The sequence below is a fragment of the Glossina fuscipes genome, unplaced genomic scaffold, assembly GCF_014805625.2.
Source record: "Glossina fuscipes isolate IAEA_lab_2018 unplaced genomic scaffold, Yale_Gfus_2 174, whole genome shotgun sequence".
NCBI classification, from domain to species: Eukaryota; Metazoa; Arthropoda; class Insecta; order Diptera; family Glossinidae; genus Glossina; species Glossina fuscipes.
The window spans coordinates 840433-984611 of NW_023998517.1; the positions used below are offsets into that span (position 1 = coordinate 840433).

Here is a 144179-nt window from a genome sequence, read left to right on the forward strand (position 1 = left end):
AACGCTGTTTCGTCTCTATTTTTTTTATTTAAAAAAAAATAAAGCAATTACAATATAAAAAAAAAAAAAAATTATGTAGGACATGAACATGTGGAGATACGTAAAATTACGCGCGTATGTAAGTACAAATATAGTCATGCATACATACACATACATAATGTGCAACTTTACACAATAATCCCTCAGCAAATGCTTGGTATTACAACTTAAACAGATATAAAAAGAGTTTCAACTTCAAATATGGATTTTTTTTCTTTTTAAAATGGCGGTTGCGATGCCTCTTCTTCAACTTAAGCTATCATTAAATTTTAGTTTACGCTTACTGTTCGAAGAGTGGTTCTTGTTATTTATTAAGACATTAAAAGCTAAAAGGCATCATATGTGCACAGAAATACTGTTACTTAAAAACAAGTAAGGAAATTATGTGTCAATCTTTGATGTGATCCCCGGGTGTCTACAAACCCAAACAGTTTTCCTTTGGTATCGCATTTTTTACTTTGGTCTTCAAATCACTTGGATAAGTATTCGACACCGCACTCCACGTTTATATCTATTTCAGATGCAATAGTATTGATAACAACGCTACATACTATAGATAATCTAAGTGTACTTGAAGTGACCGCCATGTAGGTCAAACACAAGGAAACAAGACGGACAGACGGACAGACAAGCTTAAATCGATTCAGAAAGTGAATACGAATCGATCAGTATAATAAAAGATGGATCCTTTAAGGTGTTGCACACATCCGCATAAACTTAATGTATCCTTGTGGTATACGGTGTGAATATTCGAACTCTTACAATTTCGCGAAAAAAATCGCTTAATAATAGTATTTCGACATTTTAAATTTATCTGGAAACTTTGGAACGGATGATGAATTTTTTGATCGTCCCGCTGCTCTTCCGGAAACTAAAGCTTTATATGATAAAACGGCAAAATTTTCAATGTTTCTTGATGAAAATTCGTTCATAATAATAATTTGACATAAAGATTTGGATTTTTTTGATCCCAACTCTTATAATGAAAATAATTATAGTTTCAATATTTTATAATGAAAATTGGTCCTTATTAAATTAATGGCAGGGAATTTGTATCAGACAGTTCTATTATTTAGACCCCAGCATATATAGGAGCTCTCATGAAACCCAACTGTGTTCTGAGGCAAACGAGAAAGCCTTAAATGTCGTTTGTGGAAGCATTCTGGTATATTATTATTTAAGCAAAATGGTAAAGGTATAGGGTATAGATCAGTTTAGGCCGACAATAGCATTCGCACCTGTTATTCACTCATTATTCTTAAGTTACAGTAGAAAGGACTTGGAGATTTTATATATTTTTAATATAAAAATCAAAGAAGATGACTGCGCTAATCATATAGGATAGAGCCTTAAAAATTGTGATGAGTATGCAAGAGCCAGTTCCAGTTGAATATAATATTTTTGCTTGCTTTTTTTTCTCAAACTAAAAAATACCCGCAAATTGAAATGAAAGCTTTTTGAGAAGACTCTCTAGCCCTAAAAAGGACTTTGATCCCTCGTGGCTAGCATTGTTCAAAGCAAGCGATAGCTATAGTTTACGGCAGCGAAGCAGTCGTTGTCCCAAGTCGCTTTCGTAAACTTATTGTTCGGCGCCCAGTTTACTAGTACTTGATAGCTGCGCACTATGTTGAAATGTTAAATTTTTATAGCTTTAATAACTTCATGCTGAATAACGTTAAAATCAGCTGACATTCGTGAAATAATCTAGTGCCACGCGCTACGGCTCCTCACTATGACTACTACTCGCTACAAAGGTCCTCGGTCTCTAGTAAATAAGCACTAAGGAAAGTTTAACAAGTTGTTGTGACTGCGACGTTCAGTGAGTAAGGTCTTCGGGAGGTTTTTCCCGTTTTTGGTTTTTTCAATCGATACTTTTCACAGCGAATCGAGTTTCCATTTATTAATAAATATTCACGATCTAAGATGAATACAGAGTCGGACGTCTCGTTAGATGACTGATGTTATAACCATCTCTCGGGTCATCGAGATTACAAATAGATCTAAATTCATCATAGATTCCTGCATTCTGGAATGCTCGACATGTCTTAGTAATGATGTCCATTGCGAATAATAATTAGAGAATAAGTGAGCAGAGCCATAGCTTTATTTCGCCTTTCCCGAGTGCTATACCTTTTCTAACAACCCAATATATGTATGCATTTTTATATCTATCGAAGAACAGATCTTTTATATAATTTATTAGGAGATTCGAATACATGAAGAACTCTTCTTCTTTTGTTTTAATTTTGTGCGCAGGTGAGAAGAAAACTTTGATAAGAATTCGATAAATCGAAAAACGATATAATGTAATGTAATGAGAGTCCAAATATGTAATTAATGATGCGAAGATGCCCTGGACTGCCGCAGTGATGTAGGTCTGCTGTCATATATTTAATTGATTCTATTCATACAACAACTTCCTCATAATGAAATACATTAAGAAAATTGTTTTTGCACAGTTACGTTTATAGTACATCGCGTAATCATGTATTTCGTATAATTTGGGAGATTTTTGTTGTTTTCATTGTTGTTTTCAAGATGAAAGAACATGCCCACGTAAAAAGCAAGGTTTTAAAAAGTACTTAAAAGAAATTAATTTCGTTTACAATTGATTGAGATGCTTACACCATTGTATCCCTAAGAAGATTTTTTATCCACACATACCTGAAGCGAGTGTAAAGAGTGAAGTTTGCTGGTCCGTTGTAAAGTTTTACCCCATTTTTGTTTTTGTATTTTCTCTCGCTTCTTAGTTAGCTAATGAAATAGAAAACGTTTCATCTATTCATTCATTCAATTGAATGAACGGCTGTCATCTAATCAGCGTTGGTAGGCTGCTCGATTTTTCCATCAACATTGACGCCATTTTTTTTTTTTTTTTTCGTTTCGGTGATGTTCATATTTCTTATTATACATAAGTGAGTAACTTTATATTATACACATATTAATGTTCATATGCTTTACTTATTTTTTTTTTTGTTTTCTTAAAGATCTCATAAAATGCAAAGGAATCGTATGAGCAGAAGATGAAAGAATGTCTGTCTATCTTGTCTGTTATTTTTGTTTTTAAAAATTCTTTTTCTTTCTGTTTCTTTCTGCAATATTCGTTTGTAACATAAAAGGACACGCACCGCGTCACATCATGAAAGGATTGATTAATGATTTGTTGATTTTTCGCCCTTATTCTCTTTACTTACACTTAAGTCGTACACAAAATCATCCTCCTTCTTCTCGGTACATTTTCTTTTTTGTCATCACACACTTCGACATTGGAAACAGTTTACGCAAAATAAGTTCTCAAAAATAATTCGAAAAAACAAAGAAAACAAAAAAAGGGAAAAGTAATTTCCTTTCCTTTTAAGTCAAAAAAAAAAAAGAAAAAGAAAACCGTTTCGATATTTTCAACACTAAAAGCAAATTATAGGGCTTGGAAAGTGTATATGGATTCCAAGAGAGTTTACAAAAGCAAGGCATAAAATGTTAATAGGTCCCGTCGTACTTCTAGTTCTCTTGCATATATTAAATGATTAAAAGAAGATAAAATTTCAACCAAGTATTTCCGTTTCTTACCAAGCCCAAGGTTTTTGCATTGGTACATGTGGTGCCAACTATCGGTTGTCAACACAGAATTGGCTTAGCCATCAAATCATTCACAATAAGCAAATGCAGCTGAATGTACATCGATTCAAGACAAAAACCACAATTGGAAATTCGCCTAAGTATTAAAACAAGAAGAGAAGAGAACGAATAGTTAGTTTGTTTCTCTTTTGACTGCTTTAAAAGCATTCTCCATTCAATGATTTCTTAATGTCTTTACAACACTGCATTTGCTGGAACCTATTTACCTTTTGAATTCTGCCATCAAAACTGAGGGGCAATGCTTAAACTGATTATCTACATACTTCAGATTTGTATATGAAGATATGTACATACTTAACCTAAGATTTAAGATGTGCTTAAGTCAAGTTCGCTTAAATAAAAATTTTCGACTCCTTCGTTATATAAATTTCTCCAATATGAGTACATCTGTGTACATCTTGAAATTAACTGGAGAACTTAGTATCAGTAAGAGATGTACCTTTATTAAAATATGTAACTTAACCACCGAGTCTGCCTTTGAAAAAAAAATTAATAAAACTGTCTCGTATTACCTTTTAGTCCTACATTTTATTTCTTTGCTATAAATAAATTATAATAACAACAATAAGAAAAGCAAAAGCACTATAATGGACCGTGCCCCCTAGAAAATGCCCTACAATATCCTACTATTAATCATGTAAGGCGTTAAATGGGAACCGGTCGAAAAAGTTGTCCGATCCCAGACATTTTCCATAACTTGCGTTCTTGGGGCCCGAGTGGGTACACGTCAGTGTATCAGATTTCATCAAAAGATTTCAAAAATTGAATACAAAAAAGCAAGACATACTGGCGGACGGACCCAAACCTATAAAATTCTTTCGATAAATAGCACAACTCTATACGCGGTTTTTTAAATGTAAACATGTGAGAACATTATAGTCGTATAGGGTTAGGTCGACTATTCAATACCCTACACCATATTGTCTCAGACAATTTTTCTTTTTCTCATAGAATAGAAAAATTATACTCTGTTTTTATAGGGACATAGTATTATGGGACTGTATATTAAAAATTAGACACCTTTGCAAACGAAGTCTTGCGTGCCCCTAAAATGTTTGTGTCCAAGAGCTTCAAAAATAGAGTTACTTTTCATATCATTTTTATGTCAAATTGGTATGAAAACTTTGGACTGGCTGGGGCAATTTTTGAACCCCCTCTCAAACGACGAAAAGGTATAATTTTCAATGCCTCGTCATGGAAATTATATCATAGTAGAAATTTAACATAAAAAAATTTACTCTACCAGATTTGTACCATATCGGCCTATTTTTTGGAACTTACCCTATGAAGGATTTCACGAAAATTGATTCTTTATAGGGCAGAAAAGTCCAAGTTTTAATATGTGGCGATGAAAATTGACTCATAATATTATAGCAATTCATACAAAAATGAATTCTACAAATTTGGGGTACCTCCGCCTATTTTTGGATCCTGCCCTATGTAAGGATTAAATTTAAGTTGCGTTTTGGGCCGTCTTCTCCATAGATACGCACTTGAAAAATATGCCTTAATATAGAAATAAGATATAATTTTTGTATTCTACAACAGGTTTAAGAATTTTGTTAGACAATGTGGTGTAGGGCATTTATGGTCGATTTTGCCAGACTATAATGTTCTTATTGGTTTGTTAGATATTTTAAGTGCATGATTACATGAAGAGACAGACACGTGTGCATACCATTTTAATAGGAAGAGAAAGTAGTGTCATCAGCAATAGATTTAATAGATGATGAGTTTACAGATTAGATATTTTTATCACTTTGTTAACAGAATGGTCGAGGATATTTCCATTTAACAGAATGGTTGAGGACATTTATTGAAAGCAACTCTGTGCTCTCTCCATTCTCAACGTACGGTGCTTTTTTTATAAATGATGTAAAGGAAAAAACCACCTAACGGCTTTTAACGAAAAATCAAAGCCATTTTGCAAGTGCACAAAGAAGTGACGCATGCTGTTGGAGTGACGTATGTAATTTCCGGTAAAATATTAAAACGATTTTTAACAGAAAAAAAGAGCCAGAGAGAGAGAGAGATGGAGAGAGATTGGGAGAGAGAGGAAGAGGTCTTTGAAAATGCGAGGAAAAAAAAAGAATATATTGAGATATAAGTAAAGGATTCCCGTATAAAATAATTCTAAAATTTCATTAAGTTCTTGCAGACGACAGAAGTAAACATTTCGTCAGGGGTGGTGAGTTGCTGAGAAACGATGTTTGCTTAAATGTGCCTTTTTCATATCTCTCTCTATCGGTTTCCATAATATTAACAACAAAAAATATTTCCAGAAACCAAGTTAGAAAAAACGCTTTATTTTACTTTTATTCTTTTATTACTTATGGTCTCGTAAACGCGTAGAATACAATTTCAAATTAACTTTTCTACGCTCAAATAATTTTTTAATACTTGTTTTTAATTTGACTCTTTTATTAGATTAATGAACACATTATTTAATATGTTCTTGCGTGACAACGTATATCAGTTTAGTTTTTTTTTTTTAATTTTTCCTTTTTTTTGCTCTTTTCATTTTTTGTTTTCATTTCATCATTAGAAGCTTAGGTTTGTTGCTTAATACTAAAAATATTTTTTACTTTAATAGAACTTAATTCAATTATGTGGGGCTTCGCGATTTAGTTATTCGGTGTGAGCACTGACCATGCCAGACTTTTGCGTAAAAACTTGAGTTCACCTGCGGATCGTAGAACGTAGATTGCTGCAGGTATTTGATAGCTTCATTTGCCAAACAGAAAGCATACCCTGGGTGATTGGGTGATCGTTACAAGGAAAAGAAAATCGATCAATCCGTCCGTTGCTAGGGTGTTCTGTGGAAAACATCCATCATAGCCGTACTTTGTTTTTGCATGATTACAAGGTATCAATTGGAATAGGTTTGAGAGAAATGAAGTAAATTTTCCAAAAGCGCTTGTAACCCATAAGTGATGTCGGGCTGTGGTAAACACGGCCATGTCCCGCAGTGAACGAGTTAAAGTTGCCTTCCGATTTTTTTTAATTAAAACCGTTTTTGTAATTTAAAACAGTCTAATATATCCATGGCGAACTTTTCTCTAATAATAAGAGAACTACAAATTTTCTTAGCTATGAAATTATGAATAATTTATTTTAAAAGTCAATTTATACTCTAATGTAAATCGTAATAAATATTTACTTAAAACATTTTTTAACAAAGCAATTAAAAGCTAAATATACCTTTTCTCGCTATTATGCACGCGGTATACGAATATGCAAACAATCATTTTTGTATGTTTTCACTATTATGCAGTTAATCGATTCGACAATTACGGCATTCATTTGTGTAGGTTGTTGCGCTATATCATTTACTTTAACAGATAGAAGCTTGCGTGTAGATGTGTGTCTTGTAAAGGTATTGCCTTGGATCGCGAGAGTTCCTTTTTAGCTGCGGGTGTTCAGAAAAAAGTTTTCATCCCATCTTATCGATATCATTGCTGCAAAATACACGAAACTCAAGTATTTACACTGATTTCTATGGCATATCTATCACTTACCTCAACGAACATTCTTAGGGAGTAAGATTTAGAAGAATCGCCTTTGACTCTGTAGGGCATCGGTCTTAAAATCATCTTGGAAGATTCGAATAAGAGAACAGAAGTAGGTCCTTACTATTCTCAAAAATCCTCACAAATTACCGCAGCTGAATTTTACGTTGGTCACTAGTTAAGATTCTAGGCCGAGTTAAGGTTCCTTGCTTGATGAAAGAAAAGGGCGTACAAAAAGTACAGATACACTAGAAGCTATTAAAACCAGACTTCGCTTTTATGTGAAATTTACATATAATTTTTAATCCCCAATGATTAACAAAATTTTCCATATGTTGAATAGTGAACTACACAAACCTCTCTAGAACCGAATTTGTCGTTTATAGCTCAAAACAAATTCGGATCTACAGGGTAGATGTAGGGCAAATCAAAAAAATTGAAAAAATATCAAAATTTTCCAAAAATACTACAACGGCCATCGACACGACATCACCTATTGCTTCCGAAGAGGCCTTGCATGCCAAGAATCCACATTACCTGACCACAGAAGGAACTATTATCCAAACTTCTCGAGCGGAAAACTGCCTAGTCGTTTAGTGCTTTTACTTGTAAAGTCTCGAGCCATAAAGTGTAAGATTGTTGCCTTACCTGGTCTTCACAATACCTCACTGTGAAGACAGACGTCGAGGCGAAGTTCAAGTTTGACCGTAAAACATCTCCAAGAACACAGGGATGGTGTGCTTAAAATTTTTACAAATAGTCTCTGAAAAGAAATAAATGAGAAAAACTTATAACCATTGCGAGGGTCGACTGAAATTTGCCTGTAAATGAAAAATATTATTAAGCCTGATGCGTTAGTTATAGGCAAATATTTAGCAGAATTATGGGCAGACCAGTCTGGTTTTGGTATCATGCAACACAACATTGCCTCATCTTGCATTGATATCTGCAGACTCTCACTGCGAATTCAATTCACTTCGTTGTATGATCATTTCCATCGTCTGACTTCTGGTTATCGTCAGAACTCCAAAGTCGCTCGGCGGACATTGTAGTGACACGGCGCTGAAGGGATAAAGTTGACAGTTCTTCTTCTTCTTCTGCGAATCTGGAAATGAACAACAAATGATTTACTGAGTTGGCTAAGAAAGGTTCAATACTAACACGAAATTCTTTGCTTGAACTTTAATAAAAATGGCGGTTGACTTGATTGTAGATGTACATATATGTGCGTGCAAGTCTTTGTTAGGATTCTGAAAACAAAAGAAAACCATAACCGTTTGGCTAAGCCCTGACCTGTTTAAATGAAAAGTTTGAACTGCCTTTTGATTGTAGAAAAAAAGGTAGACTTTGAGAGGAAAGAGATTTTAATTATATATCGGGTAAGAATTGATTGGCGTTGTAGTGAGCTTTTCTGTCGTTCTCTTTTTGTTTGCCTTTTTCTTTTTTTAGTGAAATAATTTAAATTTATTTACAAGTTACTATTGATGTTCTATTTAGATGGCGTGCAACACGTAAATATTAATTCATGTGTGCGCGCGAGACTGCCCAAGTGAAAACAAGAAAACATCCATCCATCCAGTCTTTTCATGTAGTGTATGAGAATAATGAAACAATCTAATCTATAAGAGCAACCTATGACAGAACCTCACCGAACTATGTTTATGCAAAACTTGTAATGTGAAAACTTTCTTTTATGATTTGCCGTTCGTACGCCTCGTATCCAGTCTTTGTTTGTTTGTGTTTTCATAGTACCAGGCATGTTGTTTGCAATCTGACAATACTCGCGTGTCCTTACTCTGGCGACGATATGTTGCTGTTTTCCGTAATAAGCCCTTGCTATGGCATCATTAGATATTCAAAGTTGTTGTTGTTCTTGTTGTTGTTGTTGTTGCAATGTTTTTATGTTTCTTATCGTATTGAAATACACGCACACACACTTGCATACAGACATATGTTTAAGAAGTGCTTGCATATGTGCAGGTGATGTTTTATTTTACGAAATCAATTTACTGGGAATTTAGGTTAAAGAAATTGTAACGCAAATAACACATGTTATGCGCTGAATATGAATATATATATATATATATATATATATATATATATATATTTATATTTTTTTTCCTTAAGGTAACAAGTAGAACTAAATTTATAGTTTATAGTTTGATTGTACGATAAAATTTAATCAAAATTCATATAACATTATACAATAAGTGACTATTATTGTTGAGATATATGAACGCTTGAAATAGAAACGATATCTTTCTATATGTTTATATAGAAAATGTGTTAGGTTCTCTTTCTCTCTCTCTCTCTATATATTAGTAATTTCTTCTCCTGGCATTGATTAGATAATGTGTAGCTCTTCTAATAATCGAAGCAGATAAAAAATCTATATAGAATTAAAAAAAAAACTTACTGAGACCCTTATGTTAGTACAACATACAAAATATTCCAAATTATCTCAATTTTTTTTTCAAGTTTATCTTTAAATGATTAGAATAAGTGATATCAAAAATGCAGATGTAACTATTTGTTATGCTTCCAATAGGGTGTAAAAAATCCAAAGTCTTTATGCGCACCAGAAATTTAGTGTTCGCTGGTATGCAAGTTTTCTCACACGGTTTGCATTGCTAGCAAACGCTCATGAGAGAACACATGAAGTATTAGGTATGTATCTGATAAGCGTATGATAGAGAGCTCTTGCGCTTGCAAAAGGTTTCGGATAGAACACTGAAACTTATCCCGCACATACCATGTGATAATCCGAATCAAAAAAGTGGTCGTTACGAGCATACGTCCGGTCGAATTTGCTAAACCAGTAAGAAAAGTTATGGAAGGTTAAAATTTTCACAGCCCTTTTACCGCCCATAAGTGATGTTAATCTGAAATGATACATAAAGATTTATCGAGTTATTCAAGAGTTCAATTCAAATATGGTTTCATTGCAGTCACTAACGTCCTCATAATTGCTAACAGATACGAAGAGATCTAGATACGCGCTTGAAACGGCGGATATTGCAAATGTCCTCTCCCATTATACTCTACGCCGATTGTACAAGGGTATAATAAGTTAGTGAGATAGACCCACATTTTGTTAAAGGAAAAAGTTTATTTATATAAATTTGTACGTATGTCTGTCAGTCTGTCTTGTTTATTCGTGTGCAACCTACAGGGTGCAATTTTCGAAATCTTCCGATGAAGTTTCTTTTCGACCACTCCGCCAATAAAGCCTTATTTTGAAAAATCATATTAAAGGACGTGCAAGAGGATATTTAATGGCGGGCCGCGGGCCACTACTTGTTTTATCTCTCATACTAAATTTCTGATAAGCGAAAAATATATTAATTTCGTCATTGCTTTTGAAAAGAAATATATGTGAGTCAGCCGTAAATTCGCGCACCCACCAGCCTACTTTTGAATTTTTTTTGAACTCACAAAAACTGACCTATGAAAGTGAAAGTTAACGAGTATATACTTAATGCTAATCCTTACTGTACTCCCTCTGCTCACAAGTAGGATGCGTGTCAAAAATATAGAATATTGGAAAAAAAGAGAGAACTTTGAAGTATTGCAGCCGAACACTTGCAAACTGTAGGACATATGTCCTATAATATAAATTATAGTCCAAATAATTAACAAAGCCAGATATCTGAGAGTCGAATATATATATTATATACATATATATATTTGTATTAAATATAACTATTACATATAAAATAAATTTGTCTCGATTAAAGGGCACGCCCCCAATTGATAAACAACTTCACAATTATTCCTCGAATTACATAAGCAAGATTTTGCCTTATGTTCATTTACTAGTTCGCTGACTATTGAAAGTAAGGCAAACTCGCGCTAGATCGCTTCGCAGTGTATAATAGAAACTTTTCGAAATATGCTCGGAATTTTTAATAACGCTCAGCTTGACATTACGTATAAATCACCACCTCTCCAGATGCACACATGTACGTACATATATACATTTACACACTCATGTATACATTCATAAAATTACTTGTTTTTATCAGTGAGCTGCGCAATAGCACACTGCTCCCAAAGAGCATATATACAAGCACAATATTTTTGAACTCTGATTTCCCTTGTTTCGTAGTTTTCGTTTTATTTTCACATTTTATTTGTTTTTTTCTTTTCCCAGTAACGCTACAGGGTTGAAATGTGTATCGTCACCAAGAGCCACCCCTGGGTATACGTATATATTTAGATATATACATATGTGTGTAGTTACTTACATCTGTGTATGGCTGCGTTACAGAGTCAAATAATAAAGTCACTGTATAATGGTAAGCATACGCACACACACACACACAACAGCAACAATAGCGACAAAGAATACAAAACACACTAAAATGGCACATGACTTTGGCAAAATTCACAGATAATAGAATGAAATGTGGAACAAATCATTATTAAAACTAGAACCAACCAAGCAAGCAAGCAAGCAAGCAAACAAGCCATCATGTTTCTCTCCTTCCGTTCTTTTCTCTCCTTTTTGCTCTCCTTTTCTTCTTTGCTTTATTTTCCATTTTATTTTAAAATTTCTTTTTTTTTTTTCTATGAATTTACTGCCCGCAGCAGGATGCTTCTATTCGTTCTTGAGGAAAATTTACTGACAGTTTAATCTGAAAATACTTATAGGGTCCGTTTAATTTTTCAATTTTTACTCTATTTTTAATCGCAAAACTGTAATAGAGGTTCTTTTCTCCTCCTAGGCTTAGTTGCCATTGATAAAAATTCAATAGCATTAAATGGCTTAGTGGGGTAACTTGAAATGACGGTCGCCTAGCTTTCACGTCTCCGCAAATACATTACTTTATATGTTGAGCATTCTCACAGCTCACCACACTGGCAGCATAGATTTTATAATGAATTGTTTCTACTTTGAAAATGGATTCAACTCATTATCCAGTTTTTAGATGCGGAAAAACAACAAAACATAGACCGGTACGGCCTATGGAGATCTGAATACTTTAGGCTGATTATGTGTTACGCGCCTATGAACACTTAGATGCATACTTGTATCTCTTGTGCCACTCTACCACTCTAGAGAGCTTATTAGCACTTGCGAAATGCTTTACTGCCAGTCACTGTGTAACGTTCATGAAAATACCATCAAGGCCGACTTCCGGAAAGATCGTACGCGTCAAGGAAGCGTTATGAGTTAATTTAAATCATTTCTTAGTGATTACATGTATAAGAGAAGAGAAAAAAAAAAAAGCAATCGGCTATCAAAGCAAAACGAACAAGTTTTCTTTCCGGCGGTAAAATGCATTTAGCTCACGTAAAATTGATTGAAGTGAAATCGTGAGTACATTGCATATTATAGATGGTAGTAGATTAGAATCATCTCTTTGGAGACTTTGCAGCATTCAGTGTGTCAAACAAGTTTATGAAAACGGAAAGATTTTTTTTCTGCTAGCAGAGAGTGGGCCAGTAAGCAATGAACAGAAGGAGTTATTACATTCTATCCACACAATACACATATACATTTATCTGCCATACTGATAAACTTCGTTTAGCTCTTGTCATCCTTTAGCAATGGATATTAGAACTAAAGAATGATAAAAATGAATTGATAATACATGGGTCCATAAGTCGTGGGATAAATTAAGAAAAAAAATAAATCTCTTTTGTTTTGCATCATGCAAGTCAACTTTCTTCACCGGCTTACTCTCCTTCAAGGGCCACTTTCCTTAGTATCCCTGGGTTTTTCTTTACAGAACGACTTGTCAAAACCTTGAAAATACAGTTCAGTTTCCGTCATAGCCCACTATGTGACTCAAATCTGACTGTTGGAGGAACAATTTCAACTTAAAGTCAAACAATTGTGCCATTGCAGCCATCGATTTGTAACATGGAACATCGCTTGGTGAACAATCACTTCTTTCTTCGTCAGTTGAGCCGATTTTTTTTTAACGGTTTCATCCGTTAATCAAACGAATCATCCTCCATTTTTCAAGGTAGTCGATGATAAACAGAATACAAAGCGTACTCTTCGCTTATCGAGAAAAACTTTCACAATTTTTTTTTTTAATACATTCTGCGGTATCCACCCCTTTTGGGCGTGCACTGCATTCAACGGCATCTATGCCTCATCATACGGCTTCATATGAAATCAGTGAAGCAACGACAGATTGTGGTTTTTTACAAGGGATGGACGGTTTCATATCCACGAAAAAACACACGAAGTGTGGATTTTTTCATTGGTTTAAAAGGAACAAAAACCTTTGTAATCCGTCAAGAAATGATCGACACTAGATGAAATTTTTAGGGTTTGATGCTTGACACCTTCCAAAATTATATGGAGTGATCTCCAAAGCTATTTTTTATGCATCCGTGCTGGGACTTACTGATCAATATCTTATATTGTAATGATGCGGAAGCAGGGATCATCGCTAAACTTTGTAATAAATATTTCGCGTAGTGAATATCGCGTAGTGATATATCTTAGCAGGCGCTTACCTCTAATTAAACCTTTGCTTAGTTTTAGTTTATTTGTTGCAGACGACTGCTCAGATTAAATATTAACTTCGGAGTTCTCGCTATCTAGTCTGTAAAAGTGCTTTAGATTATTTCTATCGAAAGTACAAGATCCTCTAAGCGGATTTACCCCCTCCGAAGGTTAAGAAACGTATTGCAGCGCTCCATTCTCTCTTTTGAACACCTATTGCAATTACAAAAGAGGGATCAAGTATACTTGAACGTGTTGGAATTGCTAAAAAGTTTGATGATATCAAGCTAAAGGGTCGTAGAACCCTACCTTTTCGCAACGGAAAGATATTAGGGGGCTCCCGCTTAAAGGTCTGTGAAAAGATAGGAAATTTATCAAATATTGAAAATAGTGCCCAGTGCAAGTTCAGTATATTATAATAAATATTGTACCCTTCTTCAGTGGTCGTACAAGAGGATATGAAGTGTTTGCGTATGTACGTAACGTTCAGAAAGACTTGAGATGCATCCCATTTTTATTATATCGACCGATTCACAATCAGTTTCTGAATTAAGCTTGTCTCTCCGTCTGCACCTCTTGTTTTTCTGCCACCTACAGGCCGCGAGTTTTGAGATATTTTGATAAAATTTTGCACACTGATGGGTTATGGCCCAAGAACGAACGCTGCTGAAAATTTTTCAGATCGGATTACTTTTTCAACCATTTCTCATAAAACGCCTTACTTTGAATAGTCATCATATATGAGTAGCTGTTGGGAGGTGTAGGGTATTTAATGGTGTGCCACTCAAGCGTGAAAGGAATTTATTTGTTTGTCAGTGTACCACTGAATTGCCGAGCTTCGATGCATCTATTTTATTGTATTGAATTGTTATCTGAAAGATGCATTGTATTAGACCACTGCCTTAGCTCGCCAGGCTTAGGATTCTTATGAATCCAAAGGTCTTTGTTTCGGAGCACAATAGTCCGTCTGGCGTTATGAAGTGTTCGCCAAATACCTCGTGTCTGATTTTGCAGATGGTCTCGCATCAATACAGGATACGATGGGATGTTTTCACTCGTCCATTGGCAAAATCTGTAAGAATCGGCAATAGAGATACCTATGTATTTCGCAAGATACCTGAGGGAATTATAACCTGAACGTTGTAAGTTTTTTGTACTTATGTCATTTATCATATCTTCTGTAAATAAATTTAGAAAGTGTGGTGTAAAAGGTTGCCGTACAGTTTAGATCACATGCTGCCCCGTATAAAAAGATCTATCGTTCTTATATATATATAAATATGTGTTTGCCGGTCTTGCAAAATCTCTCATAATTATATTTGTCTCTGTACTATAATCCAACTAATATCTACCTATTTAATACTTGTAATAATAATTGTGCGTTTATTTCTAATTATCATCTATTCTATGCATTTGCAATTATCACACGCCGTTAACTGCTGAGTTTATATGTATATATATACATATATATATAAAAAAGGCATTCTCTTAACTCATTCATTTAGTAGTTGGATTAACGTCTTAAAGGTATATTTATACCTTTAAGCAGATCAACAAACTTGTATCAAAGTTAATAAAACGCATCAAACAAAGGAAATTATTTCTAAAAAACGGCGGAAAAGTCATTAAATGCATACATTTATTATATAAAATTACTAACTTACTCTCGTCGCATAATGTTTGAGATTTAATGTGCTTGTGTGTGTTCGCTTATAGCGGCTTACTGAGGAGTGCACAGGTAGTAAAACTTTTCTACTTGCCTAACTGCAGGCAGCTGTAGAGTGTGTAGTGAAAGCGAATTATATTTCGTACTCTTTTACTCTTCAAGATAGAAATGAAGTCAAGTAACACATAGTCGTCACTCATCTATGTTGGTGGTTGTTTATTTGTCGTCCCCTTAAACGTGAAGGTAAAGTGTCCATGATTTCATGATAGACGGCATACATTTTCTGTGAAAAGAGAGAAAGCATACATTCTTCTTAGTATTCTTCTGTTCATTTAATAAAACAAGTCATAAAAATATTAGAGCGAATTTTGAATACCCATCACTTTGAAATATTTTTCTCTTAATTGCCGATGATTGCTCGTAATTAGATTCAGTTTCACTTTAACAATTAATTAATTCGTATAGAGTGGGCGTGTAATCTACACATTTTTCTATTCTTCTTTAAAAAGTTCAAAAAGCGAATAAGGTGAGACGGACGGATAGACACTAGACTAAATCATCGTTAAACATACTTCATGCAAGCTGCGAAATATTTTGTTTAAGTGCTACCAAGCGAATGGTGTAAATATACATTTACTCTGTTAGTGTATATAAAAATTGATTACAGTATTTAACGCTGGTTAAGCATTTGATGAGAAACCTAACGGTGCACTTAATTAGAATACAATGCAGCTTTAAAAGCAAAGTTCATGTTGTGTTACTTGCATTGATAATAATGTAAGAAAACAAGTTAACAACTTAAATCGTTAGACGTAGTGGACTTGCTTAGCCCCTCCACTCTTGGGCGCATAATACTGGTGAGGGTAGAACATTAATAGAAATTTTTAAGTATGGAAATCTCGGACGAATGTAGTGCAAAGCGAAAAGTTGAAAAAAAAGAAGGGAAGAGAGAGAAATGTGATTAACAAATGACATACAATGGAGAAAAAAATCTTTCCGGCAACAGTAGTGTTCCAGTGGAACACTACTCCCACGCCCTCAGTTCATATCTATATATTTTATTTAGCACAAGTATGCTTTAAAAGTTTATACTTATTCACTTCTTCAGAACAAGTTTTGATTAAGTGAAAGGCATTCGGTATGCAGCGAGTCTTAATGATTCACTTAAGCGCTTAAGAATTTTTCCTTCACCTCTGATCTTCACACAATGCTGAGTTTGAGAATGAATTGGAGGCATTCGAACTCCTACTTGATTACCATTTCCCATTTCGTGTAGGTAAAGTATTTTAGGTGTCGACAAACGACCATTTTTGCGATGTAGTCTACTTTGGCCTCAAACGCGATTCTTTGAAAACTGAACTATTCTTTTGTATGCTAACATAGCTGTGCTTAGGCGTGCAATTTATCTTTAAGAAGCAATAAGTCTGTGAATGAGTTCGTGCTGTGTACCCGTAAGTGGGCAAAGAAATGTAAAATCACTAAATTACCAAAATATAAGAATTATTTATATCTTTTTCATTCCGAAGGTTAATTTAAATAATTTTTCTTTTACAAACAAATAGGCGGGAAAAGGCAATAAAATTAATGTACATCTAGCAAAACATTCACCTTTTATGAACGATCCAAGACAACAAAAAAAGAGCGCATCTCTCATTCTTCCCTAATGCGGTGTCTCAGTGTAAACAACGACAATGGTAAAAATTGCACAAATTTTACTCGAAATTATTCGAATTGTAGCGAGTCGTCTGATAACGTGTTGCATGCGTAGCAATTTTCATAAGAACATGAGTTCGAAATTTTACGGAATCGAATTTAACGGAAAGTTAGTCGCGAAAACTAACATTAAATGAATTGAAAAATCCGAGCCATCGTGAATGGCAGATATTTTAACGGCGAAAAAAAAAACTTGAATTAACAAATCGTCAATTAATTAGTGTTGCATGATAACGTGGGCGAATTTACTTACGACAATTACGGTCCTTGGTTGCCGGATAAAGTGGAAATCGTATATAATTGAGAAAAAAGGCTTTAAAATAGTTCTTTGTCCAATGCTGTTTGGGTTTGCAAAATAAAATATATAAATTTTTCCCCTGCAACCTAGACATGTCACACTTCTCTAGCAGTTACGGGAACTTAAAAGTAGCTGAGCATGATTTGGCCGCCTGTTAAATAAGCGGAAAGTCTTCATGCCATTCAATTGGTCTGCAAGAGTTTAGCTTTGAAGCATTTAAGCTTAAACTGAACTCTAAGCAAAATTTTTGCTCCTAATTTAAAAGAAAGCGTCAAAAGTTTTAGATTTTTCCATACACATAAATGTAGGTCGATCTACGACCCATTTAGTTGGGAGCACTGGGACGGAAAGATTTTATAAGCGATTTAGAGCAACTAAGCATAAACTAACTAAAGCCTCTTAAACATGGACCTAAATAGCATTAGGTGACGTTTGTCTTACAGGATTGTTTTGTGGACAAATTACTTTCGCTACTCTGTGGTACAGTTAATTAAAAGTGTTTTGTCAGTCCCAGTGTTTGTATAAGTGCCATTTTTATACCGTACGCCATATGTGGTACTGGGTATATTAAGTTTGTGCGGACGTATGAAGGAGGGCGCGAGATAGATCTAGTTTTTATTATACAGAAAGTGATTCTAAGCTTGTCTGTCCATCGGTACGTCTAATGTTCATCCATGTATTTTTTTTTTTTTTTGTTCGACGTAAAGATCACAGTTTTTGAGATGTGTTGATGAAGCTATGTACACTGAACTGTTTTGGACCAAGGAGAAATGCTATTGAAAATGGTTTGGAACAGACCATTTTTTCAACCACTTCCCTTACTAAATAACTAACAGAATTAGGCGAAAAATATCTCTCAGTAATGGTATTCAGGCGTTCTAAATTAGTGTGAAAAATTAGGTTGGAAGGGCGTAATTTTCTGTACCCTACAAGTCTGCCTACGACAACTGAATCTTTATATGGTAAAAACACCTTATTTTCAATATTTTTTGATGAAAATTTGTGCATAATAATAGTTTGACATTAATAATAATCCTACCGAATTTGGACAACATAGATCTATTTTCTGGATTTCTCCTCATAAAAAAATCTTAATAAAAAGTAAGCCCACACGATGAAAATTGGTTCGTAGAAGGAATTTTATATAAAATTTGGATCAAATAGGTTTTTTACTTAGACCCAACCATATAAAAGCGCTCTCACAAAAAGCAATGGCGAAAACGTCTGTCTTGTAATTTGGAAGCAAAATGGAAGCAAGTGGATATTATTTAAATCTTTGACAAGTAAATTGCGTTTGTTAAATTTGGATCCCGTTAGTTGATGCTTTCGGTGTCCTCCAGTGCGGGTACGCCGATGGAAATTATGCCTTTACATAAAAACAATGTATTATCACGAAAATGAATTAATGGGAAATGTCTGTATTAAGCGAAGCGATATGGGGCATTTCATCGCCCCTTGACGGCCTTGCCTTGCTTGTTACAAACAAGAGAATAATTGGCACACATTCAGTCCGATTCAATGAATTCTTGAATTATTGAGCTGAGCTGAGCTGGAAGAAATTCCAAAAATATTCAATTGTTAAGAGTTGCTTTAATGTATTTTGTCGCATTTTTATAGCAAAAATATTCACAGTTCGCTCCACTGTCCGATCATAATCAAATCTACCGAAAAATATATACAATTGTATGCTTGTAGTGTATCTTAATATACAGGTAAGGCCACTTTCAAGGTTTCTTTCAAGTCTGCTTTTTTACGCGAACCAATAGCCAAAGAAACAATTCCAAATACATGGAATACTCGTATACGTAGTATACGTAGTGTGTAAAGTAGAGAGTAAGCGGAGTTTCATCATTATTATTATATGCCTTGTTTTTTTTTTTTTTTTTTTTCTTTTTATTTTATTTAAATTAATTAAGTTGTTTTTTTTTTTTTTTTGTGGTAACGGTCGAAATTCTTGCCCTTATATATATATATATGTATATATGTGGGTCTTTCAAGTCATTTGTTCTTGTCATTTCATTTTCGGTAAATTGTTTGTTTATTGTTTATTTAAAATGAAGACAAACATTACAATACAATACGCAACAAGCGAACGCATAAGGAAAAGTCTTGGCGGGAATTTAGAAAAAATGCGTTTCGCGCAGCGGCCAGTGACTTTGCGTGCGCAACATTCTTGTTTTCTGCTTGCTTGTTTCAGTTTCTTTCTTTTCTTGTCGCGCATGCTTACGTTGTTGCAGGCTTTGATACTGTTATGATATCATTCCACACTAGATGATTGCTACACAACTTTCACATGCATAAATAATTGCAAAGAGCATTCAATGGCCTAACGAGGAGAGCTTTGCTCTATCCTCACTTCACTGAACTTAGCTTAAGTTTTTTTTTTTTTCTTTTTTTCAAATCTATTTTACGGTTTTTTGTTTATTTACTCATCCGCAGGCAGGTGAAGTTGACTTGAATTAGGTGTTCTTTTTTTGCCCTCACACATACGCATATTTTAAAACGCGCCACGTGTTAAAGTTAATGTGAGCAAAACTACACTTTTACCAAAAACTTAATGCACGAATTCCATTGTTTTTTGTAACGTGATGACGTCTCACGATCAAAAATTTCAATTAGGTGAGTTGAAGAATACATTTCTTAAGTAACCACCTAAGGGCTAAAAAATGATGGTTATCTTTCAGAGCAGATGCCTTAAATTTATGTTAAGCTTACTAAGTCTTGCTTAAGCTTACTGTATATGCATATATGTGCCTGCATATTTTGGGTCTTCATTTGGTAGTGTAAAAGCGATAGCCATGCGTTTTGGAAGTTTCTTCCATTTATTTGAAACCTCAGCAAGAAGCAGTGCACATCAAATGACAAAAGAAAATTTCATAATATTAAGCGCTTGGAAGGCAATCATTTATATTAAATTATTTGCCGGCTTACACTCATTACCTTATCTTGTGGGCCTTTTGATTTTATGAGTTCTTCATTATCATATCCCTCACCAGCTTTTGAAATTCTTTCGCTCTCGAAAATTAATGTGAAAAGTTAAGGGTTGTCATAACAAGCTTCTTCTTCGGTAACCAGTGACCACGTTAAAGAGTAAGGAAAGTAGACATAAAAATGGCCGTCAATGGTTAAAAAGCTCTGCAAACGAGATATTCCTGCATTTGGTTAAAAAATTGAGCGGATTTGTCTACAACTTCAACACTAGGATCCTACTGCTTGATCTTGAACTACAAATAAGAAGCTACACTGCTAAATTTCACATTTTAAAGCAGTGGACATCCAAGATGAGTGCGACATTATCTTATTTGTTACATTCAAAACTTTAAAAAGAAGTGTGCCTACTTGCCCTAGTATATGCATTTTACCTATGATTTCCCTAAGTGATCGATCCGCTTCTATTCACTTCTTGATTTTTCCTCACGAGAAGCCGAGCAGGTAAGATTCGCGAATTCGCGTCTGTTACGTTGGCGAGTTCAAACTTTAGTACTCAGCCGGTAATTGATCAGGCTAAGACCCACTAGACTATGGCTATCTACCGCCACTTCTTTCCGATCAGTTATCGTATTACACGAATTGGGAACATCCCCTAGAGTGATTAGTCGCATTAAAAAAATCAATTTATAGGGTGAACTGTAATTAGTTTGGTTTTTCGACTTGTAAGCTAGAGTTTGGTTAATAACTTCCCCACATAATATTGGTCAAGGCGCAGTTTTACAGTTTCGCTCTTTAGAAGACCGTTTTATGAAATCTACATAAGATAATTATTGTGGATTTTCGTAACTTTTGATACAACTTATCTAGATCACTAAGATTATAATAACAACAAGAAAAAGGTGGATATCGTTTTCATAGTCACAAACCGATTTACATCTGTTTCAGGCGGGAAGCAAAGAGAATCATATAAATATTCTACAGCGTCGTTACAAAAGATAACGAGCTTAGTTTCCATTAGGAGAAAAAAATATTTTATGATATGTTTAATATATGTATATGTGGGTCGTTGTGTATGAAAACTTCTTATCACACCACTTACGAAATATTTACCCCAACTCTTGAGGAATTTTTATACAAAACGAGTTTTATTTTATGTATGTAGGAGCATTTTTTAATAGGCTACACGTTATGTGTAATAAATTTTTCACTATTCAGGATCTACACACACATCAAAAGTATTTCTTTCCGATATCCTTCATGCATTACTTCGCTATCAATTGCTTATTCCTTTGTCTACACCTGTATGCAATTTTGCGTGTTAATGTTTGTGCTCTTGCTTCTTATTTGTTTCTTCTTTTTTGTTTTTTTTTTTGTAGATTCTTATCATTTTTATACAATCAATGAACCAACATATGCGCGTTTGTTGCTACGAAAAGTAATGATAATCATGCGAGATAGTGAAGCGAAGTTTTCGATTCGTCTTATAGTCTTTCGAATGGGTGAAAGGTTTCCGTTGTTTGTACTCGTACTACAAAACGGAGATATGTTACTTTTGTTATTCATTTTGTAGATGTGAGATATAATATGTCAACCAAATTTTATTTATGCCATTGACCTTTACATATACTGAAGCATGTAATTCTTCTTTTTCTTGACTTCTTAAATTTTTTTTTTTTATCGTACAGCACATTGTTCCTAAGTTCGAAAACCCTAAAAATTGAAGCTTAACAAATTTCTTTCTGGATTCACTCCAAGGAACCAAGTACTTAAATCGATGTAATAACATTCCACCGAGGGGCCGCCAAAAGCTATTACATTATTGATTTCAAGCTTGCAGTGACTGTTTGATAGATCTTTGAGCTTTTCAAAGAATAGGCTTCCAAGTCGTAATAATGTTAGTAAGCAAGTGAAGACAGTGTAGAATGCCACGTTGCTCCATTAAATACCTCACACTAAGCTATTGCTGTTCGTATAATGACGTTCGGCGTTATACAAGAAGCTGGCCTGATTCGTATCAGTTTCAACAGGGCCCATCAGCGTACCAAATTTCATCAAAAAAATCCCAAAAATTGTGACAGGACAGAAGGACAGACAAGCTTAAATTGATTCAGAAAGTGACTGTGAATCGTGGATATAATGAAAGTTTGATCTACCTCAGGTCCTTCTGAGTGTTGCATTTGTTCACCTAAATTTAACATATCCCACAAGTAGTACAGGGTATGAAAAACGCAAACATTTCGATCTCACTCGAGAGAAAGTATGGCATTTGAATTATACAAAAGATCAATGACACGTTCTACTTAAAAATATCCATAAATTAAGAAAATTACTCTGCATGCGCATTACTGTAAGCGCTTGAAATTGATTATGTAAATTAAAAGTAATTTAAATTAGTGTCATATGCATTTATAATAACTATGATTATCATTTCGTTGATTTCGTTTGTTTCAAAATGTTAAGATTAACCTCATTATGACTGAAGCAAAGTACGCTTTGTTATTTTGGTTGTAACGCTAATGAATCTCAATACATTACAGGTACGTATGAATATTTCTCATTAATCAACATCATATAATCTAAACGACGTACAAATTGACGTATAAAACTTCATAGAACTATAACTTCATACCTTTTGCTAACCAAACTGAGATAACAGTAAGTTTATTACATTTTTATGACCACATTTTTCCATTAGAAATAGACGAAGGTATACTAATTTTATCATTCTCTTTGCAACATTCTAAAATGCTCTTAAGAGTATCTAAGCGTTCGATACGCGTAAGATTTTGTAGCGACGACCGTGGGGACCGTAGAAAAGCGAAAAAGTCAAAAAAGTCGCTTTTAACAAAATAAAGTGCGACGGCAAGAAAACAGGTACTTACCTATCGTTGTGAAATTTTCTACGCTATTCGATTGTCGGTAGACTGAAAATTTGTTAATTCGTTCGTGTATATCGTATATCGTAATATCCATGACATTTTGTAATAAGTAAACCTTGGTAGCTCTCTACGATACGAGTTCATAAACTATTGTGTGTGTATAAGCGATTTTTGTGGGCATTCGATTTAATTACGGACAGAATTTACATCAGTCCATGCGGATTTTCCCATGTAGCGGAGTAGGGATTAAGGAACGATTTAGGATTGATCTTGAAACCTCAAAACAAAAGAACTTTTGGTCTGCAAAGGGGGCAATTGTGAATGGTTTACTAATGACTAACAAACTCTTGAGTCGATTTCGTCTAATTTTGTTTTCAAATCTCAAACTAGTTTTACAAGCATGATAAGGAGCAATTAGAATTCAAATTTTTGCTTTTTCATATAAAATTCGAAGAGAGCTTAAGTCATTTCAGTAGACAGGCATAGGCATCTAAGCAAGCAAGACCGCAATTCATGGTGGTTAAGATTGCATCCATATTTCGGAGACTGCGAAGGGCTTGTCTAACCCCTGTAGAGTAAATAAAAGCTTACCTTTTTTATATACATTTCAAATGCTGGGTGTGCGGGATTCGTTTCATAATAAATAAAACTTTTTTACTCGTTTAGATGTATTATCTTTATACCCAGCACTGTAGGATGGGGTCACACTCACACCCTCACAGACCCTATAAAGTATATATATTCTTTGATCAGCGAGAAATTCTAAATTGATTTAGCCATGTCTGTCCGTCTGTCCGTCTGTTTATTGTTGTCACTCTCCTGGTCGTAAAAATGAAGATATCGACTTCAAATTTGGTAGAAGCATTGCAAGTTTTTGCTCGCAGGTTGGTGTTGAAAATGGGCTAAATTGCCCGGAGCAGAAGACCGCAATGGAGCATAAACTGAAAGCAACTCCGTTTTTCTTAACAAAAATTTCTGGATTTTTTCTCGTTACTCGGAAATTATTAATGTTAGAAGGCTGGAATTTTCCACATTCACTTTGCGAAACACTCTACTTTTTACGTTGAAAAATGGAAGCAATCGCCCATGCCCACACCAAGTTGCAACTAATTAAATTTTCCTTTTTTTCACTTTTTTGAAATTTTATGCTTATTTATCCATAAGGCAAACAATAGAGAATGTTTAAAATTATTTTGTGTGCTCCTCAAATGAAGATATATTTTACCTGCCGAGAAATGGGTTATTTCTAAAACGAATGTCGTAGACGCCGCGATTAATTTTTTCTTAATCATCCCAGCGATATGGGTATCAAATAAAAGGACTGGGAGAGTGGAATGCGAAAAACATAGTCGTGGGTATGTGAGATTCGGCCTCCGCCGAATATAAATTTTTTATTTGTTTTGCTCATACTTCCATGACAATTAGTTGTAAAGCGAGAAATTTGCATCCTTTGCTTAACAATAATAAATGAGAAAATATTCGCATAATATATAAGAATAAACTATAAGTTTTAAGTTCTTGTGAAGGTTCTCTTATTCATAAAAAAATTATTTCGCTGGACGTCCGCTCTTTTAAACTAATAATAAATTGACTAACGTTTCTTTACAAACTGGCGTCAAAAAGAGCGCACAAAGTTTGTTAGAAACATAGTTAAAATATAGTCGCACGCAATGAATTGAATGAATTACGTCTTCTCTTAATATAATTTCTACGATATATATTAATCATAATAACTTAACAGTAAATCAAGATTAATTACTTTTGATTCCGTCTAAAAAGTAGTTTTTTTTTTATTTTAATTTCATGCAATGCACTGAAATATTCTTGCGACAAAGACCTTCATTGTGGCCCCTTTGTCTCCTCTAACTCATTTTTAATCAATTTATATGTTTTTCATTCACGAATTCTTTCTTTCCATTCCTTAGCCGACCTATTTACCAATGTTGCAAAGCGAGCTATGTTTTTGAATGAACAAAATTTTGTTATTTATGATCGAACGTTGAACTCTTCATAAAGTTAATAAACTTTTGAAGAAAGACTTTTGGTGTGGGAAAGCTCTTTGTTATGCCCGGAAGGAAGCTCCGGATGCTCCCGTAAAGTATATTTACCCTGGATCATCATCGATCGATTTAAGCATGTCCATCTGTCCGTCTATTGCAAACATTCTTCTGGCCGCAAAAATGAACCGATCGCCAAACTGAGCAGATATGGAAATTCTTGCTCGACGGTTAGTATTGACTATGAGTCACTTTGTATGTTCTTTGCTTGTTACTTATAAAGTGCACAACATGCACGATATGAACTTCCACTTTTATTCTAAAAATAAAAAAAATCAGCCATGCCCACCCAATGTTATAGGGGATGAAAATTTAGTTGTTTTTTTTTTTTTTAGGCTAACGGTGATGGATATAAGAGATTCGGTCAAGAGCGATATAATGTTTTTGCTCGTTTTCTTTTAAATCCGTCTGAGTAGGTGACTAAGTACGAACGGGGACTAAAGCGTCGGTATTCGAGGTAATCAAATCTGAGGTTCAGTAGAATTGTCTTTAGTCGTAGTTATAGTGAGTGGTCAGTGGGCGAAGGCGTAACACCGATTGGGCAGGCAACCACTAAGCGGCCTCCACCACGCCCAACTTCTTTCCTCTCTTCTAACTGACCGTCACCGTATTAAAAATAGCGGCATCCCCTAAATGATAGGTTAAGTAAAAAAAAAAAGAAAATGCAGAGGTAAATTGGAGTTCCACCTAATAATAAGCGAAACCAACCGACAATAGTAAAAATATTAACAACAAGTCCCTCGATTCGGGGAGTATGATTTTTAAGTTGCCAGAAAGAGCTGAATGGCCAGCCTTCATAACAAATAATAAAGATATTTTAAGGCAGCTTATCTAGTTCTTCAACCTATACCTATAAAGAACCCTCTTTTCTTTACTGGAATAATGATTCTACGTCGAATATATATATATATAAGGTTTCTTCACCAAGCCATCATTTTTTTTATGACATATATAGCGCATTGGCTCTATATGTAAGGGCTCGGCGATGCTGAGAAAAGATCGTAGGTAGGGAAGTAGGAAGAAGTTGAGTTTATTTAAAATCAAGTAGAGTGAGAAATGTCTCTAAGGTTTAAAATTTTAGAGCTTCTTCACCTATTCTTATTCAATAAACAGTGAGGTCCCTTGAAACACAATTCAACCTTAAGTGTGTGTCTTAATACAATTTAAAAGCGTAAAAAAGTAAAAAATTCTTAATTGCGTATTTTCTCTTTTCATATTAAGGTTTTAATGCCGTGCCTTTGGCAGTATCGTGACAATACGAAAAATCGCCTGCATATTTGCATATCGCACACATACACATAATCCACTCTATAAATTTACATTTTTTAGGCAATAAATTTGGAAAAAAACTTTAATATTTAAAATGTACGTAACTGTAGGCGTTGTGTGTGCAGGTGTATGTGTGTATATGTGTTTATGTGTATATATTTGGAAAATTTCAGCTATGCAAGCAGCAGACCCCTTTAACTGGGTGCGGTTCTAAAAGGAAATGAAAGTTATGAAAATTTGTTCTTGCTATATGTACATACATATACATATATATATATATATATATATATATACAGTAAAGAGGTGGTTGTTGTAAGAGCGTATAGCTAAAGGCCGCTTTTTCGAATGCACATTACACTAGATTTGGTTAATAAGAAATAATTTTAAATTATATTCATTTCATTAAAAGCAAATACTGCAGCTATGTCGGTTGCCTACGTATTAACAAACACATAAACGCATTGATCGGTGCATTGACGACTTGCATCGAATTAAAGGAGAACAAAGAATTGTGTTACACTTGCATGCATATATATAAAATCTGTACAGATTTGGTATCATTTTCATTTTATTGAAAGAACGACCTTAAACACAAACACACGCATGCAGTTGCAAATGGAACAATAAAGGAAAAAAGCAAATAAAAAAAAAAAAATAAATTTCATTTGATGAGACGCCATATTTTTATGTTACTTGTGAATACAAAAGCTATGCACACATGCACATTTACGGCCAGTAAATGCGTGAACATTACTAGAGAGGGTTGTATTTTTTTATTTTTTTTTATTTTCTTTATTTGAAAAGCCTAAATATAATTTCCTTCAGCTTTATAGCGTAGTGCTGATATACATATAGGCTAGTGCATTGCTCATATATATATATATATATGTATGTGTATATATATATATATGTATATAAATATTCAATTCAAATATGAAAAGGTATATACTGGCTGGCGTTGGAAATTAAATTTTCATTTCTTTTAAGAAAATAATCAAATTTTCTTTAGTTTGCTTCCATTTTATGACAATGTTATGAGACATCTCAGTAATCAGTATTTGCGTTTATTGAAAAAATTGTTACAAACTTTTAATGGGATATCCTTTTCCGCACTTATAAAAAAAGACAAACATACACACAACTACATGTACGCAAATTTGATTGTCTATGTATTAGTGTATTTTAGACCCCTTGGCAAGGTTACCAATTTTTATATATATTTGTGTAAAAAGAGAAGCAGAAAAGTTCAAAATTCAATTGATTATAATCGAATAATTAAAGTCTAGTCTAGTCTTCATATCTGCACATTTTCTAAACTCAGTATTTTGTGGAGTTTCAGTTGAAATTTTAAAGAATAATTTTATTATACACAGTTGAAAAAGTCAGATTAAGAAGAGGGATGATTGTAGCGGTATACGACATCTGCGATATAATATGTGTGACAGCTTCAGGAGGACAGCTTTACTCCCATTTCGCTCGCTTTTCATTCCTTTTAAAGTAAAGAATGTACAAAATAAATCTTTCCAGCATTGGTTATGTTCCGATATCAGTGCATGTGGTTGCGAATTGATTCAAAAGTATTTCTGATATTCTCATGGTTTCTAATGGACGGCTTTTTAACTTAACGTATTAACGATATTCGATTTGCTTTACCTTCACTCATAAGAATACGATCCATTAGATATCTGGTAACCCTAGTCGTCAAGTCTGTTTTTTTTTTTTTTTTTTTTTGTTATTGATGTGCATTATATGAAACGAGTGCAGACGATAGCTAAAAACGAAATAGCTATAAAATTTAGTCGTTGCCGTTCAAGCAGCACTCGCTAGGCCACGTTACCAGAGCATTACAGCAAATTTTAGGTCCTTTTATGAAATCATGTTAAAAAACAGGGATCGCACATGCGCAGTTAAGAACGCACGTTAAAAACACCAAAAAGTATTTTAGTCACTTTCATATGACTATACACATACACAAAAACACACAAGTTTAATCAAATTATCAAAAATTTTCTTACCACTTAAGCCTATAGAAGTCAACCCGTCATTCTCTATGCTATTGCTTTAAGCGGCTTTCCCTGGAACTTTTCATTGATTTTTTTTTAATTTTTTTTTTTATATTTTACTGCGGCATTTGAAACAGCGACACTACAATATTAAGCCTAAAGTAAGTTTGCTATTGTTAATCTAAATTAATTTCTTAAATTTAAAAAATGATTTTCACAAATTGATATACAAACGTGATATTCAATTTTAATTATTATAAATTTTTCTTTCCTGTTTTTTTTTTTTTTTTTTTTTTTTTTTTTTTTAAAAATACAATTTTTCTTATTTGTTTGTTTTGTAGCGTCGGTGAATGCGATATTTTCCGGTTGTGAATCGTGTCCTATACATTGATGATTCTAATACAACTGCATTTAATACTTAAGCTGTTATTTTCAGTTACTTGCTTGCTCAACGACAAATACGAAACTGACATATTTTAATACGCTTGATGCGCTCAGCACTCATGCGGCCTTTACTACATAATAAAACCAACAATAATAATAGCAACAACAGCAACAACAACAACACGTGCAAGCGAGGGTAACCCGTAACCCTCAAATAAGCCAAACAACAAATAGACGACAAACAACCAACTGATGAGGAGAACCAGTTATAAAACTAGGTTTTAGGTTAAATATTTCAATTGCTCTCATCGTTGCGTTAATCTAACTCTCTCAGCATTCACGTAACCTTTTCTATAAGATATTATTATTTGAAAACTTGCTTGCTGCTTCTCTCCTCTCAGGGCGAAAATTATTAAATATAAAATCTTCATGGTCGTCCATTCAGTAAGGCATATATATATATGCATTTATATATGTGTACATGGAGTTGAAATTATTTTATTTCCGACTACTAATCATTTTTTAATGATTTGAATTCGAGTCGCGAAATAAACGAAATATTGACTATATTTATATTTACTGGGGCCTTCCTCCTCCCCCCCTCCCAAAGAAACAAATTCCTTGATTTCTGGCTTTGTAAAATTTCTCTCTTTAACAAATTTTCTCTCTCTCTCTCTCTCTCTCTGTCTGTTTCTCTCTCGCTCTGGCTCTCTTTCTCAACCATTTTCTCGTTTAGCATCCTTAGCGTTTTGCAGTTGAAATACAATAATACGGTTTGGTAGTTGATTTTACATATTTTGATCCTTTTTATACTTATATTTCCATAAGCGCTCAACACCCCATTTATCAGTTCGTACGTTCGCTTGCGTTGATATGTCTATCTTGCGTGGTGACACTTATGCTTTTTCTCATTAAGTCGCTGGGTTTTTATCATTACTGTTATCGTTGATTGTTGACAAATGTAAACATATATATAGTCTTTGCGTATATATATAAATATATATATACGGTATCTATATATATCATAAGTAAATAAAATGGAAATCTCAGGCCTCATTAATCAGATAACTTAAGAGTTGTTGACTGCTCTTATTGTGTAATATTTCCTATTACTACACTATGTGCATCGTTAACTTACTATTTTTGCTTTACTTTGCGCATTTTAGGTAAAAAAAAAACAAACAATTAAGAAAATTATGTTCGGCCGCGAACGAATCCTTTACACCCATCACAATTATTCTAAAACAGACTAAAGTAAGAGCAAAAAGCTAAATTTCCGAACTCTATAACGTTGCGTGGGCGTGGTAAATTGTTTTCTATTTTTATAGAATAAAAATAGTGCCAACGTATAAAATGTGTCTGAAGCAGACATGTCCATTTTTGCGACCATGACCATGTGCATGTTTATCACAACAACAATTAAAAGACAAATGAATAGACACACTCACACTCATGCCAAATATTTGTTACTGATCAATAATATGTGGACTCTGTAGGGTCTCTGATGCTTCTTTCTAAACGTCGCAAACGTTTTGGCAAGAGAATGACAATAAGCACCTGCTGCAGGACACTTCATGGAATATCAATGCAAATTTTTATCTTTTGCGTATTTTTATACTGTGGGCGTATCCCTTGACCAATTTGGCTGATTTTCAAGAACAACCTGTGCGCAAGAACTTTTAGTCTATCAGCTAAATTTGAAGCAGATAGGTCCTTTCTTGCGATTAGGATTACGTTTACCACAGGGAAACACAACAGACAGACGAACATTCCTAAATCATTTTAAGATTTGATCAAGACTACATATGCTGTATGGGGCTCATGAATGAAAAAATAGATAAAAAAGAGAAACAAAATGCTTCAGCCTTTTTTATGTACATTTACATAGATGAATATATATTGAATATATATGAATATATGTATATATAGACAGATAATGTAAGTACTTTCCTTCTTGTAGTTTTCCATCAATTTTGGGTTATTGGCCATATGTGGACTTATTGCGTGATTATCGGCCAAACTTTTATACGCTTATTCTCACATTTTTCGCTTAATCTCGTATGTGGCCAAATTTTTTTACAAATATTTGAACAATTATTCAACAAATGTAAACAAATTGGACGCTTAGTCGCACATTTTGTCGGCTCTGCACATAGTGTAATAGTATAGAAAGACAAAGAAAAAAAACGTATTTACTTTTATGGTAGGAGACCCTCTTTAATGGCGTTCTATGACATCTATTCGAAGCTACAAAAAAACTACACTGTGCACGCTTCAGTGTAGTCATCTTTGCGATGGCGCATAACTTAAAGAGGCAGCCACAGTTTTATCCAGCGCCCTGTAGCGCCACTCACGCCACTCTCTTAGAAAGCAGGTGTGTCAAATTCATGTACCCAAGGGAATTTTTTTTTCGTTTTATTCCATTATGATATCCATGAAGGATTGTGAGCAAGTTTTTTTGGGATAGATGATAAAAAAGTTACAGGCAAACGACATTTGTACAAACCATTGAGGAATATTTCAAATAACGCAATATTTATGCTTAAATCGAGATAGCATTGCTGATTGGGTGTTAGCTTCGGTATAAATGCTTTTATTGCCTTGCTAAAGGACATTGCTGGATATATGCTAACACACGCAGGACTAGCGGCGTCAACGCACTTACCATCACCTATCATGGATAGAATCCGTGGCGTGCCTCCACGTCTTAGTAAAACGTCAGTACGTGGCACGTAGTCAACTTTCTTAAGATGGGTAGTTAAAGGTTGGCAGTCTCGATGGTGATACGTCCCGATATTAGGAGAGCGTAATGCACAGATATAACCAGGCATAGCAAATAATAATAAAAGTCGCAATTTCTGAAGTACAACCTGAAGTTTTCTTATTAAATATGTAAATGAATATCGTTTAGTCGATTCAATAATAGAAATGTAAAATCTCTCATATTTTTAACTCATTTCTTATTGCCCTCACTGCTATAGAAACATTGGTCTATTGTTTATGTCTGGAAAAATTTGTCGGAATTGTACCAACTGCGCTTTTGTCAGACTAAGTTTAACGAGGAGGGACGGAGGTGTAATTAAGTAAATTAATAATTTTCCTTCTTTTTTTTTTTTTGTAGGCCAAATAACTACTAAGTTTCAAGTACTTCGAATATGCCTTACTAGGTGTCGCGAATGGTATGAAAATTTAATATAACTGCATAATTTGATGATGTAATAAATGCACTTAACGTATGTTTTTATAAATACATTTATTATATGCGCGTAAAACTTAACGATCCTTTCGTATAACATTTTCAAAGCAATAGGATAAAACAGTAAAGATATATATTAATAGGAGGCAATAATATAAATAATGCAACGGCAAGGGTTAGCAAATGGAGTTTTGTAGATATAATGTGTAGCCCGTAACACTATTAAAACAAGTTCTTCTCCACAAAGTCGGAGGGAATTCTTAAAGACCACATAAAGTGTATATAGTGTTGATCAGCCGATTTGAGCATGTCCATCCGTCTGTCTGTCTGTCTGTCTGCCCGTAACGTCATTCGCACAGTGCAGTGTAGTCTGAGATCAACTCCTTTTCAAATATACAAAAAAATGTTTTTTTTTAATTTTATTTTTATTTTCACGTTTATATTCTATGGCTGATTCTAGAGCACATGTGCAAAAGTGGGAAAAAATCAACCCCGTCTCCTTAGTATTATTGAATAACAACATTTTATGCACTTGTCAAAACGTTTGCAGCATTCGGAAAAATGCTGCAGAGATCCTATAAAGTCTACAGTATTATTGATCAGTGCTCAACAGCGATGGGTATAAAAGATTCGATCGCGACCAAATATAATTTTTTTATTTGGTATTTGTTAGTGCTTTTTTCATATATATATACACATATATATATAGATATATACATACATATACATATATACAAAATTATGAAATCTTCTATAAAACTGAGAAATATTAAAATTCAAAAATTACTTTTAGTTACTTTAGTTATTTGATACATTTCCTAATGAGCGCTAATTGATTATGCGATGATTTTGCTGCTACGTTTGCTATTTATTTTCTATATGTGAACTTGGAAATACATTGAAATCTAAATATTGATTAGAGCCTTTATTTTCTTCCGTTTTTGTATTCCGCTTATTATTCCAAAAGTTGTTTAAACAACGCAGTCGTGATATTTGCTTTTAAGTGTGTCAAAAGTGTAAGTGTGTGTTAAAAAATGAAAAAGCTGAGGTGAGAATTCCATGAGAATTCAATTAGAGAGTTTATATATTTTTTAATGGTAGCTACAGTGACACAAATAAAAATTTCATAATAGGAGAAAACACGAAAGAAAGTCATATTGGCCGGAAAACAAGCCGTTGCGACCTCAAGCCTCAGCTTGAACAGGTTTATAAAAATTGCACGAACATATATTTTACTTGGATACATGTCGACAGTGAAGGCATATTTGTCAAGGCCATTTATTAGTTTATTGCAAAAAAAGTGTCCTCCAACTGACGCTGGCATGCCATCGGTTAACAAGTTATCTGGCCGGAGAAAACCGCAATTCCGATATCAGTGTATCGATACTCTTAGCTATAGATTAAAATTTTCTAAATAGCGCGACCTGCGAACTACTATTTAAATCTTGACAAAAAGTCGTATATATGCATATATTTGCATATCTGACAGTCATAGCTAATATTGTTTTAAAATTGATTTTAAATCACTTAAAAATTCCTACTCCCGTATGCTCGCAATGGGCACTTTATCTGGTCCGCAGTTAAGGAAGAGCTACGTGAAGTCTTTTCGCTTTAAGCAGAATATAGATTTTTTATCTCTTTGACTGTACTCTTGGTATAATTAGCCATCACTGGCATGTGTTATACAAGTCATAAGTTGTTCTTTTGCTCTTCACATTGAGTTCCTCCTCATAAACAAAATTGCTTCGCTTATCAATCACACTAGGTTTATAAAATAGTGCCTGAGATGAAAAAATTCGGAGTTTGTCCAAATGTTTGCTTCATAATGCTTCATAAAGTATACGTATTCTTGAGTAGCAGCAAATTCTGATGCTAATCCTACTTTTCTGATTAGCATTAAGTTCGGAATTGAATTAATCATGCGCGTCTGTCGGTCAGTGTAATGACTACGTTAACCATTCTTCATATTGGCAAAAATTTTGCACAGGCATTGGGAATAGCTGTACGCAGGTTGGTATCAAAAGTATGTCAAATCGATCGAGGTACACCGTAAAAGGAGAATACCCGATTTTCAAATGCATAACGAAGTGGGATTTTTTGGTCTCTACTTACAGACTAATACGGATGAAAAACTACAAATTTTATTAAATATTCTTTAGCTAATTGTCCAGTACCTACATAAAAATGAAAAAAATTAGTTCCCACAATGTTGCAGAGCATCGAATTTTCATTCTTTTATCAAACGGTTACATCACAAAGGAAGCTTTAGAGATCTCCAAGCCTAGAAACTATTGCTCGCAGCTTGGTATAGGAAATGGTTGGCCTAAGGACATGCCTGCAAAAGAAAAATAAAATATGATGTTTGCTCGTTACTTATAGGCTGCAATAATAAAAATTTGTATATTTTACATTAAGATGAAGGTAGTGGTGGTGGGTTTAGAAGGTTCGGTCGTAGGCGGATATATTTTTCTCGTTCGCTCGTTTTGGTAACGGGTCGTATTGGAAAGTCTCCCCGGTTTTTTCCGCCATTTCGAGGTTCTTTTTGTAGCCTGCTCTCTTCAAATGACTCCAAACTGTCAAGTGCAATGTACGCTGAAATGCCAACTTTTAAGCATATGCACGTTCGAGACAATCAGGCGAGTATTGTCCAAGATAAGGCATGAACACAATTCCTCAGAGAAACCCGCGAAGAATTTTCAATACGACCTAATATATTCAATATTGTTTGGCAAATCAAAACGCCTTGCTATTCCCTTGCACGCCGTAGAAAATTGTTGAAATATGCTGACGAATAATTGGTCTATTCGATCCACCTTTCACTTATTGGCTGATAAACGCACAAAGAGGACCGGGGCCTCTTATTCGCATTTTCCTTGAGAAAATATCAGTCACCCGATAGCGTTTGTGTGTTAAAAATCGAATTCTAAGAAAAGTTTCGCAGAAGGTGTCGATGCTACGAACGAGATTGAGCAAAAGTTCAGCACAACTTGTTCATTCTCAATAAGTTCACATTCAAATTGTAATCTGCCAAATATTTCATAAATTATTTAAATATTGTATTGGCTAAATTTTTTTTTGCTGTCTCACAGCTTTTGCCAGAGAAGTAGCGCTCGAACCAGAGCATCGATTGTCGATTAATTCATATTGTATGCTACAATACAAACAACGCCGTGATCAATGTTCTCTTTTAGATAATTTTCATTGAAAGAAGGGAGGAATGCAATGATACACATGTTTGTGTTTGTAAAAAAAAACAAAAAAGTTATACTGAATAGTGACGCCCGAGCAGGGACTTGAACCCTGGACCCTTGGATTAAAATCCAATGCTCTACCGACTGAGCTACCCGGGCACTTGTGAGTAGTTAAGCAAATCTTGTATTTAAAAGCTGCTTATCATAATTGAGCATCGAAATGTCATCTATAGGCCGTAAGTTGCGATAAGAAAATACAAATTGTAGTCTATATCATAATTATAGATGACAGAATGACTCAAATATTTTTCGAATAATTGTAAAATTCCTGACAAAACGAGAAGAGAAAGGGGGTTAGTTTGTTATACATATAATCCAATATTTTTGAGCACAAACAGGTTTTATATTGTATTCATAATAGCAAAAGTGTGCCACCTATTGGTCAATAGTTGCAATTACAAGAATAAAAATTTTAGTCTGAATCGCAACCATGAATAACAGGGCGAGTCATATATGTATTATTGGAATAAATTAGTGAAGTCTGATTTTACGTCACGTTACGTGTTGGAGATAAAATTGAAATTCAAGGACATTGGAGATAAAAATTGAATTTTTGTTTGTACCAAACTCCAAGCAACTGTATTTCAGACAAAAGATGAAATCAAAATGAATCTTTACGAATTTGCGGAAAGGCGGTTTGAGGTGAACAGCACTTACCCGTGACCTTAAAATCCACAAAATTATAAGGAGAAGGTTAAGTTTTATGATTTTAAAGTGAACTTTTGCGAGTTGTGTCGAAAAATTCTAGCCAAAGTGAAAGATAGAAAACGAAATTGTAAACGTTCTCGTGAGGTATCGGGTAAGCAGCTGTTCAGATGAGGAAATAAATGCGATACTATAGTGAAGAGAAGTGTATCTTGGCCTCTGCTGATGGAAGCTGAAAATGAATCCTAAGAAAATCTTTAACACGAGCATAAACTAATTTAAGCTTCTTTGTCTTTGCATGCTAAAGCTGCATCTCTTGCCCCGCTTGATACCATCAAAGCGCTACTTCATCGCCATAGTGCTGTGGTAATTATCAGTCCTTTTCTTTAGCGTTTAATAAGCGCTCTAGCTTGTACTGAAATCTTTACCAACCTTACAGTTTCTCGCTTTTCTTAAAGAAGTATTGGGCCTTTCAAATTTCTTTGTACGTTCTCTCTATGGGTTTAAGTATTTATGCGATTTCGCTATTAATTTGGCTTAGATACGTTTATTCAGTTTGTCTGTTATAAAGGCGAGCATAAAACCATTGGAAAACCTGGAGGTCTCATATTTCACTCTTAAGCTCGCACGCGTAACTTTCGTTTATGTTTCCGATAATACGTTGAGTTGAAAATGAAAATCGCATATATATGTTTAGATTTTTGAAATAATCACTTTCAATGAAAATTCTTTTATTCTTTTCTTTATTTTCTGTTCAATTTTTCAATTCAATATAGAGAGATTTTATTCATAAGAGTATTACGTTACTATACATTATCTTTTTTTTTTTTTCGCTTTCATTATTGATAACAAATTGTATCTGTGAACTTAAAGTGTATTTCATTATTTATTATTATATCGAAAAACGTTAGACTTTGTAGTACTATCTTAAGTTATGATCCATTACATTACAATTTAGTTATTCAATTATCTCATATATGTATATATACTGTTTATTTTTTTTTCAATTATTATTAAATTTACATGGAATGCAACACAGTTTTGCTCTAAAAAGAATTAAAATTTATTTTAACTCTTATTTTTCTTATTTTTTTACAATTTTCTTCTTTTTTTGCTTTTCTTTTTGAATCCATAACATTATTTCAACGGCTATATATGTTATATATACAAAATTTGTTGTTCTGCTTATAATATGTTTTGTAATGAAGAAGTGTTCGTTCATAATGGCTATTCGAGATTCGGCTTAAGCCGAAAATTATATATTTTGCATCCAAAATTTATCATTTTAACACAAGAGGACTCTTGATTGGTTGGACTCCACTTGGTTATCATCTACAGTTTTATATGATATACATTTATTTATGATTTGTTTGTTTTTTATGTTTGGTGTTTTCTTTCTTTTTTTTTTTTTGTATGAAATGGTGAAAAAAAAAAATTACAAATCATTATTATGAGAAAAACAATACTTAAATAAACAAATATTTTATGCAAATTTCTTCTAAACCATTTACTAGACAAACAATTTTATAATAAACATATATCCTAATGATCTTAATATCTAAAAAACACATCGTTCAGACGATACACTAACCTTAGCATTAATTTGTTAAATATTTATATTTATATTCGAAAGTTTATATTTACATTACTAAGGACAGGCATTGATATTACTTTCTCTTATAGCGATCTAATACAAATCATATAACCATCATATCGTAGGAATTTCTCTTAACATTAGCAAGATTGCTCTTATGATACTTAAATCTGACTCCCGAGTGTCGAAAGTGCTGCTTTTGCCATTGAAACCTCCCTTGAAAACTCTGCTGAGCTACTCTACAGAGGACTCGACGCAGATATCCCGAATCTCAAAAATACTTAAGAAGAATACTCGAACTTGCGTTTCGATTGAAGGCAGGAAAAAGTCTTTATGAAATCTATTGGGGTATAGTCATAAACATACCGGTCAATAAAAGTGTGGGCATATGTATGAGTTTTACTCGGAATTGTAAGGATTTTAGACAGAGACCATTAACTTGCATTTCAATTAACAAAAAGCTAGGGTGTGTTCTCCCTTTATGTGGCCAGTCTTGAAAATGTTTAAAAAGAAATCTTGTCTCACCTTCATTACAAGTCAGTCATATTTGAACATGGAATTCATTCCAAAATGATCCAACGCTCGCTTTAAAATGAAAGAAGGAAAGAAAGTTAAATAAGCGAACAGTAGGGCTATTCTCATTCAGAGGTCTTATAATACTAGTTGATCGGACCGCTGATGCTTTCTTAATTAAAAAAAAACACGAAAAATTTTCTAACGAGCCACAGAATACCATGAAACATCCTACACCAACGACTTCTCAAGATAGGACGTTATATGAGAAGTGGTCTGATCTGAAACATTTTCAAAATCGCTCATCCTTCTCATCAGCGTACCAAATTTCATCAATATATTTCAAGAAGTGACGGTCTGCACATTGAATGCAAAAAAGAAAAAAAAAAACGGAGAGACGGACAGACAAGTTCAGATCGATTCAAAAAGCAATCCTGAATTGATCGGTATAATAAAAGTTGAGTCTATTTCAAGTCCTCCTGGGTGTTGGATACATCCACAAAAACAAAACATACCTATGTACCGCTCGTGGTATCTATATTTCGAACATATATAGAATGCAATTATAAGTCATCCACACTCAAAAAAAGTAATTATTCTTTTCAAAGTAGTGGAAGTGTGAAAAAAAATTGGTGACGGGACTGGAGATAACAAAGTCTAGTAGATCGGGATAGGTAAAAAAGGATCGAGCCGTATATATTAAATAATATATCGGCACAGAATTTTTTCTTAGAGTTGTTCAGTTCACTTGCGCGTCCCAATCGACTTAAAATTTTGCTGTGCCTTTTTTCCACTAAAGAGGCTACATTTCCTATGTGCGAAGCCATCGAATACGAGCTTCCACGTGAACGAAACGCAAACGAAACGTCGATTTATTGTTCCCGTAAGAAGTTTTAGGAATTACTGCGCCCTATACAACTATGTATGTATTGATTCAGATCTCAATTGGAATTTACTCTCGTAACTACAATATGCTTGACCCTCTATGATATGATCGCACTTCTTGACTTCTACGAGTTCAGGAAAAAGTTTGCTTTATAAAGCATAAATTTTCAAAAAAAGTTTTATTCGAAAGATAACTTTTTGCTTACCAAATAAAAAAAATTTCAGCTAAAGTCACTAATTTTCTCAATCAAATTCAAGCACGCGGTAGATACCCTACGAGCACTTACATCTGATTCCGATGTGATTGTGGTGTCTACTGCACGTCTGCGAGCATTCTTAAGTATACGCGGACTGTATGTTTCTAACTAACAAGACATGAAGTTGGCGATAATAGCGAAGAAAAAGAGAACTAAAAAGGAAGAAAAAGTGAACATTTTCACGTAGTGTTGCGATTAACTTTCCTCTTCTCGTAGATATTCTTTAGAAATTTGAGAAAGTCAAGATAACTCCTCTGGTTGCCTTAACGCTAGGTTATACGCAACATTCCTCTTCAGGTTGATAAAACTTTTTTACTAGCTTTCGTTTAGGCAAAAAAAATGTTAATAAAATTTTTTTTTCTATTTTAAGGTAAGTTTTTACGACACACTTCAGAAAAAGAGTAATTATTTTTCAATTACGGAATGAGTGCAAATTCTTTGCATTAGTGTTAAAAGTTAGAAAGATTACCTGCTTCAATCACGGCTCTATCAATCTGGCACGAAGTGTCGAGCAAAGTTGAAGAATATCGAGGATCAGAGGTGATAGGCAAGTGTAACTATCATTATTAATTTTTCCTTCTCTTTTTGCTTAATTACTCTTTATATATTTGTCATATGTGCATACAAACACACACACACACACACACATACACACACACACATACACACACATACAATCATAGATACAAAACAAAATAATCACATAAGCGTAACTTATGAACTATTCGCCAATTGTTTATAAATATGAATTTTCTATTTTTTTTTTATTGCAAACACATTATAAAAAAAAAAAAAACTAAATAAATAAAAAAACTGATAAACTAATAATAAGACTTTGTACAATGCACTGAACAGATGAACGAAAATTAAAGCAAAAAGTTTAATGGGAAAAGCTATGCATATCTCGCATATATAGTCGTGTTAAGATCGAATGTTAACGGCACACAACGGCATATATGTGGATCTTAATTTTATATTATACGTATGTTACATACATAGACAATGAGGAGAAGAACAAAAACTGGAGGATATATGCAATGACACTGGCAAATGTATTACGAACGAAAATGAGATGATGTTAGTTTTAATTTATGGGGTAAAAGAAAGCCCTGTGCACCCGAATTTGTTTTTATTTTAAAATTATTTTTTCATTCCTCTTTTTTTTTTTTTAAATAATTCTTAGTTAGTTTAGCGAAATTTTTAATTTTCTCAAATTATTATAAAGCATAACAGAGCCAAAGGAAGCAAAACAATATTAATTATAATTTACATTAAAATTAAAAAAAAAAATTTAAATTAATTTCAAAAGTTTCTTTAAAAGAATTTTTTTTTTTTCTCTAATAATTAATTTTAAAACACAACAAAATTGTTTCTTTTTTTTTTTTTTTTATATTAATAATTAAAATCAAATTGCTTGTTAATGAAATTAAGTACGCGAAGACGATAAAAATCAAAAAAAAAAAAAAAACGAAAATAATAATAAATAATAATAATAATAATAATAAGTAACAGTTGTTTAAACAGAAGTTGAAACAAATGAATGAGAAAAAACACGCCTACCTAAGCAGGAAGGGAGCGTTGATAGAAAAAAAACACAATACAATAAATTAAAAATTATGCTAATAGTGTTAACTTAATAACTAAAGGCTTTTCGAATACTGCTTAGAGAGAAAAATGTTGGCTTACAATACCGGCTTCTATTGATGAGAAATGGCAAACAAAAAATTGAAAAAAAATTTGAACATATGTTGTTTGCGAACAGTTTTCCAAATTTTTGATTTCAAAAACTCTTGCAACTAACTGTCAATGCCAGTATTATAGGCCAACAAAAACGAGCTGATACTATAAGTGATCACTAAAAACCTTTGGCTTACTTTCGAAGCTTTGTTGATGTTTCTAATGACAGGTTGTTGTTGTTGTTGGGTTGTAAAAAGTAAGGCTCGTTTTTTTTTTTTTTCTTTTCTTAACCTCATATCAGTTGTACTCGGAACATCTTATGTTTCATGTTAGAAAACGTTTTCTAATAAGATTAGCTATCAACAGCGGCTAAGCAAAAATTGTTGTTATCTTAGCTTAGAAGACAGAAAATTTTTGCAAATTTTTTTTGTTGTTGTTGTTGTTGTTTTTTGTTTTTGTTGTTGTTTTTCTTTTTGCACCTTTAGCAGCAGTACAAGTTGCAGCCGATCTCATTATCGTCACGTAACTCTAAGCCTTGTGGATCGGCCGTCGTCAGACATGTTAGATCTCCACCGTGTAAATCGTGCTCCTGCTTGCAGCGATAACGATATTCATTCTCACTGTCCGCAGAGTATGACAGCCTTTGTTGAGGACCAATGATAACTTGAGATCAGAACTCTTGCGGATATTTAACGCAATCGGCATTCGATGTGGTCGCTGCTGCTGCCCCAGTAGCGAATAGAGGATTAACACCACCACCACCACCACCACCACCGCCACCAGCACCACCACCAGCACCACTACCGCCGCTGCCGCTAGTTAAATCTTGCGAATTTTGTGTCTGATAACCGCCGGCTACACTTGCTGCTGCCGCCGCTTGATATGGTTCCTGATACAACTGATTGAGTCTCTAACCAGTACCCGAAAAGTGCCACGCGTCCTATGCGCTCAAATGAGCAAATTGCGACGGATGAATATCAAATTGATGATAGGGATGACCGTAGGGACCCATATGATAGGGCACGATATTCATAGATGCCATTTTATGCTCCTTCTTCCATTTCATGCGCCGATTTTGGAACCAAATTTTTATTTGACGTTCTGTCAGGCATAACGCATGAGCGATTTCGATACGTCTTCGGCGGGTCAGGTAACGATTGAAATGGAATTCCTTTTCCAACTCCAAGGTTTGATAGCGGGTATATGAGGTTCGTTGTCGTTTGGTTTCACCGTTCGCATTTACAGTACCTGCGAATAAAGTAAAGCAAGAAAAGAATGCGAAAAGTCATTAGAGAAGAAAGCATTATCTGAAAGCGTTAAGAGAATTTGTATAAATAAACGTCAATGGAGGTGTGATGGCTACAAAAAAAAAAAAATATAAAAAAATAGATTCACTCAAAATCTAATACCCAAAGTAGATAAACGATGTGGTGGAAATTTTCCGCTAAATGCTCACATACTTGACAAAAGCAAAGCTGATCATCTTTTTTTTTTCATTTTCTTTTTTTTTTTTTCTTTCGATTACTCTTTTCGATAACATCGTCCTCTTCCTTTTAAGTGATGGTTTGAATATTTATTAATAGCAATCTGTTTGTTGCCTACGAAATCAAGAATTCTTAGTTCCCTTTGTTTTACTTTTCATTTTCCTCATTCTAGAAACCGAAAAGAAAAAAAAGCACTGAAAACTTGTAAAAATTTTAGCATAAGTTCTTTGGAAGCAGACTACAGCATATGTTAAAATTCACATTCGTCTGAGGAAATGATGAGCTCGCCTCGCAGTAGTAGCAGCAATATCGTCTACTGACGACTACAGGTAACAGCCATGCAATAAAGAAATTCCTGTAATATTGATATTCACCTAAGCAGTAATCCAAGCAATTTTATGCGTGGAAACAGCAACCGTTGTGTGATGTTTACGTCAATTGAAAAAATTTCAATTTTATTTTATTGTACTGCACGCCTTCGAGGCGCTTTAAGATTTCCGATATTGACGTATGGAAGACGAACCTGTTATGTAGGTACACGGACGTTGTATGTATGTAATAAGAGAATCGGATCGCGCCGTTACTCGTGACTGACGGGTGAGTTATAAATGATCAGATTACAAAACATTTCTGAGTTTTTTCGCGGGCGAGTGTGCGATAGGGGGAGTTAGGTAAAAAATAAAGAACAGGGAAGTAATGGTTTTTAAATTGGGGTAAATTGTTTGATACCTTAACAATACTGTACAGTAAATAATTATATTAACTAAAACCACTATAAGTGTGATCCATAGACCACCACAAGTGTGATGCATCTTAGGAACACTCTTTTTAATAGAAAGGAAAAAATATTTTATTTGAACCATGTCTCCTTCGTTGAACAGCACTACGTTTGCAAACTTCCTGAGAGAAATATCAACTCTGTGCCGAAAAAGCAACAGATCTTTAGGGATTTTCCTCGAGAGAATATTTATTTTGGGAAATAGCAGAACAGATGCTCGAACAAACAATAAGATATCGGTTGACGTTGAGTGCTTATCGGTAGACCTAACATTTGACGAATTCTGCGGAAAGTATAACTCATTCCCACCCAATGCTGCTAAAGTTCGTGAGACGGATTTTTTTTTTTTTGTGTCCGATCACCTTTTAGGGTTGGCGGTAGTAATCCGTATTCGTTTGACGATTTCAATGGCTTTTCGGGATTAGACTATGGTTTTTTGCCTTTCAGATATTAAGTCCTGTTCACTTTTCATCATCCATCACGGGTCTTCTCTTTAACTTGAATAAGAGAAGTAATGTTTTGTGTCTTTAGGTCTTTCTTAGTATAAGACTAAACATAACAAAAGTTTAGCGGGATAACTTATACCCTTGCCCAAGTCTTGAAGATAATACTTTCACGCGAAGAAACCACGCCTGCACCAATATGCGCAATAAAATGTTCGCTTCGCTTAAAAAAATAGTCGGTATGAAATTAATTCTAGATCTAGTTAAGCTAAGTGCGATTCGAAAGGCTGCAGTCACCGATGCCATATCATATTGAATAAGAGTACGATCTCTCCATGCCAAACCTCGATTTGTAAATACAGAAACTTCTCTGAGCTTTAAGTAGATCGAAGTCGTGTTTTGAAAAGATACTAGAGGCTACTAAGACCTGAACTTGATCATCACCCCGTTTGAGTCATTGCGTTATCGATAGCCTTAGTTTCTGTTGACACAGAACTTTGAATAGGGTTCTAATTGGCGATGGTGACAGTTTTGCGATTAAATGAAAATGTCAAAGGCTTTAAATTTGATTTTTACAGTACGGAAGGACAGACAACATAGTGAAACCAATTTTTCATATCCTCTGTAGCCTAATTCGATAATTATTTTTCTAAAAGCGTTGCAAGCATTGAAAAACACTAGTACAGGTGACTGCAAAAATATGCATTCACGTGCTCATCTCTGATATGGATAGACATGTACGCGTAGTTGTTGTATCTTCTTCGGCTGTTGGTTTAGTTTTTCGCTTAAATAAACTTTAATTAAATGAGCGATAATTAATTTTAAGTTTAATCGGAAATTCCATTTAGATATATTATACAGTGATTGATATGCTTTGACAACTATTTGCTTAAAAAAGGAAACGAAAAAAAAAAAAAAAAAAAACTAATGAGTTCAACAAGAACGGGCCAAAAAAAAGTAAATAGAATTCGTGGAGCGCTTATATATAGAGTTGTTCATGATTAAGTTGTGGGTGCATTATCTAATATTAAAACAAAAAGTAAACGAAAATCTATATCGGAAACTAGGTCACCACACTTGTCTCTTCCATTTACTTTTTTTGTTTATTATTTATTTTATGTTACGACGACATAACAAAAAATTTAATAATTCAACACGTTAAAGGCTTAAAACTCTTAAGCAAACACCAGGCGTTTACCAAACATTCAAAATACATTCAAAACATATTTGTAAACGGGCATCCTCTCCCTATAGTCTCATGTCCCAGAAATTGCTCAATCAAAATCAACTCACTACTACTCGAGAATATTTGTTTTTTATTATTTCGGTTAAAAAGTAAACAAAAAAATAAAAAAATATATATATATTCGAAAAGCAAGTTAATTTTCATTCAACCATGATGTTGTTCATTTTTGGAAACGTTTATGACGTGTCAAAGTATAATTTCGCGTTTAAAAGGCAAAATATTTAATCGTTGTTTTGCATACTATTTCAACGTTTCCGAACCATCATCGTCCACTAACACCATCATGCTTATAAATCTTTTTGCAATTACTATAACTATTGTTCTTTGTTGTTGTTATTATTATTATTATTATTATTGTTGTTGTTGTTGCTTAGTAGCTATTCATTGTCTATTATTCGTCTGCTTTAGTCCCAGCAACTTTACTTTTATATAAATAGCTGTTGTTGTTGTTGCTGCTGTTGTTATTATTATTGTATTATTGTTTTTACACAGTGTTCAAACCTCTTGGAGTTTTGTTGATACACTCCGCGAAGAAAATTGCCATGAAAATGTAAGAAAAAAAAGTTAAAAAAAGAAGCAAAAGCAGAAGAAGAAGAAGAAAAAGAATACCAATGCCACGAGTCCGCAGTTTGTGTTAGCTTTAGACGTCATAAAGTTTATATACTTAATAAAATGTTGGAAAATTTTCGCTTTACCGTTCGTTTGATATGCATTCGGTTTTATTCAACTAAAAATATAAATTTTCAAATGCTGTTTATTGTGTGCATTTACCGGTATTTACGTACGTTTGCGCTAATTTAGGGGGCGGCTAAGGCGCGTTGACTATAATGAGAAGGCGTTTTACAGGGAGACTATCTTTATATTAAAAGCTATTTAAACAAAGCATAACATTGTTATTATTTTTATTATCAAACATAGCAATACATATATACACTTGACGTACATATGAATTTATCCACGATATTATATATACTTAGATATACTTAAGTTAGTCAATGAGTTATTGTTGAATAACTTGAGTGCTCTTGTTTTTTTCTTTTCGAACAATTTTTTTGGTTTATTTGTTTGATATTTATTTTGTCATAATTAAAATTATTTTCGAAAATTTCATAAAATAAGAGGACCATGGTCCACCATTAAATGCCCTACACTATCTCACGGTTACGGTTCACGAGAAGGCATATTCAAAAGAAGGCATCATATGGGAAGTGATCAAAAAATTGGTCTAATCCGAACCATTTTCAACAGTGTTCGTCGGCGGGCAAATATTTGTCGATGTGTCACATTTGATAAAAATATCTCAAAAATTGCGCACAGGCCGCGAAAAAAAGGAAACAAAAGGGACAGATGAGCAGAAAAGTTTACATCGTTTCAGAAAATGATTCCGCATATGGGAAAGTGGCTCTATTTCAAGTACTCCTGAGTGCTCCAGACATCCCCACAAGCTTAATTAATATAATTTTGTATCACGACTCGCGTAGGGTATAACAAATCAAAGAGATGGCTAAGAAGCAAATTTTCGAAAAATTTCTTTCTTTCTTCAAAAGAAACTGAGAACAATTAATTATTCGCTTAATTTTAATTTACTTTACCTTTAATAACTGATGCAATGTATTGCACTGCTGGCAACATTAACTTATGAAGTCATTTTGGTGGCAATCAATTCATTGTATGCGGCATATATTTTTCGGTTCGACATATAAGAAAATGTTTTGACCATAGGACAAACCCATTGAACGGATATTAGAAGAGTGGTGCTCAAAAAGGATAAACTATTTTCAAACAAGGCTTAGCAATAGTATTTGCATTTGGTGTAATTCATAGATCATAACATATTTTGTGCTAGAATTAAGACGACTAATAAGAAAAACTTAATATTTTTATACTCTGCTTAGAAGGGTAGCAGAAGAAGGGGCAGTGTTACTCGATTTGGGATTTTATTTTACTCGAAACAAAAAAAAAGAAAATATAAAGTGTTTCTACTTTTCTGTGCCGATCGTGTTTATTCGCCCGCTTGAGTGACTGTCTGCCACTCTGCTTTAGTTAACAGTGTCAGTGATCAGAAAAGTAGATATAGAATTTGCTACTTGACGCCAACATGTTCAGTAATAGCAGCAGATGAGGTGCAAAAGTGTGTGTGACAAGCCAGCAAGCAACAAAATTGTAACACACAATCCCTAGAAGCTCATGCAGTGAAACTTTGGACGAAAAATTTCACACTCACCTGAAATCCTAATAATTGCTATTATATGTCAAAGTGCTTATCCTACTTTTAGTTTTAGAATATATTTCTTTGGTTCAAATAATGACGGGATTAATTATTAGATCGTAGGAGAAACAAGAATTTGTAACTTGCAATCCATACTCACACTAAACTTGGTTTAGTTACTTTTTAGAAATCAGTTTTCTACAAAATAGTTTCTAATTGATCAGTGACGCAAGCCTGCAAGAAAATGTTTTGGATTTTTTATATAAGTTTGTTCAGGTGGATATGTGAAATTTTTGACTTAATGGATTCAATGGATCTAGAACGATCAAAAATTCGCTTCAGCAGAATACAACTCTTGTCGATTATCTGACTGTTCCATCCAGGACAAGGACGTCCTTCATACACTCTCGACAAAAAGAATTACTTTGGATTACTAGCGTTTTATTCTTTAACTAGAAAGCTTCAAAAGAAGAAAAAGGCAAAAAAAAAAAAACTAAACTTCTTTCGTTGCATTGCTCTTGCGATAAGTACTTTTCTATTATTTATATTCAAAGTGTCTATGCTACAAGCAACAAACACGACAAAAGTATTATACAAAAGTGTCAGTCAGGTTATCAAATATGATTGAAAAACTAATATTTCTTTTCGACCATTATAACAAAGCAAACAAAAAAAAAACAGTGCACAACAAAAAAGCTTTAGTGTTGTTTTAAAACGAATCATAGATATCCACTATCAAGATGAAAGGTACATTGGGTTAAAGTAATTTTCTTAGGCAGGATTAGATTACCTCTAGCGCTGTAGTATCTATGGGAGGTAAAAGCACACGGACAGAATTTCATCTTGAGTGAATTAAGTATTATTCATGCAATAAACAGAGCAATGCTTGAAGTATACCTTGCATAATCCCGGACTACTAACAAGAGCCAAACTGCCGAACTAGTACAACTTAATCTATTCACTAAGAACAGTTTGTTGAGATTTGTTTAGCGGGGGCTTTTTACACGATTTTCTATGTTTTACAAGCGAAACCACAAAATACTCTAATTATTGACTGGATTAGAAAACAAATTAAAAGATTTTAGTCCGGAGAAGATCGACTGTTACATACTCTACGCCAGTCAAATTAAAATTACTCGTCCACAGTCTTTTGTATGTTTGCGGACAGAAGTTTCTTTTTCGCGTAAAAACATTATGTGGGAAATAGTGCGGCAAGTAGATCCTTATAATCCAAACTTACCACAGTAAAGCTACATATGCATTTTGTACCAATTTTCATCATGAAACCATTAGTACACCTTGGTGTCATATAAAGGCTTATTTTTAGCAAAAAAATTTAAATTTTGTCTTTTTATTTATTACAAGTTTAATTCACAGTTCTTCCAACAACATTATAAGTCAATGTTAGAGCAAGAGATTTGTGAAAAAATTTTCGAAATTTTTCCTTTAGAAAATCCTTTAGAAAATGTACTTTGCACTGACATTCTTTAAAAAATTGAAATTTTGTTTTGCATAGCGAACTCTTTTAATAAAAAAAGGTCTTGTATGAGGACAGGTCTTAAAAGTTGTTGAACTTAAACGATTTTTAACAGCCACCATCCCTGGGCTAAATCATATACTGACTTGCTGTACTAAATTTAATCAAAATAGGTTGAATACAAAACGGACAGATGGACAGACAACCAGTGCATACTTGTGCGTAAGAAGATTGATAAAATGTGTCCAAGTCGATTCCTGTAACAACAAATGCAACTCAAGACTCTCTCAAGTCGTTCTGGGTCTTGCGTACACGCCATCCATTTCATGCTAATCAATTGTCAGTAGCCATCGTCCCTGAACTGAAACATGTACTCACTCAATGTACCAAATGCAATTAGAATATTACGAAAATTTTGATATTTAGGTTGAATACAAAAATGTATGGCCGGATGGACCCACAGGCAAGCGTATAGTCTCATACGTAAAAGGATTGACAAAATGCTTGCAAGTTGAAGGACTTTGTGGGCCCTGCTTATACCTCACCACACATGGTGTAGAGTGCGAAAACCAAAGGAAAATGTTAAAACAATTTGAAGTAGAAAATATAAGACATACATATATACAATTGCATATTTGGAAAACTCCTACGCAACAGACATAGAGTAATATTCGAATGTACAGGTGAACAGATTCTGACACGTTTGCCGAAAAAACGAAACGTACAGACAGTGTCGATGACTCATAAAGTAAACATGCATGAAATACTTAAGAAAGTTATAGTTTTCTATGCACACAGCGCCAATGCAGGTAATGTGCAGAAATTCATAAGCTTCCTGACCTTGGCAACATAAGTGAAATGCGCAAGCAAAACAAAAGGGAAAAAACAATCAATAAAGTTAAAAAAAAAGAAACGTTCACACACATATATATATGCATATGCATAAAAAACAATATTTCAAAATAAATGTTCTATGAAATTAGTTTGTTTGAATTGGCGAACGAATATGTATGTAGTTAAGTCTATCTGCCTGCCTGCGTTATGCGGTGAATGTTTGCGCAAACATTGTATCACTTTTTATTACGTGTTTATTTAAAAGCACACACACACACTTATTTAGATAATTGTCAAAACCTATTTGTATATCTGCTTAGGTACTTCATATTGTTGCTAAGTATTCGTAAATATATATAGAAAAAATAGTGTAACTGTGCGTGCTGTGTATCTTGTTGCTATTCAACTATCTAACACTATTTATTTATTATTTGGCGTAGATATTAGGTCTGCGGTTTGTTGGTTGCCATCCATGTACATCGTTTATATTGTTGTCAAATTGTGCAATAGCGACAATACACTATTATTGGTGTATGTGCGTTTGTTGTCCGAATATTGTGTTGAGAATCATTCTATCTCGCTTTTACACCTTTTTATTATGAAATGTATTTAAATTCATTCACGTATAACATTCTACACAAAAAGAATTGTTTTTCGTTTCGTTTTGTTTTTTTGCAAGTTTCGCATAATTGAAAAAGCAAAAAAAAAAGGAAAGAATTTTTCGAAACTTTTCGTTACACACAATTATAACCGGCAGCACCTGGCTTCAGCCATCACTCAATATATGCCATTCTCTGACTGCGTCAAAATGTATTTGAAAAATGTAATTTTCAACCTCCTCCTCCTACCATTTCTGCCTTTCTCTCTCTCTCTCTCTCTGAGAACAATACATTTTAAGGTAAAATGTTGTTGTTGTGTTAACTACCATTTCTGAAAAAAAGACGAGGAGAACATCGAATTAGACTTTAATTAACTTTTCCGATTTTTCAAAACAATGCCTGCTCGAATCTGCCGACCTGCTTAAGTGGTTGTGCCCGAACGAAATGAACTTGAAACCCCAAGAGACTGTGTAGGCTGTAGGGCGACTGAAAACTTCATAATGAAATAATAATTATTTTAAAGTTTGCTTTCCATCACTCGTGCACACGGTCACATCCCTTCGGAACGTCTTCGGATTTTGTGTGCACGCTGAAGGCAAAGGTTAAGGTAACACTTCCTTCCGGTAAGACTTGCAAGCAACCTTTAAACAGTTTGCAAACCTCCAGGGAACAGATAGAAAGAACGGTAGAGAACGCTTATCGAAGTCAAGTCGAAAGGAGTAACTCGCCACTTCGTACAGCAAGTTATGTGAAAGCTGCTTCCTGAAGCTTGCTTGAAAGGACTGATTACTATCTCTCTCGCAACATAAAAGCCATGTAGTCGTCAAGAAGAATGTAATCAACTTTTTTTACACCAACCCTGACGATTTTTGATGAAGCGGTGTCTGTTGAAGTTCCTTCTTCGCGACTCTGCAGGCTGTTTCCTTAGCGAATGTATTTGAGACGCCTTTTTGAAATTTGGTTAAGTGAGAAGGAGTAAATAATGACAGGAGGGACGAAAAGTTTTTTTACCTTAAGAATTTTTCCTTTGTGCCTCTGCAGTCTGTTTTCTTAACGATTGTATTTGAGACTTCTTCTAAAATTTGGTTAAGTGAGAAGGAGTAAATAATGAAAGGACGGACGAAACGTTTTCTTTAACTTAAGAATTTTTCCTTTTCTGTTATCTTGTACAAACTTATTTATTTATTTTTTTATAAGTTCCTTAACTGTCTTTCAGTGCACATATGAAAACGTGAAGAACGTGGATACAGGGGATGTGCTTATGCACTTCATCGATTTTTTTTGCCTTCTTCCTATAAAGTTCTTAACAAGAATCAATTGAAGACATAAGATTACAATAATGATAATCTTAATGTAGACCTTTCCATATGCAATATATGTACTCGTATGCAAGCGTATGTGGACGTTTGGCGTTTATGCGTTCAAACGCTGTTGTTGCTGCTGCTGCTGCTGCTGCTGTTGCGGTTTCCTCTGGACGCAATTGTATATAATGTTTTATTTTTGATATCACCTTGTTTGACAAATGACAAATACAAGTTATTTTGACAACTTACTTGAGTGTTTTTCCTTTTTCTTTTTTTTGCCTCGTTTATTTGTTTCTTATTCACATACATTCATATTTACGTATGTATGTATGTATGTATGTATTATGTGTTCAGTCGTTGTCAAGATGGCTATTTTGTTTTTTTTTTTTTTTTCTGTTACTTTTATTGTATTTTGTTTAATGTTTTGCTAATAAATTTTCATGTTGCAGTTAATTTGTCAAACATTTAAATAAACATAATTTGTATAAAAACAATAAACAAAAAAGTATGCAAAAAAAAAAAAAAAAATTTTTATTCGCGCTACAATACGTTAAAGTAATGATTCATTATAGGATAGTTTAGTCATTTTTATTTTTATTATTTACTGTGTTTATCGTATAAACAAATCATGATTAAAATTTAAAAATTCTCACCTTGCAAATGATTGATGATGATATAAATACAAAGATACGCGCAGGCAGACGTTAATAAGTGCTTTTGCAAGCAAGGGGCTAAGGCAAGCCGTTCATTTTTCTTCAACTAATCGATTAGATACTTTCTCACTTGGTACATGTTCGGCTTGACAATCGTTCGTCTGCATAGTTCGAGTGTTCTTTCTATAGGTTGCAATTACGTATGCATGTCCTTGCTGCCATGGTGTCCTCATGGCATTACAATATTCGTATTAATCAAACTCGCAAGTTATGCCTTAATTATGTCATAAAGGGTAGTGGAGTTCCCCTTGAGTCTAATTGCAAGTTTTGCTCTTTCTTCTATTGCTCGGGCCACATTTTAAAGCGGTTCAAAGAACAGTTAAGTAAACCTTTACCCTTTTCTACGCAAACCTATTTCATGACGCAATGGGTTAAATTTTTGCAATGAATAAAAAAAAATTATCGATTAAAACAAGAAGCAAACGACAGGCAGTTATGGCTCGATAGACCTTGAGAGAGAGAGAGAGAGAGAGAGAGAGAGAGAGAGAGAGAGAGAGAGAAAGTACTCTGCACATGAACAGCCTAGTAGGTGAGAATCACAGAAGCAGGATTCGTGGATTGAAATCTCAATGCGCTCACTCGCCAAAGGCATAACATTTACCTTCCAACCCGTGGCCAGAACCTCCCTATCTCTTTCTGTTTCCTCTCTTCTCTCCGATCTTGTCACACCTATGAGGGACCAATCTCATGAGTGGTTAGTCATACCTATGAAAAATGGTAAAGTTGATATACACATATGTATAGTGGTGGACACGACTTTAACAAATGTAGTTGCGCGACTTTTATTAGGCGAACATTTGTTCGGGGTTTTATTTTTTCAATGGGTTTTTCGTCTTACGAGTTACGAATGATCCGAGTGATCTTTGGTTTGGCTGCATTTGGAGATTTCTTCCTCAGTTAATATGAAAAAAGTCCGAGCACCAATTTAGAAGAAGTGAAAAATTTAAAAACTTTGTTCACTTAAAAGTTGAAATCTAAGTGGACACCCACTGCTTTTAATACCATCTTCTGGGCATATTGTTCGCCAGAGGCATACAAGGCTGCATTAGGATTGCCTATCAAGCCTTTTGGATTTCAGTCCACAAAGTGCTCTATTAATATGTAGCTCTACAACACTCGGTAAATTCTCGGTGGGATTGAGATCTGGTGACTAAGGTGTCTATTTCAATCCAACTATTCTGTTTCGGGTCAAGTAATAGTTCGCTGTACGTAAGCTGTGTCTTGTGTCTTTGTCAGCCGTAACACGTAAGTTTTCCTCTGCATATGGAATCACTGTCTTTACATATGGGACTAACACCGCGACCAGAAAAAAATTTTTTTTTCAAAACATATACTTCAGTAGGGTTTAACAATAGTACCAGGTAACCATTTCGGCACTAGAACCAACCAGAAAGGACTCCGTTTACTTTCTCGAATTAATTTCTTAAAAGGATTCCCGTAAGCATCCATTCAGTTAATCTCATAATGTTCGATGATTTACAAGTTTTTGTGGCTCAGAATTACTGATAAGAAGATAAATATCGGTGGAAAATAGGCGAAGTTGACAAATTCATCAGTTCGTAAAACAATATCTTACACTTCTTGTCAATTTGACAAGATTTATATTTTCGTCGTTGAGATATTTTCTAATGATTAATCTATTATCAAAGTTTTCTTCTTCTTATTAACGATAGTAATTATATTAAGAAGATTTAACAAATAGAATGCTCCTTGTCCAATCATAGGCTGCTCTTGAAACCTGTATGAAATTTTTCAAAGATTCCAAAAAGCGTTTATGACCCTGACCTTTGCCACTTGAATTTCTAGTAATATCATCGGATTTCGTGCATTTGTTTTGTTTTGTGCTTTTGTACGTTATAAACTGATTATAATAACGTAACATCTACAATAATAAAAAAAAAGCAAAAACAAAAACCATAAGCATATTTAAACTCATCGTTTTTGTTGGCCGTTTGTTGTTTTGGTGTACAAGGTGTATGCTAATATTGTGTCAATCACAGATGAAAGAAAATCTTGTTGCACTCATGTCAATATTGAGATCTGACAGACAAACGCAAAGATAGAAGGACAGACGACGAATATGCATTGTGTGTATGCAAAAAGGCAAGAGTTCTTGTGCAGTGCAGTCAAAGTGAAAAACAAAAGTTGTCTTTTATTTGAATTGCCAATAATATGAATGAGTAAGTGACGCTAGTGATGCTAGTACCACATGCTTGCTTGCTGGCTTCTTCTCTCTATGTTCCTTGCTACCAGTGTTTCTTCGTCTGATCTCTGTAAAACCATCATCATTTCACATTTGTTGTTGTTATTGTTGTTGTTGTTATTGTTATTGTGCTTTGAATATCATTGAAATGCTAAAACGCAAATGTTGGAAAAATATAAAATGAAATGAAATACAGCCAAAGTGTTTTTCATTACCATTTCACTTTAAAAAACACAAAAAAAAAAAAGTGAAAAAAAATATAAAAAAAGATACCAAACATAAATATATGTATGTACATATGCACCTATATGTATCTTTAGACACAAACATATCAACTGTGAAATGTACAATATCCAAGATTTTCTGTTGTGTCACTTTATAAATTCTCCTTGTTTTCTGGATGAACACAATTGTGATGATGCTGCACAAATACTCTGCATAGTGAATTTGAGTGGCCCGTCTGAATTTTGCATATGTTAAGGCAGACAAAAAAGAAAAGCAAAGAAAAAGTGCACATTACTGCATAACGTATAAACAATTGAAACTGATATGTTAATCTGTTGTCAGATGAAAGATCACAATCAAAACAATGTCATCAACAGGATTCATTACATCATCACATAGCCACAGTTTAGTTGCTTGATCCGCGTTGATCGGTCAAATAAATGTTAAGGTCATTCAAGGTATATCTAGCGGATTGTTTCTTTCTTAACAAACATAGTTAGCCTATAGATGAATGAACTCTCAACAGTGCAGACAGAGAGAGAGAGAGAGAGCGGGTTAAGATAGCGCTGAAATTAAGGAAACGGTACGCTACAAAATATTCACCCAGCCCATGGCATTTTCAAGCCACAGATTATTCTAACGTAAGAATTTGTACTAAACAAATAAGAAAGCAGAGCTATTTTTGAATCGAGAGACTCTTAGGTTTGTATCTATCACTGAAACGTGAGAGAGAATCTTAGATATCTATCTATCACTGAAACGTGAGGGAGAATCGTAGATATCTATCTATCACTTAAACGTGAGAGAGACTCTTAGATATCTATATATCATCGCTATCACTTAATCTATCACTTATCTATCTATCAAATCACTATCTAATCACTTATCTATCTATCTATCACTTAAACGTGAGAGAGACTCGTAGATATCTATCTCTCACTTAGGCGTTCTAGGTTAACGCAGAAATTACTTCAGGACGGAGAATACGCTGTTTCAGTTTCCTCGATCAATTTTTGTGCTTTTGCAAATAAACTAACGATCTTAGGATTTTAAATAACACCTCGCATGATAATTGAGTGAATCCCAAAAAAGGAATAAATTTAATTGATGAAGAAATTTCGGCATAAAGTTTGGTTCAGTTCAGCGCTTGTAAAGAAATTATCAAACGCGATAATGTGATTACAGCGCTGAAGCGGTATGCACTATCTCTCAACGTGTCTCTTCTGCAAATTTTGTCACCGATTGGGTTCTTCCGAGCCAACATAAGGGTCTCCTTCCTGTATAATAAGATACAAATTTGGCTGCCTCCGCGTTTACAAAGAGTTTTTTTTTAAATGTTAACTGAAGGTAAAAATCCAAATGAATTTTCAGAAACGCCATAGGAGATAATTGAATGATTGGGATTGAATATGTACTCTGCACAATACTTATATGTATGCATTCGTGTAGCTGTAACTGTGGGAGGTTCCATAAAATATCTATATATTTGATCAGCGCAAGACTTTGGGACGAAGTTGCTGAATGTGTCTCCGTGAGCACCTGTCCCTGTCTGTACGGCCATTTCGTACATATTTGATTTTTAAGGTTATAAAGGCTGTTAATAAATATTTAAGATTCCCCAGAAGACACGGACACACATTCTCACTTAATTCTTTGACAGTCGGAGTGACCATACATTACTCACGATTATGTATATGAATTTTTAGCTACTCTGGCGTAGTTGGAAACCATATTTGATGGCATTCGTACACTTTAAAGTTTTCTTCGCGTCCGAGGCCCATAAGAAGAGATCAACTTGCAGAATATTCAGTTTGTTCTTATGCCCGGCAAAAGTAAGTTTTATTTCAATCTTTCAAAAAAAAAAAAAAATTAATAAAAATTATCAAACTTCTGAGGTAACGTATGTAATTTGCGTAGAAAATCTTTTATGCCGAAAACACACAACAAGATTCACGGCGCTGTGCACTGTACACATATTCACTGAGTGAATTCCCATAACAGTTAGTCCTTTCATTTATAATCCATCTGTTTTATCTCAGCTTATTTTTTGTTCAATTCATTTGTCATAACAACAATAAATTTATAAATATTTTTTTGTGAAAATCATAAATCATCACACTTAAGATAACCACGCGACAAATTGTCCGTATTAAATGTTAAATACATACATTATTAACCTCCGTGTAGTAATCCGTATTGTGAATCAAAAAATAAACTGAAATTGAAAAACAAAACTAACAACATAAACAAATTACAAATGTGTAGCACAATAACAATAACAACAGCAATCGCTTTACAGACAACCGATCATTAGAGCTGTCAATATAGCACTTTTAAGATCATCATTCATAATTCAACTTAAATACTATGAAATATGAAAGAAGGTAAAGGGAAAGCGGAGCACGATAAAGTCGCATTTTTAATACCTGTCATTATCGTGGACCTCTTCTTAGGTGTAATTTTCAAGGAATCACAACCAAAGAATGTTTGTTTTGAATGCAAAAAGAGCTAAACAAATGCATTCACTTACTCACTCCCCATATTCGCTCAGGTCTTATACACATACATGAGCAAACTTTATTGAAGTAATAAAATTAATCTCGCACATAATATTATATGTTGTTTCTTAGCAATAAAGCTTTAGCCGCTACAAAGATATTTAATGCAGCTTATGAGTTTGTGTGTATGTATTTGCTTACATTTTTAATATTGGTTTACATAAAACTAAATGCTTTGTTAAATGAAATTCAGTTTACATTATAAAAATCATTAATAAATCAGCGCAAGCCTTATGAAGTTATGCATGAGTTGGATTCAAGTAAATAAATCTTAAAGCTGTGTAGCAACGGAAAACGGAAAGAATATGAGACTCTTGTCATTCATTCATTGTTGAAAATATCTATGAATGAATGTTACTTGCGAATAAAATGTGGTCACAATATGATCTTAATGAGGTAAAAACAACCAAGCAGGTTGTATTCGACCTTAAGCGAATGCTACCAAAAATACATATGTATATGTAAGCACAACCGATCTCGTTTTGCTGAAGTATACTTAGCCAATAGAGTTCGCTTAGCGTATTTTTATGTGGAGTGTTGATATAAACTTTTCATACACTTGTCTTTGTTGGGAGTTATGGTTGCATTCATCTTGCGGGTTTCATTTTTGTCCGAAAATATGATATATATATATATCTTTTATTTAGAGTTAAACTTAGGACGTGCGGAATAATAGGTTGCGAAATGATTTGTTGTTGTCCTAGAATATCGTTTACATTTACGACTGTGCAAGTAGTACAATATTTCTTTATTAGACAAGAGTTTACAAGAAGTTTACACTCTCATCTTTTATGTTCGAATATATAGAATGCATTTGCAATTCCATTCCATTGGTATAAAAGCTGTTAAATTCATTCGGAATTATTTTTCAGAATTATTTTTCGATTCAATTTGACTCTTGTCGTCGAAAGATAAAACTTTTTTTCGGCCTGAGTGGCCGAGTGGGCTAAGGGTCTACGCTAACAACTCAATGGTTGTGGGTTCCAATCTCAAGTGCGATAGATTTTTAAATAAAGCCGAAAATCTCACATGCGAGTATGTTAGTCTTTAGTCTTTGAATTTATTTCTTTGGCTGAGTTAGATACAATAATAGTAATAATACACTGTTACTTACTCTTTTTTATGTAATCAGAAACGTTTCATTCGCGAACTATGTGACAAGTACAAAAACAACGAGTTGTGCGGAAAGGTTCATTAGTTCAATTTCATGGCATTATTAGAAGATGAAGAGGTTTTTCGCTGCGGTCTTTTAAACTTTTGGACCTAATCACATCTTTGAAGTCTACTTCTTTAATACAAGCATAAATCGCCTCATTTTAAATTGAGGATAAAAGCGAACACATGCGCATCGTTAAAAATATCTATTCGATCCATTTAAATTACTTATCTCCGGTCGGTAGATATGGAACTGGTAGCGCGCATCTTCCGTATTTAGTAATGCGCTCAAAAAAGTCGGTTTAAAGTCACAATATGAATGATAAAATCAGTTGCTGGATATCGATAAACTTTTCAAATCTAACTTACTTTGATGCTCTTCACGCGCAATTATTTTTTTATTTTTTTTTATATATATATGATTTCACAATAAAAATGTTTAAAAAGAGTGTCAGGGCACTCAAATCCAACATTGGGTTAATTTCTTTCGGAAAAGTATATCAATCTTATAAACATTTTTTATAATAAATGTGAATGCATGTGTATGTGCGTTTTTATATCTCTTTTGTAAGCATTATAGAAGGAAACAGATATCCTTTGATGATAAATTATGCATAAGAAAACATGTTGTGCCTGCGCTTGAAGTATAAGTTTATGCGTACGTCAGTCCACATTCGCTATATTCGTTCGTTGTCATATGATATAACAATGCATTGCGAGTACTGCGACAAATGATTCAATGCCTGTGATAACGCTGATGTATATAAATGATCCAGTTCAACTGGTCACTTAATATGGCATCATTTTCAAATATCATTAAATTCGAGTGGCGGTAGACCAACAACAGGTGGGTTTTCTTTTTTTTTCTTTGTTTCCTTTACAAAAACACATTAAAATCTTATTAAAACCAAAAAAAAAAAACAAAAAAAAAAACAAAACAAAAAACAAAAAAGAAAACAGAACAATAATAAAAATCAAATTAAAATACAAACAGACCAAGCAATGACGACAGAACACGATGAACTTCAATCGAAAAATTTCTCTATACTTAGTAAAATCTCATTTATCACTTGCTGGGGGGTTACGTTAGGTTATGTTAGGCAGCCGCCAGTGTTTTACCTAGAAGTAAGTGTGTAGCAGCAAGTGTTATATGTACACGCAACCATATCAGATGGAGTGACAACTATTTGAAAGACTTTTCCCCAAAAAGTTTTCTCACATCAGAATCATCCCTATTTCCAAGTCAACAACTTTGCACATATGGGCAGAAAGTGAAGTGATTTAAATAGTGTTTCCTTTACTAATTTTTATTTTAATATCGAAGTGTTGAATGCTTGAATTAATAGGCCTGGAGGGTCTAAAGTTTAAACTTCTTTCAGTCTTCTTTTCTTTCGTTCGTTTTTTTTTTTTCTCATTCATGTTGTTGCTTTTTTTTTCGTTATTTTGTAAAGTAACAAATTTACACTGCTGTCGTTGTTTAAAGGCACACACACACACACACAAATATGTTAATAGGTACGGGGAACATGCTTGAACATGAAAAATGGAAATTATGTCAGACGAGCAGCTCTCAGCACCCTCTATAACGCTTTCATTTTCACATAGGCAAAAGGAAAAACAAAACACAAATTGATTTTTTCACTTTAAAGCATTTTTCAATTTATTCTTCAACTGCTGTCAGTTTCTGAATTCCTTTAAATTCAATAAAAAGAAGAAAAATGCAAAAAAAAAAAAAAAATTGTTTTTATTTTTAAAAGAAATTTTCTTCGAAAATTATAAAAATATGTATAACCACTAATGGCGGCATACTAAGCATTTCGCCACGTTCACAACACCAAAGAGGGTCGAGACCAGAGTAATGAATGTTCTCAGTAGATGCAAACTATGCCCGTTTGGCTGACGGGTTGTAGATATTACATAAACTTAAGATATATACATTTTTTGACTTTAGTGTAAAAAGCGCGCGGACATAAATCCTTGAAGAATTTGCCCATATCCAGCTGTGGCGCTGGAAAGTAATTAAACATTTTCTTACCCATAACCTATCGAAGTCGAATGTGAATGTTTGAAGGCATGACGTTCCAATAGATTTGGCTCTATACATCGTGATAGTGCAGTTAATTGGCGTGTGACCAAACTTCGCTCTTGCTTGTTGCCTATTAATGATATTATTTTAGAAGCAGAAGCTACGAAGTGTTACGAATTAATCGTAAAAGCACGATGCAGACCGCATTCGTTTTAATAAAATCATTTGGACCTAAACATGTATGAAGAGTATTTTTGAACATTTTGTTGCCAAGTACTACGTTATTTATTCTCCTGCACCCAACTTTTTGTTAACCGTGATTAAGTACAGATTAGTCAAGGTAATGCCTTAACTGATCTAGCTATGTTGGTCCCTTCGTCGACACAATGTAGTCAGATCAGAGTTGTAGGCAAAAATTAGTGAAAAATCTTCTACGTGAACGTAGAATATATTTTCGTAGTTACTCTCCAGTCTTGTATTTCACCGAAATATGAGATAAAGATTGAAACCCTTACGAAGCGTTCGCCTACGTTACTGACTGCAACTTTTGTATCCATTGTCAAGGTTGCGAGATTTGAGTAGTTTTCATTTTACACGAGAGATTCCGTAATACATGATAGATCTACTGGGAAGGTCTATCCGTTCAGTTGTTTCGGTAAGCGTGCGCATATTCATTTGACGCATATTTGGTTCTCTTTTTTTATCATTGAATATATACATAGTGATCTAGCGAAAGAACTAAAACTAAGATGACTTATGTTAGTATTAAGTGACGCGATCGTATACCCACCTATCGATAAAATCCATTTATGTATTTTGTACTATTTCCAATGAAGAAGAAATATGTTGAAAGCGCTTGGTGAATGAACACTTTTTGGTACAAGACGCAAAAGACGGTAGCAAAAATTTCAAAGAAATGAACTCGACTTTTGCAAAAAGGTTTTGATTCAGCCCAATAAACCATTTCGAACCATATTCAGGAGTTAGGATTTTAGAAACGGACAACATTTTTCTATAGACCGCTATGCTAAATTCTGAGGGCTGCAGGGCGGCATAACTATCTTAAAAGCAGAGAGAGCAGTCCGTAAAATATTCCATTTTCCTGGTTTAATACTCTTTTAGGTACGTAACGCCTCATGATCGCAATTTATTATAGAGTAAAAGTAAGCGAAATGGAAAACAATCGTAGGCTGACGACAAGTGAAACATTTAACGGCTATTTTTAGATACTATGATAGATATTTAACGCCTCCGATTATGGATACAAAGACTTATTAATATCACTCATCGCTTAATCGGAAAATGGTTGTATTCATGATAAAATTAAACTTAGTAGATATGTTTGTCCTCTCATATGTTCATTCAAAAGCAATGTGATTGAGTTTTCCGTTGAAGACTTGAAGATTTATCAGATGATTTTAAAAGTAGCGATGTGTACAGCAATAAAAGAAATTATAATTAATGGGAAATCAATGAATGCACACGAAACTGTTCGCTATGCCATGAAATAAAAATAACTGCAAAAAGTTGATATTATTCATGCACGTGATTGATGACTTTCAGATGTACAGAGACCAACTAAATGACAATGGACTGCGATTGTGCGATGACTCCTGCTTATTAAATATGAAACCATTATAAGCAAAAGCGTTAATTTATTTTAAATCATCTGCAAAAAAGAGAATGAAAAGCGTAACATTCAGTGGCAATGAATTTTGAAGATAAAATAGTTGAGGAAATAAAGTCTCATAAGCGAGCGAACATTATGATGTAAGAAAGTTTCATATTCTTTAAAAATAAGAGAATAATTCTTATTTTTCCAATCGAAGACGCTTCAATATAAGAAAGTTATGTTCGCTTTGGATCATCCTATATTTAGATCTTGGGCTCTATAAAAATTATTAAGTATTCTCTCAGCTGTGTATGGGACCAACCAACAGCCAGCCAACATAATTTTTATCCTTTCTATCTTGTCCATCAACATCTCTTTTAGGCTGTGACTTGAAACTAATCAAGCCCGATTTCAAATTTGATCTGTAGCCCACATGGTACCTTAAGAGGTATATCCCAAGTTTAAGATTCTTTTCTCAATTTTCGTCCACAACATGGCGAAAGTGATTCAGAATGTGATGCTGGTCAGGAAGGGAAGGTTACAAACGATTGTGCTCCGTTCGTTGGTATAAAAATTCTTTCAACTCAAGTCCAGAATATAGCCACATATCCTAACTGTGCTAGGTACCATGGCGCATTTCAGGGCCTTGAACTAATATACATCCTTGTAATGTAAAAGTAAATAGTTATTAAAAAAGATTATCAAAGTATGTGCACACAATCAAGCTCAAGCTCAAACTCCTATGGAGGAACATGCTTTAGTTTATGTAAAATCTTTTCTTGTAAATCTTTCATACGTTTGCTCTTTCTAAACCTATTTGCTTTATGCTCTGAGCACGTGTGTTGTAAAACATAAAGCACACACCTAGAAACTGCATAAAAATTATGTAGATATGTTATGATTGTGAGTGAGAATGTGTGCGCGCATGAAGACAAAAATTGTTAATAGTTTTGATGTAACCCAGTCTGCTGCACATCGCATATGCAATTTATACGTAATGAATAAGAAAATGTTTACAACATCAGCTCCCTGACCAGAAGCTCTATAATTAACTAAGGTGGTCATTTTAAAATGCACTAAAAAGGCATTAAAAAAAAACAACAACAACAACAACAACAACAACAAAACAAAACATTCGGAATATAAAAAAGTGAATGTAGTAACTAAGAAAAAAAAAGAAACAACAAAAACATGCATAAAAACCACTTTACTCTGCTTTTTCTTGTGCAGCTCTTTAAATCGGAGATAAACGATAATTATCTGGCGAAAATGCGAGCATAAATAATTTAAACTATGAGAGTGAGACAAAGAGTGTGACCGAGAGAGAGAAGGAGGGGAAAAAACAAGTCAGGTTGTCTTTCAGGCAGTGGTACGCATTCACTCACGTACTATGATCAAAGAGCAAAAAAAAAAAACAAAGGGACTTGATTGCCCTCAAAGACAACGGCAACTGGAACGGCGACGGCGACGGCAACAACAACAATAATAATAAACCTTACCTTAAAGTGGTTCAAGTGGAAATCACATTAAAATTGTGTCCATCTAAAATAAAACAGATATCAAGGGCGTTCATGGCTAACACTAACATTACTTGCATAAACATACTTTTTTACAGATCCACCCATAAATATGTATATGTAAATATATATTTATATATATATATGTACGCGCAAATGTTTTAACGTGCAGTAACATCATAGTATGATAATCAACGTTAACCTCTCTCAGTTAAGTTTTTTCAAGTCTTTTTCTTTCTTAAGTTTTTTTTTTTTTTTTTTTTTTTTGTGCCAGAATTAGCCGAGTAGCCGCGAAAAATGCCAAATACTTTCATTTTTGTAATTGTCTAACTAGTAATTTAGAGGCTTGTAAAATTTTTGCATCCTCATTAGCAAAGGAGATCCTACATAGAATGTTCCTTTGTCATACGTGCTGAAGAAACTCCATTGCAAAGCAAAACGAAATTCAAATTTCATTGTCTTTGCGAAAGCAGAACACAGTCCGAACTTAGTCGGAGTAGATTATATATACACTTTCCATATCTGTAAGGATAAGGATTTCTACAAGTTCATTCTCTAAGCTCATACGCCTTTGACTGGTGTTCATCGAAAATCTTCCCTTATTTTGCCTTTTATTGCAATATGTGGCAGAAGAGTATTTGAAAAAACTTTTTTTTTTCTACTTATCCAAGGGTTTTATTAATGCCTTAATTTATTTCCTTAGATCGAACGGTAAGGTATACAACAGTTTTCTTTCCGCTTGTTAAACCCAAAAGTAGACCCGCAGGCATCCGAAAAAGTGCACACATTCTTGATCAACGTAACATTCTGAGTTGATTTAGCAATATCTGTTTGTTGTGAAGGCTTAAAATGTACAAACTTGTAGTTGGCGATCGTAGATCGAATATTAGAACTGAGCGGAATACTTCTGGTTTTAAGTCTAAATTTGACAACAGATAGAATTACTATTGGCTATCTTGGAAAATACTAACTCGACATATTACTTAATCTTTGACAAATCAAGAGTAGGAAAAAGCTGAAGACAGAAAGGATCGAAGATCAATTATTTTTCGGTTCAGTTTCCCTCATCTTTCCCGGCCGATTTCTTTCAGAATAATACGAAAAAAAAGACGAAATCAAACAGTGAGAACGATAAAAAGCAAAGAAGAAAATTATATTGGGCTGCGATCGAATCTTTTGTCCTCATCAGTGTTACTCTAAGAAAAATTAAAAAAAAGGGGAGAAAGTAAATTTTCGAACTCTATAACGTTCCACGGATGAGGGTGATTTTTTTTTTACAATAACACCATAACAAGGAATACGCAGATGGCCAGAAGGACCCGCAAACATAGAAAGGTTCACATTTGATGTTGATATGTTGAAATTGTAGAGTCTCTGAAGCTTCTTCCTCAGTGCTGCAAATGAAATTTCAATATTCTATGATATTGAGTAAGTGTGGTCGACTTATTTCATCTTCATACATCCGTAGGATAGAAACGGAAGTTTTTAAGTAAGTAACGAGCAGAACATTTTTTTTTTATTTTTGAGAGCAGAAGTGACTTCACGTTATATTTTACGCTGGGCGATTTCGGTTATTTTCAAGAACTATATCAAGAACCTTCAATGTCTCTGCTAGATTTGAAGCACATAGCACATAGTGCGCAGACAGAAGAACGTGTTGAATCAATTTGACATTTGACGCTGATAAAGTATATATATATATATTATGAAATCTCTAAGGATTCCTTCTGACTTCTGGGCAAACTTTTTGACAATTCTTTAAAAGATAGGAGAAAGAAATCAATGTAATTAGCTAGTGCTTAGTATATATAGCCAGGCCTTTCAGTTCATTGTTTTGGCCTTTTATATAATTGGCAAGCAGCGCACCTATCCTTTACTTTCCACATTTCCCATTTTACATTAAAAGTTTAAAACAAAAAAAAAAAAACGAGCAGACGTCAAAGCGTACCATTTTTGTTGATTCCGACGGCAGTTAACTTTAACTCTCATGGTATAAACTGCTGTGGTTTTGTTATTTGTTTTTTTGTGCTTTTTCTTCCTGTTCGCAGCACTCATAAGAAAGTTTCACGAACTCTATAAAGTGTACAAATTTCTGGTCAGCCCCACATTCTGGGGCAGCATGTCCATTCTGTCTATTCTGTTTGTCTTACTATCTATCTGTCATTGGTAAAGATTTTCCCAGTTGCAAAAGTGAAGACGTCGCCTTCAAATTTAACAAAAAAATGGGAAGCATTTACAAGCAGAATGGTGCTGAAAATGTGCTAAATAACACGTAACCTACAGTACAATAATTGCTAATAATATCCGCTTTTTCAAAAGAAAACGGAAAGGTTTTTTCCTTCGTGAATTATAAGAGACACAACGATAAAAATTTCTTCCTTTGATTCTGTGAATTGTATAAAAAACTTTTATTGAAAATAATTGTATAGAAAAAATCCGCCATGCCCACTACACATGGTAGCATATCGAAATTTCTTCTTTTATTTTTTTTCTCTTTATTAACATAGAAATTAGTTAATGCATTGTATATATGATTTCCATGGTTATTTTATTACTCATATTCATTTATTATTACAATTATATTTGTGCGGGTGTAACCAACACCCAAAAGGATTTGAAATAGACCCATCATCTATTACACCGTTTGGTGCAGAATCGTTTTTTGAATCCATTTAACCTTGCCTATCCGTATGTCCATCTTGCTTGCAATTTTTGAGATATGTTGACGCAATTCAATAAAACGTCGCGTTTTGGTCCAAGCACGATCACCATTGAAAGTGGTTCGCATGGGACTACTTTTTCGATCACTTCCCATATAGAAACTTTTTTTGAAAAGTCATTATATGCGTGATTATACCAATTGAAGTGGTGTAGGCTGTATAATGGTCAGCTATAGTCTTTTTACTTGTTTTGTTTTTATGTATTATTAAATGTGTTACTCTTTTTTCATGTTTAATTAATGATTAAAACACTCTATTTACGATTACTTTCGTTTACATGAGAGCCATCTCCGTGTAAAACGAGAGATTGGTGTATTTTAATTTCAAATTGAAAAGCAGCTTTTTAAACTTTCTTTAAATTGCTTCCACATAATTTTGAAAAAGTATTTGAACATTCAAGTTCATCTGTATATTGTGAGGCATAATACGAATTAAGGGTGGTTGGCGCTAATTTTGAGAATAATCTCCTCAGGGTGCCATTGAAATGTGGAAATAATGTAAAGCATTTCTTGTATCAGATTTGCGATTGTGCTAACACAGTAATGATAATAATAACAATAATAATTATTTCATTACAAATTATGGTGTTAATGGGATAGCGACGATGAGGATGACAACTTAATTAGAAATTAATTGAAGAAAATTCGTTGAGAGCATTTTTAAAATTTCTTTTGAAGAAGAAACTTTGCACAATGCTACGATAAGAACTAAGCGTTAGTAATGTCTTGGTACGAATGCAATAAATTCGTTCTAGTAGATGGACATATTTTTATACCCACCGTTGAAGGATGGGGCCACACTTATGTTTTTTTTTTTCGTAACGTATTTAACATCAGAAGGGAAGCATCAGAGATGCTATAAACTCAGTATATTCTTGAGCAGTGCGAAATTCTGAATTAATTAAGCCATGTCTGTCCGTCTTAGCTCCTCTGCGTTGTTTGTTGTTTGCACTCTCCTGGTCGTAGAAAAAAAAATATATCGCCTTTAAATTCGGTAGAAACATTGCAATTTTTTGCACCCAGCTTCGTATTGAAAATGGGTCAGAACGGCAGTTCGCAGTAGAGCATAAACTGAACGCAACTCCGATTTTCTTAACTAAACTTTAAGTTAAATTTAAAAAGTTACTCAGAAATTATAAAGACTCGAATGCTGGAATTTTCCACTTTACTATACATGTGTAAAAATGGAAAATATCGGACATGCTCAAACAAAGTTATAAGTGATTAATATAAATTATCGTTTTTTCACTTTTTTTTTGGTCTTGAGCTTACTAATCATGAGGTAAAGCCGACACAATGCTTAGAACTATTTCGTACATTCCCCAAATAAAGCTATATTATCTGAAAAAGCGTTATTTCTAAACTAAATGTAGTGGCCATCCCGACCTCGTGGATTAGTTTTTTCTTAATAATAGCGGCGATATGGATATTAAATAAAAAGGATTAGAGAGTAGAATACAAAAAGCCAAGTAAATTAATTCTACTTTAATCGCGGTGGACGCCAGGGCATAGCGGACAAATTTTCTTCGGAAAAATAGCGTCCATATGGGTATCATAGAAAAGAGCTTAGAGAGTAGAATGCGATAAGTTAAGTGCGTTTTAAGTGCACGTCATGACGGGGGTAGATTAGTTTTTCTTAGCAATACACTTTGCTGAAGTAAGAGATGAAACATAGATATTTGATGCCGTTCACTTTTTGTGACAATAAGCAAAAGCAAGGGTCGCTAAAGAACTTAATGGTGGTAGGACTACGAGATTCGGCTCCAGCCAAATATAACTTTCTTTTTTGTTACTATTTAGTAATATTTTAGTGGCTAACGCTGACCAATAACTTCATTAGAATCTAAGCCCATCCATTAATTAATTATAATATTAGCATTCAATGAAAGAAAAAGATTATATAAAATTTTAATTGCAGACCGTATGTGTGTGTTCAACCTGCATATCGCAATTTTTGCAAAGTTTTGATGAATTTTGGACAGCCGACGTCATAAAAGACAAACGCTATTGAGAATGATTCAGATCGGTCCACTTTTTTGACCATCCACCATACAATGGCTTAGTTTGAAAAATCGTTATATGGAAACAAATGCCAATATCAACATTTCAACAGCTTGAAATTTTAAATTAGTATGAAATATTTGGGTCGCCTGGGGAAATTTTTGAACCCCTTTGCATATAAACATTCCTACGAAAACTGAATCGCTATATTGCAAAGATTATAATTTTCAATATTTCGTGGTGACAACTAGTTCATAATACTAAATTAATAAAGAAATTAACCTCTTCGAATTTGGTCCACGTAGGTCTGCCTACTTTTTGAAAAGCAGCAGTCAGGACATGTAGACTCTTATATGCCAAAAAGCATAAAAATTTGTTCATGGTAATAAATAGGCATAAAAATTAATTAGCTAAATTTGGATCAAATGGGTCTATTGTTTAGACCACCACCATATACGATTTCCCATGGATTGTAAGCGCTCTTCAGAAAAAAGTTTAATTTTTAATACTTTATGTGATGAAAGTTGCTCCTTAGTAGCAATTTAGCAATAAAAATTAATGTTAGTGAATTTGGATCATATAGGTCTATTTTGTACACTCTGACATATATAGGGGGCTTATTATTAAAAGCAAGCACTTACAAGGAGGGAAAGAAAGTCTGTTTTCTAGTTTTTTGTGACGCAAACTGAAAAATAAAAAAAATTTTCAGAAAGTAAATTAAATTTACTGAATTTGGATCATGTCATGTTATGTTTTCGGCATCCTTCAATATGCGGGCTTTCCAGGAAAGTATGCCTTGGGTGTATTATTACCAAAATGACTCTATTAGGCCAATTCAATAGATTATCTAAAGGCCAGCCTTGCTCGACAACAATGTTCACACTTATCTTAGATTAGTTCGGAAAAAAAATTGGAAAAAATTTCTATCAGTTTTGAAGGGATTTCGAAAACGTGCTTTCGAAATGTTGGTACGATTTTTTCTCTTCTTCGTACGGACTTGCAACATAAAACCAATTTGTTATCCCACTTGTAATTATACAACAATGCCTGTAAGATATTGCATGACAAGTGAATATATTTTAATTATTGTCTATGTAGCCATTTCTGTGCGTCAATCCATCATTTCGTTTGACCTTCGCCCTTCGAACTGTCGTCGTCATAGAAATTTCGATAGGTATTTACTTAAGCGTACGTATTCTCAATTTAAGCTACAAATCAAATACAAAGATGGGAGTGATCATTTTTTAATCAATTTTTGCATTCTTCATATTTTTGCAGAGATAAGGGTTGAACTTCCTCGATACACTGAATGCAGTTTTTCACGTCATTAAATTCTTGCATACGCGTACATACCCATTCGTATACTACAGTCTGCAGTGTTTATGTGACAAATACGGTACGCATTGAAAAGGTAAGGAAAGAAGCCCTGTTTTATTTAATTTTATTAATTGTTTATTAATAATTTCTTGAACCCATAAATTTTTATGTAAATTTCATTTACCCCGACTACTGTCTGGTGTATGTTTTCATGTGCGTGCATGTACGTGTACGCGTATGCATACAAGAAGTAGTTCATTAAATCGTTCTCAAGTTAAAATTAATTTGAGATGGTGGTTAAGCACTTAAACTGATATTGTGATGGTTGGTATTGCTCTTGTTGTTGTTGTTGTTTATGTTGATTCTTTTTCTGATGATGATAATAATGATGATGATAATGATGATGATGATGATGACGATGACGTTGATTTGATTGCCACTTAAAGATAAATTATTAAAGTTTAACGTACTCGCCTTTAGTTTCAATAGACAGTGATGACTAAAAAAGCAGTAAATTGAAAGCAAAACTTAAAGACTTTTAAAAACTAAACAAATTCAGTATGGCGGCCAAACATGTCAAAAATAACATAAAATGTATAAGAAAATAAAATTCAAAGGGTAAAAAAAGCAAAAAAAAAAAAAAAAGAAAACAAAACAAAGGAAAAAAGTAAGCATAACACACTGCGCACTACACACAACTTGGAAAGATCGCTAAAGTCTTATCAAAGAAAACAAACCTGTTTAAAAACTTGATTTTCTTTTAGTTCTTTTCTTCGGTCTTTTTCAGAGATGCTACAAATCTTTTAATTTCGTTCAGTTTTTTTTTTTTTTTTTTTTTTATATTATTTTTTTAAAAATCTTTTTTCCTTGACTGGTTATTAGTTTGTGTTACTATGTATGAATGTGTAAGCGCGTGTGTAGGTTTCACTGTGCAGACTGTGCGCACTGAGCATGTGCAAATTTGTTGTTGTCATATGAGATGAGTTGGCAGAACGAATACATAGATTATGAACAGAGTCTTCGTTTAAAGACCAACCGCTCATCCGCCCGCCTTTTTAATGACGCGCAAACTGAAACGAAAGCTTATAAAGTTGCGTGGTAGTCAACGGTAACAGTAACAATATTGCAAAAAATTAAAACTAAAAAAAAATGAAGAAGAAAACAATAACAACAAATAACTTTTGACGAACCAAAAAAAAAAAAAACAGTGTGTACAAATGTCTTCTTCTTTACCATACGTTTAATTTTTGTTATTAATTAGATAAAAATGATAATATTGTCCAAAAATATGGTTTACGTTTCGACTTTTTCTCCTTTCAATCTAGAGAATAACAAAATTTGTTTTAAGATGTAAGCGGAGCTTGACTAGAATTCCTTAAGCAAGGCAAAGTCCCTTGTAGCCATTCTTTGCCCGCATGCAGTCAACGAGAAAAGAATCGCGACTACTAGGTTAGCGTTCGCCGATTCAAATCTCATCATGCTTGCTCGTAGCTGTAGTTAGTCCTCTTCTTTCTGGACGTGTCCATGTTACATGAACAGCCCCTGCGTGACTGCTCATATAAAAAAAAGGAAAAAATTCACTTGTGATCGTCCTCTGCGAAACCTTTCGTCTTACGTGCAATAGATGTTGTAGTCGTTCGTTCTGAATATCAATCGTTTTGATTTAAAACTTATTCCCCGAAACTTAACTCAATTTTAACCTAAATTCGGCGTTTTTTTATTTCTATCGCTTACTTATTTAGAAATAAGACAAAAAGCTTTCTTTTTTTTCTAGATTTTTTTAAAGATATTGTACTAAAATTTCGGACGGAAAGATTCTATTAATGCCCCTTCAGTTCAATTACTCAAACAATTTAGATATAAACCAAATATTTACAAAACCCTATAAAAGTTGGCTTATGAGTGATATCCGTTGGTTTATCAATGGTGTTGCCCACTGTAGTTACAGTTCATATATATTTCTTTCTTTATATATAAATATACATATATACGTATATATATACATATATATGCATATATACTTACGCCGGCGGGATTGTGCGAACAAATTGCAATTGTTGCCTGTCATTGTGCGAGATCTCTAAAGTAATTTGCCGTACGTGTGTGGAGTCTACAATAATTCCACTTTTTTTTTTTTTGCTTTTTTCTTTTGTTTGATTGTGTGCTTACTTGTTGACTCTTCCTTGTGTATGTAAACATTTTATAAATCTATGTGTTTGTAAGATTCCTTTTATTATTAAGAATTTTTATGCTAAAATCAGCTAATTTTACTCGCTCTTTACGTTTACTAAAGAAGAGGAGTGTGTTTTAATCAACTCACAGGTGTACGCCAGAGCAGCAAGCTACTAATACGAAAACCTTTATCAAATGATCCATGTTTGCCAGAAAATTCAGAAACTTCGTTGCCCGATATTGGTCGAAGTACATTTATTTTGGATCCATGTTTTCGTTGCTGTTTCACAGATCCTGAGCTGAATTCCTTTCAGTGAATTATTGTCCAATTAAAGACCAGTATGTTAAACAGTTTAGCTCAAGTGAACTTGAACACGCATGACTGATTGTGTGATGGAATGGGTCCCGTTTTCTTAACCAAGCTGAAGCATTTTAATTGTATGGAATTAGTAGGCTTGATTATATCTCCTAGTTAAGGTATAAAAAAGCCATTTCAATCCGAAATGTTTTCAAACTGGCTTTACTCTACACCACATGCGATATAGGCTATGTTAAATTTGTGCGAGCGTATGTCATATTCAGAAGAATTTCAGCAGCATCTTTAATTGTAGTGATCGATTCGAAATTATTGTCTGCATCGATCTGAGCTTATCCGCGCATCTTTCCGTCAGTCTGTCAGTCTTAACTCTTGTATTCAAGCTACAAATCGCAATATTCGAGTTGTTTTGATGAAATTTGATACACTGCCGTGTTTTAGCCCAAGGACGTACGCTACTACAATTGGTTCGGATGACACCACTTTTTCGACCACTTCCCATATAACGCCTCATTTTGGGACGTAATTTTATAAAAAATTGGGTAATTTCAGGAATCCATGACAGAAATCACTCACTATTAGTATTAAGGAATTCTAAATTAGTGTAAAAACTTTGGATCTGATATTAAGTGTAACTGAAAGTTAATCTTTTCATAGTTAAAGGTTTAATTTTTGGTGAAAATTAGTTAAAAATGAAAATTAAAAAACCAAATTAATCTGATCGGACTTGGACCACGTAGATCTATTTTTTGGACATAAGTTTTTACATATTAAAGATAATCGATATTTTAGGATGAAAATTTGTCCTTTTCAAATTAACTATTAGGAAATTGAATAGGGGGCTCTCACGAATGCAATTCCTCGGATGGTGACAAAGACTAACCTGTAATTTGTTATGACGAAAGTAACTGGACAGTAATCATCCCTTTGGCAAATAAATTCGATTATTATTAATATTATTATTAAATTTCGCCAAAGAAATAAATTCTAAGACTAAACTAAGCACTAGCATCTAAGGCTATCGGCTTTTATTAAAAACTCTACTGCACTTGAGATTCGAACCCACGACCATTGATTTGCTAGTCGAGATTCCTCGCCTTCGGCCACTCAGGCGGATTTAATAATTCTAAATTAAGAGCACGTTCACGTTTGCGTACCGTTTAATATGAAGGATTTCATGAAATTCATGCATGTAAATAAATCCAATCTTAAGTTTTTCAGTATAATTAAGTAAATGAATGGGCAAAGGTTTTAGGCGAAATGGTAGAGGATATTCACTATTTCTAGGAGTCCGGAAAAGCAACGACAAATTTCAGATTAAGCTGAACTCGCATGTTCAGTTATCAAAATCCTTAAAGATGGTTATGGCATAAATTCTATATAACGAAAATGAAATTTTGTTAAATCATTGCATTTAAAATAGTTTAACAAGACCAGAAGGATATTAACTAAACTTCTTTGATCAATTGTATGCAAAAATTCAATAGAAAATATCTGATTAACCAAAGAGACCAAACGTTGTTTGTGCAAGATTTCAACTTAAGCTCTCCCAACTTGGCAATTTAGCTTGCAATCCATTGATTTGTTGATCTAAAACGCTTGAAGGTATTTTAAATGCTTCCATACAACGAAGGCAGGTTTAATCTTTTGCTTGTAGCTATGATTTTAATAAACTAGAAAATATTGAGCATTCAGAAGAGCAAAATGCGTGTTCGTATATACATACGTACATACGTATACGTATACTAGTCGCGGGGACTGAACAAGTTACATGCCTATAATTTTTTATTATGTAGTGTACGTGCCGTAAAAAAGAAAGAAGGAAAACAATCGATAAACATCTTTATTCCTCATCAGCAACCATACTATTAACTAAATTGAAAATATTTACCATAAGAATTTTTAACAAATATATTAACTCACGCATATAATCTACATAACTACGAATGTACGTGCATTACTCTTCGCGTTAAGCTTAAGCGTTAATTTCGATGGTGTTTAACACCCAATAAGTGAAAATAGAGCCACTTCGTGTCCATATAAATAATGCAATACGCAGTACATGCAGGCAAAGCAAAACGAAAGTTTCTATAGATACTTTTAGTATGTAAGTATGTAACGATTACTGCAATACAAGGTTTTCTTCTCACATAAAAAGGCCTAAACACATATAAGCTTTATATGACGTAGTGTGTCCCTGGACGTGAATTTAAGATTAAAGAAAAATAATAATAAAGAGATTGATTTTAAGGTGTATAAAGGGGCAGCGAAGGAAAGGTTTCTTGGATTCTTGAGCGTGTAAAACACTCGGCGGCCAGAGTAACAGAAAAGATGCTTTTTTTGGGGGGGAGGGGAAAAATTGTGTAAGTTAAAAGGAGAAAGAAGATAAAAAGTCTCGGTATAGTGTGTCGGGGATGATAGGAGTGGGTTGGCGTGGATAATGCTCATCGTATTAATTATTTACAATTTTACTTTTTATTGTATGCGATTTGCGATGGTTTCATTAAACTTCTTCTTCTTTTTTTTTTTTTTTGTAATCTCTTTAGTTTACTTAATACTTTTTTTATTTTTATAAAAAAATTGTGATTTCTCCATAGCTATATGTATATAAAGTATATAGGAGTTAAAAATACACTGGCATATCATGTATGAAGAATACTGACCAACCGTTACTTTAACCGTTTACGACAAACTGTAGTTAAATGTTATAGAAGCAGAAGAGATTAATAATTCTCTCCATGCGTATCAGTCTGAGCAGCGCATAATATTCTTTTACATAAATGCTTACGAAAAGGTTTTCTTGTCCTGTCCTTCTAAGCTAAGAAATGGTCGTCGTCGTCGTCGTCGTTGTCGGACTTCTTAACGCTGCAAAAAAAGCTTTAAGGCCGCAGCAAATGCGCCTTTGGGTATGCTGGCAACAATTTAAGCTAAACTTTGATAAATTCCCGTACGGTGGTTGGCATGACATTTAGATGAATTTATGACCGGCATTTTTTCACAATTCCAAAATGCAATTACTTTCGCAAAAGTAAATTTAATGCAAAAGTCTTTTCATTGGCTATTTTAGATATTTTCTCTCCTTTTCTTTTCTTTTTTTTTTGCCAATAACTTGCCATAAACGCACAGCACGCATTGTTTTCCAATTACAGGCTACAGCAGCAGATGGACAGTTAATTATAAATTATTTGCACAATCAGCTCATGAAAATCACTGCGGCTGATATACAAACAAATAAACAATTGATGAACGCAGGAATGCTTTATAGTGTTTATTAAAAACAAAAAAAAAAAAAAATTCCAAAATAAATTGAAGAAAAGAATTGTTTGTATATCGACAGGCATATGCATAAGGCTTAAGATGTATGCATTTAAATTATCAGCTTGCATTCGGTCGCCCATCATCATTAAAATAACCATTCAGCAGTGGCGCCATCAAAATGCCTGCTTATGTGCATATTAAGGAAGAAAAAATAATAATAATTTTTTAATTAAGTACGCTTTCGAGAGGCTTTCCACTTAACTTCACATACTTTTTCAAAGAACTATTTTATATGAAAATTGTAGGAGTTGAACTCCTTCCCGCAACGCAAAAAACGCAAAGAAAAGAAAAACAGAAATATTCCCCTCATTGAAGAAAATAAGAAAGTCATCGCTTAATATTTTTAGTTACTCCCTCGAGCTAAATGAGGAAAATTTGTGACTTGATTTTGTTAACTGAATGTCTCTGCACGCAGTGCATACTGGTTCTGATAAATGTTGCTGTGAGTTTCTATCACTGGATATCCCCAGTTGGATTTGAATTCTTCGGCTTTAGGATTTGGGAGAGTTAATTTCACTTACAACCGATTACTGCAGGCGGCAGGTTGTGTCAGCTTTCCATTACAATTTTAAGAGGACAATAGTTCTGGTAGCAGACTTCGAATTGACGGATAGAGTCACTTGAGTAAATAGATAAGGAAGCTTCACAGAACCTTCCATTCTGACCGTGCGCAGATAGACCTCTTAAGGCTATCTTTCCCTTTATTATTAGAATATACCTAAGCTTGGTTTTCGCCTACAACAGCTAAAAAGCTCTAAACTGCTTTTGAATGAGTTTTTTCTCCACTATTTGAGTAGAGTATACTTAATTGGCTTGTGCTTAAGCACTTGCGTATAGGTTGCTCGTAGATGTTTTTCTTCGGGAAGGCTCAGAGCGAGGAGAGGTAATGAGGCAGAGTTTCTTGCTCCAGAATCAGATCCAGAATCCGGTTAACTCAGTTGATTTCGGTGTAGTGTTAAGGCAGCCTTTTTTCTAGATTCCTAACCGACTAAACTAAAAAGATGCTTAACGGACTAAAATTTATTTGAAAATTAAGTTCCAGGATCTAAACTAGCGACTTAAGTACTAACTCGTTTCGGTTTCTCCCTACAAGCGGCAGATGTGTGGACGGATGCACATTTTGAGTTACATACTTGCCAGGTGTACTTCGTCTGTGAGGCTAACATTACCTAAACGAACATTTTGCATCCGACTTGACCTCAAGGGTTACGCATATCTGGGAATTAGGAAGCAATGACAAAGACGCTAGTGCTCCCACATTGGTTGTGGAAGCGCCGTGGGCTTAAGCCATGTATGCACTTTCCCAAGTATGCAAATGAAAAACTTATATGAATGGAAGAGATCCCGATAAGACAATATATTCTTTGCTAATAAGGCCAACTGAAGGATTATTAAGTGCCGATCGTGAATCACAAAGCATTATGTCAAAACCTGCTTGCTAGCTGCTTGCACCTGACCTCACAGTTATTTCGTAATAATTGCTTTTAATGAAATATATGATGTACTGCAAATTGTTTACTACCGTCTAGAATCAATCTGAAGGTTGGCGGAAATTTCATGAACTCCTTAAGACGTTTACGTACGTACGTATGAGAGGTAAAGAAAACAAGAGGAGACAAAATAATTCGATTTTCAAATAAAATTTATAATAATTTATGTCTATAACGACAGAAAATTATTACAAGAGAAAATCAATCTCTTATGCACGAACTAATTCAGGTATTTTATAAGCAATTTGGGAGTTTTAATGCAAAAAAAAATTTCACATACATCATCATGTGCGCGCAGCGTTTTTATATGCATTCTAAGTAATAGTTATGTGTAAGTGATGTCCGAGTGTTTTCATCTACTTTTAATAAATTTTCCATCAGAATATTTTCTGCACTTGATTGCGGTGTAATTTATTGAAAATTGATCAAATAACACTTTCCGGCCAACGCTCTCTTCACCAACCTCTCGCGGACATCTTCTCCTCGATTACAAGACAAGCGCAACGCAAACTTGACTTTGGGCTTGAATGCCACATTGAAGAGAAAAATGGTTGATACTTAAATTAAACAGCCACCGATGGTTATTATTTATTATTCTTTTTTCTTTTTTCCTTTTTTGTTCAAGACAGAGAGAGAGATGAAAATTAAAAAAAAAAAAAAAAAAAAAAAAAAAATTATTTAAATAAAAAATTATATAAACATTAAATATTTTTTTTTTTTTTTTGTCCTGTTTTTTTGTTTAGTTGTTACTTTTTTTGCTTTTATTTATTATTTTTTTTATTTTTTTTATATATATTGTATATATAGAAAATATAATACATTGTCAGCCACTGAACATTGGCCAAACACCAGCACTTTAGCTTATCAAGAAAGCAAAAAAAAAAAAAAAGGAAGGGTTTTGGAACAAACAACAGCTAAACAATGAAAGAACAATATGTATTAAAGATTAAAAAAAAAGCGCAACGGTAAGAGACTGAAGGGCAAGACAACTTAAAATCATAATCATTATGATTAAAGGTGGCTGGCTATTTGAAAAATCGTGTACCAAGTTAATGAAAATGTAATTGAGTAACGAATGCTTAGCTGGGCGACTGACTGGCTTGCCTGCCTGCTTGCTTGCTTGCTTGCTGGCTAGCTGGTAGGTTGGTTGGTTGGTTGGTTGGTTGGTAGTTGTGTTGTTAACCGAAAAACACTTGAAAAAGCCAGCCTAAGTTAGCCTAAGCGAGCCTTTGGGAAGATCTACATAGAACGCGTGTCGTAAAGAGACGCAAAGAGAGAGTTTTTATGCTACGTTTTTCCTTTTTTTCCAATATTACAACTTGTAGCTTCGTTGTTGATGCTGTAAAGGAAAAAGAAAAAGAAGAAGAAACGAAACGAAACGAAACGCAATATTTTGGCAGTATCGGTTGCTAGCAGGTTCAAATCAAGCTTTAAGTTACTGGTTGGTTGGTGGTTTGGGGCTGATATTTAAACTCGTTTGCAAGCCATTAATTTCAAACGTCAGGATTTCATGCCCAAATGGCAAATGGAAAAATGGAAATGCACCGGCATATGATTGCCAGGTAATCATAAAAATACTTTTAGTTTATTTTATTTATTTATTTTATTTATTTATTTTTTTTTTTGTTTTCAATTTTTAAGAAAAAAAAAACGCAAAATTATTTTCTAGTTACGTTTCCTTCCTGACTCCAACAATAAGTGATTTTTAATTAAACGCTTTTCTATTTAATTTTGCTTTTAATTACAAATAAATATTAAATAATTTTAAAAACAAATTATCTTATACTCAGATCATTAGATAACCAAGCGTTATTCTGCCTGCCGTCACATACGAAACGCAAAGCTGTCATCTTCGTTAGGGGAGGAGAAATTCTTTTAAATTCTTCTTTAGCAATCTGAGACTGGAAGGCATAGCGCGGGATAGATTTTCTTTCCACTATCATGCTACATGAAAGCAATCAGGTTTTCCTATTAACATATATCAAACACATGCTTGGCGTCTCCTTCGTTATCTCTTTACATGATTTTATAACGTAATCTTAACATTGCTTCTGTTGATTACAAAATATTGATGAAAATGTATTAAAATTTTCGCTTCTTAGTGGGTAAGCGATTACTTTAAATTGACTCCTTAGCTGCATCGTTAAAGGTTGGTTTTTGAATTTTCTAATAAGCAACATATAGAGAATAACTAAATGGGCTTAGCTAAATCAATTCAAAATTCTGCGATGATCACGATTTAGTTCTACGTACCACGGAACCTCCGAAGCCTAGTTATGTTTGTTAGAAACGAAGTGACAGAAAGTTCTTGACCTCACATGCTACTTACGATCTACATAAACACACTAACCAGAACAATGAATAGTTCAAAAGTGCGATCTGTTGTGTGATCGAAAATCGCACTTAGGACATTTAGGAAAGTTTGAGTTTTCCAAAATCAGTTTTTACAGCCTTAAGTGTTTCAGTATGAAATGTGCGTAACTAAATCAATCCAGAATTCCACAATGATCACGACTTAGTTTTACATATCGTGGGACCTTTGAAGCCTAACTATGTGTGTTAGAGAAAAAGTGTCAGAAAAATATTGCCTTAACATCTCTGGGTAATTACACTCAAGAGCCTAAAGATTAGATCAAAAGTGCGATCTACTGCTTCGGTATATCAAAATAAGTGAATCCTTTTCCGAGCTTGAATAGTGAGTGTTAAGATTCGTCATAAGGTGAATCTTGCTATCGTACGTTAAGTTGACATTAATTATTACCTTATCATGGTAAACACGGCAACGTCTAATCAAAACACTTCCTTTCTTCAAAGCTAGTAATTAATCTTTAATTGTTGTGTTGTTGTTAATGGCAAATTAAGTTATTTAATTTTTTATAACTACGTACGTACGTGCATGTATGTGTCATAAGTTATTCCCTATAAGAGAGATCTCGTTTTTAAATTTGAATTATAAGTAAACATAATAGAAAAGCCTTCCACATGTATGCAAAAAAAAAAAAAAGAATTTGTGATTATGTGTTCGTGTTGAATAATTTTTCTTATTTTTTTCTATTTTCTAACCCACGCCACACGTTCATGGTTTTTTTTTCGTTTATTGTTTTTCTTCTCTTTTCCGTTTTCCTTCCCCCGGCAGGTCTTTGTTAAGATGTCTGAAGTGTGGTGGGTTGGTTGGCTGGCAGTTGGTTGGTTGGCTGGTTGGTTAGTTGGCCGACTGAATAACTTTTGATGGTCGATTGTGTTATAGTTAAAAATGCGAATTGAACATTAATCAACATCACATTTGACATAAAGGTGGTAAAGTTGTTTCTTTTAGTTTAGTTTTTGTTCATCTATTTTTAGAGATTTCTGATGGTTGGGGAGAGGGGGTGACGCAGTATTCTATGCGAAATAGTTGTAAAAAAATTTTAAAACGAAAAAATTCATAAAAATTCATTTGAATATTAAAATGTATGTCATTTTATTTTTTTTTTTGTTTTTTTTTTTAATTTTCAATACTAACTCGCCGCCTTACACTTATTTGTCTCGAATCTTTGTTTGTCATATACAAATATATGAGGTAAGCGTTTGTGTTTGCATGCTCACCGCTACGGTTTCTGTCTGTGTACGAAAGAAGAAATAATTCGTGTGAAACATCTTTCGCCAATTTAAAGAAAGTTTAAATTCCCATAAGCATTAATTGCAACGAAACTTTACGTAATGCAAGCACCACTCACACACATAAGTCTATACAAAATTCATTATTTCTTACAAAGTACTCTTGAAAAGTAGACTCCCATGATTATCTCAAAAGCAAGAAAAACATGTTTTGTATTAAAAGTCCTTACTTTCTGGATTTCTTTTTTCTTCTCTTTTTTTGTAAAACACTTTTACGAAGATGGCAACAGTATCGACACTTTTGCCACTTTTATGAAATTGATTCAGCAGAAAAGTAAAAAACAAAAAGAAATGAAGTGCACGCATGATTGAATTCCAATTAACTTGTGCCCCTCTTGAAGGCTTTACTAATTACGAAACATTAACAATGATTTTTTTTTCTTACTTTTTTTGTTTATAAAGAAAGATCTGATTTTATTAAGATAACTGCGAATGTAACATACATCAGAAAAGTAACACATAATTATGTAATGCTTTGAAATATTTATTACAAAAAGTAACGTTTGGAATTTTGAAGTGACTCCTGGACATACTTCTCTTTTGCGCGGGCTGCACTTTCACTTGAGTGTTCAGTATTCACCTCTTCCGTTTATTCTCGATCTTAGTCTGAGAAGGCATTTATAACAACCATGGGAGAATAGGTTGCATAGTCCATTCTGGTGAGAAGAATTCTATAGAAATCTCTCAGGGGATGTCCCCTATTCGTAGAGTAATACGATAACGGTCAGTAAGACAAAGAAAGGAACGGAAGTTGTGGATAAGTGTGCAGTCACTAGGTGCTACTCCTTTACCCTATCAGCACTTACTATAGCTGAGACCAAAGTAAGCTCCCCCACACTGAGAGAGATATGAACCTGACTTGGTCGCCGCGATTCATACCTACTCGACTACCCAGTACGAGTAACTAACAAGCATACCAAAGAGCAAACAAAGCAGAAGAGAGATTGCATGATCTTTGCTCCCTATCTTAAAATTTTACGATTTTTATTTTAGTTAAGGGGTCCTCGTCAGAAATTAGGTCAGGTGTGATAGATCGCGTGAAGCAATTTTTTTTTTTTTTTTTTTTTGGTTTACCTCTCGTACAATTCCTCGTCAAGAATAAAATAAAATTTTCCTAAAAGTAGGGCAACCATTACCACGTTATTGGGGTATTCTCTGGAAGCATTGATCAAAGCAACCAGCTACGGTGTAAAGCTCTACTGAATGGAGAAAGTGACTTGATGGTCACTTGATATAAATAAAAGATATTCGTGCCTCTACTGTACAATCGACCGAAGTGCTTTTAGCGGCTTGATAGGCTTGCGTTCAAATTTCTTTTCCCTCCGCCGAATACATTTTGTTTTTCTGAAGTTGTGCAGCGTACTCAAAACGACTGCAAGAGTCCCCTGCAGTTTCTTCCTTTTTTCCTCAGGCAAATAAGCAATAAAGATTTTCGGAGAGAAATTTTGAAACCACCTAAGCTAAGAGTAAGCCGAAACCCTGCTGAGTTATGGACAATTAAGGTCCACAGACTTGATGTAGGCTCATTATTTCTTGATTGCCTTTAGTTATTTCCAATGACAATAGTTTCTACAAAGAGAAAATCAACTGCTTGTCCAAGCAGAAATATTATGAGATGGAACGCACCTAAGAAAAGTTTCCTGAAAATTCTTTGCTGGAAATTGTGTTCGATTGTTTTAAATATAATACAAAGTAAATCTAAACACAAGCGTAACTGCTGCTGAAGTTTTAAGCAGAATTATGGAAAAAAATGTTTACAAAACCGTTAGAGCGGAAATTGTTTTCAGTTGCTCTACTTGATAAAAAACGTTTATAACTGGCAATTAAATTGTCTATATTCATTAAAAACGCAATAAATAATGTCGAGAGGACAAAAAACAAAATCAACATTACGTAACGATATGTTATGTTAACTTGATAAAGCTGCGCAGGCAGTCCTTGTACTTAGATAACATAACATAAACTGCTTACTAAGAATTCGGACAGTTTTAAAAATAGCTGAGCTTTTTTTCCCTTTGTTTGCGATGGTCGTGTGCATGTCGCACATAAATTATTTCAATATTAAATATTTTACAATTAAAAAACACAAACTCCATTGTGTTACTCCAAAAAAAACAAAAAAAAAAAAAAAACAAAAAAAGGAAAGAAAAAGATGGCCGATGGTGCACAATCGTTATTTACTACAACCATCTTATCAATGGTTACTCCATAGGCTAACATTGTTGGCGTGATTATTGTGTTGATCACACCATTAATGCCAGCTTACCAACGCTGTCTTCACTGCCATTGTGACCAATATTCTGGTCCTTATTTGTTGTCCATCAAATATTAACTTTAAAAGCATGATGCACAGATACGCATGCACACATATAAAATATGCTTGCACAAACGCATTCATACGTACATACAAGCAAACATACACATGTATGGGTAGTGTGCTGCTGAATATTATGACGATGAGATGAAAATGGCTTGTAAACTTGACGTGATTATGCGCAATAAAACAGCAGGCAAAAAAACATGAAGAAAAAACAACAACAACTTAGCGAATGCACTTTATTTTTGGGGCAGACTGGCTGCTTGCCTGTTACACAAGAACATGCATTCGACACAAGCATTAAATGCTACCAATTGCAATTTGCATAATTGTTAACATCATGTCGGTGATGTTGTTGTTGTTGTTGCTATTGTTGTTGTTTTCTCTTCTCTTCTCGTCTCTTTTTTTTTTTTTTTTTTTCTTCACAAAAATTTTCTTATAAAAACAAAAGCATGTATGTAGCGTCAAAGCTAAAATTACTTGCGCTGCACTTTCCAATAAAAAAAAAAAAATGCTACCAGTAAAATAAGCATACACGCTTCAGGGTGAATCTTGGATACTCACCATTTTAAATAAATGAATTATGTATGGATTATGTATTTTGTTAATTGCGGGCCTGTTGCTATGTCGGTCAAAAACCACCTCGACAGCAGAGATATTTGTAGTTTTAGTTAATATTGAAACCGAAGCTTAACCGGTTCTCAAGGAATCGTTCTATCTAACCTTTTTTCTCAGGTACACTTAACTTGGTCTGAAGGATTCAAGTGGTATTTTAAGAACTTCTAACAGAAGATATGATGATTAAATAAATTCAAATTTTTGCGTAGAGTTTCTCAGCGTTATCTCTGAATAGTACAAATGTAATAACAAACTAGTTTCGTCTGCTTCCTATGGAGTTAATCATAAAAATGTTTTCTGACTTAAAAGAGTGAACCTTTTTACAGGACAAGAATGTATCAAACTACATATGTACTGTGTTGGGAGAAAAGATTCCTTCACCTTTTTAGTTTTTAAAAGTTATCGCAAATTGTCGCTTACGAGATCGTTTTAAAGGCAAGTATTTGATTACCGTCTTAACTAAGTACAAGTTAGACTTAGGCAACTCTGGACCTTCCTAATCATTTTATACTCCTGGCAAAAAAAATTTTCTAATAGACTAGTGCTGATGGGCGGGTGCCTCCCTGACACAAACATTCTAATGCTTGTCTTTACTCGAATAGGTGAAGGCATTCCCTTGGCCAACTTGCTTCAGAATCTTGCTCTAATTGCAGCGACTCACCTTCTAAGTGATCTGCATAGAGTAATTTCGAACGTAAAGATAAATAGCTCCTTGAACAGTGTGAATAGAGTGTCAAAATGAAGATAGTTATCGAGTTAAGCGGATTCATTATGCATTTAGACACTTATAAATGCAAAAAGTTATTCGGATTTACTTTCTTCATAGCTCTCTGTCTTTCATTATCATCTGATGAAGTTCATTTGCTTCGATATAGAGTTTCGCGTGTTGCTTAAATTATTTAATTTGATTTCTCCACATTTTGCAATACGTGTACCGGATATTTCGTTTTTTCTTTTTTTTTGTTTTTTGTTTAGCATAGAGTGTTATGGAGATAAGAACAAGAGCAATTCCTAGGGTATGAACGAAGTAAATTTCTCTATGCAAAATCATATTCCAATGTAAGCGTGAATGTTGCATGTGTGCTTAATTTAATAACAGTATGTGCATCTATTCTAATACTTTGTTGCAGACATATGAGCATAAATGCAGAAAACTCGCTTCAATTAAGACATTTTCTTAGCTTAAGGTATTTCCTACTTTAATTGCCAGTCAGTCACGAACTTTTTTTAAAATCTCTTTAAGAAAACTATATATATATATATATATATATAAATTGTGCTCATGAACAAAGAGAAAGGAATTTTATTACAAAGTGATTTTAAATTTAATAAAAGCTTACTCTCTGTCTCTCAATTACGTCAAGGATTGGAAAATTTTAAATATGCTGCACCTTTTATTGGACTAGAGATAGAGCACATAATTACGTAATTGTGGTTTCAGTTTGTTAAGCCCTGTAACAGTTCGAGTTATCAAGCTTGTTTACGAAGAAACTTGGGGGGTTTGGAGGGCAAAACTTGTTTTACAAATTGTTGAGAGGCATACGAAGAATGTTAACGAAAGAATGTTTTGGGATTCTCAAGCTGTAGGGGGTAAAACTCAGAGCTCACGTAAAAGATTGCTTTTTACTAGAGTGACTTCAAATCATGAGCTAGGGAAGCACAATGAGATGTCCTTCTCTTCAGATATCGAAGGCAATGAGAAGAGCAGACTGTGTAGCCAGGAGAGGAGTCCGAAAGACTATGATAGGCTCGGCATCTTTCTGTGCCGTACTAAGGAGCTGCATGAAGAACCCGGAAGCCAAAGGGCAGAATAAAAATCAACAAGCCATTGGAAGTAAGGACAACGACAACATAAAAGATTCATAAATACATCCGGGGCAGCATATAGGCTATTGGAACTACGAAGGAACGGCGTACGCTTCATAACTGGCTTGTACCCGGACAATATCGGTACTTGACGATGCCGATTCATGCAGACTTCATAAGGGAATGAAGGGAAGATATCAAGGGTTTATAACGCCGAATACCGAATAGCGCTCCGGACTTAAGAAGTTGACGGTACTCCTAAGGATCCTAAAGCTGGAGGGTTAAAAACATCATAGATCTCTTTAGTTTAACCGTACGCGTTGCTCACTATTTTACATTGCCTTACTTTTTGCCAAAACTTAAAGAGTTAAGCTTGCAAAAATGGAACTTGACGCTGTATTCTAACGGAACTGGAGAAATCAAATTTTCGTTAAATATTTTGTCTTTTATTTAGGTCGATTCTTAGCAGCTATTACAGATAAGTGCAAACAGCTACCAACAGATTGAAAAAATTATTATACTCGTATCGTGTGGTATGCGATATGCAAGAAATTGAATGCATTCCCAAAATATTGTTCATTGAGCTTAGGTGATGGGTGTACCCGAACATAGCTTTCCCAGTTTATGTATGTATTTTTTTTTTTTTTTTTTTTTTGTTTATTTCACTCACTTGAGATTATAATATCAAAGCAGCTGTTGAAAGAATATTCAAAACAACGACAGATAACAGAGAGCGGCAGACACTAGCAACTAAAAACAACTGAAAACAACATTTAAAAAAACATTCATGTACATCTAGAATTCTTACATTCCTACATCAGCAATAAGTACAAACGAATACAATTTTAAAATGATATTGTAACTGAACACAGACAAGCGATCGACATAACATATTTTGATGTTTGTGTTTTAAAATGTCTAATAAGGTTTTTTCTCTTTTTTCCTTTTTCATGTTTTTTTTTTTTTTTTTAAATGGGTTGGAGGAATCATTATATCCACATATATCATTATACACATATATGTATAAGTTGCGCGCTAACTTATGCTTGTACACATGTAATCATTTTCCGAGTAAATTGTTTACAAAAGCGTGTAAACATTTATTATTTATCTTTGGCCCTGTTGCCAATTGCAGCAAGTGGAAAATTAAATAATAATCGCTAAAGAATAAAAGAGAACAAGGCCAAGACTTAATACTTAATTGCAAAGAGGAAAAAATGAAAATGAAGAAATTGCGCTTTGATGCACTATAATTTCATTTTATAGTATATGTACATATATACATAAAAATATGCCCATGTCCATGCCCAACCTCGCGTAAATTGAATGCGCTAAGGTAGTAGCTGCCAGGTTGCATATTCCGTACACTTACACTCTCAACTAAATTAGAGTTTTATTCTATATTTATTAGGCAAGCTTACGTTGTGTGCGTGGGTTTGTGCATTTAAATGCCACATTTAAGGGAAAATTATGCTGACGAAAACAAATAATAATTCAATTTTTGATCGTTGGGCCGTGAAGTTCCTGAACGACGTTCATAGGGGAACATATCTTCCAGTTTTATTTAGAAAATTTATTTCCATTCTGGCACTACGGAAGATGCCGTATTTAAAAGCACACCCACGGAAGTATCGAAGAAAGGCATTTGTAAGAACATCCGCTGAAAAATTTGATAAAATTTCTAAGAAAACACATTAGAAAATTCAGAAGCACTGTCTATACTTCTAACATTTCTCCCCCGTGTAGCAATGGTATACCTAGCAGAATGAAGGAAATGAAAAGAAAAATGCTATTACGATCAATCAAGCCAATACTTTTTATTCACAAACAATATTGAGAGGCATTTTCTGAACAGTTATGCTCAGTCCGTCCATCTGTCTATCCATGTGGGGTGATAAGCTAAGCTTTTGGGGGAGTATTGATGTGTAGAAACTCCCACCTTTTCGGCGTGATCCCTGGAAACGATCTTGACCCGCGACGAAAAGTTTAAGGCTTGGACTATCTATAACTTGGCGAAAAGTTTTCTGAAAGATAGCTTAGGGGTACACTGGAAGAAGCACTCTTTTCTCACTCCTTCTAAGAAGGAAATACTAACCAACCAGCTGGTAACCGGTTACGTAAAAAATGATATAGTAATAGTCGAGAGCACGGTACCGCCCACCATGTCAGATGTAACACCCGATGCTAACATATCTTGAAGAATGGTAGTCCGGTGTTGGCCAGCAGGGATTGTACGGTCAATCCGAAGGGAAGTGTGACGGGGGTCAGGAGCTCACTCAGTACATCACGAGTACTAGCGGGTAGAAATTAACAAAATTAACCCGTATGTCGTCGGGCACCATGGGGTTAAATTGACAAGCTAGTGTTTCCACGTTAGAACCAACAAAGACATCTGCCTGCCTATCCATGTATTTCGAGTGTTTCGAGATAAAGACAAGCACTATGAAAATCGGATAACTTCGTACTATTTTTAGGACCACTGTCCATACAAAAACCTATTGTCCAAAGGTCTTGCACCTTGCATCACTCTATCCATGTATTTCGAGTGTTTTAAATATTGAATTGCGTCGAACTATTGTTAAGCCTGCTGTCCATATAAAAACCTATTGCGAAAAAGTTTTGCCAAAAGATCGATTTTTTATTATTTTTTGACACCAATCGGCGAAATTAAGTATTTGACATGCTAAGTGCAAGTGAAAAGTACGAATGGCATGAGACAATTTATTAAACTCCTTCCCATGTCAATGTTCTCATCAAAGCTAAGCTTTTCTGTAGCAACAAACATATCTTGGGCTTAGTAATTCATGTTTAACGTAGGTACAAAAAAAGTGAGTTGATGTGCAGACTTCGAATATGTAAATTTATATTTTGGAGCTTGCGAGAAGCAAGACTTTTTATGAAGAAGATAGCTGAAGAATTTTATTACTCGCAATGCTATGGGGTGCTTAGAGGTCAGCCTAACACCAACTTAATTTATCATTTTTAATTAAAAGCCGCCCGTGCTCTTTATTTCACGCGTTCAACAGAGATGGGGACAACAGTCATCGTTAACAGAGTATTCAGTCCGTAACGATAGCAGGGTAATAATTGCCCTGAGCTGAACTTTCTAAGCTTAGTGTTTCAAACAGTTTCGGCTTATACGGCTCTAGTGAATATTTGAGATCGACATAAAAAGATTTATGTCTTTCGTCGAGTTATGGTCGCAAATTAAGGGGTTGCCGTAAAACTAGGTCTTCTTAGCATATCAGATTGATCGCCAGAACTTCACTCTGCCAGCTCAGAATCTCAATTTCACGAAGAATATTTGTATACCCGTGTGCTGGATTCCTACCCTTCACTACACATTCCTCTGGGGTATTGGAAACGAAATGACCGAAGTAGCCTAACCCCCATTCATCATTGAAGGGGATAAGAAAATATGCTGGTAATTAGTAAACATTTGTGTTGTTATTTGTTGTTTCTATGTTAAATTAAATTATTATTAACTTGTTTATGTATGTTTGCGTGTATTAATGACTCAACTGGTGCTTTTTGTTATTCGTTTAGTTTTTAAATCCATAGTTGGTTCGAGCTTTGGTTTTAATTACATCAGAGTAAGTCTGCATTTTTCTGCAAAGCAGTACAAAAACATAAGCATATAAAATTCGTTCGCCACTTTGCTCACAATGAAACAATTTCATCCATCATCATTTTATAATGCCTTAATTGATCAAAGAAAATAGATTGTGGTTGGCTTCCTCTTGCTTTCACAAAACCAAGTCCGCCTTAAAAACGCTAAACCACTCTTCATTCATAGATTTTCAAAGATTCCCTACATATATATATATATGTATATATATATAATAGTGTACATATCAAAATTCATACTTGATTTTTTTTGCATATATGGTTGAAAAGGTGAAGTGGAGGCCCAAGTGTATGTGGCATACTATTTATGTGACTAGCGGTTGTTTATTTTTGTTTTTGTTTTTATTTTCATTTTTTTTTTCTTGCGAATAATTATTTTTCCATTATAACATTTCAGTCTGTAACATTCATTTTGTTAGCGAATTTTTCATTTCGATAGTTTGCCCATCCTCCTCTACGATATCTGATTGCGTGGAATTTTGAACAAATAAATGCAAAACAACATGTTTAGAACTATTTCAGTTGTTAGGAAAATATGTGTTGTTTCTACCTTAACTTGTTTCTATTTTTTTTTTTCATTTTTTCGTTTTGAACTAAAGTGCCAACAAAGGATAAAGTATACCAACTTTATTTATTCACTTTATGACCTGAAAATTTGCGCTGGAGATTGGGATTAGGTGTGATCAGCCCACAAAGTACCTGAAGAATCAAAACTATGAACTTTCCAATTGGCTTATCGGAGATCGGAGTGTAAATCGCCCTAACATTTTAACTGGAATTTTACATTAAACGAAAAACCTGATGCTTTCAATATACTTTTGCTTGGAGTGTCTAAGATCAACTAGAAAACGTACACAGTCTCAAGTACGCTTGTTCTCATTTCATCTTCTCATTGCTTTGTGTTTAAATAAATCGTGAGTTTGTCTGTCATTGGGTCATGTTTTCGCGCCTTTCTGTACAACAAGAAATGTTTCTATTGAGTCGCTTTGACACTCGTGAAAAATTGTTTAACATTATTTATATACATACATTTACACATAAGAATTTTAGTTTAGTGTTTTCCAAGTTTGGTATTTTGTCAAAATGTTTGCATTGGCCGTAAGGCATCTTTAGAGATCCCACAAACTGTACACATTCTTGATATCGGCATCAAATTCTGAATCGATTTAAGCAAGTCAACTTGTCCGTCCGTCCTGGCCACACAAATGAAGCTATTGGAAGTTCTTACTAACAGGTTGGTATTGGAAAAGGGCCAGATCGGTCGAAGGACACGCCTGCAGTACTACGTAGTGTAAGGACACCTCAGCTTTTTAAAAGAAATAACAAATTGGTTTCTATTTTTATTGGGAAAAGAGGAAAAATCAGCCGCGCCTACGCAATATTCGGTCACGATCAAATATTGTTTTCTCGCTTATATAGATTTGTGAATATTAGCGTTGCTGTAAATAAAGAATTGTATGTAGAGCGACTAAGTCGCCTCACTTACATCGTACATAAATTTTATTTTCTCACTCGCCGCCAAAGAATTAGCTGCAGCTTAGCTTTTAAATAATTTTCGTTTCCTACATGTTATGTTTATTAATAAAGCCAATCATTTCACCTACGTACGACAAGAGCGTGTCACTTCCCATTTTCACGGAACGGCACATGGCACAGTGGCAAGCCCGTCAATAAAGAATTATAACCAATCCCTTCGGCTTAATGCACAGATGCCTAACTCTTCTACTTTTCAAAGATGTGCCAGTGAAGGCTGGCGCTTTTTTTTTTAAGATTAAAATGTAAAGTCTGACTCCCACGAGACAAGATGATAACGTGAAGAGACAAAACCATATAAACAAACCTTAATTCCGCCAGGAGTTTGCGTTTTAAAAAAGACACCATTAACTCAAATTTGCTTTTGGACGAAAGTTCACCTTGCACGAAATTCTTTTTTAAGATTAACATATAAAATTCCCAGATTAAGGAGTTGTACTCTCCTCACAATTAAAGGACACTTAAAGGACACTTGCTTAGAATGTCATAGGCTCTTATTATCTTGAGTTAGGTAATAAGGTGGACAATCATTACCTAAGGAAGTGACGTAGTGAAGATGAAATTATTTTTCTTAGATAGATTTTAAAATCATTGCTAATGCGCTAAATGTAGTCATTCATTGGCTCTCATGCACACTATCGGACATTGTGAACACCTATTATTTGAAAAGTTGTTCGAAAGACGTTGCCTTAGTTTAGAGACAAAAAGAACATGTTGTTTTTAAGAAGGAAGCGCAAGAAGATATCATATCTCTAGAGTGCTTTGATATCAAGTTTCTACCCAGATCTTCCATATTTAGGCTCATGGGTACAATAGGTTTCGTAGAATAAAATTCGAATAACTATGATTAGCGAAAGGCTTGTCGGATAACGATGGCACTACGTTTCTTGTTAGACACTGAAATGCAAGGAATGTTTCTAATTTTTTTAATTCAAGCCAACTATAAATTGTTTCGATGCCCGTTTCATGACCTTTTCAAAAAAGAGAGATAGTTTATGATTTCGATTGCTTTGCTACTCACTTTGACCGAGATGTACCCGCTTCATCCAGGGATATATCTGTGGAGGATTTTTCTTGTTGCCGCTGTTTTGACTGCTGCCCGCTTCATTGCCACTATCCGATTCAGAGTCGGTCTCACCGTCGCCGGGACTGTGAAGGGGCACATTTACATTCACATTATTACTATGCGTGTTGTTGTTCAGGTTTACACCGAGTACACCTTTGTTTAAAGAACGCGCTACACTCTCTACCACCGATGACGGCGATAATTTTGGTGATATATCACGTGTTGATAAATCTTGTGGACTGGCTAGCGACTGTTGATTGGTATTGTTGTTGTTGTTGCTATTTGAACTAGTATTATTGCCGGTAGGTGCTGAAGGATCGTTCGCATATTTACAACTAATATTTGATGGCTGCTGCGGATGCTGTTGCTGTTGCTGTTTAAACATTTGTTGTTGCTGCTACTGATGTTGTTGTTGCTGCTGCTGCTGCTGTTGCTGGTTGGCGACATGTTGCGCCGCTGCTGATGCATGAGCGTGTTGTTGTTGCTGTTGCTGCATTAACAGCCTTTGCGGCTGCAATTGCGTATAATCGACCATATCTGCGGGATTCGTTTGAGTATTACCTCCGCCACCAGCTCCTAAACTATAAGCCGCTTGATTAGCATAATGAGACTGAGGTGTATTTGGATATAAATTAGGAGTGTACGCGGCTGCTACGGGGAAATAATCATTGCCGGGCGTAGCAGCACCCGAATTGGCACTACCCGCACTCCCTGCGGCGGGAGGCCCATTACTGGAAGGCGTATTCGCATTAGCACTAGGATGATTTTGCTGTGAATTCATTTGCTGCGGGTAACATGAAGCCAACGAGTTGACAAATTGATATGATGACATTGCAAAACAGTCGGGATCCATGATGAGTTCGGTTTACGTAAAATAATCGTCGGCTAAATGTCACACTAGCCAACGCAGTCTTAACGATTCTAGAAATAATAAAAAAGGAAAAGTAAAGTTCGTGAATTAAATTCTTTATTATAATTTTTATGATACGATTTTGTAATTTATATACATATATACATATACATACCATTCTTTATTCTCTGAAGTCCTAACAATTGTGTTCTAAAAGCATAAAAGCATAACTGAAAAAATAACTGTTGTTCGTATGGAATTTTTTTTCATAACAGAATTGTTGACCTGTTTTCTTTTACACTTAAAATTGAGGAATTATTTTATATCAAACCTGTTTTATCGTAATTTCGCTAAAGGATGTTATTTTCATTTAAGATGCCAGCCAGATTTGGGCAGCGTTGAACACTTAAATGCTTAAACTTTCGACAATTTAATGCATCTTTCAAGGCATGATTGAAATGCCTATCAATGCGTACGCGCATGCATCAAAAAAAAAAAAAAAAAAAAAAAAAACCCGAAAATTAAATTAACTACAATGTATGGTATCGAACCTCAAATCAGTTAAACAGAAAAACCCTCAAAGCTCTTCACTGGAATGAATGCTTGTAAAAAGGGCGAATCAAAAGTTTTTAAAAGCAATTTATTCGCGATTGTCCACTAACGCCAGACAAGTAAAATGACTCCTATAGCCGCGAGGTAAAAGCTGAGAGTATACTAATTTCTTAATTCTGCTTGCAAACGCAGACCACTCAGAGAGATAATTTTTTACTTCACAATGACTTTGTATCCGTGTGCTTTTCGTTTCTCTAATCGCCTAGAAGTGCGCTTCTCATGCATCCGAATTCATCCGCTTCTTTCTTCTTATGGACTATCTATTTGGAGCAAAAAGCTATGCTAGTAAATTGAAAGTAAAAACATTTGAGCATAAAAACTTTTTAAAGGCATTAGAAGGCGCCAACGTTTAAATCGTTTTGGATGACATAGCGTGGAGAAGATGTTCGTTCTGAGAACACGAAATTTAAATCCTTTTCCTTGTTTACTGTGATAGCCCGTCTATTATACAGAATAAAATCATTTGTTCTCACTGATCGCGCGCATTTCGACCGACATATATATACAACGACCGGGATGTATATTCATTCTCCTCATTTCATATGTTCTCTAGCTTTTTCAGCCGATAGAACCAATGACGACAGAATTGTGAAAAACTATCCTCGCACTCAAGTTTACACATACTGCTGCCTAAACCAATCGCCATTGCTATAGGAGTCTTGACTACCACATACAAAAGATGTTCAAATCTTTTGAAAACAAGGCCCCACTGATTTTTGCCTAAAGAGAAAGAAAGAGAATTTTCATATGCCTGCGTAGTGTGCAAGTATGTAAAACAAGTAAGAACGCTACAGTGGGCCAAGGCCCACACCGCCTCGCTTAATACAATTATTCATAAAGCAACTTTTCAAAATAAAGCGGTAGAGGCGGAGTATTTGGAAACGTAGTCCGATCCGAACCATTTTTAATGCCCTTTGTTTTTAGGCCGAAAAATGTCGGCAAATTTTATTAATATATCTGAAAAGTTGTGCACAGTAAGTTCAACAAAAAGAAAAAACTGGCTGGGGTCGATTCGGAAACTGAACCTGAAGCGATCGACATAATAAAAGCTGGTTCTATTTGAAGTCCCTCTGGGTATCGTATACATTCGCATATTCTTCATATACCCTTGTATTACAAGTGGTGTAGGGTATAAATATATTACACACATATATATGTAATATACGCAAACAAACTTAAATAAGAAATTCTTTTACATAATTGGAGGCAACTATAGCCGCATTATAGCTGAAGCCCCAAAATTCATTTCCCATCTCGCTACATATGAAAATTAACGGCACATAAATGTTAAGCTTACGCATCATATAGTACGAGTTATGTACTATGTAGCATGTTTTCACCATCGACCGCCCATCTCTCAGTCATTTCATAGCATTGACTTTGTCTTCAGCTTCACTCTTTGCTTAAAGTTATTTTCGTAATTTTTTTTTAAAGACTGTTGTTAAGCTCATAAGTACAGAGCAAATGAATCCCATAATTTGGATCCAATGGGTAATTTTGCCTTTTAGCATATATCTCTGATAAGAATTAAAAGTGCAAGCGAACGTATCAATAAAAAAAATAAAAATAAAAAATAAAAACAAAAAAAATTCAAATGCAAACATTCAAGAAAACAATACCGTCTTCTTTTTACAATAGAACACAAAAAAAAAAAAAAAAAAAACCAACAACAATACCTTAAAAACAATGCTGTCGTAAGCAAGATAAACTACACTTTACTCTATAGTTCTTCAACTAAACATACATGGAACATATTTGGAGCGATTTCATTGCATTAAATTTTATAACTCATACGTAATCCAGACATAAGTACGAAAAGACTCAGTGCACTGAATTTACTTTTATTTAACTAACATGCAACCAAACAAAGACAGTTAAGCAATATTAAGCACTAAATGTAGGAAATAAAGTGCACTATGGAAGAGATGAGAGTTGAAAGTTAGAGAAGGAAGAGCGAATGTAATATTTTCACGAGGCAAATCTGGGGAATCGATTGCTGCTTAACGGTGTATTGATGGTATCAAAAAAAGGGTTAAGATAAACTGGGAAATTTCTATGCTGATGGAAGTGAAGCTGCTTACGTGGAGCTTAAGTGAAAGATACCTCAAAAGACCAAAACTTAAGTTGAGATAATATATCTTTAGAGAAGAGGGTTTCAATCGAAGAAGCTTATAAACGTAACTTATTTAAAGGTTAACTTAGGACCACGTGGAAAAATTTATACTAGAAAGTTATTATTCTTTAGTTTAAGTAGCCGCCTGTAAGATCCGACAAATCGCACTGATTTATTACATGAATTTGGCAAAGACATGTATGAGAAAGTTTCGAATCAAGAGTTATGTTTCTCTATAAAGCTTTATGATCGTAAGGATGGTTTCACTTTAAATCGATTCTTTCACTTACACTTATCAAGAATGTATATGCATCAAGTGGACATCATTATGTATATTATTATGTATTAGGAATTTTGAACGCACATAATAAACATCTGTAATAAAATAAGGCCGACGAGTCATCAGAGGATATAGGACTATCTTGTCATATAAAATTAGAAATACAAATGCAGAAAAAAGTAAGAATGCTATAATGGGCCGCGGGCCACCATTAAATGCACTTATTTGCACAACTTTTCAAATTAGAGCTTCATATGGGGAGTCGTGAGAAAAATGATCGGATCTCAAACTTTTGTTAAAGCGTTAGTCGTTGGGCAAAAAAAAAATAAAAAGTGAATGAACCAAATTTCATTAAAATATCTCTAAAGTTGCGACCTGTAGGTTGAAAAATGCAAGACGGACAGACGGACAGACAAGCTTAGAGTGGTTTAGAAAGTGGTCCCGGATAGATCAGTGCAATAAGAGCTGGATTTATCTCAAGTCCTTGTGGGTATTGCATACATCCGCGTCTACTTGAGATACCCTTGTACCACTTGTGGTGCAAGGTATAAAAAATTTCTGTATTACAAATATTAGGAGAGTACAATAGTAAAATAGTATAAAACACTTTTAATAAAAAAATGACTTAAAGAATATTAATATATTTATTATATAATTTTTGACATCTAACTGTATCTTTATTGGATCTTCTCTATCTCTTCGATTTAGTTTGGGGTTTTCCCATATACAGAAAATAAAAATAAATAAGACGGAATACATAAATCGAATTCCGAAATTGTTTTGAAAAACATTTAAAAGTTCGTAAGACATGCAGTTCAATTGGTGTTAATTAAATCCACAAGGAAATAAATAAATGAAAAAAATGCCCGAAGAATGGAAAAATAATATAAAGAGGAACGAACAGCCTCGCAATTAATATTCAAAGAAAAATGAAACGGCTGACTGAAATCTATATAAAACCGTTTAAAATATTTAAAGCGATCTTTTTCGTTTTGATAGTTGCATGCAGCAGCATGTGAATGCCTGCTAAACTGCGGTCTCTGTCATTGCCAATGAAAACGCTGACGATTGTCTCTTTAAGAGAAACCATAAATTATAACAATTCTTTTTGCCGGCAGTTTGTATGTTTGTTTATAAAAAAAAAAAAAAAGAATACATATATATATGTATATATATAGATACATATATATATAGTTGTGTATATTTTCAATTATATATGCTTGTGGATCTCCTCTTAGTTTAATTGTTGTTAGTTAACATCTATTCACACACAGGGTGGATGATTATTTTCTTAAAGGTTTCGAAACCATTGACTTTCCAAGGAATTAAAAATTCCGTTTTTTTTTTTTTTTTGTTTAGTTCCAGGCATCCCTAGCTCTATCTCTGTCTCTCTATTCCTTGAGTTCTCTTCTGATCCATTGGTAATTAAACCGCAGAACGAATTCTTCCAAATTGCCTAAAGATTAACGGACAAAATAAGAGACGGGAAGATAGAGATAAATAGAACCAATTGCATTCAGGTATCTATTGTTATCATTTGATGTGAATTTAATTGGGAAAGTTATTCTATCTAAACACAATTGAGCTGTAGACCACGTTTTAGATCATAAATTAAATAAAATCGACATTTGAAATGGGTTAACGAAGGGGCAAGAGAAATATTTAGAAACTGAGAAATGAAAAAATTGCACGTAAATTTATTCGCCCTTGTTTGCATAAGAATTGTGAAAAAGATTAATTTAAAGTGTCTGGAATTAAAAATTTCACTTATTTATTTTTTTATTTATTTAAAGTAATGAACGAAAGGTAGAGTGAAGAGTTAACAGTTTTAATAAAAACAAAAAATAAATTAAAAAAAATGAATACGTAACGTAGAGGTTGAACTACCAATAAACTTTTTGCATAATAGATAGAGTGTAATGACGTCCTGGCGGAGCTTGTTACCCTTCTTACAATCTCTTGTCACTCATTACCTCGAAAATCTTAATCTTTTGTAAATTGTTAGTAATAGATGGCGAAGCTTCTCAGCTGCAAAAAAAGTCTCCCTTAGTGAATGAGTGTTCTATGGTTTTTTAAATGCGAACAGCGGGCGCTGCATGTCCCTCTTTCCACAATTCCCTCTTTCTCTTTCCACATTGGGTTTACGCATGTAAAGGAGATATTCCTTGACTGACTGGTTCGAGAAAACAGTGAGAAAACAAAGTAAAAAATTTAAATAAAAATTAAAGAAAAAGAAACCCTGGGATGGGCATGGCTGACTTTTTTCCTTTTTTGTAAGATATACCTGGAAATTTCTGTAGTGTATTTGTTATCGTTTATGAATGGTGCGCAAAAATCCTAGTAAATTAAACCGTTCTCAGTTTATGTGACATTGCGGGCGTGTCCTTTCACCGGTTCGGTCCATTTTCAATGTGTTTTTGCAGGCAAGGGCAACACAATGTTCATGCCAAGCTGTGAAGCTGATAAGTTTATTATTGAGACCATGAGATTACTTACCGCAAACGAACAGACGGACATGCTTAAATCGATCTAGAATTTGATGCTAATTAAGAATATGTATATAGTTTTTGGCTTTCTGACCATCCCTCGATGATGGTGCTAATAAAAAAAAGCTATGCTATGGTTTCATTACCAGCATATCAAACAACCAGCCTAGTGACTTTGAATAGTGTTACGGACGTGATATTGGTTACAGGCTTTGCATCTCTTAGTATTATTTATACTTGCCATGTTACCCAGCACGCTCGAAGTACCTTTAATGCTGTTCTGGAATTATGTTCAAAAAATTTTCCTGGATCATGTTAAACCTTACCCTTTCATCACCTTATGTAATTCTCGAATATTTTGGAGTGTGTTTAAGCTAATAGAAAACAAAAAAATAATAATACAAGTGGCAACTGCCGGTTAAGAGGCTTCTGAGCCTATGAAAGGAGAAATGTAGGCAAACCTCACTATGAAGTTTTTCACTATTTGGCAGTACCATAAGAGAACTCAAGAACTTAGCCATCTCGCATTGTAATTATAAAGAATATGCGTAATTTCATTCTGCGCATCCGTTCCTTCCTTGCTGGAAATTTTAAAGTTGAAAAAATGAGATGGATTTTTGCCCAGAAAACAGGAGTTAAACAAGCAAAAACACTATAGTGGGATATGGTCCACCATTTAATACCCTACACCACTTCGTTTAAGGCAGTTATTCATATACTTATATATATATAGACTTTTCAAAAGAACGGTTTAAAAATAATAAGTAGCTCTATCTCATATCCTTCTGGGCATAAACTTCCTCACAAACCCAATACATCCTTATACGACAAGTGTTGTAAGCTATAAAAGTTCTTTAAGACAAACTACAAACCACTGCAGGGATATTCAAATAAAATTTCAAAACTATCTATGCATTATTTTGAACAAAGTCTAAGGTAGTCTAGTAATAGATCCTAACTAGTGACTGAACTTTGTGACATATTTCCAATCTGTTCTTCAAATCTACCTAATCTATGAAGTTATGGATTTTACTCCATACTTTTATCAAGAAACCGTGCAGTCACTGGTTTCAAATACCACTGCTCATAGTGCTATAACATTCAGTTCTCACTAATCAGAAATATTTGTAACAATTCGAATGATTAAATAAATTGGGAATTTTGACTCTACTCAAAGTGCACGAGGCCTCCTGTGTGCCATGCTGCGCTAAGAAATATAAGATAAGCAGGCGGCAAAACAGTAGCTTGAAGTGTGGAATGAAGCATGCTTTGATGTCCAGGATATCTAATGGCATCACGGACCTTCTAGTGCTTAACATTATTATTGGTAGACGCAATTTGTTCATTTAAGAAGCTAGCGCCTTCCAAAAGGACAAACTGATAGGTACGGGAGCACATTAATCCACTTCACTAAGCTCCTAATAAAAGCTGCAATATAATAAACCTAAAAGCATCTGCTGAATATATTTGAGCTTTGTTCGTTATCGGAAATGAACCCAACGTATCCCTCCACGAAGTAAGCGGCGCCATGCAACGTCATCCATAAACGTAAAAGGTACTTGACTAAGTTGAGTTGTTAACGATAGTTTCGTCATTCTGATCGCAATAGGCTTTCGAGCAGATCGAAGGGGCTTTGGACAAATCACAAACTGGTGGTTAAAATTTTTACTTTTCATTAAAATTTTTTTTTTTTTTTTTTTTTTTGGAGTGTATTTTGTCATATTGAATATATTCATAAGGCATATTTTTCTGTATATGTGTGCGGATTAATATATTAGTTTTTTTTTTATCATAAAATCCAACTTCATCATGGTTCCATCTATGCATTCAGATACTCAAACTCATAAATCATAATTTTCCAATATTTGTTGTCAACAGGGGCGTATGTTTATAACTTAACTTGAAACTAGCACACAATACCAAATAATAACAACAACACCTATGGCAACCAGATCTCTCACAATGAAAGAATTATGAAATTCATAAAAACTGAAATGTGAGTTTATTTTTGAGTTTTGTCAAATCGTATGGGGAGAGAGAGAAAAAAGAAGAAACAGAAGACGACGACAAAGAAAACGAAAACGAAGAAAAAGAAAAAGAAAGAAAATAAATCACACGAGCACACATTTAACAAAGATATTTGCGCACGCGCAAACACACAGTATCATTATAAATGCATTTTGTACCGACATATATATATATATATTCGTGTAATATGCATTTATGTGAACAAACACATATGTGAGCGAATAGTAAACACGCACATATATGTGCACAACAACAAACGGACCCATTAAAAAATCATAAAAATTTGTAAGCACTTCATAAAGATAGTCATAAATAGTTATGAATGTATGAAAAAAAAAAAAAAAAAAAACAAGAAAGAAAACACCACACAAATATGATATTCATCTTATGTCTCATTTTACTTCTCTATCTGCAGTGATTATGTTGCTCTTTCCTTTTTCCGCATTCGTCGTTGCTCTTGGATCTTTTGTCTTTTTGTAAATGCATGTCATCATAACATATTTTTTCCCAAATGGCTTTCATAATAATTCTTTGCAGGCATATGGTATAAAGAAAGAGAGAGAGAGAGAGAGATAGAGACAGAGACAGAGTGCGTGCTGCTCAGTATTGGAATTATTATTGTTTTGAAATTCGTAAAATATTTATGATTTTCTTAAACACGGCCATTGCATTATGAAGGTTTTTTGATTGTTTACTTGGTTCCCTCCCTGCCCTTGTGGCGGTAATAGGCAGTAGCAATCGTTTCACTATGACATTTATGATTATGATTATTGTTTATGGTTGGTCTTGTTTGTTGTTAGAGTTATTGTTGCTTATTTATGATCCTTTTTCATATTTTTATTGTCTACGCTAAGTGGGCTTTCATTATGTAATAATTATGAAAATGTTAATTGTTATTAAATTAACACTCTTGCGCTTTGTAAATGATTCAATATGAGGTCGTTCACGCTGTGATTTATAAACTTTGGTTTCTTTTCAGTTTACTTTAGCCTTACGCCGGCTAAAACTAGGTTTTTATACAGCAGTGTCCGTACACAAGCATTCATTGGTTTTCGTGAAATTAACATCATATAGGCTATGCATAGGAAATACTTTTCCTTATGACCTTGCAAAGTGTTTATATGCAGCTATGCATTTTTGGCCTCATGTATTTTTATACATGCCCTATATTCCTTTACTGACAGCTGTATGTCATGTATCCCTTATCATGCAATGGCGCGATTGCATTTGTCTTGTTTTCCTTACTTCGATTCGAATCTTACAAGACTTTGTATATTGCATAACTGAAACCGCTGAGACTGAACGGGAACCTGAGTTATCCGTACCTTTTGCCAAGAAGCCTGTCGCATGAGGCGAATAATGAAGTTAGGGCGAAGTGTTCAATCAACTTATATTGTGGTTATAGTAATTGGACCAGGAAGTGCCTTAGAGAAGTCATTTAAAATTTGAAAACAAACGTTTTGATAATTTCGCAATCGATTTCCAAAAAATGGATTGCTTTTGTACAATTTTTCATGTTGACATATATGTACATATATATATATATATATATATATATGTCTGCCGATATAAAACAATAATATTTTAATTATTTTTATTATCTCTAGGATTCGTATAAATCACAGCCAGTCACATGTTATGTGAGTCGCTAGAAAAACACATGGTAGGATTAGGGTTAACTAACCGGTAATGTAATCACTTCATTACTATCAATTTTTTGCTTTATAAGATCTTGAAATAGCCGATCGAATCAAAGAATAAATAAATCGCGCAAGCTACGGAAATAATTGCCAACGACCTTCGAGGGGATAGCTAGCTACAGTGAGTTTTTTGCCATTGGGCGCACACCCACTAAACTGCGGCCACTCCTAATGTCTTTGTCTTTTCCCCACTTCTCTCCTACCGTTACCGTTAGGGAACACACGCTAAATGAATGACCATAGTCGAGTAGTTACGAGCCGCGACTACTAAGTTTTCAAATTTCAGTGCGGCTTCGACCTTACTTCGTCGTATCTATAGTGAGTATTCAATAAGTGAAAGTATAAAACTTATTAAGTGGGCATAAGCTTACTGAGCTACGGCCACCCTCTACATCTTTTCCCCTTTCTTTGTTAATAACGATCACCGTGCTACAAGTATAGCAGTTGCAACAAAAAAAGTATCCTTTGCACATGACTTTAATACATATAAACCCGAGAGGTTTTAAGTTCCTTAAATTAATTTATATTTGAATACAAAGAATCTGTCAAACCATCATCATCATTGTACATAAACAAAGCTGGAGCTATGTGGAAAGCAATGTCGTCCACATCTGTTGCATCAAGTTCAGGCCAAAAAAAATCGGACAGAGCGCTAGCGAACCGGGTGATAACGCGCCCATTCCTTCTCTAAAAATAAGATCTGAAGTAGCACTGAACTGTCACTCTCAGGCTTTGAGAGCGATAGGCTTCCTTTATTCATTTACTTTTTTCTTTTTTAATATAACCAAACCCTTATGGAGTATCCTTTGAAGGTGTAACACGACGACGATGAGAAAACAGTGAGGTAAGAGAGCAAGATAGGCAGAGTTGCCGGAGTCTAGTGAGTGCGCGTCCCATGGGTAAATGTTATGCCTTTACCAGCAGATATGGAAGTTTCGCTTGCTTACATGGTCAAGCGGAGATTTTGTTTAGACAATCATACCTTTGTTGGTGCATCTCCAGCTCTCGGCGGCTAATTGTGAGCTATCAAAAGCAGAGTATTTGAAGTGATTGTTTATTCCGTCTGTACGAGCATGATTTATGTTTAAAAGTTTTTATTATTATATCAATCTACTACTATTAACTGTAGTCTCATGTTACGTGGAATTAAAAATTCTGTTCTTTCACTTTTCAATTAATTTTCCTAATTACATCCGCAGCAGTTGTGTATTATGCGATTGCGGGTATTTTTCATATATATAGGCAAGATCGTGTTTTACAAATGAAAAGGACACAAAATATTTGGATACTTAACTTGGTAACCATTTCGTCAGTTTTACTAAATCGTCGTACAATGTCACATATATAATGCATATATACATTTTTGTAAAAATATTCAAATTTTTAACAAAAGTTGTCAGAGAGAAGGTTTTGGGTGCTTGCGTGATGTTTTCCTTAAAATCCTTCTGCGGTAAATTATTTTCGCTTTTCTTAAGTCTTGCGCAACTCGAAATGCAATCATAAATATTCTCGAATTTGATACACTATGATATGTACGTACAATTCCATTGTAATTCATAGAATTGTTTGCCATTGTCATTTATGAAATATATGAATTACAAAAATGTTGTTGAATTTTCTTCTTTTTTTTTTCTTTGAAATAACGGTGTGTCAAGGAATAAGTAAAAGTTTTCGTTTTCTTTTTTTTTTCGTTTCAACTATCTGTAAAGAAAAGCGTGACTATGGATTGTTTCTCATTTTTATGTCTGTCCCGGCGTCCTATCCATCATGTTGTTATTTCTCGAAAATTTGATTTTTATGAAAATTAATGAAGTCAACGCTCATAGTTAATGAATGTCATCAAAGTGGTTACTCTTCTAATTTCATAACAATATCTGTATAGGGATTTTTTTCGTTCATCATATAGATCTCTTCTAGTGACATTAAGGATACATGCAGATCTCTTCCCGTGACGCTATGACGTATATGGAAAATATCTTCGTTTACGCCAGGAAACCCGTCGGGATATATTCTTTACTTTTTGATTAAAGAGAACGCGGTACCGCAAGCTTGCATCAAAGCTTTCGTATGTCAACATAAAAATTTGTAGGAACAGTTTTTTTAAGTGCACTTTTCTTTTAATATTTTTCATCCTTGGCTCAGCAGAGCTTATTCATCCACATTTCAAGCCGTAATTTAAAAGGAAAAATTGTTATATGAAAAAAAGCTAAAAACAGAAAGAAAACCCAAAACAATCTACTTTTAGATAAAATTTGAGGTCCACAATAGCGATTTCAATAGATGGATGGAAGTACATAGAAAGCGTATAAAGAAAGCGAGCAAAATTCCCATGCTTGCGGTGATGAAGAAAGTAGACATTTTTTGAGTACGGCCCGTCCTCATACACCTGCTTGTGATAGTTATGATAAGACACATTGTTGTGTTGGTTTTCACTTCAAAGCAAATGCAGCTTTCGTACTTTGTGATGTGGAAAAATTGGTAATGATTATCTGCTCAAATCCTTACAAGACTCTAGCTAACTATATGAAGGAATGCTCTTGTCATAGTCCTAAAGTCACTCGACTGATTTGAATTTTTCCTAGGGAGCAAAGTCAATCGTTCCATCTATGGCAATTATCTCTACAGGCTGGTGGCTACAATGCTAACCAGCGGAAAGTTAATTCATTGTATACATATATAGCAATACCCGACTGTTAGTTCCACATTACGTAACTGTTTTGAGTGAGGTCTGAGCGTTTGAATACGCACATGTCGTTTCCTTTTTTTGTTGTTATTGCCATTGAACAGTATGTGTCTGTCACTAAAGAAAGTGAAAACATACGTCAGGGTAACATTGAAACACCAACAACAAGAACAACAACAAAGCAAAAATCTTAAAATGAAATATTTTCGTGAAGAAGAAGTGCTATGGAGGTTGTTTGTAATTTTCAATGTGTGTTTGCGTGTGCATCATGCAAATAGTTACGTGAAAAAATAATACTTTTGTTTTTATAAGCAAACACACATATGTGTTTCGGAATTTCTTTTCAATTTTCTACGCTCTACACAGAAAACATGCGAAATTCCTGAGCAAACTTAAAAAAGAAAAAAAAAAAAAAAAGTAAAGAAAAGAAAAGAAAAAGAACCGAAACCATCGAGGCGTTTTTACAAATTGAAACGTAGTAGAGAGGGCCGATAACTAAAATTCAAGTTTATTTTTTTTTTTAATTCATTAAAAAAAAATCGCTTTAAGGCGAAGTCAAAGTCTTGATTGGTTCTTAATTTCTGTGAACTTAAACAAACACAACAAACGCTTCGCAGCAAGCTGCACAGTAAGCTGCAACTTGTTTAGGTAACTTTGCTTGATTTTTCTTAACTTACATTAGAAAGTTGAACGTTTTTAATCTTTCTCTGTTTTTCATTTTCTTTTTTTCCTTTCCTTTCCTTTTTTTTTCCTTTTTTTTTTTTTTTTTTGTTAAGTGCAAACAGCAAACCACAGCAAGTTGAAAACAACAACACATCCAATATCGCTGTACTGCCCACTAGACATTCATTAAAACCAACTTCCATTTAAACATCTGTACATATATATATATATATATATATATATATATAAACAAATATTTATGCGTTCGCCTAGATGTGCATACCTTTATACGTTTATGTATGTTTTCTTCTTCTTTTATTTTTGTAATTCTCTACTCGTCTCGTCCACTTCATATCATATGTTTTTAATTCCCTTCAAGTTATTCTCGTTGTTGGTTATTTTTCACATTTGAAACTTTTTTTTTTTTTGAAATTTTTTCCTCTTTTTTTTTTCTTATTTTTTTGGTTCCTTTTTTCTTCACTCTCCCGTGCTAACATTTCGTTGGCCGTACTTCTTGTATGTGCGTGTGTTTTCTTCTTTTTTTTTTTTTTTTGTTTGTGACTTTTTTCATTTTGGTACTTTTTCCCCTTAACTCGTCGAGCGTATGGATCTTAATTATTACGGAGGCGAGTGCCAGTAAAGGCAAAAAGAAAAAAAAAAATACGTTGCATTCATTTTAATGAAGTGAAAATTCTTTGCATTTGATAACAGACACGCAATTTTTTCGGTAATAATTAGTTTAATTAAAACAGTGACTTGCTCATACTATACGTACGAAACAAATTTTATTTCATTGCAAATAACAAATTCACAAATATCCGCCCACATCGAGCCGTCACTGTTTTATGAAACATGCCTTCTTCACGTTGTGACGACGGTCGTGGCTACAAGTATCAACAGTAATATGAAAGAGGGGTAAAGTAATTTTCTCACTCTATTCGTAACGGAGTTGTCAAATAGGAAAAATGTGTCCGTCTGCTCTTCTGAAAAACAAAAAACTTTTAACTTCGCCTATATTTAGTTTTCTTTAGGAGATCTGGGATTGTGCTTGATCTGGCGACGCTGTGATAGCGCGTAACAAGCAATATTAGATCGGGAACAAACCTTGCAATACTCCGACGGTATAGACTTATTTATTAATCTTTTGTTATTAGAGCAAATACAATTAAATGACAATAGTCTTAATGACTTAGTTAATGAGAATCGTAAGTGCTTTCAGTACTTAGTTCATATTCCTTTGGTATTGTTGCTGCTCATTAAAGATGTTTTTTTTGTGGTTTATGATTATTCGTTCATTGATCATTTGTCTGCGCTTATCTTCTTAACACATATTGCATGTTTGTGATCCTTTAGCTGTCTTTGGAAATTTAATTCTCTCCATCTTGAATCATTATTTTACTTCAGCGGGGTTTATTTGAGACGTTTGCTAAGAAATTCCTAGCACCTAATGAAGAAATATTCAGCTACGGAAGCAAAAAGGAAACCGTTCAAGAGATGTTTTAACAAACGTTTGCGCTTCTTGTATTAATGAATGTTATGCCTGGAGCAACACACAATTTGAACGGATGAATCTTCAAAGTGTAGTCGAAGGAGTAAATTGTCGCTGTAATCCGGAGAGCATGACTATTTTACTCATATACGACGTGTGTTAAAAAACAAAAGCTGGTTTTTACAATTGCTTGGACTACGTACATTCGATTTTCGAATTTTTCCTTTTGTTATATTGGTACGCCGCATATGTTGGCTTTATCATCCATTTTGTATTTTTAGTTTGTTTTTGATAGTCATGAAGGCTGGAAGTGTTCCGGTTTGCTTGAGAAAGTCTTTCCACCATTAAGGAACGCATCGCTGAAAGAACTCAAGGCCAAATCGAGAAGCGCATATCATATCGCTTTGAGCAGGGGGAAAAACGCTGGCACAAGTGATGGAGAAGGGGCCGAAGTAGAGTTTGATGAATAAATATAGATTTTTCGAGAAAAATATAAAGTCTCCTTTTCTTCCTGAATGCATCTTGTAAGTTGGTTCCAATCACAGAATAAATTCCAAAGTTCAATCACGTATGATATGAAAAAAGTATAGAAAATACGTCCGAAAAGAGCTGGAAAAACAAAACACAGGCTGAATTCTAAAAATTTACAGACGCTTACATTCAAGAAGCAACAAGGCATTGAAAAGGAGTTTGCGTACTCCCAGAGAAGAGGTTGCACCATACTTGCCAGCGGTCAAGATGACGGAAATGAAATATGAGGATCCAAAATGACTTCTAGTGGTGGAATTACAAACTAACACGAAGTAAGTTACATTCAATATGAATACGTTCCATAAGCATGACTGACTTCCACATTGCATGCAATATTTCTCCGATATATCAGCTGACGTGCGATTTAGCGTTTTATGCCGAGCAACATTTTGTCCTGAGTTATCGTACAGAGTGCACTTCTTAATATAATTCGTATATGGGAACTAATTTATAACAGCCGTACGCAAAAGCCGTTACTATAACTATAAAAAATTGAAAATGTTCCACAAATTGAGTTCAATGATAGCGAAAATTCTTAACAAGTTGCAAATTCTGACCCATTTCGATTGGGAACATCTGTGCAAATATTTCTCCGCTTTTTATAAAATTTTGGTGGCCTTTACTCTAGCGAATAAGTTTTATATCTTTGCCTGCAAGAGACTCAGTTTGATTCCTTCTTTTAATTTTAAGTTAATTAATTCCAAAGAATTTATTTTGGAAGGTTCCAATCTACAATTTCTCACTTACTCCATCATTTTGAAAGCGGTCGAAAATTGTGAGCGATGGTGTATTTCTAATAAATAAGTTTTTAGCCTATGTAATGGTAAGGTAAAGAAAGATTACTGCCTTTCAAACTAATTGTACTCAGTATAGCGCGCAACCTACACTTAAATGAATTAATTCTAATGGTTTTTTTTTAATTTGAGGCAGAGGAATTCCTTTGATTTTCCCTACAAACGAACTAATAAATCTAAGTAACTTTTTTTACGCTATCTAACTTGCGAAATCACAAAACGCTTTACGGAAGAGATGAAAAAAATTTGTCTTGAACTTTAAACAGATATTTTTTTTGTAGGCTTATTTTCTACAGCCGGCCAATGTATATTGGTTATAAATCGTATGCATTTTATAACTGATCAAATAACACCATAAAATTTTCCTCTCCTTTAACCTTTCCAAACATTTGTTAGTATTAATAGGCATTTAACTACTAAGTACAAGCAAAAAATTTGCTGTGGAAAAAATCTACGACTTACTTTAGCTTGCATACAATTTGTTGTTTTTTTCCGGCATCTTAGACCAAGTGTCTAATCATTGTTCTTTTCGAAAACCTCAGCTAGCCTTCAAGCATTTGGACCAATCCAAAATGCAAGCACTATTGTAGCTCTCAAAGAAAAGAATTTCAGAATATTATGTTATTACACTCAGACTAAGTCTTGCTTTGAATTTTATCATTAAATGACGTATGCCGAAGAAGGGACGAATTTCAGCTCTCCGTCTTAATAATTGCGACTTTAAAAATTGCACTAACTGGCCGACAGAAAGGGATGGAGGGACATATGATCAAATTAATCCAAACTCGGATGCATATATATATATATATATATCAAACACAATTTCCTCCAATCTTTTATCGACAACTATAGCTATAAGAACAAACTTAATTTTCTGCTGTAAACTCTCTTAAAAATGTAACAAAAAGTTATACAAGTTCCCGAGTTAATCGTTAGATAACACCGTAGAGGGTATCAATTATGGATAATTAAGATTCTCTACCGTACATTTTAATTTTCTGTGAAAGTTCAGAAATAAACTAAAAGTTTGTGAAAATTAACATTACTCACCGAATTGCGTCGGACTTTATTGAAAAAGTATTCCGATTACTCTAGATATGCGTTTAAAGGTCACGTAGAAACGTTATTTATTAATTACAGTGAACTTGCAAGTAAAATGGGCCACACAAGTACATGCACTTTGATAAATTATAAACTGTTTCTCATCCAGATTCAAATCAGCTGCTTTTGTCCGTATTTACAATATATGCTGATTAGGGAGAATTATTCCTCGGTTCCATTAATTGCTTAACATATTATTAAATTGCATTGAAACTGATACACAATCGCCTAATATCGCGTAAATTGTTCTCCAACTACCACGGAATGATCTATTAACGTAACGACGACGACGACGACATGTTGTTGTATGATCGCGCGCTTTAGCGCCAAGAATATGTGAAATGAAAAACTCTTTTACCAGAAGATGTTGTGCTTAATAAAACAACAACCAATAAACATTCGAAAATGGCAAAATACCGTCGCTTTTTCTATCTCTGTTTCTACTGGTGTGTGTGTGTGTGTGTGTGTGTGTGTATATACTTTTTTTCTCTTCTCTTATTTATTGTTTACTTTCCATTTGTTTTACATTGTTCATCTCCAAAGTTTTGTTATAAAATGTGGATAATTGCTTCTCTATACTATTCTTCTTCTATCTCCGCAGATGTTTATTCAAAGATCTCTGCGCAGCAGTTGATTTTTCTTTGCTACCTCGCAGGTTCGCTTGTACTTTTGTGTTATTTAGAACTCACATTTTCCGCTTATATGTTTCGAATTGAAAACTAGATCGTAAATTTTCGCATATAATAGCAATGTTGACAACTTTTATACTTTATTGTTCAAACATAATTGTTTTTCCTGTTTACCGCAAGCGAACGCACAATAGTTTTTCTTAATAGTCAAGGTAATGATTTGTTAAACGACATATTTGTTAAATGATTATCTTCTTCGACACTCTTTCTTATTCTTGACCTTTGATTATCTAGAGCACTGTCCTTGTGTTATTTGCAAATCCTTTCTTTTTCATTGTTTCTATGTTCCGTTTTAGAGTGTATTGCACTTGTTGTTGGTGTTAACATTATTTATAATAATCTCTTTATTCAAAATTTTTAATACATATTTCTTATTGTTGTTGTTGTTGTTGCTGCTGCTGCTGCTGCTGCTGTTATTAAATTAAAACTGTTAGTTCAAGTAATGCAAACCGATTTTATGGTTAATTAATGATCACTCAACGGCAAGAAAATTCATTTTAATCGCCATCACTAAAGCACTTATAGTACTTTTCTCTCTCACTATCCATCACTATTTATTTATTTATTTATTTCTACACACATACATATGAGTGTGCATGTTAGTTAAGCAGCTGAATTAGTGCATTTCTGCATTTCAACTAAGTTTGCCTTAAAAAAAAAGAAATGAAAAAAAAAGCAAAAATATCTGACTTATCTGTCAGTTTTTATCTGTACTTAATGATATCGATTATAATGCTGTTCATAAATATTTCCACGTTTTTTTTTGTTTTTTTTTTTTGTTTTTACTTTTTTAATTAATATCTTATTATCACACTTTACTTAAACATAAATAAATATATAATAAATATATCTATGTGTGTGTGTATTTAAAAAAAATTTTTCCGCTTTTATTTATTATCCAAGTACTAGCCGCGAAAACGTGCTCAAAGCGCCAATGTTTCACTTTGACTACTTGGGCATAATTCAAATCACAAATATCAGAGCATCAATAAAAAACTATAGAACAACAACAATAACAATAATGCCAATAACAGTCGCGAACAAACAAACAAATAAGCAAGCTCCCACTTTTATGTGCATATGTGACGCTAGCTTCTCTTCTCTTCTGCTGTTTTTTTTTTTTTTTTTTTTGCTTATTGTATTTTATTTTTCTTTTTTAACGCCACCTTATGTGCAAGACAAGATAAACTTTACGTATCCGTAAAAAAGCCATTATAAAAAAACCTTCGTATATGATATGAGGAAGTGAAATAGAAAATAGGTTTATATACTTAAAGATATATTAAGCTATTTCTGTCACACTTTTGTAACCATAGCAATAAAGCAAGGGTGGCCATTTATCTTCCTGGGAAATTTTTCGAATATGGGAGCTAAGTAAATTATTTTTTGTTTTTTTTTTTTCTTTGCAAAAGAGCAACACAAAATACAAAGTGAAACCAGTTTCAGAGTAAATTTAATGTAGTTTGCAAAGTTCGAATTTTCGGTACATGATTGTATGAGAGAGTGACAGAGAGAGAGAGAGAGAGTAAGAAGAGGATTTATTTAAGTTCTCTTTGAAATTTCAAGAGATTCACACGTACACTGTACGTGTACTGTGCGATCTAATGAATTTCGAAAATGTTATACTACTACGTAATTAATTCGAAACAATATCGAACTATGTTTTTATGAACACAAAAAAAAAAGAAAAAAGTATAATTCTGGCTTCTTTGTCTTATAAGGTCATAACAAAGTTCTAAACGCAGTAAAATATATTTAATTCCAAGTTATAAGTGAAATGAAAGCTTTTAAATAATAAAAATGGACATTATCTTGCCAGCGAGTCTGGAATATGTTGACCTTTCAAATATTGAACTGGTTCAAATAACTCCGTTCCTATTATTAATTTGAAGATGGTGCTTAAAACAAGCGTTCCTAGCCTAAGTAAATAATTTAGAATTTTTGTACATGTTTGCTATTTTATAAATTTTATAAAACGTTTTTTTTTACTCGGAAGCGTTCGTTAATGACAAGTTTCTGATAATAAATTGGAGAAGGACTAATGTTGTGACTTTGATCTCTATGCCAGATTTAGGCGCAGCGGTCCTGGCAATGAATAAGAGAAGGACTAATCTTTCTACGTCAGATTTAAAAGTAACAGCAGCAATCAAGACGGCAGTGTGCATGTTCTGCTTGACAAGTAGAAAGCGACGTTGGCTGCTTGAAACTCCGGAGAAATTCGGCTTGCTTCAGTACTGTAGATTAATACAAGTCATGTTAGATGATTTATTAGGCAATCGCGACATATCCATTTTACTCTATCTTGATTTAGTTTTTTCCTCACTTGAACATTTTCTCTTCTCTACGACCCATTATATATATAGATTAAAACAGCTTTGTTGATATCTCATACTCATAATTTAAATTCTATGGTGAATACCGCTTAAAGTGCAAATTTCTATTCCTTTTCACTAACCAGTTTTACTATTCCTTCAGAGGAAATCTGAAAAATCGTTTACTAAATTTTTAAAAAAATTTTCCACTGCTTGATGTTGCCGTTGAATAGACTTGGAGTTAACTTAGCCATTACGTCTTTATGTCCCCATGTGTTCTTCCCGCGGCCATAAAATATGAAAGGATTTAAGTCGATGAAACCTTTCTATTTTTTCACTAAATTTAAAATAAATTTTTCCGATGATTGATATTGGCGTTGAATAGATTTAACCGTTATGTCCATATGTCTCTTCGTGTTCTTTTTACGGCCGTAAAATTAGAAAGGAGACCTTGTGTTATGTTCTCAAGTTAAAGAATCGGTGTCAAAGTCTTACAAAGCCAAACAAAATTTTTAATAACTAGAAAACTTCATCAAATAAATATTTAAAAAATAATTATTATATATATATACTAGCAACCAATACATAGTAATCTAAAGGTTGACACAAATATTTACGAAAGCCATATTGAAAGTTAGTTTAAAAGTAATAATAACTGAGACCAGCCCGAGTAGGACGACCATAAACGAATTCGATGTAGTCACTGTACAGAATAAACACTGATGTCTGGAATATTTTAGTAATCTTTTCGTACTTCATTTTCCTACTATTGCTAGCCTTTTTGTAAATACGAATTTTTTATATATTTTTTTAATATTATATCACTATAATGTATGTTTTTTTTTTTTTTTTTTAAGTTATTTACTTTAATATTATAATTTTTAACATTGACATTTGCTTCTTTTTTTTTTCATTATTTTTAACAATATTTTTTAGATTATATATAACATTCAACGCACATCCGTTACTTTTTTGACATAAAAATTTCACTTTTACCCGTTTAAATTTAACCTACGCTCTGAATTCGCAATTCAAAAACGCCGGTTAAGTATAACAAAAAAAAAAAAAAAATTATAATAATAATAATAATAATAATAAAGAGGAAAAAGAGTTTTCATCCTTTATTTCAATTAATAAATCTTTCCGTCACTTATTTTTACTATCCACTCAATTCACTGCTCTTTAAAATACAATGAATCGCTTAAATTCGAAAATTGTAAATCATTTTGCCGGCTCTTCTCCATTTACGTGGATGAGTGTAACTGTAATAGCAGTATAGTTTTCGAAATTCGAATATATCTCTATCCTATTTAGCCGTAACTATTAGCTCCGCCTTTTCGGTTATAAGATTTATGCGTTTGGGGTGTACAAGTGTAATAGATGTTTTGGCTGTAATGCCTAACAGGAGCAAATGAATCGCAACTATATGAACAAATGATTTTTATATAAAATGAAATACAACAACAAATGTATGGTTTTTATATAAAGTAAATACTTATATATATATATAGAGTTTTTCTTAAATAATTTTTTGGAAAAAATGAAGCCCATCGTAAACAGGTAGTTGTTGTCTGTGCGTATATACTTATTTAGAGGAGATGTATGCATATAGTGAATATATATTTCTTAAATCTTCTTTTTCAGGAAATTGTTTTAGTGTTTTTTTTTTTTTTTTTTTTTCTTAAATTATAAATAAATGTTGTTTACATATCTTTTCGTTTTATTCGTTTTTTTTTTTTTTTTTTGATTTTTTCTTTTTTTAAGTCATAGCATCCTACTATGGAATGCTTTCGTTTCCTTTCTTTCTTAACTTAGATTAGCAGGAGCTTCTGACAATATAATGTTTTTCTAACATTTCTATTACATATTTGTATTCAATAGTGTTGCTGTTGCGTTAAATCACCGTCCCATTATTATTCTACATTATTATTTTATAAACGTATTCATTTTAATTTTTATTGGTTTTTTATTTTGATTCGAGGGTGTGCTTGAATCGTCTTTTTACGTTTTTGAAACTTTAATCGTATACGTGCCAGGATTTTTTCTTCAAGGATTTGGTTTCAACTTTAAGCGAATTTGCCAGGGGATGACTTTAATAAAAATGAAGGCAAAGAGAAAAAAGGTCGTGTTACACAAATTTGCACAAAATTTATACAAAATGGTGTAATTTGCTTTCGATCCAAACCAACTAGAATTCGATATAAGATAAGAACTTTGATTACTCGCTAGAAAGATTTACAATTGTATTTGGATGCCATTCGAATTTCGGGGATTTATATATGCTGAGGACATGGAGAGAATTATTCGAAAGTTTCGGTTAAAATAACGTACTGCAACGTCAATGAACAGGATCTAATATCTGACTAATGAAACTTCATCTGAAAACATGCTACTCTTCAACACGCATCTGCTATATAAAAGAAGTTATGTCTACGATCTGATATCGGAGTTTTTATCCCCTATTGTGCAACAAAAAAAAAAGAGATATTTTAAGAACGTCAAAAATGCCGGAGACTGTAAATGGTTGCACTCACATGTCACATTGATAAGCTAGTTAGTTCTGAAAGAATCGGGGCGAGGAAAGGATTCAATTTTTATCTTACAGGACGGACGAAACTTACTTACCGGACGGGATGATCTTCTGCTCTGGGCTACTCTCTACCCTGCCCTAGATGCGGCCTCCATCAATGATGAGCAATGATTCTGCATGAGACACACCGTGTTCGCTTAATGCAAGAGCTTTTCCCACAAAACATTACGGAGCTAACCAAGAAAGCCTCATTATTTGTTAATCGAGACTAGTCAATTCCTCTGAACAAGCAGGCATTTCTTTCATAATTCTTCTAGCGTTTCCGCATCTTTGCATCGCTAAGTCTCTCTTAACAATTTTTGTAGAAGAGTATGTTAATCTGGTATACATATGCATCTCATTCTTGTTTACAACAGAAATTGACGAAACAGTTCTCAAGATTCTACTTTTTTTCTCCAAATCGTTCCACAATAATCTAATGGTTGCTACAAAATTCCATTGGCGGAAAGGCAGCCCACCTTGCACAATTCACATGCTTGCCTTTGTCAAAAGGTAATTTAAGTTCTCTTTAAATATAAATTTTATGAGTGACAACTTTCACCCGGTTTTGATTGTTTCTTAAAGTATGAAATAAGGCAACAACTTATGATATTTGAAGTCTTAAAAACATTTACTTTTTCCAATTGCTGGGACTGGCTAAGAAGCAATAAGTAGCACATAAAAATGTGACGTCATTTTCAATAGGCTTAATTATGTATAAATAGATTGTCTATTTTAAATAAGTGGCTATGCAAAATGTGAGGGAGAATGTTCTCAAGCAAGTGTTTTTACCAACATTTAGGTTAACATGTTGTTTCAGTTTAAAATTCAAGCGTTTTGACTGACATCGCCCGTTTTTCTAATTCAAATTCGTAGGTGGCATTGTAGGTTACAATTTGTGTATTTCGAGCATGGCTGGGTGCGTTTTACTCGCGGATAAATTTTGATCCCTGAAACACTATCTGCTATAGATCTCATCGCGACTGCAACCTACTCTATGGCCATCAACGAAGAATATTTATGACTAATCGGCACATTACATTCCATTCTTTACGGCCATGAATATTCCCATCGCAATCATCGTATACACTGACATAGCTAATTTGTCCCAGAATCTTACCGTGATCGACCGTTCAATCTCTGATAAGACTTTTTGGGTGAAACCAGAGGGCGGAAGGATAATTCTAAACCATGTAAGCCATATCCTTAGGGGTATTCTAGATATGACAACTCATTTTGGCAATGATCATTAATCGAATTCAGTTGGGCGCGTGACAAATATGATCAACAATTTGTACGCAACTTAGAGAATTTAAAAAAAAAAGGTAATGTTGAGGCGAAAATATTGAATGTCGGTCTTTTCATTTCACGACATACGTCTAAGCATGTGTAATTTGATCTTTATATAAACATCTATATGTTTCATATACGTACATATATTTCAATCAAAAAGGGAAAAATTTGTCATTTTATTTAATTAAAATACTAAGATTTTTTCTTTCTAAAGTTTTCGATATATCGTTTTTTAATTAAATCCTCAAGATTATCATGCTTTGTAGCAGCAGAGAGAAGAAATAAACAATGCAGCAGTGAATATATATATTTGTATTAAACTCGATTTCTTCGTAAAACTTTGCATCATCGCGAGAGCTTCTATATGATTGCAGACGCAACATGAAACCTTAGCAGACAACAAGATAGTGAAAAGAGAAGGAACATTTCTTTGTAATAAGAAAAAGAAGAAGAAAAAAGACATGACAAGGGATTTGAAAAATACATTTTTTCAATTAAACAAATAAATTAAGAACATGCGGCCACTAAAGTCGAACCGATACCTTAACAGCATGCAAACCAATCTATAATCAGACCATAGCATATAGCATATAGCATGTATATATATATATATATATATATATAGATGTGTAAATAAGTGAATGTATGCATATGTATTTGACAACAGAAGCAGCATCAATACAACCCACATTAAAGTTAAGCATCAACATGAGCTAAATCTGCTCTCGCTCTATAGGGGTAAAACAACAGCAACAATAAAAACGTAAAACGACGACTCATCAAGAACTCTAGTAGGATACAAAAATGTAAAATCACGGATATCTAAATGAAGCTCCATAGCTGAGCAACTCAGCAGTAGTACCTCTGAAAAAAGTAAAGAAAAAAAACAGAAACTCTACAACTTGCACAGACTGTGCATGATTACAAACTAGAGTCTAGGACACAGAAATAAGTGCTTAAGGTTCTTAATTTAATATATGGCTGGGCTGAGGTATCGATATTAATACGTATGTAACGTATGTAGCAGCAGTAGTTTTAATTTCATGTTCATTTTTCTTTACAATTTTCTATCGCTGCTGGAAAGTGTAGCTGCATCGTAGCTATCACCTTCGTTAGACATTGAGTCAAAGGCTTAATGCACGGCTGTTGACAGAACAGTATTGAGGTAAACTCATTTAAAAGATTTCGCTTACAAGAAAAACTCATTTGCTAAACATCTAAATATTATTTACGGTCCTTAAAAGACCAATGAGGAAATTGTTTTCGATTTAAGTGAATTCAGGTTAATAAGGGAAATTCTTTCACAAAGAATTCGGCCAAGGTGCTTTGCTCACTAAGAAAAAACTATAATTGCTCCATTGGTTGATTGTATTCATCGAACATCGCTGATTATTCGCGGCCTAAAGTCATAGGCATCCTGATTGGATCCGAGAACGGTGCACTGCTAACTCATGGCATAAGTACGAGAAAGCTGCAGCTTAGTCTAGTAGGTGAGAGTCGTGACTACCAAGTCGTATGTTCGCGGGTTCAAATCTCGCTGCGGTAAACGATACCTAGTTGTAGGTATAACGAGTACTGACTGGGTAAAGGCGTACACATCCACAGCCGCTTCCACTCTCTATCTCTTTTTTTCTCCTATTTCTTCCTAATCTTCATCGTGTTACACGTTAAGGATACATCACTCAAGGAATCGATTATATAACTTTAAAAAAAAGGAATGTGTTACGTTCGCTCAACTTGGAGCAGGAAAGCGTTCGGAAGGAACTTTCTTCCGCCCTTCCAAATAAAAAATCTGGTGTTTTGCGTCGATTTGTCTTTATATACGCGGCTTGGGTTTATTTATACGACAAAAAGAAGAACGATCGAACCCGAATAGTCTTGCCTCGAGCCAAAAAGTTGTTTAAAAACATCGAGGGAGTTTTTTGTAATGCAAAGGGGAATTTTTTGATTCATTTCTTTCAAAAAGTCCCTTTCTGAACTTATGATTCATACAAAGCTTTTAGAAGGAAATATTTAGTTTAGCGAAGAAGAAGAACAATTTTTATCAAAAAAAACTGGATTTGTTCCTTTTTAAGGAATTAAAAGAGTGATATATTATGCAGTGTTCGCATCCGCTATCTAGACTTGATATCCTTCAACTGCCGCTTGTCCCTAGCTATTCAATAGGTTCCTCTGCTTAATGTTTTTTTTTTGATTAGAATTTGTAGCAATATTTACAATTACATTAGAGGATATCCTTACAATGAGTTAACAAAGTGAAACAAAAAAGAAAGAAAGGAATACATTTTACTTAGGAAAGTGAGGGGATACACTGTTTCATTGTTAGTTTGCAATGAATCTGAATGAACAGATATATTAAAACTTATGCATTGATAATGTAAACGCTTTCTCGTACTATATATCTGTTCGTATCTAGAAAAAAAGATTGAGCAAAAAACTTTCAATTGAATAAGAAATAGCTTTTAAGCCAAGAAGAAGGTTGAAAAATTTCTTAAAATTTAACACGCGGACAGCATACCGTGAAAAAAGCATTAAGAAAAGAAGCGAGATTCTACATATGGTCATGTGCACAAATGTTTGAATAAGTATGTTGGTTAGTTTGTTTACCAAAAAGAGGCAAGAAAAGAACAAAAAAAGGCAAGCTTTAGAGAATAAAAAGATCTTTTTGTTTAACTCCTTTCAATGCATCTGAATGAATATATTTAAGAAAAAACGAAACTTAAAGTCGTCAGACATCCATCCGAAGGAAAATAAAAAAAAGGAATAAGCAAAAGCACTAACTTCAAGTGGAAACGAACTTCGGATACTCTCTCCATGCATCGCAATAGTTGAAGTATTAGGAAAAACTATTTATTATTAAAAAATGTTGTATATATTAAAAAACAACAAAAATGTTATGATCTTTTTAGTAAAATTCGTAATAAACTTGATAAAAAGACTCTTAAGAAAAAATGTATGACTTGCATCTGATTCCTCCCGATATTCATTACTTCTGTGGGGATATTTCATTTTTTGCCTTAGATAAGTAGAACAGCAATTGTAGGATGCTACGCCAGGGCCAGCATTCTAACTTGACTTTTAAGGTAGTGTTGTGTTCAAGCAAATAGATTCGCAGCTAAAACGATGGGATACTCGAAGAGTTTAACTCGGCGAGACAGTGAAAAGGAAAATTTGAAGGGACAACACTTCTTAATCAATTTATGGCGTATGACGGATATATGCGCCACGATCCGTCCGTCCATCCTTGTCGGATATGGATGTGCATTTGCCATAATGGCGTATTTTAGGGAGCATTTTTGTTAGTTGCTCAAGTCGTTTCAGTACAACCCAATTTCATATCACACATACTGCATGCTTGGTGAGTGTACGATTATATCGGTAAAGTAGTCGACATAGTTAACTGGTCAGGTACTTACCAATGTTACCAATGTTAAGAGAAACCCAAAGTTCTTATCCATTACTGGTACTTACATAATATATAGTGACGATTGCAGACAACCGCCATCGTCGTCAACATCAGCGCAGCGTAATGTTAGGTCGTATGAAAAATTAATTTACATTAAGAGACAATTTAAAATAATTTACTGAAATCAACTTTGCTACTAGTATTTCTCTTCTCGTCGAGTTTTGTTATACATACGTTTTTGGTGGATTGTGTTCAGCTTTTCTTTTTTTTTTTTTTTTTTTTTTTTGTCAGTCAGTCCTTATGTCTTTCTTCCCGTTTCATCTGATTACGGTTTTTGCTATAGGTAGTCGAGGTTGCCTACATTTATTTGCGTCATAATTTATTTGGTCATTTATTTTTATGTGCATTAAATGCGGTTTGTGTTGACTTACTTGCATGTCGGTTTAAATAAAACATAACAAAAATTTTAGTAAAAGAAAATGAAAGCAAAAAATGTAATTAAAAATATAAATTAATTTATAAGCAGTTATTAAAATTTAGTTTATCAGTAAATAAGAAATAAAATTTCCCATTTTTATATAACGTAGATAACTAACTACTTGTTATGATCACAAAAAAAAAAAAAAAAAAACAGTTATAGCTGTTTGCTTTCCCAATTTCTGTTCTGCAAATGGTAAGAAGTGCTGATCGTAAATATTATTTAAGCAATGTTAAGACGATACGTTTTCTTAGCGCCATCATAGTTGTTGCATAATACGTTGAAACAAAAAAATTGTTTAGTGGCGGATTAGCAACTAATCCTAAGCAAAGGTATGCTTTGCACCATCGTTTATGAAAATGTCTCTACTTCCGAAGCATAGGCCGGATATTATAATACAACACGATCACAAAGACGAGCACATATTGAATCGAAATGAAACTTGCCCAGTACTCTGAGACGGCTTTGTTTCTGCTATACTTCCTTTGGGGGATATTACTATGTTACTAGGGATGAAAGCAATGGAAGTTACTTATTTCTTCAACCGAATTAAGGAGCACTTTTATATACCCCTCACCGAAGGATGAAAAGTTGGACGGAAGCTTCAGAGATGCCATAAAATGTATACATTTTTGATCAGCATCAAATTTGGAATCCATTTAAAGCACGTCGGTCTGTCCGGCTATGCAATGTCAACATTTTACTTGCCACAAAAATGAAGCTATCGGATCCACATTTGGCAGAAACATTGGCGCGCCAGGTGATGTTGAAAGTGAACCAAATCGATCGAAGGGCAACCTTACATTACCACACAAACCGAGAACACTTCTATTTTTCAAAAAGGATAAAATATTGGTGTTCTGCTCAATACACATAAATTACAGCAGATTAGTCTGCCAAAATTTGAACGTATATTTTATGGTCGATATCCCATATACGGGCCGAAGAACACGCCTACAACGTTCGCACATCTATCCAGCTAAAACGGGGAACACCTTAGATTTGATAGACGATGCAAATTATCACAAAATTAATTTACAAAAGTAGAAAAAGTCAGCCATACCCACCCAGTATTTTAGAGTAAACAGATTTACATATTTCCTTTTTCTCAACCATTTAACAAGGTGACGGTGACGGTGATGGGCATAAAAAATTCGGTCGCAACCGAATATAACTTTTGGAGATGAAAGGCTTAGAATTACGCCATTTTAGAGAAGCTGATCGATCAAAAGCAACAACACACGTTAAAGTATAGGATTAGCCATGTTTGTGTAGGCTTAGAGTACTAACAACCGAGTATAAGTCTGAGTAACTATTTATATGGCTACTACAAAGCTTGGGAACACCGGCTTTTGGCGAGTTTTGTACATCTGGCTATGTGGTAGCCGAGTTATAAGACCTTAGTTCCTTCCATCCTTCATCCTTCAAGTAGACCCATTCTAAGGAATAAAGCAGATTTTAAGAAACGACATCCTTTCATCGACCAGTCAGTCTTCTGGACAACATTGGACTGCTTTCTGTCGAACTTTTCTCTACATTTGAAATCAGTTGAGATTTTTCGAAAAGTCAAGATTTCTTCTTTAAAAAGGACGATGGAGGACGGTGTTATTCTGTCTTGCTATAAGAATGTAAAAAATAGAAATAATTTTTTAAATTAAATTTCTAAAGAAAAAAAAGGAAACAATCATACGTACAAACAAGCTTTTATTGCTTTGCTAAAGTAACAAAACATCGCAGCAGTTAAAAAAAGACATTAAGGTTAGCAGAAAACTTAATGAGTTTTGTTTCTTATTTTAATTTGACTTTCATCCAAGTTGATAAAATTAATCATAGATTTGCGAAATGTGCCATAGAACGAAGCACTTAAGTTCCAAAAGTATGTAAAGCTATCTATATATCCAACTTTTTTTTTTTTCTTTTTTTTCCTTAAAGGTATTCTTGCAAAAAATTTTTAAAGCTTTTTTTGAATTACTTTTATATAGTATTGCTGTTGCTGAAATTCATTGTTATTTCATATACACTTTTAAACATATGATGCTGTTGAAGAATAATGGAATATATATAGTGTTCTCCTTTTGACATATATAAAAATAGTGGTCGGAAACATTTATCATTGTCGTTGCGTATATATAACGCATGTGTGACAAATTATTTGAAAATTGATGTATTCGCAAGGGTGAGTTGTAAATCTAATCCATACATATATATACATGTATATATATATGTAGGTAGAGACTCTATAGAAATAAAGAAAACTTCATATAAACCCTTAGTTTCATATATGATTAAGATTTTCGTTTCAAAATGAGTTCGTTTGCCTTTGGTTTTTACTTATGTCTACGCATAAGAAACTCGCCAAACTTGCAAAACTCCACCTAATATTCAGCCGAAATGAATTTTATACAAATTTGTTTTCTTTTTTTTTACAGAACCCATGTAATGTGTCTCGCTTAATGTTCACATAAATAGCTTGAAGTTACAACAATTTGTTGCTAACTTCATAATTGATAAATGAAAAAAAAAGGCAGAATTTTCGTTTAAGGCAAAAAGGTTGCTAAAGAAGTACTTGTGTATACTTATTTATGGTTTAGCTTACATTTGAAAATTTTGAGATTTTGATAAATTTCCACCTTGACATTCCTACGTTGTTGCTCTTATTGCTATTGTTGTTGTTGTTACCCAATCAACTGGCTGAGCAGCAATGTTTTCCTTATGAATTAATTGTTGTAACTTCGTTGTACAAGACATAACATCTGATGTATTCCGTATTTACTTTTAGGTGGTAATTAATAACAAGTGAAAAGCCATCAGCTTAAAGCGAATCATTGTTATCCCGTACCAATGTTTCCTTGAAGCAGTTTCTCGCATAATTTCTATAAAGGTAATGATGGAAAATGAACTTTTAATGTTAGCCTCGTGTATTTGTTCAAAATTTCTTTCGAGGCGTTATAATACACGCATTATCGAAGCAAGAGGATATACTGTTTTCGTCACATTTTGTAATATTTAGTAATACGCATCGAAGATCTTCTAATATGGTCAACGTAACATCCTAAATAGGTTTGGTGACGTTCGCCCATCCGTTATCTCCGTAAGCTTCTGCTAGAGCAATCAAGATAATGAAGAGAAACTTCGTAGCTCAAGTTTATGGGTTAAATTTGAAAAGAAATATGATCCGGCAAACACAATTAAAATCGTAAATAATTGATAAATTTTGAACTTGATAGCAATAATATTTTCACTAGGCTAGAGCTAAGGTATCGACTAAAACGGCTGCAAAACAAATCTAGATGCCTGCAGTCTTTTCAGTTTGCTTTCCAAACTCACGAATAGAAGCAACATTTACGATTACTTCCGGATAAGTTTCAACGGGCATAAGCTCATCACGATACTCTTTTAGTTTTTTTTTTTTTATTATTATTACGCCGGTGAATTCCAAACAAGGATACTCGAAGCAGAAATAAAGCCAAAAATTAAGTCAAATTATCTTTGGAGATAAGAGGAAGAAATATATTCACGCTCTTGAATGTTACAAGGCAACTGAAAATTGTAATATTTCTTATGCGCGTACTTATGGGTCTAATTGAAAAAAATTAACGCAACATATTTGCCTTGCAGTCAGCTGTTAAGTGTGTCGTGTATGTACTTAAAGCAAATACCTACAAACAATTTAAGACTAAAGTAACTCTTTTTCATTTTAAAGCTTTCAAGGTTGGCCATGTTTGTGCAAAACGTTGTCGATCATTATCGTACCGTTAAATGGCTGTGTTGTCAATTTTTGCGAAGAACAGAAAGCAGGCATTTCTCTCCTTTCTTATGCGCTCAGTGCAACTTAAGTCTGCCGACCGAAAACGGTTGTCTGTCACAAAGAAATCAATTTGTTTATTCACTTGTGTGTCAGAGCAAGTCTGGGTTTTTTTAAATTTTTTTTGTTTTTATTTTTTGGGCAATTGTAAAATTTGCAAATTTCCGTGTTGTCCTAAAATTTCTTTAATTTGCACTAATTATAGTCTTGCTGGGCTATAGCAAATCCTTTCCCAACGTTATGCGTTTAAACAGTTGTGGAAATCACTTGTACGCCTTTCGTATATTTGGTCACTTTTTGAATGCTAATGTGTTTCACTTTATTACTGAGAAGGACTAATTGTAAGCGATTGTCACACAAAATAATGATTAAAACAATAGGGTTTCATGATATCTTTTGAGTTGTTTTTTTTTTCTTTTTTTAAACAATACCTGGCAGGTATTGTTATATGAATCCTTTCTAATATTAAGCATCAAGGACGTTTGCTACACTTTCTATTGAGTTCGCATGAAACTATATATAAAATATGGGTCATGTGCCTGAGGCTTGACAAGTTAGATTTGAATATTACTCTGGTCAAACTATTGCTAAAAGAATATATCGAGAAATTCGGAAGATCTTCGTCATCTTAATAGGGACCGTGGAGAACGGAACCGTTCCGACCTTCTTATCGCGTTTTATTAATTAACTTATTCGTAATCGATAAGCGTACACATCCATACACACGTTAATCGCTTAGATGATTAGGCAGATTCTTTACTCGAATCTCAACATGTTGCTCGAAAGTCTGCAAACAAAACAAATTGTTTGTAGATATTTTTCATCCCTCAACATTTATAGTTTGTAACTTGTAATAATGCAAGTCGCACACAATATTCTTAACGAAATACGCTCTTATCGACCTCGAGATAAAGGGCAGAAAAAAATTGATTCTCTATTAGCAGAAATTTATCTATTTTTTGTTCTGGGCAAAGCTGAAATTTGAGATATTTGCAAGTTTTGCATATTGGAATTACATTCAAATAAGATTTACTTTGGTTTCAAAAAACTAACTTGAAAAGATTTCGCATATCTTTCACAAAAAGAGGGCGGATTGTTTGATAGAATTTTACAAAAACTACAATGTAAAGCAATTCTTCTTACGGTTTTAGGGACAGAGAAAGAGTTTCCAATATTTAATATTGAGCTCTTTAAAGTTGAACACGGCCGATGAAAGTGAACACGATGAGTTCTAATAACAAGCTGATTAAAAGTGCTTATGTACTTATCAGCCTGAAGAACGTATTGCTGAGTCCATATTCTATATGGAGAGGAATTTCTGCTTTTAATTCATTGGCATACACTTTGACCAATCGATGGCACCACTAGTGTGCCATTCTGCCCGGACAACTCTGCAAGTGATGACCCTATGGAATACACTTCACTTGTGTTTAAGAAGGAAAAACGATTTGGAGAACAAGTTTCTTATTATGACCAAAACTCTAAAGCCACAATCTTGCTTTTAACCAAACGATCAGATGCTTTCCGCGTCTCGCGTGCTTTTTATGAATGCTTAACATGGCTAAAATGCGAAGCACGTCTAAGCCTCCTTTCACCTTTTAGGGGGCACCACTATTGCTGAAGTGGCAGAGCAAAGTCACGGTTACCTTTAGGGCAATGTTGAGTTTATCTAATGCTGGAAAATTGTAATTTGTGGAAGCTTCACCCAGGAGAACCAAAAACCCAAACTCCGTGGAAAGGCGTTGTGTCTGACAATTATTTTACTAAGCAAATGGTAAAACATTAGCAGCGCACAGACACATTTTCGAAGATTTCGGACCACAGAAGTCTTTCTCCATTCATCTGCCAGTAATAGAGGCGCAACCTATTGCTCCTTGTCCGTTATTACTCCCTAGATCCGAAATAAACTATTCAGGTTATGGACTTCCATGGTAGACCATTTAAAGGGGAAGTCATCTTGGTAACAAACAAACTTTTATCGATAACGCCTTTACTTTCTCTCCAAGGATTGTCTGTCCATCAGCATATGGGCACACGAATTTGACCAAGTCCCTATAAACGCTAGTCTGGTATGCGTTACTGAAAAATGCGTATATCCGATATGCTTGTGTGTACTCCTTTGGGCCGCAAGAATTTGATAGATTTAATGTATTCTGTGTGACGACTGTAAAAAGGTTGTATATTTTTCTTTTCGCATAAATTGTGTTTGTGAAGATGCTTTAACCAAACTCATATTGTTTACCTTTTCTCGATTTTCATTAATTTTCCAAACAGCCCTAATGAAATTGCTTGTGAACTTGTAACTGTCAAATTTGACAGCGACCTTGGTCATTAATATTGAACAAATTTTTAACACAACTAAAAAACAGTCATACGTTGACAGGTAACCCCTTCTTCACTATATCGAGTTAGCATTTAGATAAAAATGAAAAGCAATGCTATTGAAAACATGTAAATAATGCAGGAAACTTTCATTTGTAGTTGAGTGCGGACATTTTTTCAAGTGTACCAATTGCGATAACGGATTTTTCCTAAAACGGACGAAATATGTATGCTTTAACTAGCAATAAACGCAATCCAGATAATCCGATAAACGTTATTTCAGTGGGCGTTAAGTTTGGTAAACAATGGCAGAATCATATATAAGGGAATTCTTTTAAAAACATTGTACAGACCCGTGTACCAAATCTATCTTAGTCATGTTGTAGTTTATGACATTTGCAAACGTTGGAATAAACAATTGTTTTGCACTTTTATGCAAAGTATTGGCTCTTAACGCAGTAAATACTCCTCTCAAGGTATGTAGTTTTTCTTAATAGTAAGAAAATTGCAATGTTTTGAATTAGGCGGAATTTATTTTGGGTATTTAAAAGGATTAGGTTATAAAACGTTGACTTTTAGCCTTTATTATCTCTCTTTCCCAGAAAAAAGAAACATTTTCCGACACCGTCTGAGCAAATATGTTTCATGAAGTAGACGTAACTTCTTGTATTCTATTTTTCTTAGATTTTCGACTTGAGAAGAAATATATGTGTTTGATTGTGTAAATTATAAATTAAGATTAATACCAAAGTGATCCGCTTGGTGGTGTAAGATCGGTAGAGGAATGAATATAAGAATTATTTTTGTTTTAAAACTAAACCTTCTTTTTAAGGTGACGGCGAAATGAAACTAAGAGGTAGGAATTACCGGTTAACAGAAAATCCTTATCGCTTAAACAATAAGATATAAATTAGAGATCGGCTTCCTTCTTCAATAGTACATTTCTTTGAAATTGTATGGCATCTTGTCTCCTGATGAATTCCTTCAATTTGTAGCAGAAGAAACCAGTCGCTAAAACCCCAATGCGATCGTTGTTACAGGTTACAAATTTGCGAAAAAGGCGCCATCCCAAACAGCGCTGCATGCATGATTAGTTCATGAATCGGTGATGAACCGATCACTGCTTAGTGAAAGTTTCTTAAGTTCTTGCGCTTGTTTTTCTTATCGGCATAAGAATGTTCTGAAGGTCATCCTAGCAATTATAAAACATATGTAGGATTATAATAATGGAAAACGAAATTGGAAACGTTATAGGGGTAGAAAGCTTGGCAAGATTAGACTAAAAGGGAAGTAAACAAAAATTAAACTCTCATCTGCGACTATGCGTTGGTGACTATTTTCGGATCTTTTCATTAAAAGGCTGAATTAAAAAGGTTGATTTCTGCTGAGCACGACGCTCTTCTAATAATTTTCTTTTTTTTTGTACTTAACTCAGCAGTGCTTTACCCCACGGTAACTTTTGCATTAAACGCATATTTATTTAACATTCATAGATACGTGTGTATGTATTCAAATGTGTTAAACAAACAGATAAAAAAGTTATATTCGGCGCGGACCGAATCACTCATACCCACCACTATGCCTTTCGCATTCCACATTCCAAGTTCTTCTAGTTGATATCCATATCGCTGGTATTATTAAGGTGTCTACCGTATTCATTTTAGAATTAATCCCCTTTTAGGCAGATAATCTATCTTCGTTTGATATAGTTTTATAGATTTGGTCTTGTTTGCCTAAAAGCATAAAATCTCAGAAAAGTGACAAAAATAAAATTTAATTACATGTAACTTTATGTGGGCATGGCTGATTTTTTTCCATTTTTGCACGTAAAGAGTCGAGTCTTCCGTGTAGTGAATGTGGAAAATTTCAGTCTTCTCTTTTTTATTATTTGTGAGTAACGAGGAAAAATCCACAAAATTTTGTTAAGAAAAACGGAGTTGTATTCAGTTTATGCTTCATGGAGGGCCTTTGCTCTGACCAATTTGAGCCATTTTCAATATCAGCCTTTGCGCAAAAACTCCCAATGTTTCTACCAAATTTGAAGTCGATATCTTCATTATGGCGAATAGGAGAGTACCAACAACAAACACCATGCAGACGGACAGACATGGCTATCAATCAACTCGGAATTTCACGCTGATCAAGAATATACATACTTTATAGGGTTTCTAAAGCTTTCGTTTGGGTGTTACTTACATTATGGAACAAAGTGAGTTTAGTCGCATCCACCACTGGTGCGTATAAAGAGATATTTTTATTCTTCTAGAAAAGGTTTATTTGTTCATCAATATTTGTTTTGTCGCCTTCGAAGTAATCGCCATTATAAATAATATCAGCGCTTTTTTCAAACCTCGAAGCGCTTCTGATATACGCTGGCCTGAAGCTCTTTCAGCCGTGCGGTCTTTAATTCCTTGATCGTGGCAAAAATTCGTGCTCTTATGGGTCTTTTCAGTTTTGACAAGGGGAAAAGGTCGCAGGAGGGTGGCTGAGGCATGATTACATCTGCTGCTCCTTTTTGCCCAAAAATTAAGAACAGACAATGACGTGTTGGGGTTGGCGCAATATCGTGGTGCAATATGCATGACGACTCATCTCCAAACCATCGGACAAAATCGCCTGCAAAAAAATGATATGGCGCATCTCCAGATACTTCTCTAATAATGATTCGACGAATCTTTATCATAATTTTCTTCGCTGCTTCAACATTTTCATCGGTTGTTGACGTGCTAGGCTGCCCAAGGCGGGCATCGTCATTTGATCTTCTCGGCTTTCTGTGAAGACTTTGTATCCCATTTTTTTGCTCAAAGTAAACTCGCCAAATGCCACAGTCAATATATTAATCGAGTTGGAGCACTTAGTTCTATTCTTCACGCAAAATTTAACATAAATTCTTTCATCCATATTTTTTTTCGATAGCAAAAAGTCGCGAAACGCACCACAATACGTCTAACTTTTCAATTTGTCCAAAATAATCTAAAAACGTAAAATTGCTGATATTGAATATCATAATGTTGGGGACATATGTGCCAACCTAACAAAAAGTAAATCGAACGTACGTAGCTCATGAAGTTTGAAAAGACACCTTTTTTTGAACAAGCGTCGTATGTGCATATGTTAGGTGGTACGGAAATTACTTGCGGTTTTTCGCTATATTGTTTCTTATGTAAGGAATAAACTTGTTGTTTTGGAGGAATCAAGGTTTTCTGCAAGCTCGCGGGTTATTATGTGTGGATCAGTTTCGATTGTAACCTTTAGTTAGTGGTCATTATTGGTTTTTGCCTTACGAGCAAGCGGGGATGCTTCGAGAATGGAATTTGCAAAACAATTTTGACAAGTGCCTTCTGTTACAGCATTCGTCCCACGCTCAGCACATATTTCTCTAAGTGGTTTGGAAGCTCTTTTGCCTTTTTTGAAATAAACAAGTAAAATATGTCTTATAGGTTCATTTCGATCTTCCACATCTTACTTACGTCTCACTACCATAACACAACTTTAAGAGTTTCTTACTGACATAAGCCTGCCGTACATACTATATATGCCTTTAATCCTAGTTATATGTCTAGCTATTTCTATTCTAAAAATTTCCGGAGTACCTTGTATTTTCTTGTATTATCTATATGTGTGTCATATATAATGTGGATACATTATTATATCGTGGCATGGTTGCTTATTTCATCAGTTCGCAGTTTCCTGTTCTTAAAGAAAGTTTGAAAAAAAAAATTTTACATTCCATGAAAGCAACGACTCTTGTTTGGTACATATTGCCACATTCAACTCAGCTGTTTTTCCGCCTGCACTTTAAAAACTTATTTTATATAATGTTTGTGCGGGGAAATGCACCTTCTATTTCCCTTTCTTGACGAAGTAGGTTCATCCAACAAATATTATTATTTTCTTATTAAAAGTGGGCTTATTAGGGCGAGAATAAGATTGAACTATGTCTTTGTTACGATCGGTTAATATTTAGGAAAATTTGTAGCAATTGGCATGACGATGCATAACAGCGATCCTTTAGAAGCCTTACAAACTTGCCTCCCCTTTCAGCAATGCATGCACACACTCTCTCTTGGAATCATTATAGATAATGATGTACAACAGTTTTAGTTAAGTATTCTTTTGGCTTCAAGAAATCCGCTTTATTTCATTCAAAATTTAATACCGAGTTATAAAATAGAACCTACAGCGCTCTAATAAATTTTCCCTTCTTTTTTTTAAAGTAATAGCAGGAATCATTCTGCTAAGGAAACTCGTAGGAAAGTTCATTAAATAAATGTCGTTTTATCCATAAGCCTGATTGCTACCAAATGTTGTCATAATTAAAAAAAATTTCATTTTTTTTTTTTTTTTTTGTTAGTTTGGTTTCTTTGAAATTTATGCTAATATTTATAACAAAAATGTTTACATCAAACAGAAAAGAACAATTCTCTCTCTTTTTATGCCAAAAATAATAAGAAAAAAAAAAATAAATAAATAAAAAAATAAGGAAAGAGAAGAAAGAACCGCAATCGCAATGACTTCAATCGTTGGTAGATTTTAAGCTACGATATATGGCATAAATTCACAAACGCGAGCGTGTTCAGTTCAGCGTCAACAATTAGCCGACAGAAGGAAATTGAAAGAATTCATTATTTCAGTTTTAATTACTTTATTCATACTTTCATAATTGCCGAAGAACACAAACGCGTAGTCTAACGATGAGCTCGATGATTGTGATGAATTGTTGGGCAATTTTCCATTCATATATATATATAAGTGTATATATGTATATATATATATATTTATCATGCTAGTTAGTATCTGTCGGTGAAACGAAAAACATAAATTGATTGCATGCTTTTTATACTAAAGCGAAAAACTTGAAATTCAATTAAAATTTTTACTATTTTCAATATAATGAATGCAAAGCAAATGTTGTTCATGTTGTTGCATTATACTTTGTTCACTGTAAACGCCTGCAAGAGCCGAACCCAACATAGTTCAAGAGCAGAGATTTTCAAATTTGGTTTCTCTTTAAGGGAATACACGTAACACAATGGACGCAAAGAATAGATGAAAAGAAAATTCAAAGCTTGTGCTATAAAAACATTTTTGTGGTACCTAAGTTGTTCAAGAAGAAAATGCTTTGGGAATATCTGACTTAGTGGAATGGGGCGTACAGTGCTAATAATTGCACAGAAGAAAAACTCGGTGTTTTTTTTTTTGTTTTTTTTTAATGATAGATAACTCATAGACAAAAAAGTTAACCATGACGCGCCACACAGTTATGGTAATGTTTTGGTGATAGTAATCTATTCGCCGACACTTTTTGTTTTTTTTTTTTTAAGTCAAGGTGTGTGAAAGGAATGAACATGTAACAAATAAGTAACAAATTATTATATTTTATGATGGGAGTTTCAATATTTCGGTTTAGATAAGCGCTAGGTTCGCTTACCTCTTCTTCTATATTCGGTATTTTATTTGCGGTTATTTATTGCTATCAAAAAGTAATTAATTTTCACCAAAATCTACTAATCGTCGTTGCTTAGGTGCATAATCCATATAATTGACCGGATAATATACGACAAAATAATAATAATAACAACAACAACAACGGCAATAAATGAGCAAGTAAATTCGTGTTAATTGCTTGAAACGACGACCGAAGCACACTTGGAATGAGTTATTGCATCATTCAGTCAAATATTGTTACAAATGTTTGTTTTGCGCATAAATTTTCAAGTTACATGAAGAGATTTTGTTACCGCGTCTGCTTACCGTTTCTGAGGAATTTAAATCGGAAGACATGCTCTCACACACGGCTTAAAGCAATTGATATCATTGTCATCAGTAAAACGAAAACACAATTTAAGAAAACAACAACAATTTATTTCTAAAGGCAATAACAACAACGTTGGATGTTAGTAGTCAGTCGCATTTTTTTCTCGAATTTCTATGTGTATACGCTCTCGGGTTGGTAGGAAGCACATCAAAGATGTGCGTTAATGTGTTAATGCGCACATACCAAGCGATCGGGAACGCCACCGCTTTCGTAATTTATGACAACACGGAATGCTTTATTATGTGACCCCTTGACTAATTTATATTGTGTCCAACAATAATTCTTGTTATTTATGGAATTTTGCTTTTGATGCTAGTAGTTTTTTTTCTTCTTTTTACTTTCAAATACCCTGTGCAGCATCGTAAAATTACACTAAGTCAGTAAGACAAATTTAAGATGGGGCCCATCTTGTTATTATCAAAATCATTTTCTGAAGCGATGTAAGTTTCTCTGTTCCTGTGATGGTTTCCAATATCTAGTTAACCTATTAGTCGCAAATTTGCTAAGTAAAAGCCTGACTCTACGAAAAACGTCTTGGACCGGGGCGTTCCATTTTGAGGATGAAAGCATGTTCCATTTCAAATAGTTCCAGACAAAAATTATTGTCCTTGTAAGTACATACGAAAGTTGAAAGACATTTTATCAGCCCCCTTCAAATAAAAATATTCTAAAAAAAAAAAAATACTAAAAGCTACGCTTTTCCTGGCACCAAGATGTAGTTTGTAGCATTCAGCTAGTATGAGAAAGCAAGAAAATAGAAACAAAAACTCGATTCTAGCACAAAATACTCATCCCTCCCTATAAAGATTATCACAGAGCAATGTATAATTTTTGCTATTTGACGAAAATAGATGAAGAATTGCATTGAGAGAAGTATTGCAGGGTATTTAATAGCCGGTTTGTATTCATTACAACATTTTCACTTGCTTTTGCTTAAGAAAACCTAGAGAAAATCGTGATTCTATGATAAATTCTACTAATGAAGATTATGGTGTTTGGTATGGGGTATTATAACCATCGTTGAAGGATGAGGGGTACACTCATATTGTCAAAACGTTTGCAGCGCCCAGAAGAAAACTTCAGAGACTCTAAAAAGTGTATATATTCTTGATCAGCATCGACTTATGAATCTAATTAACCATGTCCGTCTGTGTAAAGGCTGTCATAAACATTCTCCTGGCCGCAAAAAAAATACTAAGGGATTCGAATTTGGCAGAAACATGAGAAGTTTTTGTACGCAGTGAAAATGGGCCAAACCGAATCGAAGGAGAAGCCTACAACAATAACAAGTAAACTGAGAACACTTTGTTTTTTTTAAAAGGAATAGAAAATAGCCTTCAGCTCATTACTCATAAGTTACAGTAGACAAATCTACATGAATTTGAACGCAAGTTCTATTGGTAATGATGTATAAAAATAGGAATAATTGACCACGCCTACCCAATATCGTAGTGTACCAAAGTTTAATTATTTTTTTCAATACCTTTATAACGCGCAGAAACAAGCTTCAAGAACCCTAATAAAGTGATTAAAATCGTGGGCAGTTTTACATTCGGAATTCACCTAAGCATGTCCGTCTGTTCGAAGCGAAAGTGAGAATTTCGCCTACAAATTTGCGAGAGAATCTGGAGGTGACCTAAACTTTTCGAAGGACACGCCTACAACGCTCACACGCCATTGCGGCAAAAACTTTTTTTTTTTAAATAAAGACAATCAGCCGCGCCCACTGCATATTATAGAGCATGAAAATTTAGTTGTTTTACTTTTTCGTTTTTTGGTGATGAGTGTAAAAGATTCGGTCACGACCGAATATAATTTTGTTATTTGTTTGAATTATCCCAATTTTTCTACTTATTTTTCTACTTACGGTTTCATTCAGTGGGGATCAACTATTCTTGAGCTAGTACCAGCAACTGCCCTTTGAACTCAAAGACATCTTTCTGTTATTACAAGTTGTTTGACGAAATATATTCCTTACCACATTGTTGTGCGTCGTAAGATTCTTTTTGCATCCAAATATTCCGATTTTGCCCAGAAGCTGTCCTCCCTGACATAGATAGATAGGAGCATTAAAGTTTGTCTCATTTGATAAAAAAAGCTGCGTCGATTAGACCATATATCAACTTCACCATGAAGGCGATGTCTACGACAAGCTTACGTTTCTCGAGTGGCGCTAAAGATGTAAATATTTTCATGTGACGATAAGAGGACACGCGGATCCCAGCCTAACTTTCTAAACGCAAAAAGCAGAAACAGCTTTCACAACAAAAGCATTTACATGGTAGCGATAAAAGATTACCATACAACTGACGCATCGTTCAGTATTGATCGTACTAAGCTAACTAAAGCCTCTTCGTTACATATTGGGGGTCATGAAATTCTGCTGGCCGGTGCGTAATAAAACCAAGCAGAATGCAAACGTCGGACGGACCAAAACGCACTTTCGTTGTTGTAAAATTCATTTTTGGTAAACTTTTCCATTATTATACAAAGTATTTTACTATTGCTTTCGTGTAAGTGCAACTTATAGTTTGCTTAAAATACGTACGTTGCGTTCATCCCCTTTGCAGTGAAAAGACAAATAATAAATGTCAGATCGTGAAATGAAAAATGACCAATCAATGCGATACAATTCAATACTGCCTTAGCACACAATAAGAATTGCTGAGAAAAACCCAAATGTGTCCGATGGCAATGTCAATGGTATTATGAAGATTAGTGAGAGCCAAGGGTGGCGGTGTTTGTCCCGCGTATGCAGCTGTGAATGTATTGAGGAATTTGTTTGTTTTGTTCTTTTTTGTTTAGCACAAACAAGTTTCGAAAAATTTCACCAAATTTTTTTTTTCTATTTTACATCATTCTTTTTTAATTACATATTTAATAAACATAAATTAATAAATAAATTAATATAAATATAATCAATTTCAACAACTTTTCTAAATATTACAAAAAAATAATAGATTATCTATCTATCTTTATATATATATATATATATATATACATAGATCCATATAGGAAAACAAACAATCGAAAGTGGAGAATAATTAATTAATTGAAAAAGTTGTGGTAAAAATGATTATTAGCAACCCCCGACTCCCCAGGCACTGAGATTGCGTTACCCATATTGCGAATTGTTTTTGCAGCAAGCAGTCTTTTCAACTGTAACGAAATTGCAATGAACAAACAATACTCTGCTAGCTCGTACCATAATTTATTAGTTTTTCGAGCTCAGCTTGCAGCGCGTAGCAAGCATATCCGTGAGGTTTCGTGTGCATGTCACACTTTAGTTGCTTCCTTCCTGTGCATACTCATGCTTCTTCGCTATGCTGATTTCTTTGTACTGTATACTCGCCCTTACTTGTTCTTTATTGTTGTTATTGTTGTTGTTGATATTACGCTTTTCTTTGCATACAAGAAAACCTTTGGACTGTTTTTAAAATACGTTCGGAAATTGCTTTCCTTCAGTCTCGCTTTCTCTCTCTCTCTCTCTCTCCCGGCCACTTTGATCTTTTGCTAGTTCGGTTTGCCCGCACCACAACTGAGCTCGCCATAGGGAGTGTGTGAATGCACGCATGAAGTCGTAGAGAAACGAAAGTTGCTTCTCTTGATTTCAATAAAAATTTTTCTTACTTTTCGCCAAACGATGGAAAGTGTTTCTATTTAGCTTTGGTTACAAGGCAACTGATATAATTGGTTGGATCCTGCTGGCATAATCATTGACTGGTGTTCAGGTGACGTTTGCTCAAATTGTAAATTTGACTGGTAGTGCTGAGAAGGCGGTAAATAATGCGGATGATGATGTTGATGATACGCTTGCGGTGTATTTTCGTACTGTTGACTAAACGTTTCATTGGGCTGATGTTGATACGTGGGAAAGTTTTGAGTAGCAGGCGGCATATATGCGGGAAATGTCTCATGATGGGGATTAGCTTGTTGCTGTGGCATAAAAGATGCCTGAGCTATAGGTCCATCAATTTTCGTCGGTACCGTTGAGTAAGGTAGCAGACCTTGATGGATTTCAGGCGGGGCTTGGAGTAAAGAGCCATCTTTTTTGCATTTCATGCGGCGATTTTGAAACCATATTTTTATCTGACGGTCCGATAAGCCCAAGGCATTTGCGATATCGATGCGACGGCGACGCGGTATATAACGATTAAAATGAAATTCCTTTTCCAGCTCTAATGTTTGATAGCGAGTGTACGTTTGGCGTGTGCGTTTGGAATCTTTGGTTTCTGAAAATTTCAAGAAAATTATTACTTTTATTACTGCGATTTTCTTCGAAATTGTAAATAATTGCAAGCAATGAAAAAAAATAAGAAAACAAAATAGCAGAACGTTTAGCTGTCGTCTGCCATAAAATGCGAACAGTAAGTTCTCAGTAATCGTAAAATGATGGAAATCATGAGCTGAAATTATGATGCCTACCTGATGTTAGATGACGGTCTTCGCATTTCAACCAATTGTAATTGGTATTCGTCTGTGCTTGAAGAGTGATTCCATGTTGTGTTTGCTGTTGTTGTTTTTGTTGTTTTTTTTCTAAGCATTGCGTTTGAATCAATTTATGATTGACATGATGACTGTCATTTTTCTCAGGTGGTGACAAAGGTGGTGTATTAATGCCAGCGACCACAGCCGGCGAAGGAACTATCGTCTCAATTTCATTCGCTGTAATCGCGTCATGTTTGTGATTCTTGTTCCGAGTCACATTTAAATATGAGGGTGTTTTCACATCCAAGTAATCCCCCTCACTGCGATTGGGTGAGGAAATATTTTGCGGAGTCGTAGGCGTATTGGCTAACAGGAAAGCCTGTTCTTGACACGCCAGGGTACTAGGCTCAGATAGACAACTTTTGGTTTCGGTGCCCAAGCTATTGACTGAATCGGCATCATAATCGGGACTGTACTTGAGTTTCTTATTTGTAAGGAGAGCTCGTAACTGACTAGAGGGCTCTTTGTTGATTTTCGTGGTCGTGGTTGTGCTATCTTCTTCTAATTCCAAGGCTTTTCGTTTTTTTGCAATTGATATTTCAGGCGTTTGGCTAACTTCGGTCTGAGTATTCATTGCAACTTGTCGTCCATAGCCATCGTAATTGTAACAAGCGCCTGCAACAAAATTACTACTACATGGAAGGGCTTCATATTTCGTTTGGACCCCTTGACCAGATTCGTTGGAAATGGAATTCCAGACATTGTATGCTTGTTGTTGGTGATAGTATGAAGATGGACTCGATGAAAAAGTGCCGTTATTATAATAAGGATTGTGATATGTATCGTAGAAGTTTTGTGAATAATTTGTTGAATTAACTGGGAACTCGTTGTAGCAATTTGTTGCTGTCATTTTCGTTTCGATTTTTTTGAACGTTAGCGTATTTGATAAAAATGTAACAATGGTTTTGCTTTTTTTACTTTTTTGAAACTTAAATATTGCTGATGTGATTTCTATGATGCTTCGAACGCGAATGGGAAGTTTTCCGTACTAACTGAAGCCTAAATAGCAAAAATTCATACTCTATTCGACTAGATAGGAGATGTATGGCACACGACCTTTTGCTGCTAGATTGCCGGTGTTGTTGTTGTGCTCGTCATTGCACATAAATATCCCTCGCATGACACTTTGACACATGCTGCGAATTGTAGAATTTGTGCAAATGACTGACAAACTATTTTAAGGGATATAATCGCCCCTTTTAAATTGTTGAGTATCACTAAGAAGAGAATGCGAGAGCGAGTAATAGAGATACGAATCAGGGTAGGTCAAGAAAATTGTACTTAGAACAGAGGGGTAAATATTTCAAATATTATACTCTCGCTCTTTCTCGTTCTCTGTCTAATCGCTCTCATGAAAACTTGTACATAGTATACCTGCGGAGATCTTTATTATCTATACGCACTCGACATAAACAAGGCATTATCATCGCGAAATATTTCACTTTGCATTCGAAACTATCCAGCTGATTGTCAAGGTGAAAACGTTGTATTATGAATCTTTGAAGAATTTCCACTGTATGCTTCCTGCAACGAATAATTAAGACGTTTGATGTGCGTGCAAGGAAATGACAACGATGAAAGCAATACAAATGAAAAGACTGCTTCTAATTGCAATAATCATAAAAACATAAATTCTTGTATTAGAAGGTGTCCTATACAATATACAATGCATAGTAGAAATGTTCAGTTGCCTGCGACTCCATTATTGTAGCGAAATATTTCTGTTCCTTATGCTAGTGTGGCTTAAAAATGGTAAATCACATGTACGTATGCGTGTATACGTTTGTGCAAGTCGCGTAATATCTGCGCGTGCTTTCAAAACGCGAAATACGTCAACATGGTTATATAGGAACGCCTTCCATAAACGACCTCGAAATCCAACAGTAGCTATACGCATTTATTATCGATTAACTTAAATGGATTATTTTTTATATTGTTTGCTTCTTGATCGAGTAGTGATCTTTTGCATTTTTATTTTTAGTTCGTACGTACTATATGCGTACTATGCTCATAAAAATTCAAAGATTACTGCGATTCGTATGAAATTCTTTAAGTAAACATGGAGGAGACATTCTAACAATATTGCCATTTGCGGTGAAGTGAATAAGTGAGTGAATTTCAAGTCCGCCTTGGCGAATAATAACGAAATTAATTGAATTGATTTACAGCCATATATAATCCACTGTTCACGGGATTTCATAATAATTTTCTTTGTTTTTCTATTTAACTATCAGATTTGGCTTATTTTTCGAAAAATGCTGGTAAGACTACCTACCACCCTTCTTCTTAGGGTTACATATATGTTTTTTCCTCCTTCCTTTTTTTTTCCTAACTTTACAAACATATGTGTACATTGTATATGCGATTGATGAAATCGTATCATATCATATGTATTGATACGCATATGCGCTATTGCATTTCCTCTTTTCACTTTGGATCAAATGAGTGAAACTATTGCAAAATTTATGGCTTCGTTTGGGATGACATTTTTTCACCCATTTTATTTCAATTGTAACATGTTTGATTGTAGGTTTCGCATGAGTTAAAGGCAATCGCAATTCCGTGTCGGAAAGGTTTAGATATGTTTACATTTGTTGCGCGTATGTAATGTTAAAAATAAGTAGATGTTATGTTCGACTCTGGCTGAATCTTGCTCACTCTCATCTAAAACATATGAAATTTGTGTTTAGCAAAACTTTTCTTCTTCAAAGTTTGTGCTTATTTTGTTCGAAAATATCGTTTACATTTTGTGTTGTCTGTTGTCTGAAAATGCATTTCTCCGTAAATGTGATTAATATTTGGATTATTTTCTTGTTCAAATATGTGATCTCAATTTATTTAGTTAAATAGGTTTTCGATAAAACAAATGTTTTTTGTGGTTTTTCGAAAAATACGATATATCTCTTGGGAAGGAAACCACTGGGATGACCTTAAAGAATTTCTTTCTTTTCGCAAAAATTTCTTTAAATGAAGCAAAAATAATAGAAAAATAATACGCGAGGAAGTTTCTAAGTTAATACATTTAAGTATTAATAAAGTAGCCAGTGTTTGCGGGTCCAAATCTCAAGTGTGGTGGACGTTACTTTGACACATCGTCGATGAAGGCCTAACTCATTCACTAAGCTGCACTCATCACCTCCCTATCTCCTCCTCTTTCCTCACTTCTTTCTGATCCTTACCGTGTTACATGAACAGGGGACATCCTATCCCCTGGGTGACTGGTTATTTAAAAAAAAAACGTCGGAAAAGTTCTTGAAAAATTAAAAAAAATGCAAACACTAGCACCATTCTCACATGTGCTGTTCTAGCTGAAGAAGTACGTAAGGAATCTTAAAAATGCAGCATTTTTATGTGGTTGATCGAAAAATTGAATGTTCGATCAGAAAAAGGCACTCATTTATATGTAAGCAAAGTTCAAATTAATTTCTTGAAAATCCTCTACGCGATTCCCTTATAAATACTATTTCGACGATTTTGCAAAGATTTCTAATTAGAGAGAAACAAAAGCAAATTTTTGAACACTTTTTCGACCAGCTCCCGAGTAACGCGTTATTGTGAAAGTCGTTATATGGCTGCAAGTGGTGCAGAATATTTTCTGTTGATGCGCGGCTCACTATAATGTTTTTAATTGTTTTAGAGTGAAAGTACATATCCGCCGCATATTATCATTGTCCGGAAATATCGTTTACATTTTGATTGTTCCCCTTTCTTCAGGTGTTTTATTTTATACCAATGTTTATATAGTTAGAGGTCTCGCTCTAAAAGTATAAATAATGTGTTTTGTCGCTTTCTCTGAAAATATGTTACAAGTCTGTACTTTTCAAGTTTAAGTTGACAGCGAAGGCGAGGAGTATTGCAAGAAATTTTAATATTTTACCCTCCCTTCTAAAATTGTACCAATATTTGATATATTTTATCGCTCGGAAAGTGGCAATTAAACTGACACTTCTCGAATAATTCAAGACATTTGGATTTAAAATTTTTTATTTTGAATCTAATAAGTGTTTGATTTATTTTTAACTTTTATACCCTAACTCGCTTATGATGCCAATTTATATTAAGTTTACACGCAACAGCGAGAACATCTTGAGATATGCTCATCTTTTATTACGCGGATCGATTCAGAATAACTTTCTTCACCGACCAAACTTGTGTGTCTGTCCGTCTACTTATCTTGTTTTCTCGTGTGCACAATTTTTGAGATACTTTGATGAAATCCGGTGCACCGTTGGGGCTTGGCTCAAGGACGAAGATTGTTGAAAATCTTTCCATTCATTTTCATTATGCGCCTTATTTCGAAAGATCGTTATATGAATAACTGGAATGTGGCGCAGGGTATTTCAAAACAACCGTGGTCCACAGTTGTATTTTTACTTATTTTGTTTTTTTTGTTTTATACTTTTAAGTCACGCTTTTGCTTTTAAACTTTTAAAGAAAACGTTTAATTTATTAAAAGTAAAAGTCAATGCTTGCGAAGTCGAATCTTCATGATAAGTACTCAAAGTTCTCTTCTTGTTAATGGTTATAATGTTCTCTCTTATTATATTGTTTTAAATGTCAACGGAAAGAGGTGTGCTTCATATTATATGCTTTACGTTATTATGATGTCATTTGTTGTTGCGTTACTAGCGCACGTGATCCGTTTAAATGTTCAAATTAACACATACATTCATGCATATGCATGCATGCACTGAAGTCAATTTCTCTATATGAAGTTAATATAAAAATCCGCCTTCAACGTTTAATCAATTTATCCCTTGTCATATCTAAGGCGAAAGCATGCGCGCACATTCTGTCTATTGGCAAAAGATAGGACAATAAACTCGTAATAGATAAATATTGCATTGCGAGGACGTTTTCCTCGTACATGCATCGCTGTCAATGTCAAAGTAATTTATTAATACCGCAATAAAACTGCACACGTATATCGATATATAGATTGGCACATGGTACGGTTTTATTCGATGTTCATCATGTTTTTCTCTACAGTTCAAAGCATTACGTAATCATATCAATTCAATATTTACCTTTTCACTTTTTTACCTTCGCCGCATTGCTAACTGTTTTTTTTTTTTTTTTTTTTACTTTGTTGATTTTTTTTTTTTTTTTTTTTTTTTTTTAATGTGTTAATTGCAATTTTATTTGATTTTTTTCTTTTCTTTATTATTTTATGATGTTTTGCTTTATTAAAAAATAATTATTAATTAATTGTAAAGTAAATAAATAACATATTCGATGAATAAAAGTTGAAATCAAACTTCGCCAGTATTATGTTGTCAATCTGATAATAGAGTTAGTAGTTATGAATGAATGAATGTGACGCACGGAAGAATGCTCTCGGAGCGCAGCAACGTCTGTGACTCTTAAACTCTAACCATCGCGGGCTCGTATCGTTAAGTTACTTAAGGTCTTATTTAGTCAAGATTCTAACTTTAACATGTGGACTAACTATCCAGCGCCTTTCGCCTTTAATGTGTTGACATACAAATGACCTTGCATAGGCTATTTATTTTCTAGTTATAGCTGTGTGTCCAAATATTTATGTTGATGCATTGCTTGCAATCACACACTGCAAGTGTTGTCACCAAAACACACGCAGTTGCTACTGATTTAGTTATGATCTTTTTTTTTCAATGTTAATTGCTTCAATTCGTTTCATTTTCTTCAAAATTACACTGATCACCTTTGTCACACTTATACTTATACGAACAATGGCTGCAAATCATTGAAAATAATTAAACAATGGATGTTTTCTTTTTATAGATAAATTTCCCATTAACATGGCCTGGACTTACTTGGACATACTTGTGACTGGCCCAATATTATATATATATATATATGTACAAGTAATATTGGGCCAGTCACAAGTATGTACACAATATTTTATATATTATATATATTATATATATACAATTATTTTATATTTAATAATCTCGCCTAAGTCGCATAATATCCCAGCACAGTAAGTTTAACAGGCAGAAATATGAAATTCGTTAAATGTCGCACTACTACGCCTACTAACGTGGGCTATCATGCATGCGCTGTAGTAAGACAATCTTGTTTGATTAAAGCGCAGTGCTTTTAGTATCCAGTGCGCGTGTGTAAATGTGTTATAGACAAATGCCCATTGCAAGCATTTAAGCTAAATGCGGAACTGATGCTTCGTAGCTATAGACTATTAATATGCTGGACTTTTTTCTTCAAACTTTTCCCATTTCTTCATTATCATCGACAGATCACGGCCATTTTTAAGCTTAATATGTCGATCGAAAAAGCTATTTGTGCCAAGTTATCATTATCCATTTCAATCTTTAAACTTTTAAGTCAGTGAGGAAAAAACTTTGGACGGACTGACGCGAAATCTCACCTTACATATTTCCTTCCTTCCTATCTACGATAAGGATCCCCAGACTTTACAGTCTCTACACAAGTAGAGGTGTGGCTATAGCTACGGTTTCAAATTAAAAATATACTGCGGGAGATTTCTAATTAAAAGAAAAAAACTCGATGAAAAAATTAAAGAAAATATAGATCTGAGTAACCCGAGCCCGACTTTTTTCAAAAAATAGCCAAAATTACAAATTTTTTTTATGTGACGATTTTTTCAAAATAAGTCTTTAAATGGAAGGATTGCGACTCGTACGTTGAAACAAGGATATGTAGACATGGAGAGATAAGACGGACAGATGGATTGACGAGCTTAGATCGATGATGAAAGTGATTGCCATCAATTTAGTAAAATATAGGCTGGATCTATCTCAAGCCCTTCTAGGTGTGGTATACATCCGCCTCTATATCATAAGTGGAAAAATTTTATGTACCATTGTATCACAAGTGTGGAATACAGCAACAGAGAGGAAGTTGTTTTTGCAGTGGGAGAATAGTTTTTTTTTTTTCAAAGCATTAGGGATTGTATATATATTGTGTATATATTTGATTTTCGTTTTTTTTTTAACTTTGGTTACGTTTTTTAAGGATCCACAAACTATTATGTATATGACGTACAATAATAAATTGGAAGCTCTAGCATTTATATACAATACGAATGATGACCTATGGATCCGTAATTAATCAAAAAGGGCAATAACTACTGTGACCTATACAGGTAGAAGTACTCGCATATATATCAATCGCACACTATATATAGTATTCACATTGTTGATCAACGTGAGCAGAGAAATCGACAAAACCAGTACTGTTGGTTTATTCTTCCGTCAGTCCGTCCGTCAACACGGTGAAAAAGTTTGAATTTATTTTAATTGACATTATTCTTATCGCCATGTCAAATCCCACAATCAGATAAATAAATCGTCGCTACAAACAACTGCCTGCTTTTTTTTTCCTAAGCTTAATTGTAAAGGTTTTAGTTTAGAAAACCTTTCGTGAGTAAAATCGTAACTAAATAAAGCAGAGTATGTAAGCATGTTTTCATGTTTGTGTGCCATAAGAAAATATATCTATGCATCAAGTGATAGGATCTTTGGTTTAATTTGCAAACAAACATTTAACATAAGCTATGTTTTTAGCGAAGAGTTAATCTAAAGCAAGAGAATAACATTTTTCTGTTTTTTTTCTCAAAATATCGAATTAATTAATATTAGATCACATTTTCAAATACAAAACATTGAAAACAGATTAGTTTGGAAAACAGAATTTCTTGCACATGAGTTATTTTTTTTTTGTTCGTAAAGGAGAATCAAAGAATCATTAATTTTAAGCGAAAAGCATTAGTTTTACGCAACTGATGCTACAACTATATGCACTTGGACAGCTGGCCGTATGCATTGATAACTAACATTACCAACGATCGAGATTTAGATGAAATCATTAATAACGGTCACGAAACCGCTGTTCATTAGGACGACGTGTGTTTTTGAAAGTGTGACAATAAGAAGATTCGAAAATTTATAGAAGAAGTAAAAAATGCACCAAAATGAAACTAAATTGAGGTTTTACGGTGGTAGTGACCGTGGTGGTGGGAAAACTTTAGGTACGAATTAAAATTTTGATTAATTATTAGAAATGGATAACTAAATTAAGTTTAGCTGTAGACAATGGATAGTAGAAAACGATTGTAAGTTGTAATTGTTAGCATCCATCAATCGCATCGAATAGAAAAAGCCTGCGAATTATTAGATCGCTATCTATGACGGATTTTTTGATAACCGTTCATTACTCTCCATAGGCTTTGTTTCTATACTCTACACGACTTGTGATAGAAGGGTGTATTAAATTTGTGCTCGACTTGAGATCTAACGGGACCCAACGAACCCTTGTCTATCCGTCTGCCCGTCCCGGCTTCTTATGCTCAAACCATAGGCCGCAATTTTGGAGATATTTTGATGAAACTTGATATGCGGACGTCTTCTGGCCCAAGGATACAAATGGTGGTGGATTGCAATTTTTCAGAATACATGCATGATAAAGTGAAGACTCAAACAGAGAATCTTTAACAGCTAAA

The 144179-nt window shown here is 34.1% G+C and overlaps 2 protein-coding genes and 1 long non-coding RNA gene across 4 annotated transcripts; all 3 read right to left on the minus strand.

Moving 5' to 3' along the window:
* Positions 1 to 7739: 7739 nt before the first annotated feature.
* On the minus strand, positions 7740 to 28692 carry LOC119641757. 2 transcript variants are annotated; one of them, XR_005247884.1, is made up of 4 exons: positions 28479 to 28692; positions 15315 to 15599; positions 9937 to 10066; positions 7740 to 8289 (listed from the first exon to the last, which is right to left on the minus strand). It is a non-coding gene; the product is annotated as an uncharacterized LOC119641757 (long non-coding RNA). The 2 variants fall into 2 exon arrangements; XR_005247883.1 differs by lacking the exon at positions 7740 to 8289 and having other exon boundaries at positions 9286 to 10066.
* An 11990-nt stretch (positions 28693 to 40682) lies between these two features.
* LOC119641756 (homeotic protein Sex combs reduced) lies at positions 40683 to 110052 on the minus strand. Its single transcript, XM_038040592.1, is given in 3 exon segments — positions 40683 to 42116; positions 91164 to 92129; positions 108488 to 110052. Coding segments are annotated over 2 exon segments (1206 nt in total). The 5' UTR covers positions 92062 to 92129; positions 108488 to 110052; the 3' UTR covers positions 40683 to 41808.
* Positions 110053 to 134890: 24838 nt separating this feature from the next.
* Positions 134891 to 136568, minus strand: LOC119641692 (segmentation protein fushi tarazu). Its single transcript, XM_038040479.1, has 2 exons — positions 135656 to 136568; positions 134891 to 135462 (listed from the first exon to the last, which is right to left on the minus strand). The coding sequence occupies exons 1-2, from the start codon at positions 136566 to 136568 to the stop codon at positions 134891 to 134893; spliced, it is 1485 nt and encodes a 494-aa protein (XP_037896407.1).
* Between the last annotated feature and the right edge of the window lie 7611 nt (positions 136569 to 144179).

What these genes read in the sequence shown, in the direction of transcription:
- LOC119641692 (XM_038040479.1), bottom strand. Translation starts at nt 136,568, where the DNA reads ATGACAGCAACAAATTGCTACAACGAGTTCCCAGTTAATTCAACAAAT. An exon ending in AGACCGTCATCTAACATCAG is followed by an intron (nt 135,463 to 135,655) that starts GTAGGCATCATA and finishes TGAAATTTTCAG; the next exon opens with AAACCAAAGATTCCAAACGC.